Source organism: Leucopleurus acutus (genome assembly GCF_964270905.1).
Source record: "Leucopleurus acutus genome assembly, chromosome: 8".
NCBI classification, from domain to species: domain Eukaryota; kingdom Metazoa; phylum Chordata; class Mammalia; order Artiodactyla; family Delphinidae; genus Leucopleurus; species Leucopleurus acutus.
This window is the reverse complement of record NC_139151.1, coordinates 60,814,987-60,959,165: the sequence shown is the minus strand read 5'-3', so window position 1 is coordinate 60,959,165 and position 144,179 is coordinate 60,814,987. Positions and strand designations below refer to the sequence as shown.

The following is a 144,179-nucleotide window of genomic DNA, read 5'->3' as shown; positions in this document are numbered from 1 at the left end:
CCCATATCCAAGAGAAAGATTGTATACATTACTTCCACTGTTCTGTTTCTGTTTCAGTGACGAGCATAATGATGATAATTTTGAAATTCAAGCAGAGTCTTACTTTATAGCAGATTTTCAACACCACTCTGTAAAAGGTTTACTTTTATTTTTTCAATATATCCTTCAACCTTACATTGTTATCACTTCTAATGTAATTAGAAACTGTTTATGTATCCTTGTAAAATGCACAATGATTTTATGTAATTTATACAAATTGAATTTTCCTATAAAATATCATTTTTGCTTGTTTCTCTCACTCAGTATATTACATGAAAATTCAGTTGAATTGTTTTGGAAGTTTTAGCCACAGCAATCACAGAAGAAAAAGAAATAAAAAGAATCCAAATTGGAAAAAAAGTAAATCTGTCACTGTTAGCAGATGACATGATACTATACATAGAAAATCCTAAAGATGCTACCAGAAAACTACTAGAACTATTCAATGAATTTGGTAAAGTAGCAGGACACAAAATTAATGCACAGAAATCTCTTGCATTCCTATATACTAATAATAAAAAATCTGAAAGTGAAATTAAAGAAACACTCCCATTTACCATTGCAACAAAAAGGATAAAATACCTAGGAATAAATCTACCTAAGGAGACAAAAAACCTGTCTGCAGAAAACTATAAGACACTGATGAAAGAAATTAAAGATGATACAAACAGATGGAGAGATATACCATGTTCTTGGATTGGAGGAATCAACATTCTGAAAATGACTCTACTACCCAAAACAATCTACATATTCAGTGCAATCCCTATCAAACTACCGCTGGCATTTTTCACAGAACTAGAAAAAAATTGTTCACAATTTGTATGGAAACACAAAAGATCCCGAATAGCCAAAGCAATCTTGAGAAAGAAAAACAGAGCTGGAGGAATCAGTCTGCCTGACTTCATACTATACTACAAAGCTACAGTCATCAAGAGAGTATGCTACTGGCACAAAAACAGAAATATAGATAAATGGAACAGGATAGAAAGCCCAGAGATAAATTCACAAACATATGATCACCTTATCTTTGACAAAGGAGGCAAGAATATACAATAGAGAAAAGAAAGCCTCCTCAATAAGTGGTGCTGGGAAAACTGGACAGGTACATGTAAAAGAATGAAATTAGAACACTCCCTAACACCATACACAAAAACAAACTCAAAATGGATTAAAGACCTAAATGTAAGGCCGGACACCATAAAACTCTTAGAGGAAAACATAGGAAGAACACTCTATTACACAAATCACAGGAAGATCTTTTTTGATCCACCTCCTAGAGAAATGGAAATAAAACCAAAAATAAACAAATGGGACCTAATGAAACTTAAAAGCTTTTGCACAGCAAAAGAAATCATAAACAAGATGAAAAGACAACCCTCAGAATGGGATAAAATATTTGTAAATGAAGCAACTGGCAAAGGATTAATCTCCAAAATTTATAAGCAGCTCATGCAGCTCAATATCAAAAAAACAAACAACCCAATCCCAAAATGGGAAGAAGACCTAAATAGACGTTTCTCCAAAGAAGATATAGAGATTGCCAACAAACACAGGAAAGAACGATCAACATCATTAATCAATAGAGAAATGCAAATCAAAACTACAATGAGATATCACCTCACACCAGTCAGAATGGCCATCATCAAAAAATCTACAAACAATAAATGCTGGAGAGGGTGTGGAGAAAAGGGAACCCTCTTGCACTGTTGGTGGGAATGTAAATTGATATAGCCACTATGGAGAACAGTATGGAGGTTCCTTAAAACACTAAAAATAGAACTACCATATGACCCAGCAATCCCACTACTGGGCATATACCCTGAGAAAACCATAATTCAAAAAGAGTCATATACCAAAATGTTCATTGCAGCTCTATTTACAATAGCCAGGACATGGAAGCAACCTAAGTGTCCATCGACAGATGAATGGATAAAGAAGAGGTGGCACATATATCTCATGGAATATTACTCAACCATAAAAGGAAACGAAATTGAGTTATTTGTACTGAGGTGGATGGACCTAGAGTCTGTCATACAGAGTGAAGTAAGTCAGAAAGAGAAAAACAAATACTGTATGCTAACACATATATATGGAATCTAAAAAAAAAACAAAAAGTGGTCATGAAGAACCTAGGGGCAGGACTGGAATAAAGACGCAGGCCTACTAGAGAATGGACTTGAGGACTCGGGGAGAGGGAAGGATAAACTGGGACAAAGTTAGAGAATGGCATGTACATATATGCACTACCAAATGTAAAACAGATAGCTAGTGAGAAGCAGCTGCATAGCACAGGGAGATCAGCTCGGTGCTTTGTGACCACCTAGATGGGTGGGATAGGGAGGCTGGGAGGGAGGGAGATGCAAGAGGGAAGAGATATGGGGATATATGTATATGTATAACTGATTCACACTGTTATAAAGCAGAAACTAACACACCATTGTAAAGCAATTATGCTCCAATAAAGATGTTTAGAAAAGAAAAAGAAAAAAGAAAATACAGTTGATTGGTTCTTACAGCTGCAAAAATAATATCCATTTATTATGCTTTATTTAGCCTTTCCCTTATAATGAACAGTGAGATGGTCTCCATTTCCACCAACACGAACACCAATAAAATCAATATCTTCCAATGTGCTCTTTTATACGAAACCAAATAGCCTGTGTAATATAAACATGGGTGGTGTTGCTTTATATAAAATAAAGTCTGCTAATTTGTTAACATTAGCAAACTGCTTTCAAAAATTGTGTATACTGTTTATATTCCTATTAGAATTTCCTGTCCAACATTTGATTTTATTCAACCTTCTAATGTGATATTATTAGGAGTGAAAAGTGATATCACATCTTTCTAAAATTAGAATTTACCTAATTACTACTTTATTTAAGGATCATTAATTCTCTTGTCAATTCAGTCTTTGTGAAATTCTATTCATAGAATTTGTTCAACTTTTTATTATTGTCTTATTTTGGGATAAAATTTAAGAATTCTTTTAGTTGGTTTTAAATGTTAAAAATGCTTTTCTAGATTGTCATCTCTATATTAATTCTGTCTGTGGTGTCATTCATTGACCTGAAGTGATTAATTTTCCTTTCATTCTTTGTACCTGGATATCAGGGTTAAAATTTCTTCCCCTAATATTTAAATACAAAGATTTTTTCCTTAATATTTTGTTGTCAATTTACTTTAACTTTTAGGTTTATACTCTACTTGAAATTCTGATTTGCATATAGAGGGTGACAGGAATATCGCTTCAGTTTTCTTCAAGTAGTGAATGGTTTTCCCAAATATCATCTACTAATCAATTTATTCTTTTGCTTTGTGATGTCACCTTTGTCACTGCTCAGGGCCCCAGAGGTACATGGATCTATTTCTGAACTCTCCATATGTTCCATTATTCTGTTTGTTGACTCTTCCATTAGTATCATATTTTTAAAATCTTTATTTTTAAATACGTTCTAGAGTGTGTCTAAATATCTAATGTGTTCTTTCTAAATTACTCATTCACATACATTTAGAATGAATCTGTATTTTTTTACTTTAAACTCTACAAAATATTTTATTTCTTGGTTGTGCGAGATAAATTTAGGAGGCAGAAGAATAAATACTGGCTCTCAAATTTCTTTGCTAGTGATACACAGAATACAAAAGGAATAGTTTGACAAGTTACAATCAGTTCAGTTTGGGATACATTGTTTGAGTATGAGTCTGAAACTCCAAGAAAAGACCTAGAAATAGAATTAAGTTGACTTTTTTCATACAAAATTATCTAGCACAATATATTGATTAATCAATATACTGCCAATTTATAATAACACCAAGTTCTCATTATATGTGGGTCATTTCTTGAGCACTCTGAACTGTTACATTGACATACAGTACTTGCCCACTCCCATGCCAACATTACACAAGTTTTATTTTAAAAGTCTTATTATTGCATAAATTAAGTCTCCACACATGTCACTACCACATCTTCTTCTTCCTTTTCAAAATTGTTTTAGATGTTTTGGTTCTTTTTTTATATATATACAGCATGTCCTTATTAGTCATCGATTTCATACACATCAGTGTATACATGTCAATACCAATCGCCCAATTCATCACACCACCACGACCTCCCTCCCCCCCGCAGCTTTCCCCCTTTGGTGTCCATACATTTGTTCTCTACATCTGTGTCCCAATTTCTGCCCTGCAAACCAGTTCATCTGTACCATTTTTCTAGGTTCAACATATATGCGTTAATATATATTTGTTTTTCTCTTTCTGACTTACTTCACTCTGTATGACAGTCTCTAGATCCATCCACGTCTCAACAAATGACCCAATTTCATTCCTTTTTATGGCTGAATAATATTCCATTGTATATATGTACCACATCTTCTTTATCCATTCGTCTGTTGATGGGCATTTAGGTTGATTCCATGGCCTGGCTACTGTAAATAGTGCTGCAATGAATATTGGGGTGCATGTGTCTTTTTGAATTATGGTGTTCTCTGGGTATATGCCCAGTAGTGGGATTGCTGGATCATATGATAATTCTATTTTTAGTTTTTTAAGGAACCTCCATACTGTTCTCCATAGTGGCTGTATCAATTTACACTCCCACCAAAAGTGCAAGAGGGTTCCCTTTTCTCCACACCCTCTCCAGCATTTGCTGTTTGTAGATTCTCTGATGATGCCCATTCTAACTAGTGTGAGGTGGTACCTCATTGGAATTTTGATTTGCGTTTCTCTAATGATTAGTGATACTGAGCAGCTTTTCATGTGCTTCTTGGCCATCTGTATGTCTTCTTTGGAGAAATGTCAATTTAGGTCTTCTGCCCATTTTGGGATTGGGTTGTTTGTTTCTTTAACATTGACCTGCATGAGCTGTTTATATATTTTGGAGATTAATCCTTTGTCAGTTGATTCATTTGCAAATATTTTATCCCATTCTGAGGGTTGTCTTTTCGTCTTGTTTATGGTTTCCTTTGCTGTGCAAAAGCTTTGAAGTTTCATTAGGTCCCATTTGTTTATTTTTGTTTTTATTTCCATTACTCTAGGAGGTGGATCAAAAAAGATCTTACTGTGATTTATGTCAAAGACTGTTCTTCCTATGTTTTCCTCTAAGAGTTTTATAGTGTCCGGTCTTACATTTAGGTCTCTAATCCATTTTGAGTTTATTTTTGTGTATGGTGGCAGGGAGTGTTCTAATTTCATGTTTTTACATGTAGCTGTCCAGTATACCCAGCACCACTTATTGAAGAGACTGTCTTTTCTCCATGGTATATCCTTGCCTCCTTTGTAATAGATTAGTTGACCATGGGTGCGTGGGTTTATCTCTGGGCTTTCTATCTTGTTCCATTGACCTATGTTTCTGTTTCTGTGCCAATACCATATTGTCTTGATGACTGTAGCTTTGTAGTATAATCTGAAGTCAGGGTGTCTGATTCCTCCAGCTCCGTTTTTTTTCCCTCAATACTGCTTTGGCTATTCGGGGTCTTTTGTGTCTGCATAGAAATTTTAAGATTTTTTCTTCCATAAAAAATGCCATGGTAATTTGATAAGGATTGCATTCAATCTGTAGATAGCTTTGGGTAGTATAGTCATTCTCACAATATTGATTCTTCCAATCCAAGAACATGGCATATCTCTCCATCTGTTGGTATCATGTTTAATTTCTTTCATCAGTGTCTTATAGTTTTCTGCAGACAGGTCTTTTGTCTCCCTAGGTAGGTTTATTCCTAAGTATTTTATTCTTTTTGTTGCAATGGTAAATGGGAGTGTTTCCTTAATTTCTCTTTCAGATTTTTCATCATTAGTGTACAGGAATGCAAGAGATTTCTGTGCATTAGTTTTGTATCCTGCAACTTTACCAAATTCATTGATTAGCTCTAGTAGTTTTCTGGTGGCATCTTTAGGATTCTCTATGTATAGTATCATGTCACCTGCAAACAGTGACAGTTTTATTTCTTCTTTTCCAATTTGGATTCCTTTTATTTCTTTTTCTTCTCTGATTGCCATGGCTAGGACTTCCAAAAATATGTTGAATAATAGTGGTGTGAGTGGACAACCTTATCTTGTTCCTGATCTTAGAGGAAGTGCTTTCAGTTTTTCACCATTGAGAATGATGTTTGCTGTGGGTTTGTCACATATGGCGTTTATTGTGTTGAGGTAGGTTCCCTCTATGCCCACTTTCTGGAGAGTTTTTTTTTATCATAAATGGGTGTTGAATTTTGTCAATAGCTTTTTCTACATCTATTGAGATGATCATATGGTTTTTATTCTTCAATTTGTTAATATGGTTTATCACATTGATTGATTTGCATATATTGAAGAATCCTTGCATCTCTGGGATAAATCCCACTTGATCATGGTGTATGATCCTTTTAATGTGTTGTTGGATGCTGTTTTTAGTATTTTGTTGAGGATTTTTGCTTTTATATATATCAGTGATATTGGTCTGTATTTTTCTTTTTTTTTTGTAGTATCTTTGTCTGGTTTGGGTATCAGGGTGATGGTGGCCTCATAGAATGAGTTTGGGAGTGTTCCTTCCCCTGCAATTTTTTGGAAGAGTTTGAGACGGATGGGTGTTAGCTCTTCTCTAAATGTTTGATAGAATTCACCTGTGAAGTAATCTGGCCCTGGACTTTTGTTTGTTGGGAGATTTTTAATCACAGTTTTAATTTCATTACTTGTGATTGGTCTGTTCAGATTTTCTGTTTCTTCCTGGTTAAGTCTTGGCAGGGCATACTTTTCTAAGAATTTGACCATTTCTTCCAGGTTATCGATTTTATTGACATAGAGTTGCTTGCAATAGTCTCTTAGGATGCACCGTATTTCTGCAGTGTCTGTTGTAACTTCCACTATTTCATTTCTAATTTTATTGATTTGAGTCCTCTCCCTCTTTTTCTTGATAAGTCTGGCTAATGGTTTATCAATTTTGTTTATCTTCTCAAAAAGCCAGTTTTTAGTTTTATTGATCTTTGCTGTTGTTTTCTTTGTTTCTATTTCATTTATTTCTGCTCTGATCTTTATGAATTCTTTCCTTCTGCTATCTTTGGGTTTTGTTTGTTCTTCTTTCTCTAGGTCCTTTAGCTGTAAGGTTAGATTGTTGATTTGAGATGTTTCTTGTTTCTTGAGGTAGGCTTGTATAGCTGTAAACTTCCCTCTTAGAACTGCTTTTGCCGCATACCATAGGTTTTGGATCGTCGTGTTTTCATTGTCATTTGTCTCTAGGTATTTTTTATTTCCTCTTTGATTTCTTCAGTGACCTCTTGCTTATTTAATAACGTATTGTTTAGCCTCCATATGTTTGTGTTTTTTACGTTTTTTCCCCTGTAATTCATTTCTAATCTCATAGCGTTGTAGTCAGAAAAGATGCTTGATATGATTTCAATTTTCTTAAATTTACTGAGGCTTGATTTGTGACCCAAGATGTGATCTATCCTGGAGAATGTTCTGTGCGCACTTGAGAAGAAAGTGTAATCTGCTGTTTTTGGATGGAATGTCCTATAAATATCAATTAAATCTATCTGGTCTATTGTGTCATTTAAAGATTCTGTTTACTTACTGATTTTTATTTTGGATGATCTATCCATTGGTGTAAGTGCGGTGTTAAAGTTCCCCACTATATTTGTGTTACTGTCGATTTCCTCTTTTACAGCTGTTAGCAGTTGCCTTATGTATTGAGGTGCTCCTATGTTGGGTGCCTATATATTTATAATTGTTACATCTTCCTCTTGGATTGATCCCTTGATCATTATGTAGTTTCCTTCCTTGTCTCTTGTAATAGTCTTTATTTTAAAACCTGTTTTATCTGATATGAGTATTGCTATTCCAGCGTTCTTTTGATTTCCATTTGCATGGAATATCTTTTTCTATCCCCTCATTTTCAGTCTGTATGTATCCCTTGGTCTGAAGTGGGTCTCTTGTAGACAGCATATATACGGGTCTTGTTTTTGTATCCATTCAGCCAGTCTGTGTCTTTTGGTTGGAGCATTTAATCCATTCATGTTTAAGGTAATTATCGATATGTATGTTCCTATGATCATTTTCTTAATTATTTTGGGTTTGTTTTTGTAGGTCATTTTCTTCTCTTCTGTTTCCCACTTCGAGAAGTTCCTTTAGCATTTGTTGTAGAGCTGGTTTGGTGGTACTGAATTCTCTTAGCTTTTGCTTGTCTGTAAAGTTTTTGATTTCTCCATTGAATCCAAATGAGATCCTTGCCAGGTATAGTAATCTTGGTTGTAAGTTCTTCCCTTTCATCACTTTAAGTATATCATGCCACTCCCTTCTGGCTTGTAGAGTTTCTGCTCACAAATCAGCTGTTAACCTTATGGGAGTTCCCTTGTATGTTATTTGTCATTTTTCCCTTGTTGTTTTCAATAATTTTTCTTTGTCTTTAATTTTTGCCAATTTGATTACTATGTGTCTCGGTGTGTTTCTCTTTGGGTTTATCCTGTATGGGACTCACTGCACATCCTGGACTTGGGTGGCTATTTCCTTTCCCATAGTAGGGAAGTTTTTGACTATAATCTCTTCAAATATTTTCTTGGGTCCTTTCTCTCTCTCTTCTCCTTCTGGGACCCCTATAATGCGAACGTTTTTGCATTTAATTTTGTCCCAGAGGTCTCTTGGCTGTCTTCATTTGTTTTCATTCTTTTTTCTTTATTTTGTTCTGCAGCAATGAATTCCACCATTCTGTCTTCCAGGTCACTTATCCGTTCTTCTGCCTCAGTTATTCTGCTATTGATTCCTTCTAGTGCAGTTTTCATTTCAGTTATTGTATTGTTCATCTCTGTTTGTTCTTTAATTCTTCTAGTTCTTTGTTAAACATTTCTTGCATCTTCTCAATCTTTGCCTCCATTCTTTTTCTGAGGTCCTGGATCATCTTCACTATCATTATTCTGAATTCTTTTTCTGGAAAGTTGCCTATCTCCACTTCCTTTAGTTGTTTTTCTGGGGTTTTATCTTGTTCCTTCATCTGGTACATAGCCCTCTGCCTTTTCATCTTGTCTATCTTTCTGTGAATGTGGTTTTTGTTCCATAGGCTGCAGGATTGTAGGTCTTCTTGCTTCTGCTGTCTGCCCTCTGGTGGATGAGGCTATCTGAATCTGTATTCTGAATGACAGTTTCTTTGATCAATTAGCTTGTGATCTGAACGAGATTACCTTGGATTTAGAGACACATTTGGGGAGAATAGAAATCTTGAGTTGTACTACCCATTAAGATAGCATGTGTTTCCCTTTATATAGATTTTGTTTTGTGCCATTTTGGAGTGTTTTGACAATTTTTATAAAATATATTACACAAATGAAACAAAAATAAGTACATCTCAATGATTACAATTACATCCTTAATTTCCCAGACACAAACATCCATTTGTTATTTTACTCTTTTCCAAGATAATGCAATGGACTTAGAACAATTTATCTCCATTTTTCCCCTTTCCAATCTATCCTTTTTGTTGTATGTTTTAAATATTTTGTAGTTTTATCCCCTAAATTTTCTATTATTATTACTTTAAACCGTGAAGAAATATTTGTAATTATTTACGTATTTGCTTAACATACATTTTTATTTCTAACCTTCCCCTTAAAATCATTTTCCTTTTTCCTGAACATGCTTAATATTATTTTTATTTGTTGGAAATATTTTTGTTAGTTTTGGTTTATCTGAAAATGCCTTAATTTTCTCCATTCTTAATGCATCTTAAAATAATACTATTAACGTGCAAGTCAGTGGAAAAAATTGAAAGCTAAGAAATAGATCACAGTAAAATATAATAGTTTAGTATGTAAATATAGAGTCTTTAAATTTAGCAGAGAAATGAAAAAAAAATCTCAACGGAAGTTCCCTATTTTGACTTTTAACAAAAATGTATGCCAGATGAGAATTTACCAAGTGTGAGTTGACTCATTTAACATGTCTTCCTAAATGCCAAAGCTCTCAGGCTGAGATGGCGGTATTGAACAGTAGGGAATTTTGGAGCCTCATTTTTAATGGACCTTAACAACAAGGCAACCATGCTAGCAGCATCCAGGTCTAGAAGAAAGTTGAATTGATATGTACATCTGGAATTCACAAGGTAAAGAAAAGTCTCTCATTTTTAAGTCGAAGGTTTTATGAGGTCAAATCAAAGGTGAAAAAGATTTGATGATAGAAAGGGGTTTCCAAACAGTCCAGTTGAAATAAAACAAAACAAAAACAAAGAGATGAAGACATCAATAATCAATATAAAAATGTGAATCAGTTGACTGATACACAGATCATCAAATGCTCTCTTTTATATTTTGCTGTTGCTGAGTATTTTCAAGAACAGATAATAAGAGCATAGAAGTTCATTTATGTCATAAGCTAATCAAATCATACAAATCCTGATGGAACTTCTCAGACACCCAGATGGCTCCAGTTAGATGCACCATGCAACATAATTTTTTATCATTCTTCTAAATAATGGATAATCATTTTCCAATATTTTAATCATGAGAATACTATTTATTGATATACAATTTATAATAATTAAAATAATAAATATATATAAATATACAAATAATATAGAATAAAGGAGAGCATTCAAAAATGAATAGTTATAACCATTCATGTAAACTGGGATTTTAAAACCATTCTGGGTTTGTGGTGAATAAGCTCTCTTTGATGCAAACATATTTAGAACCCCTGGACATCTAGCTCCGTGGACTAGGCTTGTAGAAGTTTCTCATCTTTTCAGTTATTCCAAAACTGTTAAAGGCCTGGCCTCACTTACATTTATTCAATTCTGAAACAAACCTGCTTTAAGCATCTTTGAAGAAAGGGAAAAATTCATGGCCTGCTTCTGCCCCCTGCTGGTTTCCAGATGGGATCATTAGAGGCATTAGCTATCAGAGTGACAGTATAATGTATTTTTTAAAGCAGGTCCTGTGTGGGTGCCACTAAATAATTATGCTGAAGTACAAACAAAAATCTGGATTGTCCTAGAATACAGAGATGTATTTATTCAATGTAATTATAAAGATACAGACTTTTAGACCTAACTCTCTTCCTCTGTGCTTTTAGGGTAAGCAAGGACTGTTGTTCATTACTCTACCTAATCTGAAAAAAGTCAGCAAGCAATCACATAGGGAATCATTTCCAAAAGACAGAAAAAAAAGGGGGGGGGGCCTGAACACGTAGGACAGTTTGAATTGGAGAACATAAGAAAAGCCTTCCCTGAAAAAAATGTTCTGTTTAAGGTTGATCACAGATATGCTTCCAAATCAGCACTCTGGACAAACTGCACAGAGGGATATCATAATCATATAATTATCTCGGACTGAAATTCACTGATGCTTGTCCTCTCCAGTTGTTTATTTTATGCCAGACATTGTTCTGGTTGCCAAAAATTCAGAAAGAAGTATTATGCACACTGACTTTGAGGTGGTCAATCACACAGCGTGATGTTTTGGGAAAGAATGGGTCTTTTTTTTTTCTTTTACTTTTTAGTACAGGTGGAGCATCTGACATATCTGAACACTTCCTTCTTGGAATCTTCATTTATTAGTCTCATCAACACCATCCTCTCCTGATTCCCATACTATGTCTCAAAACAGAATTTTTTAAAAGTCTCCAACATTTATTACTCTTCTATTTCTATAATGTTTATATTCTCTGTGGCAGTACCATTAATATTTGTGGCTAATCTGAAGAAGCTTGAAGGAGAGTATATTCTTTCAATGCCTGCCTACATTCACAGAATATTTGTATCTTTTGGCATCAATCCCAGGGCCTAGCCTATATGTCTGGGTCAGACTGGGCATGATAGGAATCGTATCTGAATTTTGAGTTTTATGACCAAGATCAGCAAGAATTCCTAGGACAGCATCTGTTTTATATATCATATAAATCTTGTAGATGATGACCCAAGATTGGTAGTGTGTGGCCAACAAGGATCAGATGTATACTTTAAGATATGAGTGTTTAGGTCTCATGGCACTTTTCACCATATTTGCATTTGTCTTGTTTTTATACCTCTGTAATGGTACAGATTTTATTTCATAGATTAATTCATTAATAGAACAATTATTTGATGCATGCCCACTGTATGCTAAATCTTATTTTACAAATCAGTGAACAAAAAACAGACATAACTCCTGATCTTCTAGAGCTTCCAATAGATCTAATGGGCAATCAGCATATAATAAGTGGTATAAATACAAAGCAGGGTATTTCAATAAGAGTAACTTATTTGAGAGAATGGGAGAAATAATGGTGGGGTTACAAAAATCACTCTGAAGAAACACCATTGAACTGAAACCTGAATGATTAAAGGAGCTTTTGTGCAAAAACTTGGAGAAAATCATTCTAAGCAGATAAAAGATCAAGGACAAAGATCCTGAGACAGGAATACTGTTAATTTGTTTTGAGGAAGAGAAAGATGGCTAGAGATTAGGGATTGAAGCCAACAGTGGTCTCTGATGTAGAAGTAGAGGTGGATGGGCCAGTTTATGTAAAGTTTTCTGACCATGATAAATAATTTGTACTTTATTTTAAAAGCAATAAGAATGCATCAGAGTGGTTTTCAACAAAGGCTTATGTGATCTAGTAGATTTTCGTAGAAAAAGTCTGGTTTCTCTGGAAAGAATACATTTTTTGGAGGCAAGTGCAAAAACAATTACAATGGCTAGCAAATTATTACAATAACCAAGGAACAGATGATGATGTTATAAACCAAGATATTGACATTATATAGGTCTATAGGTGAAAAGTGAGCAGATTCAGGGTACGTTTTAGGCTGGAAATGATAGAAATTGATGAAGGATTTGATGGACAGGGGAGGAATATCAAGAATGACTCAAGACTTTTCTCAAGCAATTGTGTGATTGTTAGAGTCATTTTTATGACGTTAGGAGAAAATAGGGAGAAAATTGATTTGGGGAGAAAATAAAATATTTGATTGCCATAATTTTAATTTTTAGATTAAATACCCAGATTGAGATATCAAGTAGACAATTATATCCATGAATCTAAAATCTCAGGAGAGGGAGAAACCAAGATGGTGGAGTAGAAGGATGTGCTCTCACCCCCTCTTGCAAGAACACCAGAATCACAACTAGTTGCTGGACAATCATCGACAGGAAGACACTGGAACTCACCAAAAAAGATACCCCACATCCAAAGACAAAGGAGAATCCACAATGAGATGGTAGGAGGGGCTCAATCACAGTAAAATCAAATCCCATAACTGCTGGGTGGGTGAGTCACAGACTGGTGAACACTTATACTACAGAAGTCCACCTACTGGAGTGAAGGTTCTGAGCCCCAGGTCAGGCTTCCCAACCTGGGGGTCCGGCAATGGGAAGAGGAAATCCTAGAGAGTCAGACTTTGAAGATTGTTCATCTTCAAAGTGAGGTGTTAAACCTCACTTACACCAATGGATAGATCATCCAAAATGAAAATCAATAAGGAAACAGAGGCTTTAAATGACACAATAGACTATATAGATTTAACACCTCACTTACAAAAATGGATAGATCATCCAAAATGAAAATCAATAAGGAAACAGAGGCTTTAAATGACACAATAGACTATATAGATTTAATTGATATTTATAGGACATTCCATCCAAAAACAGCAGATTACACTTTCTTCTCAAGTGCGCACAGAACATTCTCCAGGATAGATCACATCTTGGGTCACAAATCAAGCCTCAGTAAATTTAAGAAAATTGAAATCATATCAAGCATCTTTTCTGACTACAACGCTATGTGATTAGAAATGAATTACACAAACATATGGAGGCTAAACAATACGTTACTAAAGAAGCAAGAGGTCACTGAAGAAATCAAAGAGGAAATAAAAAAATACCTAGACACAAATGACAATGAAAACACGACGATCCAAAACCTATGGTATGCGGCAAAAGCAGTTCTAAGAGGGAAGTTTACAGCTATACAAGCCTACCTCAAGAAACAAGAAAAATCTCAAATCAACAATCTAACCTTACAGCTAAAGGAACTAGAGAAAGAAGAAGAAACAAAACCCAAAGATAACAGAAGGAAAGAATTCATAAAGATCAGAGCAGAAATAAATGAAATAGAAACAAAGAAAACAATAACAAAGATGAATAAAACTAAAAGCTGGTTCTTTGAGAAAATAAACAAAATCGATAAACCAATAGCCAGACTCATCATGAAAAAGAGGGAGAGGACTCAAATCAATAAAATTAGAAATGAAAAAGTGGAAGTTACAACAGACACTGCTGAAATACAAAGAATCCTAAGAGACTACTACAAGCAACTCTATGTCAATAAAATCGATAACCTGGAAGAAATGGTCAAATTCTTAGAAAGGTATGCCCTGCCAAGACTTAACCAGGAAGAAACAGAAAATCTGAACAGACCAATCACAAGTAATGAAATTGAAACTATGATTAAAAATCTTCCAACAAACAAAAGTCCAGGGCCAGATTACTTCACAGGTGAATTCTATCAAACATTTAGAGAAGAGCTAACACCCATCCTTCTCAAACTCTTCCAAAAAATTGCAGAGGAAGGAATACTCCCAAACTCATTCTATGAGGCCACCATCACCCTGATACCCAAACCAGACAAAGATACTACAAAAAAAAGAAAATTACAGACCAATGTCACGGATGAATATAAATGCAAAAGTCTTCAACAAAATACTAGCAAACAGAATCCAACAACACATTAAAAGGATCATACACCATGATCAAGTGGGATTTATTCCAGGGATGCAAGGATTCTTCAATATATGCAAATCAATCAATGTGATAAACCATATTAACAAATTGAAGAATAAAAACCATATGATCATCTCAATAGATGCAGAAAAAGCTATTGACAAAATTCAACACCATTTATGATAAAAACCCTCCAGAAAGTAGGCATAGAGGGAAATTACCTCAACATAATAAAGGCCATATGTGACAAACCCACAGCCCACATCATTCTCAATGGTGAAAAACTGAAACCATTTCCTCTAATATCAGGAACAAGACAATGTTGCCCACTCTCACCACTGTTATTCAACATAATTTTGGAAGTTTTAGCTACAGCAATCAGAGATGAAATGGAAATGAAAGGAATCCAAATTGGAAAAGAATAAGTAAAGTTGTCACTGCTTGCAGATGACATGATACTATATATAGAGAATCCTAAAGATGCTACCAGAAAACTACTAGAGCTAATCAATGAATCTGGTAAAGTAGCAGGATACAAAATTAATGCACAGAAATCTCTTGCATTCCTATACACTAAGGATGAAAAATCTGAAAGAGAAATTAAGGAGACACTCCCATTTACTACTGCAACAAAAAGAACAAAATACCTAGGAATAAACCTACCTCAGGAGACAAAATATCTGTATGCAGAAAACTATAAGACACTAATGAAAGAAATTAAAGATGATACAAACAGATTGAGATATATACCATGTTCTTGCATTGGAAGAATCAATATTGTGAAAATGACTATACTACTCAAAACAATCTACAAATTCAATGCAATCCCTATCAAACTACCAATGGCATTTTGCACAGAACTAGAACAAAAAATTTCATGATTTGTATGGAAATACAAAAGACCCTGAAGAGCCAAAGCAATCCTGAGAAAGAAAAACAGAGCTGGAGGAATCAGGCTTCCTGACTTCAGACTATACTACAAAGCTACAGTAATCAAGACAATATAGTACTGGCATAAAACAGAAATATAGGTCAATGGAACAGGATAGAAAGTCCAGAGATAAACCCACACACATATGGTCATCTTGTCTTTCATAAAGGAGGCAAGAGTGTTCAATGGAGAAAAGACAGCCTCTTCAATAAGCGGTGCTGGGAAAACTGGACAGGTACATGTAAAAGTATGAGATTAGATTACTCCCTAATACCATACACAAAAGTAAACTCAAAATGGATTAAAGACCTAAATGTAAGGCCGGACACCATAAAACTCTTAGAGGAAAACATAGGCAGAACATTCTATGACATAAATCACAGCAAGATCCTTTTGACCCACCTCCTAGAGAAATGGAAATAAAACAAAAATAAACAAATGGGACCTAATGAAATTTAAAAGCTTTGCACAGCAAAGGAAACCATAAACAAGAATAAAAGACAACATCAGAGTGGGAGAAAATATTTGCCAATGAAGCAACTGACAAAGGATTAATCTCCAAAATATACAAGCAGCTTATGCAGCTCAATATCAAAAAAACAAACAACCCAATCCAAAAATGGAAGAAGACCTAAATTGACATTTCTCCAAAGAAGATATACAGATTGCCAACAAACACTTGAAAGGATGGTCAACATTACTAATCATTAGAGGAATGCAAATCAAAACTACAATGAGGTATCACCTCACACCAGTCAGAATGGCCATCATCAAAAAATCTACAAACAATAAATGCTGGAGAGGGTGTGGAGAAAAGAGAACCCTCTTGCACTGTTGTGGGGATGTAAATTGATACAGCCACTATGGAGAACCATATGGAGGTTCCTTAAGAAGCTTTTTAGAACTACTATATGACCCAGCAATCCCACTACTGGACACGTACCCTGAGAAAACCGTAATTCAAAAAGAGTCATGTACCACAATGTTTATTGCAGCACTATTTACAATAGCCAGGACATGGAAGTAACCTAAGTTGTCCATCATCAGATGAATGTATAAAAAATATGCAGTGCATATATAAAATAGAATATTACTCAGCCATAAAAATAAATGAAACTGACTTATTCGTAGTGAGGTAAGTTAGAGTGAAGTAAGTCAGAAAGAGAAAAACAAATACTGTATACTAACACATATATATGGAATCTAAAAAAAAATTGGTTCTGAAGAACCTAGTGGCAGGACAGGAATAAAGATGCAGACGTAGAGAATGGACTTGAGGACATGGAGACGGGGAAGGGTAAGCTGGGACGAATTGAGAGAGTGGCATGGACATATATACACTACCAAATGTAAAATATGTAGCTGGTGGGAAGCAGCTGCATAGCACAGGGAGATCACCTCGGTGCTCTGTGACCCCCTAGATGGGTGGGATAGGGAGGGAGGGAGGGAGATGTAGGAGTGAGGAGATATGGGGATATATATATATGTATTTTTGATTCACTTTGTTATAAAGCAGAAACTAACGCAGCAATGTAAAGCAATTATACTCCAATAAAGATGTTAAAAAATACAAAACAACAAGGACCTACTTTATAGAACAAGGAACTGTATTCGATATCTCGTAATAATGTATAATGGAAAAGAATCTGAATAACAATATATATATGTACATATTTTATTATCTGATAGCTGACAGAAGAGATGGAAGTATTATATCTCACCTATATATTAGAAAGTTGTGTGGGTAATGGTAAAAAAAAAGGATTCCTAGAGAACAGGAAGATTACTTGTGTAGGAGTTAATAGGTAAAAATCAACATGAAAAAAATTCTAAGCATGTCCAAAAGCATGTAGTTTCAGATATTTTCAAAATGCCACTGAACTGTGAGATATATTCCATGAAAGGGTAGTATTTAAAGATAACAGGGATCCAGTATGGAATTATCTTATCACCATCAAGGGGGTAAGGAATGTGGATTTTTTTCCTAAAAACTAAGAAAAGAAATGAATATATAGAACTCTTTTTGTACTATGAAATAGTCCCAATAATTTTCTTCTTTCTTTTTGAAATTTGTATTCTCTTTCATTTGTAGCATTCCCACGGTCTGTAAATATTCCAGTTTCTTCCTCAACCTAAACAATTTGTTGACAAAAAAGAGGGAGGAATGAAGGAAGGAATGAAGTAAGAAAGGAAAGAAGAAAAAAAGAGAAACCTTTTCTTATTAACTCTGCCTCCCTGTTGCATGCTTCTCCTTCTCCTCACGAACCACTTATTGAATGTTTGTCTGTCCTCACATTTCTCTTTAAGGGTTTACACTGCTTTAATGGTTCACACTTACAGCAGAAGTGTGGTTTCTTTTTGAGGTTTCAGCCAGCCCTGTCTTCTCATCTGGAGCTCAGGGTCCTCTTCCAGACTCATTCAGGTTGTTGGCAGAAGTGAGTTGCTTGTGGTGTAGGGTTCTGGTCTCCATTTTCTTGCTGGCTGGAGTCTGGGATTGGTCTTAACTCCCAGAGACTACTCTCAGTTTCAGCCAGGTGGACTTCTCACAACATCACATCTTGCTTCTTCTAATCCAGCAGAAGAATCTCTCTGCTGCATTCTTTTCTAAAGGCATACATGATTAAGTTAGGCCCACCCAGCATAATCTTTATTTATTTAAATTAATTAACTCATTGATTAATTAATTAACTAATTAATATATGGCTGCATTGGGTCTTTGTTGCTACACGTGGGCTTTCTTTAGGTGTGGCGGGCAGCGGCTACTCTTTGTTGCATGTGCAGGCTTCTCTTGTTGCAGAGCACAGGCTCTACGTACGCAGACTTCAGTAGTTGTGGCATATGGGCTCAATAGTTGTGGCTCGTGGGCTCTAGAGTGCAGACTCAGTAATTATGCCACACGGGCTTAGTTGCTCCGTGGCATGTGGGATCTTCCCGGACCAGGGCTCAAACCCATGTCCCCTGCATCGGCAGGTGGATTCTTAACCACTGTGCCACCAGGGAAGTCCCTAATCTTGCTTTTGATTAACTCAAAGTAAAGTAATCGTGGACCTTATTAAGATCTGTAAACTCCCTTTGCCACATAATGTAGTATAATAAGATAAGTGATATCCCATCACATTCATAGCTCCACTCAGACTCAAAGGATGGGTTTTATACTGAATAAGTGCACAAAAGGCAGGAATCTTGAGAGTCCTTTTAGAATTCTGCCTTCCATAACTCTCTAGGCCATCTAATTTCCAAACTTTCATAGGTGCAACTTCTACAATATTCTTTGATTGACTATCCTTATCCTCCATTTCCACCACCAATACTTTACATAACACTCTCATTCGTTTTGCAGGAACTTAGCAATATTCTCATAAGTAATTTCCCTGCCCTGAGTTTCAAGTGTTTCCAAACTTTCTCCATATTGATGCCAAAGTGATCTCTCAAAAATATATCTCCACGTGACCCTTCATACAGAGCTCTTCGTTGCCTTCAGCATGAAGTCAAAATTCTATCTCTTTATTACAGCAGTTGAGATCTCCCCAATCTACTTTAACTGCCACCAATCCTCTTTGCTACCCCAGGAACATTTTGATATAGTCAACCTGGGCTTTTTCTAATTCACCCAACTACCAAATACAGCAAGTTCTTTCACATGGATATGCTTTGCTTAATTCATGTACCTCCCACTCTTCTTTGAATTAGCCTACATTCTTTAGACTCATCATTTGCTCCATTGAACCATTTATAAATTCAACATCTCATTTATTTACATTTAAACATTAAATAGTTACATTAGAAAACATTTGGTGGCATCACCTTCTCCAAGTCAAGTCAGAAGAAAGTACTTCCTCTAGAGTCACATCCTTTTTAATTTTAACGTCTAGAACAGTGGTTATTCCATTGTGAGTTATTTGAAAATGTCTCTCTGACAGAAATTAGCTACTGGCAGGTGGATTATTGCTTATTCATCATTATATTCCCAATACTTTGTACTATATTTTGCAGTGCAGGAAGAAAATATATGCTTCTTGATATAAATTAAATCCAAGAGTTGTAAACTGACAAAGGAATCTCACTGAACTCTCTTTCATTCCCACAAAACAGGTGTGTGTGTGTGTGTGTGTGTGTGTGTGTGTGTGTGTGTGCGCGCGTACACTGGGTTTTTTGATGGAAGACTCTCTCCTAGTACTGTAGGGTAAACTTTTATGTACCTCCTTCTATTTGTTGACAGCAATTCTTGCCTTATATGAAGATAATATTCCAGCCTCACTGTAAGAGCATGCTGCAGGTTCTGGGCTGGAATACCTTGATTCCTCTCTCTCCTCGAATTACAGAAAGTTACTGATATGGTTGTTGGGTCAGGCAAACCTAGGGTCAATTGCTGGCTCTAGCAACAACTAGATGAGGTGCCCCAAATGAGCATTTTACATTAGATTTTTCTCCCGTGAAATTGGTAGCATGTCAATAGTATTAAATTGTAAGGATTAAATAACATAACATTTGTAAAACATGTAATCTGATAACTAGTACCTGGGAGACATTTAATAATAGTAAATGAGGATGAGGATGAAGATGGTGGTGAGTGGTACTAGTAGCACCAGCTGGCCTCGGACATGGTTTTGAAATGTGGTACAACTAACCAGAAAACTCACAACTGCAAGAACAAGCTTACAAATCATTCTAAGCAGCATGACACATGGCCCATAGACCAATGGAGCCCCACAAGTATGGGGTTATTATGTCCCCAGAAATACAAATTTCCTTAGGCACCATGAGAGGTTGTTGCAGTTAATAAAAATCTTCCTCATTCTTTTTTTTTTTGCGGTACGCAGGCCTCTCACCGTTGCGGCCTCTCCCGTTGTGGAGCACAGGCTCCGGACGCGCAGGCTCAGCGGCCATGGCTCACGGGCCCAGCCACTCCGCGGCATGCAGGATCCTCCCGGACCGGGGCACGAACCCGTGTCCCCTGCATCGGCAGGCGAACTCTCAACCACTGCGCCACCAGAGAAGCCCTTCCTCATTCTTAAAGAAACCACTGTGAGTAAAATCTGATATTTTTCTCTGAATGTAGCAGTTTTATTACACAGTATGGAGGTGTGTTCGTTCCTGCCCTATTTGCCAGAAAGGGGCCTCAGGAGCTGGGGAGGTTTACTACTCAGGGATTGGCAGCATATATAAGGAGTTATGATGCAGATTGTGTGAAATATCTTAATCAGGAAACTCCTGGTGGACTTTTTGTGGCCCCCAGAGTGTGAAGCTTCTCAAGGGTTCATTCTACCTCAGGGCTGCCTTCCCCTTGTACTTCATTACAGTTATTTTTGTCATTTCTGTGCAGGGATTAGTATGATGCTTCCTTGACTTTGTATCTAGGTAAAAGTTTGTTAAAAGTAAATTTGTCAGTAAAAAACCCGAAACAAACCACCTGCTTTATGCACAGGCTCATTCCTAATCCCCGTACTACCCTACACCCAGCTGATAAATATATCAGCCTCCAATAACACCTGCATGAATTTTTTACATTTCTAAGAAAAGTTTCCGTTTCTTTTTTAAAAATGTCATTAATTCTTTCTTAAAGCACTTTATCTATCACATTCCGGGGTTTTGCACTGGTAATGTACAGAATAGAACCAAGTCACTTCCCTCTAAATGCTCAAAGCCCACTGACGAAACAGACGTAAAACTTGATGATTACAACAGGACATATTTATGATGAGAACGTCAAAGGGCATATATTTATCCTGCAGGAAGGTCAGCACCAAGTTTGTCAGGAGGCAAGGGAGAAGAGAGTATGGGAAAAACAGAAGTGACTAATACCATATTCAGCATGCCTGGAGCTCTGGGTGCAAGTGGGACAGCAAATGGCAACTGAAACTGGACATGGAGGAAGGATGCATGTTGCAAAAAACCTTACAGGCATTCTAAAGCCTTTGAATTTAAATAATGTAACAGAAACTGCTCAGTATGAAATTGAATCTTTCTCCTTTCCTGGAAAAGCACATTTCTACAGATCCTTGTGAAGCAGCTGAAGAATTCAGGCACCTTATTTGAGGCTCCATAATATACAGCAGTTCCCTGCTTGGTGAAGTATCAACCTGAATGATAAGAATATAACGTTTTTCCTCTAGACCACAATCTATCAGGTATATAGAAATATCAGTTTAGGAAACATCCTCAAACAGAACCTCAGTGACTTCCAGGGTCTCAGCAGAACACTTCGTCACTTACTCTTCCAAATTCTGCATCAGATTAACCAGGCAATTATTTTCAGCATGGCTCAGACAATCTTGAACAAGCATTGTTTCATAAGGTCTATAAATAAAAACAAGAGGTGTAGACCTCTCTCTATATGATGACAGTGAATTCACAGGAAAACACAGCTAATAGAAAAGTGAAAAAAAAAAAGAAAAGTGAAAAGTATTGCCTATAAGAATAAAGAAAAGAGAGTATACTTAGGTAGTCTTCTGTGAATTGTATTACATTATAGAGAAGTAAGAGATATGGTTGTCCTACCTTTAAATTCTCCATTTTCAAAACTTTTACTGAGCATCCATGAAATTTGAATCATGATATTTGTGCTTTTATTGCTTAGATTTGAATGTGCATTCTGTCTTTTCTGTTAAACAGTATATTTCTAGGAGCTAATTTGTCTCATTGGGCTAAGAGTTTCCTGGGTTGATGATTTTCCCTTTATTTCATGCTCTTCCTATAGAAAGAGACCACCAACTATGACTCCTCTTAATATCTGGTACAATGATGTATACACAGTAACATGAATAAGAAACAACTAGTTAAAATATCAATTTAGATATATATAGTCAGATAGTTACTCCTTAAGAATGGAGACCGTGTCTTTGTTGTTCACTGTTTCACCCCAGTGCTTCCCACAGTTTTGCCAAAATGAAGATGTTCAAAACATGTTAGAAGAATATATACAAAGTTATACAAAAATAAATTTAATAAGCATAAATTAAGTTAGCTATTATTAATAAAGCATTGAGTTTGGGTCTGTGCAAGGTATATCAGTCCTCAAAGTATAAAGTATAATGCCTGTTTTCAAAAAGTTTCAAATCAGGTATAGCCCAGATGGAGGAACAGGAAGACCTGGAGCTCACCTCCTATCCCCCCAACACCCCCTCCCCCCCACACACCAAAATCACAAAAATTTACAAAGTAACTATCAATGAGAACTACCCAAAGACTAGCAGAAAAGATTTTCTACAACTAAGGATATAAAGAAGGAACCATAGGAGTATAGGAGGGGTGGAGATGTGGTGTAGTCAGGACCCATACCCCTAGGTAGGTGACCCACAAACAGGAGGAGAATTACAGTTGCAGAAATTCTCCCCAAGGAGCAAGGGGTCTGAGCCCCACATCAGGCTTCCCAGGCCAAGGGTCTTACACTGGGAAGATAAGCCCCCAAAATGTTTAGCTTTGAAGGCCAGTGGGGCTTACTTGGAGTTCCAGAGGGCTGCGGGAACTAGAGACTCCACTCTTAAAGGGCACACACAAAACCTCACAAGTTCCAAGGGCCAGAGTAGAAGCAGTGATTTGAAAGGAGCCTAAGTCAGATCCTCTTGGAGAATCTCCCAGAGAGACAGGAGGCAATTGGGACTCACCCTGGGGACATAGATCATGGCAGCAGCCATTTTGGGGAGCTCATCCCACCATGAGGACACTGGTTTTGGCAAGAGCCATTTTGGAATCCTCCATCTTAGCTTGTTAATACTGGGACCCAGCCCTGGCCACTAGACCTGGGACACCTCAGGTCAAGCAGCTAGCTGGGAGGGAAACAGCCTCAACAACAAGCAGGCCCCCAGAAACCCCAGCCACCATGGGATACAGCCCCACAGACCAGTGGACGAGCACTAGCCCCAGGATCCCTGGGCCCCATAGCCAGCCATCAGATCCCACCTCACCCGCCAGGATGCAGGCACCAGCCCCAAGACCATATGGGCCTCTACTCTGCTCACTGCAGGCCAACACCAACTCCAGGACCTCCAAGGCCCTGATTCCCAAGACCCTGAGACACAGCTCCACTCAGCAGTGAGCCAGCAGTAGCCCTGAGACCCGGCCTCACCCACCAGTAGGCAGACACCAGCCCTGGGACCACATGGTCCACAGCCCCACCCACTAGCAGGTAGACACCAGCCTCAAGGTTACCAAGGATCTGCAGCCAGCTGTGTATCTAGCCCACTCACCAGTGGAAAGACACCAGCTCCAGGAACCATGAGCCCCACAGCCTGAGACCGCTGGACCTGGTTCCACTCACCAGTAGGCTGACACTATCGCCAGGACCCAGCATCATCCACCAGTGGGTGGACACTAGCCCCAGGATGCCCTGAGCCCCAGCCCCACCCACCAGATTTTGGACACCAAATCCAGCTTGAGAAAGAAGGATAAAACTGGAAGTATCATGCTCCCTGATTTCAAACTACACTACAAAGCTACAGTAATCTAAATGGCATGGTAGTGGCACAAAACAGACACATAGATCAATGGAACAGAATAGAGAGCTCAGAAATGAACCCACACTTATGTGGGTAATTAATCTATGACAAAGGAGGCAAGAATACACAATGGGGAAAAGATAGTATTTTCAATAAGTGGTGCTGAGAAAACTGGACAGCTACATGCAAAAGAAACAAACTGGACTACTTTCTCACACCCTATATAAAAACAAATTCACAATGAATTAAAGACTTCAATGGAAGACCTGAAACCATTAAATTTCTACACAAATCATAGGTATTACACTCTTTGGCATCGGTCTTAGCAATATTTTTTTGGATAAGCCTCCTCAGGCAATAGAAATATAAGGACAAAATAAACAATTGGTACCACATCAAAATAAAGGCTTTTGCACAGTGAAACAACCAATACAGAAAAACCTCCTACTGAATGGTAGAAGATATTTTCACACTATGTTCAACAAGGGTTTAATATCCAAAAATATATATAATTTATACAACTTACCATCATAAAAACAAACAACCCAATTAAAAAAATGGGCTGAGGTCCTGTATAGACATTTTCCCAAAGAAGACATACAGGCGAACAGGCAAATGAAATGATGCTCAACATGTCTAATCATCAGGGAAATTCAAATAAAATGAGATATCACCTCAATGAGATATCACCTCAAACTTGTCAAAATGACTATTACCAAAAAGACAACAAATAACAAGTGTTGGAGAGGATGTGGAAAAAAGGAATCCTCATGCAGTGTTGTTGGAATGTGAATCAGTACAGCCACTATGGAAAAAAAATATAGAGATTAATTTTTTAAAATTAAAAATAGAACTACCATATGATCTAGCAATTCCACGCCTGGTTATTTATCCAAAGAAAACAAAACACTAATTTGAAAAGATACATGTACTCCTATATTCATTGCAGCATTATTAATAATAGCCAAGATGTGGAAGCAACTTAAATGCCCATCAATGTTTGAGGGAATAAAGATGTAATATATATAAATAAACATTATTCAGCCATAAAAAAGAATAGAATCTTGGCATTTGCCACACACGGATGGACCCAGAGAATATTATGCTAAGTAAAATAAGTCAGCTAGAGAAAGACAAATACAGTATGATTTCATTTACATGTGGATCTAAGAAACAAAGCAAATGAACAAACATAATGAAAGAGAAACAGACACAGAGAACAAACAGGTGGTTGCCAGAGGAAGGGTGTTTGAGGGGAGGAGAGAAATAGATGAGGGAGATTTCAGGTATAAAATAAATGAGTCACATCTGTGATATATACAGAGCAGGGAATATAGTCAATAATTATGTAATATCTTTGTATGGTAACAGATGGTAAGTAGACTTATCATAGTAATTACTTTGAAATCTATGGAAATATCAAATTACTATGCTGTGTAACAGGAACTAACATAGTGTTATAGGTCAGTTCTACTTCAAAAACACTCTCATAGGAAAAGAAATCATATTTGTGGTTACCAGATGTGGGGATGGGGAGAGGAGGAATTGGATGAAGGTAGCCAAAGTATAAACTTCTAGTTATAAGATAAATAAGTACTAGGGATGTAATATACATCATGATAAATATGTTATCTATGAAAGTTGTTAAGAGTAAATTCTGAGTTCTCATCACAAGGGAAACATTTTTTTTCTATTTCTTTAATGCTGTATCTATATGAGATGATGTTCACTAAACTTATTGTGGTAATCCTTTCATGATGTATGTGATTATTGTGATGTAACCATTAAACTTACACAGTGCTGTGTGTCAACTACCTCCCAGTAAAACTGGGAGAAAAATAAAATAGTTTCAAATCAGTCAGGGAAGAGAGACCTGATTACCTATAACAAAAAGGAGTCTTAATGGTACCTGGAAGAAGGGGAAAAAAGCAATACCAGCAAAAAATAATAAAATAAAAATATATTTTTAAAATTTCAAATATAAATGAAAGCAGGTGGATATTTCAGTAGGAGAGAGCAAAATGATTGAAGACTATGGACAAGGGTTAGGGTTATTCATGGTGTTATTCAGAAGTGAAAACCTCTTATAAGAATGTTATTCTAATATGCATGATAACCTCTAGGTAGCTTGTGAAAATGCAAATTCTTGTGCTCCATCAGAAGAGTGCCTAAGTAGTTCTGGGGTGGAGTTGAGGAATCTGCACTTTATAAAAGAATTTCAAGTGGTTTTGATGCTCTGGTGCTGGACCACACTGAGAACAGTGAAGGATGCAAAAGGAAAGTGGATGTCATATTATAAATGTATCCAGTGGGTAGTATGAAGACAGATTGTGAGGACCCATGGGAGTGAAGAGCCTATGGAAGATGAAGAACAAACAAGTTGTGTTTTTAGGTAGTTGTTAAGCGGATATTATTCTCTTATCTGAAGTTAAAACACAGCAACAACAGAAACCTCATTACTGAGCATTTTTAAAGTACAGGAAAGTAAAAAAAAAGTATAAATAAACCAATATTCACCCATCAAAAGATAAGTAATTTTGACATTTGGAACATGTCTTTCCATACCTTTATAACAAATGTTTTATGTGCATGTACATGTACACTTGTGTGTATATTCACATGAAATATACACACAACAATAAGTACACTGTATAGTAATCTATCTTTTCTCTTAATATATCATATATATCTATATCAATATTTATCTTGTTGCATGACAGTTCACATTTTATTTTACCAATACTCTGAAGTAAATGTTTAAGTAGTTTCTAAATTATCATTGCAATATATAATGGTGTGTTGAATATCACAACACATTACTGCATTCTTGCCCACTTTCCCCCATTAGACACATATTTAGAAGATGAATCACCAGACATTAGATACTTAAAATATCAATACATTTACCAAAAGCTCTGAAGAACTCTTTTAAGAATTAGAAAAGTATCCTTTTAATTCACATTTCTTCTTGTTTATTGTACTTATTCATGATCCTCAGCCATGAATAATTTATTTGGGAGAATAATAATCATTACCAATAACTAAGAATTACTAAAACCTAGACTTTTCTACTGATCTAAATTATATCAGACACGCCTTGATAGTTACATACCCTAGAGGTGGTGAGACTTTTTGGACCCCAATTTATGACTTAATTTGTCCATTTTGCAGACATATTTTAACCATGGTCCTATTCTGTGCCAGGTGCAGTATAGGGTTACAGATACATAAGACATAATCCCTGTTCTCAAAGAATTCAATCTAGAACTCTGTAAATAGTAAGTTATTATTATTATTTTTTTTTGGCAGTACGCGGGCCTCTCACTGTTGTGGCCTCTCCCGTTGCGGAGCACAGGCTCTGGATGCCCGGGCCCAGCGGCCATGGCTCACGGGCCCAGCCGCTCCGCGGCATGTGGGATCTTTCCAGACCGGGGCACGAACCCACGTCCTCTTCATCGACAGGCGGACTCTCAACCACTGCGCCACCAGGGAAGCCCAGTAAATAGTAAGTTATTGGATTATCAGAAGAATGAAAGCATGTGTAAACATTTATCAGTATACGGCGGTAACTCACATTAGTGAACAATCAAACGTCAGTCAGAGAAGAAAATGTAAAGAAAGAATACACTGAAAAATGTCCTAAATTAGCTTAGAAAGAAATATTTTGAGCATGGCCTTGCAAATTTGCATTGTCTTCACACTATAGATTATGGGATTCATTACAGGAGGGATGAGCAGATAAATATTGGCAATGAGAGTATGCAGAAGGGGAGGGGCATGCTTCCCAAACCTATGCACCAGTGACAAGCTCATCATGGGGATGTAGAAGATGGCAACAGCACTTATGTGTGATACACAGGTACCAAAGGCCTTTTTCCACTCCTCTGGGGAGGCAATGCTGAGCACGGAAGGGATGATCAGGACATAGGAGAGAAGGATCAAGACAGAGTCCAAGGTACCAGTAGAGATGACAATGGCCAGGCCAAATACACTGTTGATCTTGGTGTCTGTGCATGAAAGCTTCATCACATCAGGGTGGAAACAATATGGATGGTGAAAACATGATTTCCACAAAAGGACAGACGCTTAAGGAGCAGGAGTAAAGGCACTACAACCGTTGTCACCCTAATAACAATTGCAAAGCCCACTTTGATGATTCCTGAATTGGTTAAGATTGTGGCATATCTCAGTGGGTTACAGATGGCAGTGTAACGGTCAAAGGCCATTGCCAGGAGTAACAAGGACTCCATTAATGTGAAACCATGGATAAAGAACATATGGCCAATGCAGACATCAAAGCTGATTTCTCGAGCATTGAACCAGAAAATACCCACCATGGTGACCAACGTGGAAAGGCACAGCCCTAGGTCCATGAAGGACAAGCATGGAGAGGAAATAGTACATGGGCTCATGGAGGCTCGACTCAGTGATGATGACAAACAAGATCATGCCATTCCCTGAGATGACAATGGCAAAGAGACAACAGAATGGAGGATGGAGATCCAGGCATGGTATGTTTCAAAATGAGGGATGCCAGTAAGGAAGAAGACTGCAGAGTGGAAAATGCTCTGGTTGAAGGATGGCATGATGAGTGAAGGAAGCAGATTTCCCTGGGGAAAAGGAACATTTCCTGCAAAAACAGGGCCCACTTGTTATCTCTAGGCTTCAGTATATATCCATATACTCATATAAAAAAGATTAGATTAGATAATGGTAAGATATTTTCCACTTCTATGATTCTATGGTCATGGGCAGATAGGACATTTCTATACAAATCTAGGACAACACAAAAGGCAATTCATCCTGCTTCTTCACTTCTCACTTTCCAAGGCAAAAACCCTTAAGAGGTCCATTAAGAGTTAAAAGTCTTTGCATACCCAATGAAAACAGTATAGTTAAGATACTATCAATATTTACAGAAAGATACTCCTGTTTAAATAAATATGCAAGAACTATTGATAAAAATGAAATACTAGGAAAGAAGCAATTTAATCTGTGCAAAGAGACTACAGTGTGTGACGGTTGGTAAAGCATTTATTCAAGAAATACCTGTGAAGCTGGTATCATTTAAGGGAATTTCTCCTTGAAGAAGATTTTCAAGGAAAATCTCCTTGAAGAAATAGGGCTTAAGTTAACCTTAATAAGAACAAAAATTCATTGCAAACTAACAGATAATAATTGGAACAGAATGATCTAAGTAAGGTTCTTAATATTCCTTCATAACAAAAGGACACTGAAAATGAATTGAGGGGTTTGAGGTGGGGGTGTAGTCCCTCAGAAAGCCTCATTAAGGCTGGATGCATCTCCATTCAGATAGTGAATGGACCATCTTCTGAACCATCTTCTCTGTTTGAGGATATGAGCATACACTCAACCCAGGTCAAGAAATCTCTAGGATCAAAAAAGTTCCTCTGTATTGGTTCTTGTCCTGAGTTTTCTGATGCCCTATTTTTATCTGTAGAAAGAATGCTTGGTTTTTATAGTATGTGTGTATCCTCTTTCTCTCATTCATGCATGCATTCTTTCAAGAAATATGTAAATAACTGACAAAATGCCAGTGTGCAATGAACAGAATTAGAATTAGACCTAGTACTCCAAGATGGTCTATACATGACTTGGGGAAAAAAACGTCCGAGGGTAAGTTAATTTGATGAGTTTCATTCCAGCCCCTGAATGAACAGGGAGTAGCTTCAACTTGAGTGGGAATAACTGGTTACAGGACTTGTGATGAAGAGGGTGTTTGAGAAGAAAAGAAAAAAATGTTCAATACAGCTAGCCTCTTAAGGACTTACTAAAAATAAATAAATAAATAATGGCTGGAAATTTTGAATTAAGAGGGAATGCAGAAAAAACTAAACTCCATGGGTTTTGATTCGGCCCTTGGACCTCAGTTGGAAAAGAGGCCTCATTGTTTTCACTTTTGACTCACAGGAATTAGAATATGTACTAACCTCTGCATTCCCAACAAAGTGACTCCCGCCCCGATAGTAAGGTTTGAGAGTTAAACTGATGCCTGGGTTGAAGTCACAGGAGTGGTGAAAAATATCTTACAGTAATAAAATCTAAGGGGAAGGAGGCCTGAAAATAAGGACCTGGGGAATAGCAGTATTTAGGGAAAAGACAGAGTAGAACCTACTAATGAGACTGCAGAGGCATGGCCACTGAGGTGCAAATGAACCCCAGGAAAAGGCAAGGACTTCATCAGTTTTTCTCAGACATTTGATCTCAGAGCCAGGAGAAATGCCTGGCACAATAGTGTTCAAGAGTATCTGTTGAATAAATGAACTGAATTGCATCTGTGACAGACCCTAGACACAATATCAGGCATATATTGTGGTTCCTGATAGAGAGCCCCTTCAAATTAGAAGTAAAGTTTATGTAAACATTCTGGTATATATTAATATAGGAGATAAGCTGACAATTTTCTTGTTAATCTGGTGTTTATCTTGGGTACTAGGACTTTGCTCAAATTTAGATCTGGTGATAAAAACAAATTTTTCTGGATGAAGTTGTAAGGACCCTTAATTGTATCCTCTTTATTTTTTTTTTATTTTTATTTTTTTTGCGGTACGCGGGCCTCTCACTCTTGTAGCCTCTCCCGTTGCGGAGCACAGGCTCCGGACGCGCAGGCTCAACGCGCCCAGCCGGTCTGTGGCATGTGGGATCCTCCCGGACCGGGGCACGAACCCGTGTCCCCGGCACCGGCAGGCGGACTCCCAACCACTGCGCCACCAGGAAAGCCCCATGTCCTCTTTATTTTTAAGATGAGGAAGTGGAACCGAGCAGGATCATAATGGGGCCTTCCCAGGACAGACCACTCCCCCATATCCTCTGCTTTAGCTCCTCTCTGAAATGCCCAGATAACAGTATCTAATGCACATTTCCTGAGTTTTTTGGTTTTTGTTTTTTTTACAGATGCTAAAACCCCCACCAAATGGAAGAACTTAACTACTTGATGACGATGAGCACATAGCCCCCAGACCCACTGGAGCCTGAGGAGTGATAATGTTAACACCTGTGACACTGCCCTGCTCCCTCACCATCAACCAAACAGAGAATTGTGCCCAAGCTGATCACAGACCCTGGGATGCTCCTCCCTCACCTTGCCTTTAAAAATGCTTTCCTGAAACCCACCAGATCTGGGAGTTCGCGTGTTTTGAGCACTAGCTGTCCTGAACTTTTCTCGTGGTGCCCTGCACTAAGTGCTGCATTTTCCTTCACATTGTAAGTAGATGGGCTTTACTGCACATGGGCAAGCAGACCCAAGTTTGGTTCTGTAGCAGAAGCAGGCTCTCAAGTTAATGTTCTTTTTATTATAGTAAATAAATTAAGAGACCTCAATGGATTATCCAGGTGTCCAAACTAGCCTTCTCCTTAATAATAGTGATAATCTTTCAGTGTCTCCTGTGGGCCAAACAATTCACGCCATTTTATCTCTTTTTCTGAATCGTTCTTTCCACTGTTCTGCAAGCTTCTCATGGTATCTTTTTTCAACTGATATAATCAAAGGGAAACATAGTAGGGTTATTCTAATTCATGGAACTCTATTAGTAAAACTTGTGGGCAGGAATAGCTTTCCTTTTTTTAAATTCTGTGATTCTTAAACAACCCTTGGGCATCCTTGCACTAAATCTAATGAGCTAATAGTAAATAACTATTCTTGGAAATATATATTTAAATATCTCTCCCCCATGGAGAATTCTTTAAGACAGGGGCTATGACTTAAACATCCTTGTAAGGAGGCCACCAAGAACATGTAAATATTGCTCCCATTACAAAGGTTCACATCCATCATTATCACAACATGCACTGGGTATTATCAGCTCCTTTTCACAGATGAGAACATTGAGGCTAAGATTAGAAAAACAAGGCTTAGAAGAATCGTGTTACTTTCTCACATTTATCCACATGGCAAATCTAATAATTGAACTTTGTTCTCTCTGACTTCACTCTGCTCTCTTCACTTCTTATTTTTAAAAGAACTTAACTTTAAAGAAAAATGTGGAATGAATGATCACATACTCATGTATATATAGATATACGCATGTATATCTATAATATACAAATCTCTTGAATATGTACTACTGAGTTCACAAATTTCCTCTGAACTGTTAGTTTTATAAACTATCTGAAGATTATACAGTCTCTGATGTATTCAGAAAATACTTCAATGCACTAAAACACTGACCTCATGCAAAGAAGACTTTTTGAGTCTGGAAAGGGAGGTCATTTGACCCTTTGAAAGTCATCTCAGGCAGCAGCAGAGAGTCTTTTAAAGAGAGAGAGAGAGAGAGAGAGAGAATTATCTCAACCTCATAAAATTACAGGCAGAAATGTCTTCTGTTCTAAGGCTGGGGAAACAGTGCCTGATCAGTCTTGCCCCTTTAAACCATCCCCAAAGAAGTTCTCTTTTGTCAGGAGAACTCACTGGCAGTTTTCAGGAATGAGAGAACACTCAGATTTGAGAAAGAAAGACTTTATAAGGAGCCCAGGAGCTTCCTGGTGAGAGCCATTTACTCAGCAGAAAAACAACCAATTCCTAGGAGAGAACTCCATACAGCTGTGTCCTGCTAACCATTTATGCCCCAAACCACTGATTATGGAGGGCAATTTCTTTTCAGTCTAACTTCTCTTCTTTCTCCAAAAGAGAATCCTGGAGATTGATTATGATTATAGTTCTCATTTAAGAGCAGTTTTACCCCTGTACAACTTACAAGACAGCAACTCAGCAAAAAAGCATATGAAAACATGCTCCACATCATAAGTCATCAGGGAAATGAAATTAAGACAATGAGCTATCACTACACACCTGTCAGAAATACCAAAATCCTTGACACTGACATCCAATCCTGGTGAGGATTTGGAGCAACAGGAACCCCCATTCATTGTTGGTGGGAATTCAAATTGGTATAGCCGCTTTAGAAGACAGTTTGGTAGTTCCTTACAAAAGTAAACATACCCATACCACACAATCCAGCAGTTGTACTCCTTAGTAGGAACCCAAAAGAGTTGAAAACCTATGTCTACACAAAGATTACACATGGCTGTTTATAGCAGCTTTATTCATAATTGCCAAAACTTGGAAATAACCAAGAGGCCCTTCAGTAGGTGAATGGATAAATAAACTGATATATGCAAACAATGGAATATTTTCAGTGCTAAAAAGAAATTAGCTGCTAAGCCATGAAAAAACATGAAGAAAACCTAAATGCATATTTACTTAGTGAAAGAAGTCAGTCAGAGGGGAGAGGGGAGGGGAGGATAAATTACCCTAACTCTATGATTCCAACTATATGACATTCTGGAAAAGCTGAACTATTGGAGTTAATAAAAAGATCAGTGATTACCAGGGTTTGGGGGTAGGAAGGAATAGGTGGAGCACTGAGGATTTTTAGGACAGTGAAAATACTCTGTATGATACTATAATGTTGGATACATGTCATTATACTTTTGTCCATAACCATAGACTACACAACACCGAGTGAACCTCTATGTAAACTATGGACTTCGGGTGATAATGATGTATCAATTTAGGTTCATCAGTTGTAACAAATGAAGGGCTCTGTGGGGGGTGGGTGATAATGAAGAGGATACACAGGTGTAGGGACAAGAAATATATGGGAAATGTCTGTACCTTCCTCTCAATTTGCTGTGAATAAAGACGATTTTTTTAAAGAAAAAAACTAAAGAGGACTACAAAACTTTGAGTCCCTTGTGTGTCCCTTGCTAGCTTACAAAGGCACTAGGCTGTTCTGATAACTGGCCTGAAATTGACACCAGTGTAGTTATCTCTGATGGAGATATTAACCATGTTTGACAGACAGCCTCCGTCAAAACTGTGAAAACACATAAGTGGCTTTCAGCCTTTGTCCACTTAATACAGTTTTTGACAATTTGTGATGAACTGAGAGGGTTGGTAAGTTTTAAGAACACTAATTAATTAAACATGCTTCTTGGCATAAAAGGCTATGCCAAGTGGACATTACCTTGCAAAGAGGTCTGCTATATGGAAGAAGAGGATGAGGTAACTATTTCCATTAGAGTTACTGAAGAGCAGAGACCTTACTTATACTGTTTAATTTTTTTCCCTTTGTCACAAGATTCTAGATCCCCAGGAAAGTCTGGAAAGACACGTTTCTTTTCAGGAATTCATCAAGAACCTATAAAATATGCTGTTGTTTTGGATATCTTCTGGATTAATAGAAGCATTGTCTTCCTCCAGAAAGCACTTCAGCAGATGGGGGAGACATTTTCACAGCCCTGGATAAGTTTGCCAGGAAATGTTTGAGACTCGGGGGGGTGGGGGGAAATGCACAATTCAAATAGAAGCTTCCAAGGTATAGAAGAAAAAGGAGTTGGCCAGGCTGTTATAGGGATATAAATGGGAAAATCCTGCTGGCCATAATAAGGATTCCATTCTGAACAGTGCTGGCCCATGAGCAGGGCTGCAGGAGATGGTACACAGTTAGCAGAACCTCAGGCTCTTCTTGAGCACAAACCCAAGGGATTTAAATTATTCATAAGCCCAGGTCTAATAATCAGTGGATACACAAAGGGTAAAATGACCAGTGTCCCTTCTGACGGGGAGAGTGTCTTTTCTAATTGACCTGTCCCAGGACTTGAATACTTTGAATGAATAACTTCTCTGCACTCACCTACCCATTTAGAGTTCTATCCTGAAAGCACTGTCTTTCTACTCTTTCTGCTTCAACTCTACTGAACACATCTTCAATTCCATGAATATGACATGCTTTTCTCATTCTCCTCTGAGTCTTGTCTCATTCTGTCCTCCAAGGCGGTATTAAGGTGTTTATTTTTCCAAAATTCTGCCTCAAATGCAACTCAAAAGAGATTTTATTTTGTATGGACACAAAATTTATTTACTTGTTTATTTATTTGATATTCAGATTTCCTTTTAGTTTGAAAATTAACTGTAAGTTTAGTCACATGAAAAAGGTATTATTGAATATGGAAAGAAGCATTTTCTGAAGTTACTACTTTTTCTTTTTTTATTAATTTTTATTGGAGTATAGTTGCTTTACAATATTGTGTTACTTTCTGCTATACAGCAAAGCAAATCAGTTATACATATACATATATCCACTCTTTTTTAGATATCCTTTCCACTTAGGTGACCACAGAGCACTGAGTGGAGTTCCCTGTGCTATACAGTAGGTTCTCATTAGTTATCTATTTTATACATAGTAGTGTATATATATCAATCCCAATCTCCCAATTCATCCCACCTCCCCTTCTGCCTTGGTAACCATAAGTTTGTTCTCTATATCTGTGACTCTACTTTTGCTGTGCAAATAAGTTCATCTGTACCATTTTTCTAGATTCCACATATAAGCAATATTATACAATGTTTGTTTTTCTCTTTCTGACTTACTTCAGTCTGTATGACAAGGTCTAGGTCTATCCACGTCTCTGTAAATGGCACTATTTTGTTCCTTTTTATGGCTAAGTAATATTCCGTTATATATATGCACCACATCTTTTTATCCATTCCTCTGTTGATGGACATTTAGGTTGCTTCCATGTCCTGGCTATTGTAAATACTGCTGCAGTGAACATCGGGGTGCATGCATACTTTCAAATTATGGTTTTCTCCGGATATATGCCTAGGAATAGAATTGCTGGGTCATACAGTAGCTCTATTTTTAGTTTTTTAAGGAACCTCCATACTGTTCTCCATAGTGGCTGTACCAATTTGCATTCCCACCAACAGTGTAGGTAGGTTCCCTTTTCTCCACACCCTTTCCAGGATTTCTTGTTTGTAGATTTTTTGATGATGGCCATTCTGACTTGTGTGAGGTAATACCTCATTGTAGTTTGGATTTGTATTTCTCTAATAATTAGTAATGTTGAGCATCTTTTCACGTGTTTGTTAGCCATCTTATGTCTTCTTTGGAGAAGTGTCTATTTAGGTCTTCCACCCATTTTTTGATTAGGTTGTTTGTTGTTTTTTTGATATTGAGCTTCATTTGTTTATTTTGTTTTTATTTCCATTACTCTAGGAGGTGGATCAAAAAATATCTTGCTGTGATGTATGTCAAAGAGTGTCTGCCTATGTTTTCCTCTAAGGGTTTTATAGTGTCTGACCTTACATTTAGGTCTTTAATCCATTTTGAGTTTATTTTTGTGTATGGTGTTAGGGAGTGTTCTAGTTTCATTGCTTTCATGTAGCTGTCCCATTTTCCCAGCATCGTTTATTGAAGAGGCTGTCTTGTCTCCATTGCATATTCTTGCCTCTTTTGTCATAGATTAGGTGGCTATAGGTGCGGGGGTTTATCTCTGGACTTTCTATCCTGTTCCATTGGTCTATATTTCTGTTTTTTGTTTGTGCCAGTACTATACTGTTTTGATGACTCTAGCTTTGTAGTGTAATCTGAAGTCAGGGCACCTGATTTCTCCAGCTCTGTTCTTCTTTCTCAAGATTGCTTTAGCTATTCAGGGCCTTTTATGTTTCCATACAAAATGTAAAAATTTTTGTTCTAATTCTGTGAAAAATGCCATTGGTAATTTGATAGGGATTGTATTGAATTGGTAGATTGCTTTGGGTAGTATAGTCATTTTACCAATATTGATTCTTCCAATCCAAGAACATGGTAAATCTCTCCATCTATTTGTGTCATCTTTGATTTCTTTCATCAGTATCTTATACCTTTCTGAGTACAGTCTTTTACCTCCTTACATAGGTTTATTCCTAGGTATTTTGTTTGTTGCAGTGGTAAATGGGATTGTTTCTTTGATCTCTCTATCTCTGATCTTTTGTTGTTAGTGAATAGGAATGCAAGAGATTTCTGTGCATTAATTTTTTATCTTACAACATTACCAAATTCATTGATGAAACTCTAGTAGTTTTCTGGTAGCATCTTTAGGATTTTCTACGTATAATATCATGTCGTCTGCAAAGAGTGACAGTTTTACTTCTTCTTTTCCAATTTGGATTCCTTTTATTTCTTTTTCTCCTATGATAGCTGTGGCTAGGACTTCCAAAGCTATGTTGAATAGAAGTGATGAGAGTGGACATCCTTGTCTTGTTCCTGATCTTAGAGAAAATGATTTCATGTTTTCATCATTGAGTATGATGTTAGCTGTAGGTCTGTCATATATGGCCTTTATTATGTTGAGATAGGCTCCCTCTAAGCCCAATTGCTGGAGAGTTTTTTTTTTTATCATAAATGAGTGTTGAACTTTGTCAAAAGCTTTTTCTGCATCTATTGATATGATCATATGGTTTTTATTCTTCAATTTGTTGATGTGGTGTATCACATTGATCAATTTGCATATATTGAAGAATCCTTGCATCCTTGAGATAAACCCTGCTTGATCATGGTTTATGATCCTTTCATTGTGTTGTTGGATTTAGTTTGCTAGTATACTGTTGAGGATTTTTGCATCTATGTTCATCAGTGATATTGGCCTGTAATTTTCTTTTTTTGTGTGATACCTTTGTCTGGTTTTGGTATCAGGGTGATGGTGGCCTCATAGAGTTAGCTTGGGAGTGTTCCTCCCTCTGCCATTTTTTGGAAGAGTTTCAGAAGAGTAGGTGTTAACTCTTTTCTCAATGTTTGCTAGAATTCACCTGTGAAGCCATCTGGCCCTCGACTTTTGTTTGTTGGAAGATTTTTCATTACAGTTTCAATTTCAGTATTTGTGATTGGTCTGTTCATATTTTCTATTTCTTCCTGGGTCAGTCTTTGAAGGTTGTATCTTTCTAAGAATTTGTTCATTTCGTCTAGGTTGTCCATTTTATTGGTGTATAGTTGCTTGTAGTAATCTCTTATGATCCTTTGTATTTCTGCAGTGTCTTTGGTAACTTCTCCTTTTTCATTTCTAATTTTATTGATTTGAGTCCTATCCCTTTTTTTCTTAATGAGTCTGGCTAAGTTTTATTAATTTTGTTTATCTTCTCAAAGAACCAGCTTTTAGTTTCTTTGATCTTTGCTATTGTTTCCTTTGCCTCTATTTCATTTATTTCTGCTCTGATCTTTATGATTTCATTCCATCTACTAACTTTGGGTTATGCTTGTTCTTCTTTCTCTAGTTGCTTTAGGTGTAATGATAGGTTGTTTATTTGAGATTTTTCTTGTTTCTTAAGGTAGGATTGTATAAACTTCTCTTTTAGAACTGCTTTTGCTGCATCACATAGCTTTTGGATTTTATAGTTTTCATTGTCATTTGTCTCTAGGTTTTTTAAATTTCCTCTTTGGTTTCTTCAGTGATACATTGTTTATTTAGTAACATATTGTTTAGCTTCCATGTGTTTGTGTTTTTTACAATTTTTTTCCTGTAATTGATTTCTAATCTCATAGCATTGTGGTTGGAAATGATGCTTGATATGATTTCAGTTTTCTTAAATTTACCAAGGCTTGATTTGTGACCAAAGATCTGATCTATCCTGGAGAATGTTCCATATATACTTGAGAAGAAAAGTGTATTCTGATGCTTTCAAATGGAATGTCCTATAAATATCAATTAAGTCTATCTGATCTAATGTGTCATTTAAGGCTTGTGTTTCCTTATTAATTTTCTGTCTGGATGATCTATCCATTGGTGTAAGTGGGGTGTTAAAGTCCTCCACTATTATTGTGTTACTCTCGATTTCCCCTTTTATGGCTGTTAGCATTTGCCTTATGTATTCAGGTGCTCCTATGTTGGATGCATATATATTTACAATTGTTATGTCTTCTTCTTGGATTGATCCCTTGATCATTACATAGTGTCCTTCCTTGTCTCTTGTAATAGTCTTTATTTTGAAGTCTCTTTTGTCTGATATGAGTATTGCTACTCTAGCTTTCTTTTGATTTCCATTTACATGGAATATCTTTTTCCACCCTGTCGCGTTCAGTCTGTATGTATCCCTAGGTCTGAAGTGGGTCTCCTGTAGACCGCATATATATGGGTCTTGTTTTTGTCTCCATTCAGCCAGTCTGTGTCTTTTGGTTGGAGCATTTAATCCATTTACATTTAAGGTAATTATCAATATGTATGTTCCTATTGCCATTTTCTTAATTGTTTTGGGCTTGCTTTTGTAGGTCTTTTTCTTGTCTTGTGTTTCCTGCCTAGAGAAGTTCCTTTAGCATTTGTTGTAAAGCTGGTTTGGTGGTGCTTTATTCTCTTAGCTTTTGCTTGTCTGTAAAGCTTTTGCTTTCTCTGTCAAATCTGAATGAGATCCTTGCTGGGAAATCTTGGTTGTAGGTTTTTCCCTTTCATTCCTTTAAATATATCATGCCACTCCCTTCTGGCCTGCTGAGTTTCTGCTGAAAAATCAGCCAATAACCTTATGGGGATTCCCTTGTATGTTAGTTGTTGTTTTTCCCTTGCTGCTTTTAATATTTTTTCTTTGTATTTAATTTTTGTTAGTTTGATTAATATGAGTCTTGGTGCATTTCTCCTTGGGTTTATCCTGTATGGGACTCTCCATGCTTCCTGGGCTTGGGTGACTTCCTGTCCCATGTTAGGGAAGTTTTCAACTGTAATCCCTTCAAATATTTTCTGACTCTTTCTCTTCTTCTTCTGGGACCCCTATAATTTGAATGTTCGTAAGTTTAATGTTGTCCCAGAGGTCTCCAAGACTGTCTCCATTTCTTTTCATTCTTTTTTCTTTATCATGTTCCAAGTGTCCTTGCCCCCATGGTGAGCCATAGCCAACCTCTGCCTCCCCAGGAAGCCCTCCAAGACCTCTAGGTAGGTCTCTGGACCCACTGTGGGGGCAGCTCAGACTCTGATCTGGACCAACTCCCACATGTATGTGTCCCCAAAGTCCACAGCTGTTAAAGCTAGACTAGTCTCAGTTGAAGCACTTCTTGTCCATTCAGATATTCCACAGAAGCTGGGTTTACCAAGCCGATTGCAGGGGATTAGTCCATGGCTTGTGCAACTGCACAGAGAGATTTCAGTTCCTTTTCCTTAGTCGCACAGCCCTTGGGGATCCGATTTTTTGGCCTCACCAGTGCATGTGGGCCACCCTCAGGCTTCTGTTCCCTGCCCAGGCAAGATGGGATAAAGGTATCGACTGACTGGGGCACATTTGCTCACTTAGGTGGGAGCAGCAAGAGGCAGCACCTGAATGGGATGTGTGTGCTTCGTCAGGCGGGAGAGGGATAAGAGGGCCATGACTGAGGTATACGCACTCGCCCCGATGGGATCCCCCTCTAGGGCCTGCAGAGGCAGGGACTGGCAGGAGGCTGCGACAGACTGGTGTGCTTGCTCTGGTGGGAGTCCCTCCCAATGCCCATGGAGGCAAGGGCTGGGCTGTGGGGAGAGAGTCCACGATGGTGGCCCTGCACCTTGTGCGCCACTCAACAATGGCGCCTCGCTTCCAAGGTAAACCGCACCTCTTCCAGGAGCATTACCAGCTGTGGAGCTCCTCGTTCCCATCCCCTCAGGCTGTCTCCATGCAGTCAACATCAGTCCTTTCCCCGGGTCCACTCTCCTAACCCCACACTTCAGCACCCAGCGCACACCAGCATTGGTGAACACACATCTCAGGCTGGGGCACAGACCATTTGTGCAAATCTAGCTCTGTCCTGCCTGCCACAGCTGGCTGCTTCACTTTCTTCCACTAGTCCCTGAAGTCCCCCGCTTCTATTTCAGCATATCTCACCACCAGTGAGGGGGCCTTCCAGGTGCGGTAAACTCTCTTCTTCTTCAGCTCCCCGCCAGGGGTGTGGGTCCCATCCCATTTCCTCTTTTCTTTTTCTTCCCTTACTCTTCTTTGTCCTACCTGGTTACACTGGGATCTTTTCTTGTCCTTTTAGGTGTCCGAGGTCCTCTGCTAGTGCTCAGCAGGTGCTCTGTGTGAATTGTTCCACTTGTAGGTGTATTCTTGATGTACTTGTGGGGAGAGGTGAATCCCAGGTCCTTCTATTCTGCCATCTTGACCTCAACTCGCCAACATAAAATTTACATTTGTGTTAAAATAGCTTTTTTTCCTAGATGCTCAGATTTCAAATTTAAAGATAAATTAATGGAAGCTGAATATTGTGGGTTTTTAAAAAATTTTGCTTTGATTTGGTTTTGTTTGGGGTTTGTTTTTTAGCTCTCCTGCTTCATGGTTCCCTAATATTGTGCTCAGTCTGCCTATGGGATAAAACACCACAGCTGTTGCCTATGTCTGCAAGATTTTTTAACCTTCTATCATCTCCTCTCCTCACCTCTCTCTACCCCCTACTCTCCTGCTCTCATCCCTAACTCCCTTGGGGAAAATCCTCATTTCCTAAAATCTCATTTTAGCAATTATATTTGGCTAGTCTCCCTTGATCACATGGGGCTAGGTTGTGCCAACACCTATGTGATCTACATCAGTGCTCCTTAAATGTGTGTCACATGACTCTCTTAAAGATCTTGCAAAGAATGCAGATTTTGATTCAGTTCATCTGATACTCTGCATTTCTAACAAGCTTCCAGGTGATGCCACTACTATTGTTACCAACCAGGGTTCTTGGACTCTTTAATCAATAGAAACTGATAAGAGGCCAGATGAGAAATTCAGGCAACTCTTTACTGGGACTCATGCTGCAGCAAGAGGGAGCAAAAACAAGTAGCAGTTTCCTTTGCTCACTCCCCGAGGAGGGAGCAGTGAGCTGGTTACTTAAATGGGGCAAGGGTAGGGGTGGATGAGTGAACTGGGCCAGAGTGGGTGCTTAGGTAGTCTGCCCACCCCCATGGTGGTGCTGTGTGCAGGGATCATGGGCAGTGCCCTGCTTTTACTCCTAACACCTCAGAAAGTGGCAGTTGGTTTGTGGCCTTTTTGTATCTTATTGTTCATAATTGACCCCACCTGTGCATGCTGTTATTTTTAGTCCCTTATAGTTTCTTTGTATTCTGTTGCTTGAGGAGAAGTTTGTCCAGGTGAAAGCTCTGCAGCAGAGGGTCCCAAGTCCCAGATCCCAGCCTGTCTCCCTGTATTTTAGTAGCAAAGATCTCTATCATTTCCCCTTTTAGGGTAATTATAACACGATATCATAATTTCCCACATTCTTAAATTATATCCTCCACTAGAGTCTGTAATATCTGGGGCAATGTTACAATCAGATTTGCTCAATAACAGACATATTGTGCATACAATATTTTTCTGAAGATGAATGAATAAAGAATGTTGATGGAAGCATGTACAAGGCATGGTGGGAGCAGAGAGGAATTAAATAAATAGGAATAATAGGAATAGTAGTGTCCTAAATGGAGGGGATATATGTATATGTCTGGCTGATTCATTTTGCTTGCAGTAGATGCTAACACAACATTGTAAAGCAACTATACTCCAATAAAAATTAATTTTAAAAAAGAGAAAATAGGAAGAGCTATTGATACATTTCTTTATCCTCTAAAATTGAATGGTTAATGTTGGCCAAGTTAGCAAGGGAGGAGAACTGCTACTAATTCAACAGGCTTGAATCGAGGGGAAGAGGATTTTCACCAGACCATGTAGGGCCAGTGGGCATTGTAGGACCTTAGTATTTTTTGTGAATAGTGGCCCAAACAGAACAATTATTGAGGTAGCAACCAGGTTTTGCTGCTGTTATTATTGTTTACTTGTTTTTAAGTTTATTTCTACAATTTGGATACATTAACTCTAGATTACCCGATTTGCCTCTGACCTCTTGCTTCTGTCTCAGACTTTCTGTTTCTTTCAGAACCTGTACTGTTTACTGACTTATAAAACCCACAGCCCTGATTCCTGCTTTCCCATTTCCTGATTCAGGATGACCATCCACAACAGCCGCTACATGCATGAATTTTAAAGGTTCTATAACATCCTATGACTGCATATAAATACTTTATTTCTGCAGCATTGAGAATTGCCTACATTTTTTCCTAGTGAATAATGATGCAATAAATGTTCTCCTACATATAAAGTGGCTGGCATCTGATACGTTTCCTTTGAATAAATTTCTAGAGATGGAATATTATGGACATTTTAAAACAATGATGTACTGGAAGATTCACTTCCATAAAGTTTATACAAATATTGTAAAATAGTGCTTAGTATACCCTAACACAGCAACACAGCACTGTGTACTATGTTTAAAAAAAGTTGCTGATTTGATAGGTAAGAATATTTTACTGTTAACTGTAGTAAAATGTTGATACTCAAAAGTAATATTTATTGCAAGTACCTAAGGCATAGTTTTCTTGTTTTTAATTCTACTTTTTCTGTTTGGATTAACAAGTTTGAGAAACATTAGTATGGAATCCAATGACATCACAGACTGTGGTACGTTTCTCAGGCTCAATGTTATTGATATTGATGTATCAATAACAGAATATTCCTGTTGCAATTGATTTTCTTGAGTCACATTTTGCTCAGGTTTTTCAGAAGGTTGGATACAATTACCAGCTGCTCTTCTGCTAGGCTCGTGTGAGAGCAGGGCAGTGAGAAGGGCCATATTTTGAAACATTGTGCACCTGTATGTGGATCAATGCTTCACCAGTACGCACACCAATTCTCTGCACATGTGCCAAGCTCTGGCACAAAATGCACATGATACTACTATAGTAACTCTACTACCTTGAGAGAAAAGTAACATTCTTTTGTCCAGGCGAAAAGTAACTGTGTTCATTGTCAAGTAGTTTCTGAGACCAGTGGGAAAGCAGTCACTGCTCTAGAATTTGCCCAGCCTGGTAGAGAAAATGTTTTCAAAGGTCCCAAGGAGTTCACTGTGAGGCGACACAACACAACAAAACTTCATATGCATAATATAAGCATACACAAGTGACAACGTGTTAACATCCAGCCTGGCACACAAGCATTCATGCATGCTATGTGTTTAGAACATCTTGAATTGGAATCAGTGGTGAATGAATGGTCATGTGAAAATTCTCTAGGGTATGTGTTTGAAACCTGAAAGGGTCTCCAATAGCCCAGGCTTTGAATACTGGTTATGCCACTTATTAACTGAGAGACCTAAGTATGTTACTTAAACCCTATAATCCTTGCTAACTGCATAAATCAAAGTAATAATGGATCCTCCTACCAAATGTATTATCTTATAGTTGTGTAGGTCAAAAGTCTGACATGTCTCACTGAGCTAAAATCAAGGCATCATCAAGGCTGTATTCTTTTCTAGAGGGTCTAAGAGAGGTCTAGGGAAGAATCAATACCCTTGCCGTTTCTCCTTCTAGAAGCTGCCCACCTTCGTTAGCCTACTGTATCCCTCTGCCACCTTCAAAGCCAGCAACAGTGGGTCAAGTCCTTCTCATGCTGCCATCTCTCTGTCTCCACTTTTCAGGACTCATATGATTAGACTGGACCTACCCAGATAACCCAGGATAATCTCCCATCTCCAGGGATTCAGCTTTCATCACATCTGCAAAGTCCCTTCTGTCGTGTAAAGGTAACATACTCACAAGTTCCATGCATTAGGACACAGTCATCTTTGGGGGCCTTATTTTGCTTACCAGAAACATTTGGCATTATATCTTGGACAAAGAATGCATAATCAAATATTGCTGTTTTTGTTTTGCTACATTATAAAAAATAAAATACTTCAGGCCAAGACATTTTCTGTGGTGAAACAGACTTGGTGGTGGGGATGGAAGCAGGGAGAATGGTTAGGAAACTACTGAAATTATCCAAGTGAGAGATAATTGTGACCTGGATAAGGAAGGCATTTTTGGAGGTGATGGAGAGTGATTAAATTCTGGTTATATTTTCAATGATATTGGCACGATTTGCCAATGGTTTGTATACAGAGTGTAAGAGGTAGAAATCAAGGATGAGTCTAAGACCCATCTACCCAACAGTGGTCCAGAAATGGTGGAAATATCTGAGGATCTAACGGTACCATAAATAGACAAGATGGATAGCCCATAGAAATCTGTGGTTACTATTTACTAAAGACTAAAGAAGACAGTATTCACCTCACATCAGATGTACTCAGATGTGTAAAAATGGTACAGATGAACCTATTTGCAGGGCAGGAATAGAGACACAGATGTAGAGAATGGACATGTGGACACGCGGGGGGGGGAAGGGAGGGTGGGATGAATTGGGAGATTAGGATTGACATATATACATTACCATGTGCAAAATAGATAGCTAGTGGGAACCTGCTATATAGCACAGGGAGCTCAGCTCGGTGCTCTGTGATGACCTAGATGGGTGGGATGGGTGGGGGTGGGAGGGCGGTCCAAGAGGGAGGGGATACATGTATACATATAGCTGATTCACTTCGTTGTACAGCAGAAACTAGCACAACATTATAAAGCAACTATACTCCAATAAAAAAAAATCCTCCAAATTTGAACACAAGTAGGGAGAACTCCAAATTATTGTGATTACTTTTCTTCCATCTAGTGGCCTGGGACTTTAAAACAGAATACAGGCTGAATTATGAAAAGATAAATAAACTTTATTTTCTGCACACTTAAGTGACGGACTGAGATTATCTACTACATTTACCAACACTTGGTTCAGTCTCTGAGAAAAACTTATCATTGGCTATTGGTATTGGTAATTATTGGTTAACCTGTCTGTTTTCTACAGTAAACTAGGAGTCACTGGACAGTTAGAACTATTGTTGTATTATTTCTTTTTTACCTCCAGCCCTTTGCATGATGTTTGGAATACAGGACAGTTTTATGAAATGTATAGATAAATAAATAATTTTTTCTTAGTTGAAAGAAGAGACTGCTAAAAGCACAGGTAGGTTAATGAAACAGGACTGCTGTTAATGATAGATACTAGGGTTATGGGGTGGAATATGATTTACACTCACAATAGCAGAGGCCTTTCAGCAGTCAGCTATAAATTTTCATTTTAAAAAATCCTCTTCATGGTGATTGTAAATGGGCATGGGGTTTCTTTCTGGGGTGATGAAAATTTTCTAAAATTAAACTGTGATGATTGTTGTTGCACAACTCTGTGAATTTACTAGAACCTATTAAATAGTACACTTTATTTTTTTAACATCTTTATTGGAGTATAATTGCCTTACAATGGTATGTTAGTTTCTGCTTTATAACAAACTGAATCAGTTATACATATACATATGTTCCCATATCTCTTCGCTCTTGCATCTCCCTCTCTCCCACCCTCCCTATCCCACCCCTCTAGGTGGTCACAAAGCACTGAGCTGATCTCCTTGTGCTATGCGGCTGCTTCCCACTAGCTATCTATTTTACGTTTGGTAGTGTATATATGTCCATGTCACTCTCTCACTTCGTCCCAGCTTACCCTTCCCCCGCCCCATGTCCTCAAGCACATATATACAATGGAATATTACCCAGCCATAAAAAGAAATGAAATTGAGTTATTTGTAGTGAGGTGGGTGGACCTAGAGACTGTCATACAGAGTGAAGTAAGTCAGAAAGAGGAAAATAAATACCGTATGCTAACACATATATATGGAATCTAAAAAAAAAAAAATAGTACACTTTAAATGGGGGAATTTACGGTGTGCGTCTTCTATCTCCAAACTGTTCTTATAAAAAATCCTTCAATAAAAGGGCTCAGGACAAAAAATTACATCAGCTTATAAAGCACACAGCCACAGAAAGCAATTGCATAATGGAAGATACAAAAATACTGTATGAGGCAAAATAAGCCTTGTGGGAACCTCTATACCCTGGAGACACAGTGAATGACACCACTGCCGGGAATTGGCCTCTCAGCTCTGTGACTGTCTCCAACCAGGCGGGCAAGAAGTCTCCTCATAAGCTTGGCCCTCCCCTGGATCAAAAGCCTCCCCAGCATTCTGGGTCAGCCTGAGAGGGACAGAAAAATTGCTGCACAGGTCCTGTAAGTAAAATCATTTTGTTCAATGAAAAAGCTCAACTCTAGGCAAGCCAAACTTTCTTACCCACAGAGGATAGTTTCCTCACCCTGTGCAGAACTAGATTAGTTAATGGGATGGTGGGCTGAGGCAGATGGTAGAATTTGTAGAATTATTTATTCTCGGGGAATCTATAGAGAAAGGGCATTTTGTTCTGCCAGGTGTGGGTGGGATACCCTGTTGCTCATTAGTCAAATGACTTAATCAGTTGCTAATATATTTATCCCGGTCAGTGGTTTGGTGCTCAAGAAAACCAAAGAGGTCTTCAGGGGCTGAAAATCTCATTTCTAAGCCCAGCGATTCTTATTAAAAATGGAAAAGTACCAATTTTGAACATCTACTGCATGCCAGGTACTGTACTAGACACAGTGTCTATTTTATCTCATAGATAAGGAAACTGAATCAAAGAAAGTTTACATTACTTGTAGGTTTCAGTGCATGAGCATTGGAATTAAACAGAAATAGGAGCATGAACATTGGAATTAAAAAGAAATAGGTCTAGAATCCCAGCTCTGCTATTCACTAGTTGTATTAATCCTGTATATGTTTCATAACTTCTCTGAACTCAGTTTCTTTAACAGAAAAGTGATTTAATAATACTTGCCACATGGTATTGTAGTAAGAATGAAAAGATAAAATGCTTATAGAGTTCTTGGCAAAGTAACATTCACAGAACAAGTTACTAAATGGTAGCTGTTGTTATAAAATTTTTTGTTATTGCTGCCATACAAGATCTCAAAACTAGTTGGTTTTTGAGCAAGGATCTAAACCCAGATCAGTCACACAATAGCCGTGCCATTGGCAATGACTTGGACAATACTGATAATGCCATATGGTCTAATTCAGCAGTTAAAGACATAGCCACAAGCTACAGCTCATGGTAGTGCAATGAAAGAAGAGCATCACTGTGATCTAAGTGGACAGGAAAATTAGTGGAGAGACTATAGCTTATTTCTCACAAGAGAACATGAAGGTTGTGCAGCGATTGGAGAGGATGAATGGGGATGATGTGCAGGGATTGAACAGATTCGATTGTGATGGCTGCAAAAAAAGAGTAACTTGGGGGAACTTTTGTGCTTCCTCCTAATAATATCCATTAGTCCTCCTTTATTTGTTGATATGAACAGTTTTGTGTTCTCAATTTAAGACAATTGCAATGAAATACAGCTTCAAGGTCCCACTACCAACCAGACTGGTATTACTTAGCCTTCATATATAGACCTCCTGAGGCTCCAGTTTTTGACATTTCCGAAGTAGAATCAATACAAATTTAACGACAATGTGTATGTTGAGGATGAGAGAGAGAGGGAGAAGAGTGTGTGGTGTGTGCATGAGGTAGACAATTCTAAGCCGATGATTTGCTAGAATTTGATGTCATTTACTGATAAATGAAGCATTGGAGAGAGAGCCAGGTTTGGAATTGGACAGGGAGTGAGGTCTTTGTGGCTCTTACTGAGGTTGAGGTGTCTGAGGATGTATGAGTAGAGATATCCCTCAGCTATAGATAAAACAGTTTATTCACATTTTATTCACTGGCACTAAGCAGTGAGCTTTGATTTGTTCTCCAAACTGCTACCAGTTCTTTTTCTAAATCATCAATTTGATCTCCTCACTCTAGTTCCATGATTCATTACTGCCTTCAAGTTTAAGCCTAGAAATCTTGCCACAGCTTCAAAGATTCTATTAACTTTTGAAATACAGAACTCAGGAGAGGCCATAATTAGATTTAAGGTTTGCAAGTCATCTGGATATAAGTGCTATTTAAAACCATGGGAATAACTACTATATCCCAAGCAAGAGCAAGAAAGAAAAGGAACTCCTTGGAAGAAAAACAGACTCCTAAAGAACAGCAAAATTACAAGACAGAGAACAAAAATATTATTTGATGGGTTTCCCTGGTGGCGCAGTGGTTGAGAGTCCACCTGCCGATGCAGGGGACACGGGTTCGTGCCCCGGTCTGGGAAGATCCCACATGCTGTGGAGCAACTAAGCCCATGAGCTATGGCCGCTGAGCCTGTGCATCCCTGTGCTCCGCAATGGGAGAGGCCACAACAGTGAGAGGCCCGCGTACCACAAAAAAAAAAAAAGAAAACAAATATATTATTTGATAAACGGGGGTGGGGGAGGAATCTCACAGAATCACTACCATCGAAGCTAATAAAGGAGAAAGTTTCAAAGTGGAGGTAGTCAACACTGAGATAATTTGACATAAAGGAGAGGAAAACAAATGTGAAAATAAACCTTTGCGCTTGGTATTTAGAAAGTCATTGGTGACATCAGTTGGAGAAATTTCTGAGAGTCATTAGGAAAGAATCCAGATTGTTACTGAAGGTGAAGAAATAATAAAAGCAGACTGTCTTTCAAAGAACAATTTTGTTATTATAAAAGATATGGCAGGAAATTGAGAGAGAAACAGTATTTGTATCTTATTTCTCTCACTAGCTAAGCACAATGGCCAATTATGAAAGATGTTCAGTATGTCTTGGTTGCATTGAATGTGTTGACAACATTGATATAAATGTGTGGGAAGCTTTCATTAATAGATTGGGGTAAAACTTGAGTATTGTAGACTGCAGAAAGGAAGTCAATGGTACTAAATAAGATGCTAACAAAGGAAAGGAATTTTGTTGGTGTTAAATTAGAAGAGATGAAGAATGATTTATTTACTTATTCATAAAATATTTGGAAATGCCTGGCTTTTGATGTTCTGAAACTAAAATCCAAGTTCCTTATCCTTTCCATGGAATTCAAGATTTCAATGTCCTTCCTCCCACCAGCCTTCTCTTGCTTCATTTCCCACAGCACCCAGCTTCACATTTAAGGCTCAGCATATTGATTTTCTTGTAGTCAGCCAACAAACTGTATTGTGTCATTATTACATTCAGCTTCTGCTCCCTTGTTATGTATGTCAAGAATACCTCTTTCCTGCTTTCCATCCTTGTGAACTCACACCCACCCATCAAAACTTTACACAGTTAAAATTCATCTACTCTGTTAAGATTTCTTGGAACTAATTCCTCTTGACACACAGCCAAACACATTCATGTATACACGCACTCAGATTCTGTCACTCCACACTAATTTCCGTCTTATCTAAAGCATCTTACCCTTGTGCACTCTATAACTAGCGGCATTTCTTCGTCTCTGATTCCTCTGATACACACGTTGCCGAATATAGTGTCTGGCATGTAGTAGGTGTTCAAAATTGGTAATTTTTTATTTTCAGAGGAGTCCCTGGACTCATTAAAGATAAGGTTTTCAGGGCTTCCCTGGTGGCGCAGTGGTTGAGAGTCCACCTGCCCATGCAGGGGACACGGGTTCGTGCCCCAGTCCGGGAAGATCCCACATGCTGCGGAGTGGCTGGGCCCGTGAGCCATGGCTGCTGGGCCTGCGCGTCCGGAGCCTGTGTTCCGCAACGGGAGAGGCCACAACAGTGAGAGGCCCACGTACCGCAAAAAAAAAAAAAAAAAAGATAAGGTTTTCAGCCTTATAAAGATGAGGTCCTGACAACCTCTCTGGTTTCCTCAGGCACCAAAGCACCGTTATTTTACTTGCTTCGTACCTTTAGTGCTGACACAATACACACTGAGCTCCCAGTTTGATGTTGGAATGAATGAAGTGTTTATGACGGTTGATCAAGTGCTTAGGTGGGGTTAGTGGCTATGAAAGGAATAAGGAAACCTCTGTGTCTGAGTCCGGCATGGATGATGAGAGGGTGCAGGGATTTATGGTTGTAGACCAATGAAAAAGAAGGAATTCAAGGGAGTTCTCTTCTGCCAGGCTCAGCACAGATCAGTTCAACCTGCACTATGAAAGGGAAGGGAAAAAATGATACGAAGAATGATAACGAGCAGTGAATAAATTGAATTACTGAAATAATGTAAGGGAAACCATGAAGATGTTAGGGTGAAAGAGAAATTGTTCAGATAGCAAATTTATTTTTTTAAACTTATCTCTTATAAAATTTCCTAGAACTCAGTGACAAAAAGTGCAACTCAATCATTGCCTATCACCGTGAAAATCACTGGGATAGGCAGAATTAATTGACAGAGGCCTTCTGCACTCTCATAATCGTTATTATTCATCATAACACACTGGATATTGGAGTTATTTATAAACAGCAACATTCATTCTCCCTTACTTGATTATAAACTCTTTAAGAGGGGTTTTGTTTGTATTATATCTTAGCTTCTAACACAGCACTGTGCACAGAGTAGGTGCTCAGAAAATGTCTCTGAGAGTGTAAGGCAAGAGCAAAGGAAGAGATATTACAAGTTCATTCTGGCTCCACGTTTTCACATATGCCACTCTAAAAGCCTTGGAATACTTCATCTTGACATACACAAAACATAGAAATCTTTCAAGCACTGATTTTCTTGGAAAGCCTTCTCCAAATACCCCAAACCTTTTGTACACAGAATTGAACTGATCCCTTTTTCATGATTACTCTGCTTCCCAGTAACCCCAGGAAGTTGTTAACTTGAAAAACTGAATCCCATGTTCTGTGAATTAATAATAAATAAACAGGTCAAAGTCTTGTGGAAAATGAGAGGTGAACCCATTCTTTTCAATTATTATAAGTATCATTCATTTGATAGGTTTTTAGTTTATCTTTCTGATCAAGACATACTTTTTAAAAGTAAAAGCTATAAAAATGTTTTTCAGAAATCAATCTATTTATGAAAAGTACTAACAGAACTTGTTAATCTTTCAAATTTTCAGAGTTAATTGTGAAATGCATGCCAGTTGGGCAAGACCATATCTACTTCGTTTCTATACATTTGTCAAATTCATGACACTCAATAAACAATCATTGGAAGTAGTATCCAAAAAAATTCCCTTTTTAAATAAATGTTCCCTTTTTTGTTAACTCTCATTTCCATTATGAGGTTTGATAACACATTTGACAGTAATTTGATTGGTTCTCTGAGGACACTCTCATTATTCTAAACTGGAAACTCTAAAGTCATAGTTCACTGATTTGGTCAACTCATGTAACTTAACACTCTTTTTTTCTCTAATTTTCCATTAATTTGAATTAAAAATTTCCCATTGTTAAAACTAAGAGATTTATTTAGGGAATTCTTGAGGTTGCACTTTGGGTGAACTTGTGAGGTCTGGAAACACTTAGGTTCCCCTGAGGAACATTAACATTGGCTACAAGTTCATTCTTGTAAGTACAAGTTCATTCAGACTCAACACTTTCACATATGCCATTCTAAAAACCTTGGAATAATCTAATAAACTAATCTCTGTTTTCCCCCAGACCCCCTCTTCCAACTCATACAGACCCATTTACCCAGTCTGCAATTCTCTACTCAATGAAAAAAGAAATATAATGTTTGCAACAAAGTTTTATATTCCCCTCCAAAGCGAAACAATAACGTTCTGTTAGGTGTCACCTGAGAAGTATGTCTTAACTAAATGGAGAAAATCTGTTCTTTGCTAATGGAGAAAAGCTAGTCTTCAAGCAGATTGAAGAAAAAAATATATTTGAACATGGCAGCACATTATAACAAGTGGGGGCAGAGGCCTCTGTAGGTGATAGGTCTGAGTTCTAACTCTACATCTCTCTCAAATGCAATTCCAGATGCTGTACTGCATGAGTCACTTGAAAGGTTAGATACTGTAGGCACCTGCTCATGACCGCACTGATGCCTAAGCCATTTATTATCACTTCATCTGTGTTGCTTTGCATTATAAGTATCTCTTTCTCAATATTTTCTGGCTTCCCAAATTGCCTGTAAGCTTCACTGCTTTCTGTTCTCATGGCCAATGTAATATTGCTGCTCCAAAGCCCCAATCTATTTTTCTCTGATGCCAACTATACAGAAAAACATCCCAGAGAAGATGGAATATGATTGGCCAATCTTGGGTAAAGCGTCTTTTCTTAGTCCAGGCATCTTTGGCTAGAGGAAAAGATCACATAGTATAAACCTAGCTAGCAGCAAAGGGCCCCAGGGAAGAAAAATCATGGGCTGGGGAAAATACAAAAAAAAAAAAAAAAGAGTACCTACTACAACAGTTGAAATCTTACAATTATTTTATCAATCTAAATGCGCCATTCATACTTACATAGTATATAGACATTCATCTGTGGTTAGTTTTTGGTTGAATAAAATTATTTGTAATTGGATTAATTTTTTAAATGTAGGTTTTTTTGGTTATTCCAGAATTTCATCTTGGAATTCCGTACTTTTAATCCAGCATGTCAAACTTCCAGAATATCACATCCTCTTCCGTTATTTTCCTGCTAACTGGTGTTCCTGGGCTGGAAGCCTTCCACACCTGGATCTCCATTCCCTTCTGTTTTCTCTATGTAACAGCTCTCTCAGGAAACAGCCTGATTCTATTTGCCATTGTTACTCAGCCCAGCCTTCATGAGCCCATGTATTATTTCCTCTCCATGTTGTCTACCACTGACCTTAGCTTGTCCGTATACACTCTGGTTACCATGTTGGGTATATTCTGGTTCAATGCCAGGGAGATCAGCTTTACTGCCTGCTTGTCATAGATGTTCTTTGTTAAACTCTTCACTGTCATGGAATTGTCAGTGCTGTTGGCCATGACTTTTGATCGTTTTGTCGTCATCTCTAATCCCATCAGGTATGCCACCATTTTAACTGACTCCAGAATAATTCAAATTGGAGTGACAATTGTGATCAAGGGGACACTAATACTGACACCAATGGTAACAATTCTTATGAGACTGTCCTTCTGCCACAGCCACGTGCTCCACTACTCTTACTGCTTCCACCCTCATGTGATGAAGCTCTCATGCACAGACACCAGGATCAACAATGCAATTGGGCTGACTGCCATGACCTCTACTGTTGGTGTGGACTCAATTCTCATCCCCCTTTCTTATGTTTTGATCATTAAGACTATCCTCAGCATCACATCCCCAGAAGAGAGGAAGAAAGCCTTCAGCACCTGTATCTCCCATACTGGGGCTATTGCTATTTTCTATATTCCATTGATCAGTCTCTCCTTTGTTCACAGATTTGGGAAACAAGGCCCAGCCTATGTACATACTATGATTGCTAACACCTACCTGCTGATCCCCCCAGTCATGAACCCCATCATCTATAGTGTGAAGACCAAACAGATACGCAGAGCTGTGATAAAAATTCTCCATTCCAAAGGCACATAGAATCATAGAATCCTAGAGACAGTCTGTGTCAGGTCATATTATCAATAGAAAAGTAAATCTGGTGTTTGTTGAAGCTAAGTGTGCAAATATTTAAAATCAAAGATGAAATATATTTAGAAAATCAGCTTGACTGACCTCTGTATTTTACAAATGAGGAGACAAGAGATATAAGAATGGGAGGAATGAAGAGCCTATCTAGAATTTCTCCTCTGATCACTGTTTGTTCTAAAGAGTTTATCCTGCTTATGCTTGTTTATCCTGCCAGTAGTCTTTCTCTTTTTACTTTAAACATTCACGGCAGTTAGAATGGCACAGTATGAAAAAGTGACTCCTTTTTGAGAAATAGGTAGTATTTTCTAACTGTAATAATAATTGTAACTAGCATTTATTATTTCCTTTGACCAGTCATAGTTCTGTTTTTTACATATATTAACACATTTTTATATTCAAAACATTTACAAGGTAGTTACTTTTACTATCAATGGGAAAGTTGAAGCACAAAAATGTTAAGTAACTTATTTAAACAGCTAGTAAGTGACAAAGCCATATTTCACATCCGCATGCAAACTGACTCCAGGGTCCCCCCACTCTTAACTTTAATGCTGTATTGCTGTATATAATATAAACTATATATATATTTATATATCTAGACTGTATTTATATATAATATAAACACTTATGTATATTATATATAATATAAACAAGATAATATACATTTATACATGAATTAATTAACTTGTACTGGGGGACATAATTTAGTCAAACAAACAAAAAACAAAACTCTGTTCGCTAGAAATTTTCAACCAATTTATGGAAGAAAAGCCCAAAACAAAATCTTCAAACCTCACAAATGTATTTCTACCTGATGTTCTTCCCCAACTAAGCATATTCTAAAATTTCTTTCTGCCCTCTGTCAACATTCTGTCCCAGCAGAAACTGAAAAGTGACTAGAATTGCAAAGGAATTACAACTTGTGTTATCTACTTAGAATTGTTTTAACTTGTAGCATATTTTTATGTAATGGCTTAATCCAGCAAGTTAATTATTTTTTCCAAGCTGGGTATATCCCATAATTCTAGAAATTTTAAAGTACATATTTCAATAATACATTGGTGTCACTCACTAATGGTGGGCCCTATAGCTGATATCAGATCCAGCAAGGAAGTAGAAGTAGTCATTCAAATCTACAGGGTATTTATTAAGTGACTACAGTACCGGCTACTAAATAATTAGGATGATGTCAAAATCCTCAGCATATTTGACAATAATATTTTTAGTCTCAATTATTGCTAGTCTTTATCTTCCTGATCTTTGTATGTTGGAATGTCTCAGGACTTTGTTTTCAGACCTGTCTTATTCTTTGTTATATTCTCATTTTTGGTCATCTCATCTAGCATCATGTCTTTAAATACCATCTATATGCTGGCAAATCCCAAATTAATATCTACAGTCCAGACTCATATCTAATTGCCTATGCATCACTATCTTCACTTGAACATCTAACAATCATCTTAGACTCATCATGTCCAAAACCATATCCTAATATTCACATCAAGGAAAAAACATTCTCAACCACAGTCTTCCATAACTCAGAAACTCTGCCTTTCAAGTTGCTGTGATAGAACACTTTGGAGTTATTCCTGATACCTGTCTGTCTCTCCCATTCCACATCCAACCTTTTAGCAAATGCTGATGACTCTTTCTTCCAGGTATTCCAGATGTTGCTATCTGGAGTACAACTGCTTTCTACTACCTCAACTGCTACCCCCATGATCCAAGTCATCATCATCTTGAACTTGAAATATTATAGTCTCCTGGTGGATCTTCCTTTAATCAACTTTTGCTTTACAGTACAGTAAAATAAAGTAAAAGTACAGTAAAGTAAACTAATCCCCACCGTAGTTAGATGGATTATTTTAATACACAAGACAAATCATGTCACTTCCTCTGCACAGCATGTTCCAGAAGCCCCCTGCCTTACCCAGGGAACATTCACAGTCATTATAATATCTTGTAAGGATTTATGTGTTCTGGCTCCTCTCCATAATCTCAACTTCATCTCCAACTACTCTCCCCTTTATTTACTCTACTACACCCACACTAGCCTCCAAATATTCCCTTAAACTCACCAAGCATGCTTCATCTTCAGACTTTGCACTTGCAGACTTTGCACTTGCAGTTCTCCTTACTCGGGATGTTCTTCCTCCAGATGCCCCCTTGGCTTACTGCCTCTTACCGTGCAGGCTCTGCTCATGTGTCCCCTTACTACAGGGCCCTTTATATTATAAAAAATAATAATGACAACACACCTCTCCCTCAATTCCTGCCTGATTTACTCTCTCTTCCTTACCTACCTTGTTTTAATTTCTAGCACTTTCACCCTCTCCCCAACATATTACATACCTGTTTAGTTCTTGTCTCGTTTCCCCATTACAAGGTAAGTTCTTTGAGAATAAGAACTCTTTGTTTCATTTACGTTATCTTCCAGACCCTAAAACAAGGCCTGCCAGATAGAAAAATCATAACATCTCTGGATGCAGTGGCTCCATTTACCACTCAAGTTTCATTGCTTCCTCTCTATGCTCCAGGCACAACAAACAACTTGCATTTCCTTAGCCCTGATTGCTCTATCTCACTTTCAAGTCTTTGCACAAGCTGTCACCTCCACCTACAGCACCCTCACTCTCTCCCTTCTCCTGACTTAGAATAGAAGTGACTTTCCTTCAGAGATGTTTTCACGACTTCTCAAGTCTGTCTGGTGTCCTTCTGAGGTGCTCCTACAGCACCTTCCTCCTGACATCCCTTTTTAGACTCTACTGTAACCGTTCTCCCCACAGCAGACTCTGCCCACTTCTCAAGACCAGGGACCATGTCTTAGTCACTATTGGACATAAGTAAAAAAGTGCAGATGATGTGGACTTACAGACTGGATTTTTGCTTGTTTTTTTCTACACGTGACATAAGATGGGTCATGGAGAAAGGGAGGAGAGAAAGAAAGAGGGGCTTGGGCTAGAGAAGAAGGATGGGGTACCCAGAGTCCTAAACATGGGAAGGAGAGGGAGCTTCAGTTTTAAGAACTGGACAGTCAAGATGTCCTCACTACTTCTACAGAGGTTTCTCCCCCAGCACACCTGCCACCCACTAACATGTGAAAAGCCCCACTGTCCAACAATCCTAGAAACTTGTAAGTTTCCATTCCTAGGAAGTGAGTGTGTAATCTGGACACTTGGGGAATGGGTGTTGCAGAGTAAATGTCATCTGTGACCCAAGTGGACAAGCTCACCATGAATTGGAGACTTCCCTAAAAGCCAGAACAGTGGTGGATACATGGCCACTGTTGCAGTTACCTGAACCCAGAGTCCAAGTGAAAATCCTGTAAGTCCTTTAAGGCCCTATATTATCCAATTCCCCATTACCTCTCTGATTCTATCTGCCTACTATTCTTGCCCTGGTTCCCTCTGCTCAGGAACACTGGCCTACCAGATACTTTCCCTTCTCAGGAACTTTACTTGCAGTTTCTGTTCCTTCTTCCTGGAATGGTCTTCATCAAATATCTCCATAAATATATTTCTCACTCCCTCAGGCTTCTGAAATGTTTTCATTATGTGTGGCCTTCTGCACATAATGTTGTGCAGGAGCTTCACTTAAAATGTCAACTACCCCCTTGATATTTATCTGCTCCCTTCTTCCCTTTATTTTTCTTCATAAGACTACCTAACATCCTATTTCACTTTTTATATCAACTCCATTTATTGTCTGTCCCCCTAACCAGAATACTGCATGAGGGTGGGGATTTGTGTGTGTGGCATCTATTTTTCTTATTACATTGTAGGCCCCTGATAAATATTTGTTGAATGTGAATGAATAAAGAGTCAGAATACCTTGTTCTCAGGCCAATATTATAATTCATTAACTATGTGATCTAAGCAAAGAGGCTTTATGTCATGTATTCTTTATCTGTGACCCAGGTGCAAGGAAAAGTGGCTTCCCTACCTCAAGGTCTGTGTCATCAACTGAAACAAAAGCTGGGAAAAGAAAAGCTCAGGAGGTGCACGACCTTATTTTGAATTATGGGACTACATTTTTGTGTACCCATCTCGGTAAAGATGTTGTGAACTCCTAGAGCCCAAGGACCTAACTAGCAAAGTAGCTGATGAGGAAAAGCACTAACCACTGTGGCTAACTGGAGTTTGAGTTACTTGGAGGAGCGGAAATAGATTGTCTAGAGTCCTATATGTGTAAGTGCGGGAGTCATGGCAGAGGCGGTAGGTCCCTGGTGATCGCCCTCCCACCCACCAGACTGAAACAGTGGGAAGCCAGTGGGAGTGACACACAAGTGGCCATGGGGATATTGTCCCCTGTCTGGGCCCTCAGTCTATATTCCCCTAGCCTGTCCCCGTGGGCTTCATGGGCAGAGTTATAAATAAAGCTGTGCTTGAAAGGAAAAGTCAGATTCAGCTGCATCTCAACAGGACGGTACCATATTCAAGTGAGTGCATCTTCACTGGGGTCAAGCAGACCAAGGTCCCTGCCATCCTGAGGGACCTCGAAGGCCCCACAGACTGTCTCATGGCAGGGGAAGGGGAAGCCCTTTCATCCCACACATACCTTCATGGGCCAAGACAAAATGTTCCAGAGCATTAGCTGACATCCAGAAAGGCTAGTGAGAGTAAATGCAACAACCACATTCAGACCCAAATTGAAGCTGAAACTGAGTCTGGCCAGGGGTCACTTTAGGCAGAAGGCCAGAGCACATAGGAGGGAAACATGAGGTCTTCTGGGATAGGTAACTGGGGAGATGTGATGATGGCCCCAAGTCTTAGGCTGTTACCAGCAAAGCAGAAAAGGGGCCCTGCGGAGAGAAGAGTCAGGGAGGTATCTGACTCTGAGACAAGCAGTGACCCTTCTGTCTGTCAGTGCTGATGCAATAGCTTCAGAGGCCCTGAGAAAGGGGAAGTGTGTTACTGTGCTCCCCTTGGTACCCTCCATGCCTGTAAGCATCTGCATCTGAAAAAGGCTTTTCATTCTCTGACAGCAACTGAGTGGGCCAAATCTGGGATCTAATATTTGCCAAAGAAGGTAGCTGTAATATCTTGGCACATGCTCTGAGAATGGAGAAGAACAAAGAGTAAACAGATGTGTGGATTTTCTGACCTTTGAACCTTGGATCTGTTCTTCCTTGCTTATCCAAGATAAGGATAATCCAATTTAAAATTTTAGTTTTCATTTTATCATATTATATTCTAAGACCCATGTTTTCCAAACTCTCTCCACTAAGGCCAAATAGAAGGGCATGTCCCAGTAGCAGAAAGGACCCAGGTTAGGAGTGAAGAAGAATCCTGGGGGGAGGTGAACAGGTTAACCTGAATACCACTGATGAAGACACCTGCAGAGTTTATTCTCAAGATTCAGAAACTCTTCTTGAAGCTAAGCCCTTAGCTCTTTAGAGACAATTAGCTCTAAATATCAGGGCATCTAGGGAGCCTATCAGGGAGACAGTTTGATGATAGGTCAGAAAACAGGGTGAGGCAGAGCAACACCGGGCTTCCTAAAAAAGAAATGTCTCGCCTAACATGAATGGTCAGCAGAGGTTCCAAGAAAGATAAAGCTCTAGGAGTATTAGGACTCAATCAAGTTGTCTTTGTGGCAGTGAGAGTGGCCTTAGAGGCAGCTTTTAAGTGTGGAGGAACCCATCAGCCAGGAACAGAGAGAAGAGCCTTCGCAGAGACCATGCCTGGCCGCTAGGATCCTGCCAGCACCTCCATCTCCCAGGAATTCATTGGAGGGAGCTACTGCCTTTCATTTGATGACCCCAGATAAGTTTCCTTGTTACCTTAAAAGATTGATTTTGGCCTTTTTTTCTTAGTTTTTATTTTGTGTTTTTATTTTTTAATCACAATTGTGTTTTTTTCCTCTTCCACTGACCTTAGACCTGGGGACCTGGAATCCTGAAGATTTGCAAACAAAACAAAACCAAAAACCTCCCTATTCCCACTGTTTGGAACACCTTTTATTCCCTTCTCTGTCTGCTTAATTTTTACTCATGTTTCAAGACTAAACAGAAGGACCATCTTTTTTCAGGAAGGTTCCTCTGATCATGCCTTTCACCCTCCCATGCATTAAATGCACATCTTTTGCTTACACTTACCCCAAGATTCTAGTATTTGGGTTACTTGTCTATCTTTCACCCTAGACAGGGCATCTGAAGGGCAAAAGATGTGTCTTTGACTCTGTATCATCAGCATCTATCAAATAGCCTCCATATATAATAAGTCCTATAAGTAAATGCTTACAGAACAGATGAATGATTGAAGGGAAGGGAGGGGAAGGGAAGGGTAGGGAAAGGAAGGGTAAAAGGAAAACACAGCCTCTCAGGAAGAGTTTCCAGGTAAGGTATCTCTTAACACCTAGCTGAGAAAAGGGCAGCCCAGTATGCAGACAGTGAAGGTATGGGCCAGGATGAGTCATCCAGGGAACTTGGGAAGGATAGATTTTGAGATAAGCATTGTTATCTCCAGGTTCCCTTTTACAAGTGTAAATGGACTTAGAGAGTAGTGAATGATAAATGAATTTGAGCTGTCACTTTCCCTTTTGGCAGGAGGCTTCAAAGAACCTTCGTATGTGAGAGCCCAAATGACTTGGAGAAGCAGAAAGAGAGAGTAGCGGAGGGAGAGCTAAGGTGCATTCAGTTCCCAGGTCTCCAGGGCCAGCCTCTCTGATTGTGCTCCTTATCCTAACAGGCTAGCAGGCTGCCAGTGTGACCTCACCTGCGCCAGTGCCCCCTTCTCCGTGCCAGCTATGAGTGCCTGCAACTTCACACATACCACCTTTGTGCTTATTGGTATCCCAGGACTAGAAGAAGCTCATTTCTGGATCGGCTTCCCCCTGCTTTCTATGTATGCCGTGGCAGTGTTTGGAAACTGCATCGTGGTCTTCATCGTAAGGATGGAGCGCAGCCTGCACGTTCCCATGTACCTCTTTCTCTGCATGCTGGCAGCCATCGACCTGGCCTTGTCCACAGCCACCATGCCCAAGATCCTAGCCCTCTTGTGGTTTGATTCCCGGGAGATTACCTTTGACGCCTGTATGACCCAGATGTTCTTTATTCATGCTCTCTCAGCCATTGAGTCCACCATCCTGCTGGCCATGGCTTTTGACCGTTATATAGCCATCTGCCACCCACTGCGCCATGCCGCAGTGCTCAACAATAGAGTGACAGCCCAGATTGGCATGGTGGCCGTGGCCCGTGGATCCCTCTTTTTCATCCCATTGCCTCTGCTCATCAAACGGCTAGCCTTCTGCCAATCCAACGTGCTCTCACATTCCTATTGTGTGCACCAGGATGTAATGAAGTTGGCCTATGCAGACACATTGCCCAATGTGGTCTATGGTCTTACCGCCATTCTGGTGGTCATGGGTGTGGATGCCCTGTTCATCTCTTTGTCCTATTTTCTGATTCTACGAACAGTTCTGCAGCTGCCTTCCAAGTCAGAACGGGCCAAGGCCTTTGGAACCTGTGTGTCACACATTGGTGTGGTACTGGCCTTCTATGTGCCTCTCATTGGCCTCTCAGTGGTGCACCGCTTTGGAAACAGCCTTGATCCCACTGTGCATGTTCTCATGGGTGATGTCTATCTACTTCTGCCTCCAGTGATCAATCCCATTATTTATGGTGTCAAGACCAAACAGATCAGAACGCGGGTGCTAGCTGTGTTTAAGATCAGCTGTGATAAGGACTTTCCCACTGTGGGAGGCAGGTGACCCTTACCATGGCACTTTTATCCTTAATGGCTTGATATAATGATTTCCTAATGTTAGCTTAATCCCAGTTGCCCATAAACACATCAGTGCTTTTCTCTGGTTGGCTTCCAAACACTTCCTCTGCTTGGGGTGAAATTGTTGAGGCTCCCATAATTCTTTTCCACAGGTAAAAATACTATTGACATCCTTATTATATAAAAGGCTTAAATAATAAAATAAATCAATAGTAAAAGAACATAAAGAAGAGTGACAAAAAGTACAATTGGTTTTGAAACGAAGGAAAAATTGTTCTGACTAGTAATCCAAGAACCCTATAGTAAAACAATACGTAACATTTTTGCCGATTAAATTACAGTTTTTATTAATGAAAATTCACAATGAAAGAGTTTGTGTTGAAACACATATCCTCGAGCATCACAGCTGATGGTGTAATTGGCAAAATATAGCAAGAACTTTTTAAAAGTTACATGCTTTAGGGAATTCCCTGGCAGTCCAGTGGTTAAGACTCTGCGCTTCCACTGCAGGGGGCACAGGTTCAATCCCTGGTCAGGGAACTAAAGATCCCACATGCCGTGTGGAGTGGTCAATAAATAAATAAATGTTACAGGCTTTAATGCTGTAATCTCACTTTTGAAAATTTATTCTAACGAAATATCTCTACCTATGTGGTAGGTACTGTTTTTGACCCCTGTTACCAGTGAAAGAAATGAGGTTTACATTAACAAGGAAGCTAAGTCACACAGCTTGTGGGTGCTGTGCCATGATCTGAAATTAAATTTCATAACCAAATACAGTTATTTAATATCCATGCTATCTTGCTTCCTGTTTAACATCTGCCATTCATTTCCTCAGCCTGTGTAAATCCTGTTTTCTCTCTGCTGTGTGCCTTATGAGGTGAATGACTGTATCTGTATTGAGTGGTAACCCTGCCCTTGTTGTGAGCAACAAATCTAGGTTACCCTTCATGTTCTACAGCCTGCTTCTTTCCAGATTAAGGGAGAAGATATCCTCTCAATCATGTCTCCCTTTTTTTAAGTGTATTCTGTATCTGTCAAACATTTCCAATGTCTGAGTTTCAACTTAAGTATAAGATATTATAAATTTTATTTAAAATTTTTCTAAGTGTAACACCTATTTCTTTCATGTTTATAGAATCCCATAAACTCAGATTTGGAGATGTGAGAAGTTCCCTGGTCTTCTTTCCCACCAGTGCAGAAATCTGAATGCATCTTTTCTCAAGATGGGCTATTCCCATTGTATAGTTGAGAAGGTCTGATGAGAAGCTAAAATCTGAAGGCAATCATTGGGCCTATGTGTTCCCTCAGTAGTTTCACCGAACAAGTCTTAGGTGGGGGATTAGGGTGGATAAACCATGGGGGAGACTCCAACCTGTGGGCTCTTTCTTAGGAGGAAGGAACCTCGGACTCTTAACCTCTCTTCTGGAGAAGGGTCTTCCTAGCATATGTATCTGTGAGCATCCAGTTGTGAGTCCCTGCCCAGAGGCAGTAGAATAGGCTTCAAAGTCTTGCAGCTAATCAATGCAAAAAGACTAGGGCTGAGAGAAAGAGACAAAATGGAAGAAATGGATGATTTCCCTAAAGAAACGAAGGGGTGCTCATGCTCTGCAAAAGTGGAGATTCAGGTATTAAGTCTCACCCCAAATAATGAGGTCAGGAGCCTCGTTTTATGAGATTGAACCACCTATGTCTCTCCTCACAACTTCCATCCTCTTTTATTTTCCTGTGCATTACTCTGCCTCGAATCATACCCTCCTGGCTATTGCCATATACCTAAGAGGATGACAATTTAATAAAGTGTGTACCTCATGCTCCCAAATTCCTCACTGTTCACTGCAATACAATTTATTCATAGTCTATTGCTGTCTCCCCTACCCCTCCCTCTGCCCTAAGATTTTCACTTTTTAAAAAGTAGTCAAACGTCTTATATTCATAGCAACACTATTTACAATAGCCAAAAATGTGGAAATAACCCAAGTGTTATTCAACATATGAATGGATAAACAAAATTAGTATATACATACAATGGAATATTACTCAGAACAAAATAATGATACGTTCTACAACATGGATGAATCCTGAGAACATGATGCTAAGTGAAACAAGCTAGACACAAAATGACAAATATTGTATGATTCCACTTATATAAGGTACTAAAAATTCATTGAGACAGAAAGTAGAATAGAGGTTACCAGGGGATAGGGAGAAGGGAGAATGAGGGGTTATTGTTTAATGGGTACTAAGTTTGGGATGATGAAAAAGTTCTAGAAATGGATAGTGCTGATGGTTGCACAACAATGTGAAAATACTTAATCTCACTGTATTGTACACCTAAAACAATTTGTTAGAATGGTACATTTTATGTATGTTTTGCTATGATAAATAATTATCAAAGAAAGAATATAAAACATATCACCATCAATTTAATAGCAAGAACATATTGAAATGATTGCATTTTGGATACACTGGGTTAAAGGAAATATATTATTAAGATTTTTAAAAAAAGTATCCCAAAGAGGAAGATACTTAATCCCCATATTGAGAGGAGGGCAGATCCTTGGGATGAGATTTAGGAGCTCAGAACCCCTCTTCTGCCACTAAGTGGTGACCTTGTCTAAATCACATCACATCTCTTTGAACGAAGTTTGTAAACTTGATGATTAAGTTAGATAAACTCTAAATCCCATCTCTATCCTAAATATTACGTGCTCTGAGCATTAAGAAGCCAGGAACAATTCTAAAGGTCCTGCAAGTCTGAAGCTCTCCAGGGTCTCCTTGGGAACTGCTTTCTGACCCACATAAGAAAACCAGCCCCCTTCCCTGAGGCCACACATGCTATTTACCCAAACACAGTATTTATCAACTTGATCTCCTACTCCCCGATTCTGCCAATTATAGCTCTTTCCAAAAATAAAAGCTTCTCTCAAAGACTGAGGCTTTTCCACACAGGAGATATTCATGGGCTCTCTGAAAGGAAGCCCTGTCCAACAGAGAGAGCAAACCATTCTGACTCGTCAAGTCAATTCACTCCCTGTGAGGTTCGTTTCCCTCTTCTGTTTATTAGGAGCAATAATAGAATTGACCACTCAGTGATTTTGTGAGGATTATGTGCAATTATCCAGCACAACGCTTAGTGCAATATTTAATACATAGTATGAACTCAATAAATACTTATTATTATTATTATCATCATCATCAGGGAGGAGGTGGATAATAATTCCTGCCTCTCAGGGACATTGAGGGGATAGAAATGTGGGTTTCTGCCTTTGGCAAGCAAGGCACACAGATTTTTTTTAAACACTCATCTGATCACATTAGCCTGGGAGCTTGGAGTTTAGGACCTGGGCTTTTTTCCTCTCTTTCTCTTATACCAGTACCAGGACTAAGATTTGGGAGATGGAATAAAGGAAGGGAGTGTAGTAGATAGGGGAGGTGGGACTTACATGGGATTCAAATTGGATTGAAATGACTGATTTTATGCACTACAGGAGGAAGATCAACAGAAAGGCCATAGTTTTCAAAGTTGTCCCTGGAAAATGTGATTGCATCCTAGAAGGTGACAAACTAAAGGGGGGATTATGACCATTGCTTATTGCTTGTTCACACAGACCAGGGTCCTGGGAGAGTGTTTGCATTTTGTTTCCCAATGACCTGGAAGGGCTTCCAGGAGGAGGGCCTCTGGGTGCTTGGGGAGCTGAGTCAACTCGTCGAGGTAGTCGCAGGCAGCCCCTTCCATGAGAGACCTCTTGGTCTCAGGCAAGTGCTCACTGTAGTGAGAGTATCTTTCCCAGTGAAAAAGGGTCTCCAGGGACTGAGGACCATAAAAGTACTGCCTTGTTCCCAGCCATGTTTATGTTGGCCTGGACAGTGGACAGCACCAGTTTAGGTAGCCAATTCCCCATGAGAGCCAAAGTGTCTGAGGTTGCCCTGTAATCAGGACAGCTCCCATCACTCCCCAGTAATTACATGTAGCCCCCATCTCTGAGCAGCACATCATTTATCCCACACTGGACTGACAAGAAATAAGGACAGAACATAAGTTTGTTTTTTTGTTTTGGGGGATAGATATTTCCTCAGGCTTTTTTTATTATTAGAAGAAAAGATTTACTCTCAATACACATTTAGGACCAGAGATTACCAGAATCAACATATCTGAAATTCTTTCCAATGATGATCACCACGAATTCTCCCAACTGATGCCAGAATTCATGCCCAATGCCTATTTTTTTTTTTTTTTTTTTTTTTTTTGTGGTACGCGGGCCTCTCACTGTTGTGGCCTGCGGAGTGCAGGCTCAGCGGCCATGGCTCACGGGCCCAGCCGCTCCGCAGCATGTGGGATCCTCCCGGACCGGGGCACGAACACGTGTCCCCTGCATTGGCAGGTGGACTCTCAACCACTGCGCCACCAGGGAAGCCCCCAATGCCTATTTTTTAATGTCATTTAACATTAAACATTCGAGGATAACTTACAATGTTCTAGGCTCTGTAAAAAAAATGAGGAGGATACAAAAATAAACAATAGTGGATATTGTAGTGTATGTCAGATATTATCCGAAAGAAAAGAGATAACAAATGTTGGCAAGGATGTAGAGAAAAAGGAACATTTGTGCACTGTTAGTGGGACTGTAAATTGGTGCAGCCACTATGGAAAACAGTATGGAGATCACTCAAGAAATTAAAAATAAAAATGCCATAAGCAAGCATTACCTCAAAGAGATATCTGCACTCCCATATTGATTGCAGCATTATTCACAATAGCCAATGTATGGAAACAACCTAAGTGTCTGTCAGTGGATGACTGGATAGAGAAAATGTGATATACATGTATATTACATATGCATATTTTATATATATATATATATATATATATATATATATAAAATATACGGAATGTTACTCAGCCTTTAAAAAGAAAGAAATCCTGACATTTATGACAAGATGGATGAAACTGGAAGGAATTATGCTAAATGAAATAATTCAGACAGAGATAGACACATAGGGCACATTATCACTTATATGTGCAATCAAGATGAAAAAAAGTCAAACTCAAAGAAACAGAGAGTAGAAAGGTGGTTGTCAGAGGCTGGGGTAGGGGAGGTGCAAATAGGAAAACATTGGTAAAAGAATACAAACTCTTAGTTATAAGATGAGTAAGTTCTGAGGATCTAATGTATAACATGATGATTGTAGTTAATAATACTATACTGTATAATTGAAAATTGCTAAGAAAGCATAACTTAAGTGTTCTCAGTGAAAAAAAAATTCGTATTTGAGTTAAGTTGTTAATTAACTGAATGGTGGGAATCCAATTCTTTCACAATGTATATGTATATATAATCATCACATTGTACATTTTAAATATATTGCAGTTTTATTTGTTAATTAGATCTCAATACATTCATAAATTAACTCAAAGTCAATCACTGACCTAAATGTAAAACTTTTTAGATGTACGCATAAATCTGTAAAACTCTTAGAAAAACATAAAAGAAAATCTTCAGGATTTAGGGCAAAGCCTTCTTAGTCTTGACACCAAAAACATAATTCATTTAAGGAAAAACTGATAAATTAAGCTTCACTAAAAATAAAAATTGCTGTTATGTCAAAGACTCAGTTAAAAGGATAAAAAGACACTATATGGAGTGTGAGAATATGTGTATGCAAATTATATATCCAAAAAAGGCCTAGTATCTAGAATATAAAAAACTCTTAAAATTCAACTAGAAAAAAATTCTAATTAAAAATTGGCAAAAAACATAAAGTGATATTTCATGGGAAAAGATACATAGATGCAAATAAACACATGAAAAGATGTTCAAAGTTATTAGACAGTAGGAAATGAAAATTAAAACCATGGTGAGACATCAACACACATCTGCTAGAACGGCTAACTGTTTTTACAAATATGAAAACATCAAATACTAACAAGGATGTGGGGAAATTGGATACTTAATTCATTGCTGATGAAATGTGAAATGGTATAGCCAGCCATTCTGAAAAACATTTTGGTAGTTTCTAAAAAAACTAAACATGCAACTGATATATGGCTGAGCATTTGCACTCTGGTATTGATCTCAGAGAAATGAATTATTTGCACTGAAAGCTTGTACACAAATGTTTATAGTAACTTTAAAATAATAGCCCAAAACTGGAAACAACACATATGTTCTTCAACAGATGAATGGTTAAGCAAACAGTTTAACATGCCCTACAATATTGTTAGTCATTTAAAAAGAATAAACTATTGAAGATGATGGAGTAGGAAGAAGACCCTGAGCTTAATTCCTCCCACGGGTAGACCAAAATTACAACTATTTACAGAGCAACTATTTATGAGAATGACCTGAGGACTAGCAGAAAAGATTTTTCCACAGCTAAAGATATAAAGAAGAAACCTCAATAAGATGGGTAGGAGGGGCAGAGACAGTGTAGTCAAGACTCACATCCCTGGGAAGGCAATGCACAAACAGAAGGATAATCACAATAGAGGTTCTCCCCAAGAAAAAAAATATCCAAGTCCTACATCGGGCTCTCCAGTTCAGGGGTCTTGTATCAGAAAGATGAAACCCTGGAACATCTGGCTTTGAAGGCCAGTGGGATTTGCATATGGGAGAGGTAGAGGGCTGTAGGAAACAGAGACTCTGCTCTTAAAGAGCACACACAAAATCCCCATGCTCTGAGTCCCAGCAGAAATTAAGGAAATAATCCCACTTACAATTACATCAAAAAGAATAAAATAACCTAGGAATAAATCTAACCAAGGAAGTACAGTAACAGACCTTTACTTGGAAAACTATAAGACTGATGAAAGAAATTGAAGATGACAAACAAATGGAGATATATGTGTTCATGAATTGGAAGAATTAATATTGTTAAAATGGCTATACTACCAAAGGCAACTTACAGATTCAACACAATTCCTATCAAAATGCCAGTGGCATTTTTCACAGTACTAGAACAAATAATTCTAAAATTTGTATGGAAACACAAAAAAGACCCCCAATAACTAAAAGAATCTTGAGAAAGAAGAACAAACCTGGTGGTATCACATGTCCTAATTTCAAATTACACTACAAAGCTACAGTAATCAAAACAGTATGGTACCAGCACAAAAACAGACACATAGATCATAGAACAAAATAGAGAGCCCAGAAATAAACCCACACTTAAATGGGCAATTAATCTATGACAAAGGAGGGAAGATTATACAATGGAGAAAAGACAGCCTCTTCAATAAATGGTGTTGGGAAAACTGGACAACTGTATGCAAAAGAATCATACTGGACTACTTTCTCACACCATATACAAAAATAAACTCAAAATGGATTAAAGACTTAAATGTAAGACCTAAAACTATAAAATGTCTAGAAGAAACATAGGCAGTACATTCTTTGACATAAGTCTTAGGAATAATTTTTGGATATGTCTTTTCAGTCAAGGGCAACAAAAATAAACAAATAAAACTACATCAAACTAAAAAGCTTTCCTTTGTACATCAGAGGAAACTATCAACAAACCCAAAAGGCAGCCTACTTAATGGTGAGAAGATATTTGCAAATGATGTAACTGATAATAGGCTAATATCCAAAAATATACAAAGAACTCATACACTCAACATAAAAACAAACAAACAAACTTATTAAAAAATGGGCATAGAACCTGAATAAAAAGTTTTCAAAAGAAATACAGATGGGCAACAGACACATGAAAAGATGCTCAACATCACTAATAATCAGGGAAAAGCAAATCAAAACCACAAAGAGCCACCACTTAACACCAGTCAGAACGGCTATCAACAAAAACAACAAAAAACAACTGTTGACAAAGATGTGTAGAAAAGGGAACCCTCTTGCACCGTTTGTGGGAATGTAAATTGGTGCAGCCACTATGGAAAACAGTATGGGAGTTACTCAAAAAATTAAAATTAAAACTACCAAATGGTCCAGCAATTCCACTTCTGTGTTTTTATTCTGAAGAAAACAAAAACACTTACTTGAAAAGATGTATGCACCCCTATGTTCATTGCTGCATTATTTACAATAACAAAGACATGGAAGCAGCCTAAGTGTCCATTGATAAATGAATGGATAAAGAAGATGTGGTATATACAATGGAATATAACTCAGCCATAAAAAAGAACGAAGTCTTGCCATTTGCAATAACATGGATGGACCTGGAGGATATCATGCTAAGTGAAATAGTCATACAGAAAAAGACAAATATTATATAACTTCACTTATATGTGAAATCTAAAAAACAAAACAAACAAACAAAAACAGAGTCATAGATACAGAGAACAAACTGGTGCTTGCCAGAGTGGAGAGGCGTGGAGGGATGAGTGAAATAAGTAAGAGAGATTAAGAGGTATAAACTTCTAGTTATAAAATAAGTAAACCGGGCTTCCCTGGTGGCACAGTGGTTGAGAGTCCGCCTGCCGATGCAGGGGACACGGGTTCATGCCCCGGTCTGGGAAGATCCCACATGCCGCGGAGCAGCTAGGCCCGTGAGCCATGGCCACTGAGCCTGCACGTCCGGAGGCTGTGTTTGCAACGGGAGAGGCCACAACAGTGAGAGGCCCGCGTTCGGCAAAAATAAATAAATAAATAAGCCATGAGGATGTCATGTACAGCATAGGGAATATAGTCAGTAATACTGCAATAACATTGTATGGTGACAGATGGTAACTAGATTTATCATGGTAATCATTTTGTAATGTATAAAAATATCGAATCACTATGTCAGACATCTGAAACTAATACAATATTATAAATCAATTATGCTTCAATTTTAAAAAGGCATGAACTATTAATACATGGAATAAACTGGATAAATCTCCAGATAATTATGCTGAGTGAGAAAAAAATTCCAAAAGATTGTATACTGTATCACTTCATTTATATAACAGTCTTGCATTGACAAAATTATAGAGATAAAGAACACACTAGTGATTGCTAGGGATTAAAAAGGGGATGGGGACGGAGGGAAGTGGGCGTGGCCATAAAAGAAAAAAATGAGGGAGCCTTGTGATGATGGAAATTTTAAGTATCATGACTGTAGCAATGTCGATATCCTTATTTTGATATTATACTATTGTTTTGCAAGATATTAATTTTGGGGGAATTGAGTGAAGGATACATGGGATCTCTGTATTAAGTCTTACAACTGCTTATGAATCTACAACTGCTCAAAAAGATTTTTTTAAAAATCTTGAAGTGTCTTAGGTTCTGCTATGGCATTCAGAATTTTTTGCTGTAAGTGATGGGCAGCCAACAAAGAAGTGGTTAAAAGGATGGAGATGGGGTTGACATGAAACACACATGCTTTAGAGTGGTCTCTCTGGCAGGGTGTGGCTGTAGGAGTGGAAGCAGGTAAGAGAGCAGATGGGCTGGGCAAGACTCTTAGAGATGGCACACTTGATGGCCTTTGTTTCTCACTGTGAAGTTAGGAACAGTAACAAATTAGCTACGGAAAGTAAGATGGCAGGTTGGATAAATAGCTTGAGAAGAATGGTGACAATTTAAAAACTGAAAGGAAAATTATGGAGTACTGCTAAAGTCTCAGCTCAGGTTAATGACCATGACTTTGTTTGGATGTAAGATTTCAAAGTTAAGTAATTTTTCCTAAGTTTACTGATCACCTCTGGAGGAGAAAGGGAGACAGACTGGGCCCAGTTCAGATGGGAGAGTGCAGCCAAAATCAAAGAGGAGAAAAGTGAAATGTTTTCATAGGAAGCAGCTCCAGGTGAACGAGTGTAGTCCAAATTGATATAGGAAAAAGCTGAGGTCAGAGCTATTTTGGAGTAGAGCTCTCAAGAAAGTGAGAAAAAAGGGACATAGAACTTGTATGTGGTGAGAAACTGAGCAAGAAACAGAGAAGAAATTGAACCAGTTCTTTCTTTCTTTCTGGCTGTGTTGGGTCTTCATTGCTGCGCGCAGGCTTCTCATTGCGGTGGCTTCTCTTGTTGCAGAGCATGGGCTCTAGGCACATAGGCTCAGTAGTTGTGGCGCACGGGCTTAGTTGCTCCGTGGCATGTGGGATCTTCCCGGACCAGGGCTTGAACCTGTGTCTCCTGCATTGGCAGGGGGATTCTTAACCACTGCGCCACCAGGGAAGCACTGAACCAGTTCTTAATGGCTCTGCAGTTCATATACTTTCCACTAAGTTCCCTCCTTTTTGAACCTGTTGGATTCAGCAGGTCAGCCCCAGGATAGGAGTGTGAGCAGAGTCTGTGCTAGCTCCAGCCTGGAGCTACAAGCCTAGAGTCTTGGAGTCTGTCCCAGAATGAGACCTGAGAGTTTAGAACAGGGTCTGTGGGTCTTTCAGAAGTCTGCCCTCTCCCCACTTGCTCTAGGAAGGCTTCCCTGATTCCCCCTGCCTGGGTTAGGCCAACACTACTAGGCTCCCAACACACCACTCCATAGCCCCCACCCTCTACAAAAACTGGCTGCTCCTGCCAGATTCGTCCTGGGGCCTGGCTAAGAGGAGGCTGTCTTCAGGAATGTTGTCTTGGAAGGATTTCAGATGCAAATGGGCTGTTGAAGCAGATAGTCTTTGAAGATCATTCAAACTTGGTGGGGTATTGTAGACTCTATGAGTCTGTCTCATTTTCCCCCTTATTGTTTGGCTCCTCCAACCACTTCCTGGTTCCAAAAGCTAGCCTGAACTTGTTCACTCCTCAGGGACCTGAGTGGAGTGACTCCTCTGTGGCTCAAGCCTGGCCTTCCCTGGAGATAGGCACTGCAGCTAAACATCCCAAAGACATCCTGGGCTCTTGCAGGATGTGGAGTGGCAGAACAGCTGGGGACAACAGCCAGGTTGAGTAACCTGGACCCTCAACACACCCTCTTCTCCACTTCCAGGATGGGTGGCCACCAGCACCTCATCCTCGACCATCCAGGTGGAGGTAACAGTGGGAAAGGTCTGGAAGTCAGGCAGAAGAAAGAGACATAACCAGTCTTGAACAATAGGAGACAGTGGTGCCATCTTGAAAAGAGGGGCTGAAGGAGGCTACCTTCCTGAGGGTCAGGAAGCTTACAACTCAGAGAAGAAGTGGAATCCCAGTCCACATTTCCAGGGAGAGCTGTCCCTCGTAGTCTCTGCAGAGAGAGAGTAGATGAGGGGAAGTGTCAAGTTCTCTCGGCATCTGGTATTCATTTTCCTTATTTATTATCAACCCATTTTATACTCTAATATCAAAAAAATTAATTTGGTTCATGATTTCTTTATTTCAAAAAATTTTATAAAGAATTTTCCTCTCTCTTGAATAATTCCTTATCTCAAAGAGTATTTTTACATATCTTTAACTTGTTTTATCCCTTATAATTGTTTACAAAATATGTCTGCACAAGTTCTGTGTTGGAACTTCTCTGTTTATTTGTTTTTGAATGAAATGAGTTCCACCAGGTTTTGATGTGCTTAGAAATAGTGTCTGAGAGAGAAGGGATGGAGGACTCCCGAACTACACTGTCAGCAACTTTACTTCACTGCATTTTCTTTAAAAGGCTTCTACCAGAATATGCACAATCCTCTGCTCCAGAGGGACAATGCTTGTCACCCTCCTAAAATAAAGAAAAAAAGAGAGGTCAGTCCTACTTTCAGAGTGAGTTGATTATGTTGGCTAGATATGACATAACTGTAGACCGCAGGATTCAGACTAAAGCCCCTTGTAGTTCTCTGACCTATTTTTGGTGGATTTTTCATCTCTGCTAAAAGATATTTGTGAAGCTGTTTCCCTTATATTCTTTTATTAACCTACCTTTAAAGAGTTTTTTGTTTGCTTATTTACTTGTTTTGTTTTATATTGAGATTTATAAGAAAATCCAAGAAAAACAGTTATAATAAGCCCATGCTGTCAACCCTTCAGGCTTCCACAGTATGTTTGAAATTTATTTCCATGAGGCCACTGCTTCTTGTTTAAAAATAGATCATTTTTTATTAGACTCTTTACGATCATCTCACATTTTTAAAGAAAGCACTGCTTTCTTCAATATGTGAAGAGATCAGCATTTCACGTATGAAATGCTACTTTTGTAGTCAGTGGGTTTAAATTATACTTATTCTCTAGTTTGCTTTTAGATGGAGTACATTTTTCAATCTCTTTCACATTTCATATTTGCTGTTGTGTGTGAACCCATGTCACCTAATATCAGAGCTGGTGTTTTCCCAATGCTTTTGTCTTGTCTTATTTTTCTGCCCAGATTGAAGAGGTCCCCTCTTTCTGAAGAACTCATCTGTGCCCCAAGGATGCTCCCTTCCCAGTCCTTTGCCAACATCTTCTTCTTCCAGCCATCTGCTTTCTGAATGATTGGCATCAGGGCTGGAGGCCATTCATGGCTGGATCTCCATCCCCTTCTCCTCCACGTTCACTGCGGCCCTCACTGGAAACTGCCTGATCCTCTTGGCTGTGAGGAGGACCCCCAGTCTGTACCAGCCCATGTACTACTTCCTGTCTATGCTGGCCCTCATCGGTGTGGGCCTCACCTTGTCCACAATGCCCACCACGCTGGCTGGGCTCTGGTTTGACCATCGGCTCATCAGCTTCAATGCCTGTCTGGGCCAGATGTTCTTCCTCCACTTCTCTGTGGTGGAGTCCTCAGTGCTCCTGGCCATATCTTTTGACTGCTTTGTGGCCATCTCCAACCCCTTGTGCTATGCAGCTGTCCTCACAAACAATGTCATCATCAGGATAGGGCTGGCCTGTGCTACCCTGTCTCTCTTCCCAGTGCCATTCCTACTTAAATGTCTGAACTTCTGCCCTAATAAGACCCTCTTATCCCATTCATTCTGTTTCCATCCTGACGTGATGAGAAGAGCCTGTGCTGACATCACCATAAACATCCTCTATGGGTTCTATGTGGTACTGTCCCCTGGGGGCATAGATTCCCTGCTCATTGTCCTGTCCTACACTCTCATCCTGCCCACAGTCCTGGGGCTGGCCTCTTCCAGGGAGCTCATCAGGCCCTCAACACCTGTGTCTCCCATATCCTGGCCATCTTTGTCTTCTTTATTCCAGGTATCACCATGTCCATGATCCACCATTTTGGGAGGCACATGCTCCCCATTGTTCATGCCTTTGTTGCCTGTGTGTACCTGCTGGTGCCCCCTGTGCTCAACCCCATCATCTACAATGTCAAGTCCAAGCCCATCAGGGAGGCCATGCTCAGGGTCCTGAGGGGGAAATGTCAGAGTTGATGATGCAGGATGCCTGCAGGATTGGGACCCTGAAAAGAGTTTGGTAAGCCAAAAAAATAAACTTCTGGATAGATGAAGTCCCATCCATAGTTTCCCTTTGGGCATCTGGGAAAAAAAATAATAGATAATTATGAGAGACTTTCATTTATTTAGTCTCTCACTTATTTCACATATATTTTCTCAATGCTAACTTCTTTCAGGTCCTATGTTAAGTACCAGGAACACAGAAATGATTTATAAATGGTCTTGTCCTTCCAATATCTCACCTTTGAATATATATGAAAAATACCCAAGGGGGACTTCCCTGGTGGCACAGTGGTTAAGAATCCGCCTGCCAATACAGGGGACATGGGTTCGATCCCTGGTCCAGAAAGATCCCACATGCCGCGAAGCAAATAAGCCTGTGCACCACAACTACTGAGCCTGCGCTCTAGAGCCTGCAAGGCACCATACTGAGCCCATGTGCCACAGCTACTGAAGCCTGCATACCTAGAGCCTGTGCTCTGCAACAAGAGAAGCTGCCGCAATGAGAAGCCCATGCACCGCAACGAAGAGTAGCCTCCGCTCACCACAACTAGAGAAAGCCTACGGGCAGCAACGAAGACCCAATGCAGCAAAAAAAAAAAAAAAAAAAAGCCCAAATAAGAAAGTGTTTAATACAGTGTAATAAGCTCATTGTTAAAGGTTTGTGCAGAATTCTGGGTAAGCAGAGGAGCAAGTTATTTACCTCAGTGTGCTTTGGCTTTCTCTACAATGGGACTATTATAGTGTCTATCTTATAATGTTGTTATAAGGATCAAGGTGTGGAACGTAATGTACAACATATAGTAAATACCAATAAAAGTTTTCTCTTGCTGTTATTGTATTAATCACTCATTTATTCATCAGAACCAATGTTTGATCTCTGGCTAATTTCTGAGATCTCAGAAATGAACCAGACTCAAATTTTTGCCTTTGAGAACCTCATTGCCTATTTGAGTAAAGAGAAAAATAAGTAGGCAGCTATGATAACAAGTAATAAGTTATTGATGCAGGGTAAGCACAGGGATGTGTAAGAAAAAAAAAACCAGTAGAACTGTCCGGTTTATGAGTTTTCTGGAGGCTCTGTCTGGGCTAGATCCTTTGAAAAATAGAGTATATTATGCTGATGCGGGAATACGGAGTAGTTTGGGGCAAGTGGAGAAAGAGTAGGAGAGGATACTGCAAATGGAGGAAACAGCAAGTTTGCTTTCTTAGAAGAACAAATGGTTTAGTGTGATTAGAGAAGAGAAGTGGCAAAAGATGAGGCTGGAGTAGAAGGCAGGGCTCAAGCAAGCAGAACTTTTAAAAATATAGTATATGCAAAGGGAGTTGGGTCTCTTCCTGGGTACAGGTATGGTGCTGCTTCCAGTGGGTCATGCTCCACTATAAAGAGCAAATGGGATTTTGAAGTGAGATCTTAAAGGAATCTTTGTATGTTTATACAGCACTTACTATCTTCTACTTTATATTCTAGTGATAATGAAATTACAGTGACTCCCATATCAAGGACTTTTTTTTTTCTTATTTGTCTCCTAGAAGTAAAGGCCCAGCAGAGAATTTGTGCTTGGTGATGATTTGCCAGAGTGAATTTTCCAAAGACTAAAAGGGCAGAACCACACCCAGAAGAGAACTCAGTATTCTAGGTCTGCTGAAACTTTAGAGTTTTTTATTAAGTTGAAAAAGGCTGTGAACCGATGGAAAGAATATTAGACTAGACATCAGAAGACTTAGACTCTAGTACTGACCTTGATATTATTTTCTTCCCTGTGTTCTTTTGAAAAACACTTTCTCAAGTCAGAGTATTAGTTTCTGCATTTGAAATATAGGGATAATAATACTTCCTTCATTCCACTACAAGAGGGATAAGATAATAAAATGAGGAAAAGAAATAACAAGGTTCTTGAAATCCAAAATAAAGTACATTTCTTTAAGCAAATATAGTTCCTAAAGTTTCATTTCTTCCCCTATTTTTTATAGTTTGTGATGAAATTTAAAGAAAATATCCCCGTGACCATTGGTCAAAGTTTGGGGGACTACTCTTAGACAGAGGAAATCAAGGTGGAGATAAGAAGAGGAAAATTGAGAAGTTAAATGGTACACAGTTTGGAAAATGCCTTCTTCCTAAAGTCTAAAACTCGTAGGACTGTATGTAAGACTCTTAGGTTGATTTCTCCCAGAAGCAAATTTTGAGACAAGACTTAATTACAAGTAGTTTATTCAAGAGGTCTTTCCAGGAAGTATTGTTAAAATAGAGAGAGAGAGAAGTAAGCAAACCAGTAAGGGTGAGTGATTGAACGTGTTACCTGTGTGAATAAAAGGGGTGAAAACTCAAGGAGTAATTTGGAAACACAGTGTAGAATATACTTCCGAGTTATCACCACTGTGGAGCCAGGAAGGTGAGATATTTACCCTCCCGTTTATCATTGGCTGAGAGCTGCTTCCTAGCACTTCATGTCTGCCCCTGTGTGATGGAAAGAAACCCTCCAAGTGGGGACTCATAATTGGGATGCAGGAGGATGCTGTCGGGATAGAAAAGTGAGTGCTGAGGGTTATGGGAGGGGTGCTCGGTGTACACCACACTCTTCACCTGGCATCACTCGGATCACAGGTTTACACTAAGTTAACTGCATCCATCACTCATCCTTCACGGTGGTGGCAATTTCAGAAAGAGAAGGAAAGGAAAAAGATTTATAACTAAATGTATAGAGGAACAATCTAGAGGTCCCATTACTCTGACTGGTCCCAAGGTAAAATTAATATTCATAATTTCCCTCTTTTACCACCCATTCTAGATTCCACCCTTTCATGGTCAGACTTCTTACCCAACAGCAAGCAACCCAGACCTTTCCCTTAAGGAAGGCGCCACCTTTATAAGCAATTTATTTGTGTTGGCATCTAATGTTAACAAGTCAGACATTCATCAGTGGCAGTAACTAGATTTGCCTTGGGGAAAGGGAGTTTATTTCACTGGACTGTTGCTTACCTCCATCTCTGTCACCCTGGTCACTCAGTATAAGGGACCATCATGCAGGCACTGGGGTGAGGAGGGACAGAAGCTTGTTGGGCACTGGATGTGTCATCCTGTCATCCTGTTTACCTGGTTGTTCAGCGCTTCCTTTAGGATGGAGACTCTCTGGTGAGCATTAATGTGAGACATAGATTTGCACATTTTAGTTACATTCTCATATAGCCATTCACATATCTTCCCCAGACTTTTTTGTTTTCAATCTTCCAATATTTCTTCTTCCAGGCCTCCTCACTATTCTTCAGGACCACCTCTGAATAAAACTGTAGTGAGGCAGCACTATTTGTTTTACTTCTACCTACATATTAAGCCACTCCAACCGTGAATCAGGCCCAGCTTACTTCCTCCTCCATCAGTTAGACATAGGGAAATCCCCATGAGACTGTAGGTACAGCTGAGGAAGAGGCATTGATGCAAAAGAGACAGGTGACAGGAAGTCTAGGCTACATGTTTATGTAACTCACTTGTGCCTGCTAAACTTGTACCAGTATAATTCATAGCACTGTCCGTACTCACCCTTACGACATGAGTAGGCCTGACAATAGCCATTTAAAATAGGCAATTTTAGTCACATAGTCACTTGATGTCCCATGATCAAGTGTTTAATTCCTATTAGGGTCCAGTAACATTCCTATACCTGTCTTTTGAACAGAGAGGACTCTGCTGGTGACAGCACGGCCTTGCTCCAGAATCCTAGGAGTCTGTGCTGCACCTCTCCTATTAGGGCTTTATGGAGACTTCACACATATTTATTTACCACAGATACAACAGGCATCATGGTTTTACCAAGTTATATGGCCCAAGTGACATAGATTTTTGCATCACTTGCTGCAAAGCCCTCTCTTGTTCTAGGCCCTCTCAAAACTGACAGCCTGCTACACACCTGTTGAATTATTCCTAAGGGTATATGTGCTCTCTCTAAAATCCAAGGAAGACTAACAGGTGCTGTGCCTCTTTGCTGACAGCAGGAAGGACAAGGTGCAATAATATGCCTTTTGCCTTGGAGAAGGTATGCTGACAGGACGCAGAACACTAAACCTATAAGAACTTCACTGATGTGTCAGGCGGCCTAATGTTTGAGGACTTTATCTCCCACTCTGTGATGTGTATATGTCTTACGAGGGTATTCAGAGTACTTACCACTTCCTGGTTTCCAAAACCTTGGTTAGTTATCTCAATATCCATGTCCAAACATCATGTTCCTTCAGTTCTTAAAAGCCCTTTAGGTGAAAAGCATCTTTCCTTCTGTGACATAGGCATTGCTTCTTTTCTCATGACCTACTGAGTGTTCCATCTAGTTATTAGTCACAAGTAGTCTTACCCCCATGTTGGCTAACTCTGCCTCTTTCCAGAAAATAGAAAGATACTCTTTTTAAAAATGAGGTAAACAGTACAGATGGGTCACTGAAGCATGTCAGTGAACCTTTTGAAAGCATGTCTTAGAGAGGGCTGGGCTAGATAACCAGAGTCTCTACATTCCCGAGAGTTCTGATGGCTCATGTCTCTAATCTCCCTGGGTTTTCCTTTCTCCTGAGAGCTCCCTTCAGCCTCCTCCATCTTCCTTACCCACTCATCACATGTTCCCATCCCAGGGGTGAAGCTCAGCAGAGAGTAATTTCTCTGTGACACAAAGCTTGATGTCCTTGGAGATGGGCTGCATTTCCCTGCAGCAGCATAAAAGGGGAGTGTCTTGGCTGCAGAGTCTTCCTGGGCTTCTATAGGATATGGTACAACAAAACAGCCTGGGGAAGCAGCCAGGGTGAGTAGCCAGGACTGAGACTCAGACCCTTCTCTATGCCCAGAGTCCTGGAGGGCACCTCTTTCACCTCCTCCTCTCCTCCTCCAAAACAAGAGCAAAATAGAAATAAATGACAGAAGGCAGAGGTAGCAGAGAAATATGGACACAGGGGGTATTGAGTATCCTCAATGGTAGTTTCCTATTCTGCATAAGGGAGAGATCAAGGAGAATCTCTTGCTGAGGCTTCTGATTAGCTCAGAGAAGGGCTCAGAGTCCCAGACTTTATTTCTAAGAATGACACCTATATTGATGATCTGAATTGGTAATGGTTGAGGATACAAAATCTTTTCTGGGCTGCCATTCTAGAAAAAGAGAAATGTTCATGCTTGGCAACACACAAGCATAGTCTGCAAATCTCTTTAGTAAAATTTTCATTCATTCATTCATCAAAACAACCAAATTCCCAAGATATACCATACATTGTGCTGAATGGCGCCTTATCAATATAAATCAGAATCACTGTTCTTGGGAGGCTCAAGCTAGCTGAGAGGAGAGAGAAATCAGAAATTACCATGTCAGTGACGGAATGATTGAATGGGGTCTCTAAGAGACATGAATGAACAAACAGCAGGGAAGAAAGAAATGGTTGGGCGTGGGAGAAGGTTGTTTAGCAAAAGCAAAAGGTTAGGAGCAAGAAAACCTTAGGGGAAGGGTATTTAGAGGAGGGAAAAAAACAAGAATAAAGTAAAGAGGTGGGAAATTTAAAAATAACTCTATTTCAGGACCACTGGATCTTGCAATCATAGAATGCCAGAATTAGAAAGATGGATAATCTAGTCCGGTTCCCTTTTACAGGTGAGGAAATTGAGCACCATAAGGAGAAACTGACAAATTTTTAGTAAGCCTGGCACCAGGGTGCAATCTGTGACGAACAGATTTGGAAGAACAAGGTATTTTGTGGCAAACAGAACCAAGATTAGATCATTCTACGCTCTCTCCTCACTAGACACGTGACTTCTCCAAGCCTCAGTGTCTTCACTGATATACATGGAGAAAGATCTGTCTCACGATGTTGTTTCAGAGTTGAGGGAATTCATTGTTCATCAAAACTTGACTAATTTCTAATATGTGTCTTATATAACCAGCACAACTCAATGATATAGTGGCATAGCTGGGTCCAGAAATCTCTTCTCTAATTCTCTACATTAAAATAAGTTGAAATGCATCATATCTGTTTCATGCTGTATGATAGTTTTACTCCAGCAATTACAAACCATGGAGAGAAAACCAAGGGTCTCTGCCCTTGCATTTGCCCAGAGATGCTAGAGCCTTGAAGGAATATACATCCAAGTAACAGTACAGAGCTCCAGCTGAATGCACTGATGGACTGGCCTAGAGAATGATTAAGAAGTTCAGTGGAGCAGGGATATGCCAATTTCAATGCAGTGCCTTAGGAAAACTGAGCTGATTAAAGCAGTTCAAGAAATCTGCAAGAGGAGGGGAGTGGTGGAGAGGAATGATACCAGCCAAGCACCCACCCTAAGAAAACCATAAGAGAAATGATGAGATTATGAGCAATTGAATTAGGGGCTGAAAAATGGGAAGGAGAGCACAGATGTAAGGCATATTGGGCAGACAGAATGAGTTGATGAAAAGACATCCATTATCTTTAATTCTATGCAGATCATCCAATGGTAAGATTGTAAGTATACATAGTGCCTGTGAGAGCCCCCATCACACTTCTCAAAGCAGAGTATGGATAGACCCAAATACTTGAGATTCATTGTTGACCTGTTATGAATTCATTTTTTCAGACATTTAACCAAACACTTCATTGGAAATTTCTTCTATGCCCAGTCATCCATAAATCAAATGTGTTTCTGATTCTATGATACATCATTGTCTGGAAAGACCTCAACCACACTCTTCTTCAAAATCAACCACTGATCCTAGTATCTGGAGGATAAGGAAACAGAAATTTTCTTTTATTTCCTCTCTTTCATGAGTTTGTAGATTTGATTATTGATTCTGTCATTTATTTATTCAAACAAGCAAATATTTGAGAATCTGCTCTGTGCCAGGCACTGCACTATGCAAGAGCTAGGTGTCAGCAAATAAAACCATATGGCTGCTCTATTCATGGTTCATACAGTCTAGCAAGAGAGAACAAAAGATTTCAAGGAAAGAAGCAATCATAAAATTATAAAATGTGTAGAATGGTATAAAGGAAATTAAGAACGTGTGGGGTAAGGATAATGGGCTCTGGGCACCTACTTAGTGAGAGTCATCCCAAATGGTCTCTGGGGAAATGATATTTAAGATCTAAAGACTGAGGAGCCAGCCATGAGAAAAGCAAAGAGAGGGATATTGGGTGAACAGGAAAGCCCCAAAGTGAAGAAGTAACTTGGCTTTTTTAATGAACTGAAATAAGGTCAGTGTCGTTAAAGAATACTGAGCAAGCGTTAGTCCGTTATGTGATAAGGGTGGAGAGTTAGGCAGATACAAGATGATAGGGGTTGGGAGGGATAAACTGGGAGATTGGCACTGACATATACACACTACTGTATATAAAATAGATAACTAATAAGAACCCTAATAGCACAGGGAACTCTACTCAATACTCTGCAATAGCTTATATGGGAAAAGAATCCAAAAAAAAAAAAAAAAGAGTGGACATATGTATATGTATAACTAATTCACTTTGCTGTACACCTGAAACTAACACAACATTGTAAATCAACTATACTCCAATAAAAATTTTTTTAAAAAAATGATGGGTCAATATCATCATATGTCATCATATCACAAGCATTTTATCAGAGTGCACTGGGGAATGATTGAAGGGTGTTAAGCAAGGGAGTAACATAAACCAGTCTCTTCCCTGAGCCTCAGTTACATCATCCCTAAAGTAGGGATAGTAATCCCTTCGAGGTCTACATCACAGGATAATCGTGAAGATTAAAGGAATAATATACAGTGAAAGATTTAGAGATATACAACATGTTAGACAATAACAACAAAAATCATGTCTGTGGTGCTTTGCATTTAAGACAATTTTTCACATACTTTGTCTCATTTAAAGAAGAGGTCACAGAAAAGAATATTGGATTTGGAATGAGAGAGACTCAGATTCAATATCCAGGACTACAATATATGAGCCATTCATTCAGAAGTCAGCCACTAGAGTTGAGTCTCAGTTTCCTCATCTGTATAATAGGAGGGGGAAGACGGCCTTGTCAAAAGTCTCTGTTGATTCTGAGATGGAGAAATTCAGTCAAAAATGCTTAAGTGCAAATCAATTTATTATACTCAAAAATGTATCATACAAAAGTCAAGAGCAAGAAAAACATGTGACCTTAGGAAGACCTGGTTTCAGGAAGTGCAAAGCCATCTCCATGGGGGAAAAAAAGCAGCTTCTCACTCTTTCAGACACTCTCTCTATGGGACTACAGGAACTCTCATCTTTGCCTCTTTCTGCATATCTGATTCAATGATCCTTCTCTCTCTCCAAACAGGTATTCTCCTTTTCTCCCTATGCACATGGAAATAACACATCCTCAATCTGGCCAACAAGTAGACAATGACCAGCTTCTCTGAACTCTAATCACTGTTTCCTGCAGAGAAATTTCATTTCATCAGCTCATACCAGAGCTCAATGTTAAGGATGATGAACTTTTGCAGGATAGATAAGATTATGTAATAGTGACATGACTCTTAGGGCCCAGTACTGTGGCTGAGAGGGAACAGCCTTAAAAAGAAATTTATGATTTTTATAATAAAGTGAGAGAATCTAGGTAAATGCATTAGCATAGTATATGAAATATAATATAATAGGGAGTCAGTGAAGATTTAAATTGTTATCATTATTAGGTTTTAAACATATTGGTGATAGTATAACCAGTTATAGAATTGATTTTTAGAATTGGGACTCAATACTAGATTTTTCTTTCCTATCATCCTGGATTCTCTAAGTGTCTGCCCAGATTGAAGAGATCACATCTTTCTGGAGACCTCATCTATCCCACAAGGATGCTCCCTTCCTGGTCCTTTGGCAACATCTCCTTCTTCCAGCCACCTGCTTTCCTGATGATTGGCATTCCAGGGCTGGAGGTTGTTCATGGCTGGATCTCCATCCCCTTCTCCTCCATGTACACAGCAGCCCAGCCCTCACTGGAAACTGCCTGATCCTCTTGGCTGTGAGGAGGACCCCCAAACTGCACCAGCCCATGTACTACTTCCTGTCCATACTGGTGGTCACCGTTGTGGGCCTCACCTTGTCCACAATGCCCACCACCCTGGCTGTGTTCTCGTTTGACCATTAGCTCATTGGCTTCAATGCCTGCTTGGTCCAAATGTTCTTCCTCCACTCTTTCTCCATGGTGGAGTCCTCAGTGCTCCTGGCCATGTCATTTGACCACTTTGTGGCCATCTCCAACCCCCTGCGCTATGCAGCTGTCCTCACAAACAATGTCATCATCAGGATAGGGCTGGCCATTGTGGCCTGTGCTACCCTGTCTCTCTTCCCAGGGCCATTCCTACTTAAATGTCTGAACTTCTGCCCTAATAAGACCCTCTTATCCCATTCATTCTGTTTCCATCCTGACGTGATGAGAAGAGCCTGTGCTGACATCACCATAAACATCCTCTATGGGTTCTATGTGGTACTGTCCCCTGGGGGCATAGATTCCCTGCTCATTGTCCTGTCCTACACTCTCATCCTGCCCACAGTCCTAGGGCTGGCCTCTCCCAGGGAGGTCATCGGGCCCTCAACACCTGTGTCTCCCATATCCTGGCTGTCTTTGTTTTCTTTATTCCAGGTATCACCATGTCCATGATCCACCATTTTGGGAGGCACCTGCTCCCCATTGTACATGCCCTTGTTGCCTATGTGTACCTGCTGGTGCCCCCTGTGCTCAACCCCATCATCTACAATGTCAAGTCCAAGCCCATCAGGGAGGCCATGCTCAGGGTCCTGAGGGGGAAATACCAAGGCTGATGTAATTATGAAATATCGCAGGGTCTGGGTACCATAAAAGACACTTTCTATAGCCTCATAGGAATCTGCTACCCTCAGCAAACACTGAAAATTCGTAGTCTATGCTAATACAGTGGGAAGACCATCAGGCTTCTTCACGATACAAATGGATGTTCACCATTTACTTTGTACTAGAAGCAGTGCTGTGGACTAAAGACTGAGAAATATGTTAAATATGGTCATTACTTTATAGAAACTCACAATCTTGTGCCAGGATAAAGGCATGTAAATACACAATTAGACTGTAGACTTATACATACCATAATAAAGTTCAGTGCAAGAGATTACTAGGGACTGCAAATCCGTTCTTGCCAGAACTGTCCTGGGAAGATCAGACAAACCTCTACAAATGGGAGAATGTTTTTATTTCATCTTGAAAAAATATATAGAGTTTTTCTAGGCAAATTATGAATTAACAAAGAGGAAAATCTAGGGCAAAAACACATGAAAAAGGCATTTTTAATTTTTTCATGAAGTTTTATTGAATAAGTGAATAAATAAATGTGTTGATCATGTGATATGGTACCACCCACCTCAGCGCTAACTCTTCTTATAACCCCTCTTGGGAATGTCCTTTTCTCCAAGAGACCCCCTTGCTTGACAGATTCCATAATGAAGTCTGACACTGACAATTGCATCCTCTTCTATAACCCCATTTCAGATCTGCTCCAGATTATCCACACCCTCATTCTTCAACTTTGTTAGAGTTAAAAACCCTACATCCTTGTTGGCTCCCTTAGGAAGGGAAATGGCAAGTTCTGCATCAGCTTCATTCCCTTTGGATCAAATCTAAGATGAAAAGCTGAGTTGCCAGGGGAGTGGACAAGAAGTTTGAAAGTACTTTGTTTAAGAGATGAACGATGAGTATCAACTCTGAAAGCCTAAACCAATGTTATAATATAATCCTTTCCCAAGTTCAGATCTGCCTATGTCAAGAAGGCCAAAAAAAAAAAAAAGAAGGCGGCCAGACATAGTGGAAGGCAATGACTCTTCACATGTATGTCTATTGCATCCAAGAGAGTCTTATCTCAATGTAATTAAACGAGTGATATAAGATACCTTATTATCTTAAATAGATACAACTCAGAGGTCTCACTCAAACCTTTCTGAACTGGAAATGGTCCAGTTCTAAAGGTCTTTCAAGAAGTCTGGGAATATTGAAGAGGGAATACTTCTTTTGGCCTGACAAATCATAAACAGCTTCATTTAATAATGTGTTACTAAAAAGAAAAATGGCAAAAAATCAAATCAGACAACAGAAATAGAGTGAAACAGAGGCTTTAAAAGTACATAAAATCAATGAGAGACACCAAGTAAAGTAGCTGAATAATATGGTATGTGGAAAAATTAGAGATATTATACTGGAAAAGTAAGATGGGAACAGGTATAAAAGGGGAAAGGAGGCTACTGTCATTCTGAGAAGTGCAAATTTTTATGGGAAGTAATAAAAGATCTCTGATGATTTTTAAGCAGGGAAGTTAATCAGAGTTGTGCTTGGAAAAACTCCTATAAGCTATGTGGGATTTAGGACTGATGCAAAAGATGTTTAAGGCAAGGAGACCAGTGTGGAGGTTTTGACAAGTGTCCAAGCAACAGGGGAGTATCTTGATTAGAGAATAGCTAGTCAGAATTGAGAACACAAGACATGTTTACAAATCATTTCTAGGTAAAACCTAAAAAATATGAATAAGGGACTTGCAGACTGAAATTCCATATTATGCAGACTTCTCTAGGGCCCAACAAAGGTCCAATAGCTGAGATGGTGGGGCCAGAGACGAGAATATCCAAATAAAGGAAAGGGGGACGGTAAAATGATGCCCATGTAAAACGTATATGATGAAGGTCTTTAAACATACCCTAACTTCTAGCCAAATCTCCTACAAGAGGCAGCCTTTTCCTCTTATCCTAGTTCTTAACTCCAGGCTCTTCTGGATGACCCAGTAAGTATTTATGAAGTAAATGACCGGATATAGTTTTGTCTCTGTATCTGGCATTTAGTACTTATTGAGAAACACAAGAAGGTGGTGGTGGTGGTGATGTGGATGTGGATGTGTGTGTGGATGTGTGTTTGTATTTACATTCACCAAATGGTTAATCCATTTCGGATCAAAACCGTGAAACTTTATCCTGAGCATACAAACTATCATAAACTTGGAATCCTTTTTGAAATCTAAGATAGTGGCAGCATCCCCAGGAAAAGAAAACTATATGTGTCTGTCTGATTTATCTCTTTATTATCCACCTATCTATGTCTCCAATGGGATTTCAGACAATATAATACAGATACACACATTCATCATATGTGCATACAGAAGCATGTACACAAACACTTATTAAAAATCTGGAAGAATAAACACCAAAACGCCAACAATAATTTTTTTAAGGTGACAAGTTTATTGGAGTTTTTATTATATTTTTATTTCTTCTATATTTTCAGAGTGTCTAAGATTTTTGTTTACAGTGATCATATACTGGTTTCCTAATATGAAAAAAAATCTGTCTCTTTCTCCCTCTTCTCTCTCTTTCATTCTGTTTCTTTCTTTCAATTTCAATGTCAAGGCACTATCAGGAACTGGGATGACCCTCCAAACAGTTCAAAGTGACCAAAGCCAGCACTGACTCTAGTTTATGTCCCATGTTCTGCTGGCCATCACTCACCTGGGCATAGCAGATTCCATACTGCTCAAAATTCTCATCTTCTGGATTCCAGTCCAAGAAATTAGATATGCTCTTTCCATATTCTCTGTACCAAGTAGTCCTGTGCTACTAGCTATAGCTGGAAAAGTCTGGCCTGCCATGTGCCATGCTCTCTACTATACTACCTGCTTCTCACACTTACCTACCTCTCTTTTGGATGGAGATCTCATTCCTCCCCCATTCATTCCTACTGTACTCCTGTAGTGCCCACACCCCTCCTTCCCATTCTGCTTCTTCTGGGAGTGCTGTGCTTGGCTTGTAGGTCTCCTGGGTGGGCCTCTGGAACCATACTCATGCTAAGTACAGCTAACAGGGATGCAGTCTTTACTGAGCTCTCCTATGGTCTTGATCTCTGAGCTTTGATGCTGTGGGCATTCCCTGAAGGGTAGCTCAGAGCCCTGGGAATACATGGTGTTCACTTATATACTCTATTCACTTTCTGTGGACCTATGTTTGATTAAGCCTTGCTTCCTGGCTAGCCACCCAGGCCACTGGTCCTACTCAGTCTCACAATACTTCCTGCTCTTGACTCCCTGGTCTATAACCAACCCTGCTCTTTCTGCCATGAGCTTCTAGGTTTTCTCAGCTGCATCTCTCCATGTAGAGTCTCTCCAGATATCCAGTGAATGTCCCTACTGTTAATTATACTATTTCCCAAACTAGCCGTTGTTTGGGAATTACCCAAACATACTCCTGTTGCTACTACACAAGTACAATGGCAAATAGGCCAGGAACTATTGAGATTAAAGCCATCAGTAACATTAACAGGAAATTCCTAAATACAATACTGGATGAGTGAGAAAGGAACTTAAATACCTCCACTAGAAAATGCAAGACTCTGGAATGTCTAACTCACTATCCCACTAGTCTAATATTCCCTCCTCACAATATGGGATTGGGCATCAAAAGACAATTTTTTTTGAGCCTGCGTGATCTCATTGAACATCAGTTCCCCCACTGGTACAATGGGGGTAACTAATCATATTCCTGCCTAAATCAAAAGATTGATAAGAAAATTGGAAATTAAGGAAAAATTTTCACAGTCTATGAAAATGCTCAGAATACAGTGTATCATCTTTCATTAATGTAGATAAATATAATCGTTTGTGAATTTACTTTCAATCTTTTCTTAAGGATTGCTACTCAGAAGAAAAGAAATTATTTTTTCTCTGTGGTCATTTTGAAGAGGGAAATCCAGGTATGTCTCCTTTCCTAAGATCCAAAATTGTAGGGGATTCTGAAGACGAAATCATGGTTTTAAGCCAGATTATCTAACTGTATTATATTCTTGTATTTATTTTATTTTTGCCTTGTTTAAGCCTTTGGTAAATGTCTTTTAGAAATATCACCCTTATCTCAGAATGCTATAAACTATCAGTGCAAGCAACCATATGAATTTTTTGGACTTGAGAATTGGACTGAATGGTTAAGTAGGAAGTAATAATCCTCCAACCACAACTACCTCAAAGAACTAAAGGGTAAAATAATATTGAAAAATAAGGATTGGGAGTATACAGTTCTGTTGCCCCTACTCAGATGGAGATTCTCCAATCAGTTTCATCTTTGAAGGATCAGTTGTGCTTTCATTAAGAATTTTTTTCCTAATACTGTCTTCCAAAATGTTGATATTAAAATCTGAATTGAAGGACCTCCTGTGAAAAAGAAGTTTGATTCCTGACACCTAGGGATCCGAAGTGTGGGTGGTCACATGCAAAAGACGAAGGATACGCTGCCGGATCTCCTTTGTCTTCACTCCATACACAATAGGGTTGAGCACCGGAGGAACAAGCAGATAGGTGTTGGCCATGATGACAGGCAGGAGGGAGTCATGCCGCTTGTCAAACCGGTGCACCATAGACAACCCAATGAAAGGTACATAGAATATGAAAACAGCACACACATGAGAGACACAAGTACCAAATGCCTTTGCCTGGGCTTCATGTGTCAAGCCCAACACAGTCTTGAGGATAAGCAGATACGACAAGGAGATGAGAAGTGAGTCCAGGCCAATGGCAGAGATGATGACAATGAGGCCATAGATGATATTGACGCGGATGTCAGCACAGGCCAGCTTCATGACGTCTTGGTGTAGGCAGTAGGAATGAGAAAGGATATTGGAGCGGCAGAAGGGCAGATGTTTGATGAAGAAAGGCAGGGGTGCCATAAGTGCAACACCCCGTACCACAGCAGCCATGCCGATCTTGGTAACACGAGGCAATGTTAGCACAGTGGCATGGCGTAGTGGGTGGCAGATTGCCACATAGCGGTCAAAGGCCATGGCCAGCAGCACCGTGGACTCCATGCCAGATAAGGAGTGGATGGCAAACATCTGTAGCAGACAAGCATCAAACTGGATGGTAGTGGAATTGAACCAGAAGATGGCCATCATTTTGGGCATGGATGAGGTGGAGATGAGGACATCAAGGCCAGAAAGCATGCAAAGAAAGATATACATGGGTTCGTGTAGGCTATGCTCCGTCCACACAATGTAGATGATTGTCAAGTTACCTAGCACAGCGATAAAGTAGAGGGAGCACAATGGGAAGGCCAACCAGAACTGAGCTTCTTCCAATCCTGGTAGGCCTATTAGAATGAAATATGTGGCACTGGATTCGTTGCCACTGGGATCCACCATAGTGAAGACGCTGAGCTGAGACCAATGCCAGGCAGGTAGAGGCTGGAATACAAATATAAGCCATTGTCAGATCTTCCAGAATTCCACTGCCATTTTTCTTTTCCTCCACCCTGATGTCCTGTTCTCTGACCAGAACTCTAACTTCATTGCCTATCCAAACTCTGATTCTATTCTAAACTCAGCCTAACTATCCTTCATAACTCAAGGCCCAAATGAGCATTCATCCAGTCTTTCTTACTAACCCCACCTCTGAAGTTAATTCTGAAAACAAATGAAATACTAAAGTAAAAATTCTAAGCATTTTAAATCTTTTAGTTCACCAAGGATAGGTTATTGACTAAGTACACATTAGACTTAGATGATAAAAATTCCCATCGCTTCTATCTTATCCTACCTTATGCTCCCCTATGCTTAATACCCACTGTAATTCTAATTATATCATTGGACTATCTTTAAGACTAATCCCAGTCCAATGTAGCAATACTCTAGTAACATAGATTAATGCTGAAATCTAACCTTATCACTAATCCTAATGATCTCACCAATTCTAGCCTTAATTCTATCTTTAACAATAACCGAAGACTTAACTCTAGTTGTTATTTCAAACTTAATGTAAAACTTCATACACCTATTTTATTATGTAACTCTTAATTTAATTAAAACAAAAGACACTAACTTCATCCTGAACTCTAACTATACATTTCACTCTTGCCCAAATGTCCACCCAAAGTCTTATACTTGTTCAGACTGCCCAGTTTATATCATAGAAGGAACAATGACTGCAATGAACGCCAATGGTGTCCCACTCAGATTCCCTTCACCAAGCCAATGCATCTATATCCCATTTGCAGTGAGTGTTGAGTACTAAAGGCTCAGAGTTCTCCCTTTCTACAGAAAATTTCCTTGATCAAATGAGAGGCACTTCACCCAGGAAGTTATGTTATCCCCACCAGAGCACATCTAGAAGTCAATGAGTGCCTAACACAAAGATACAAAAGGCCAGCCTTCTTGTCTTCAGGTGGGACCAAAGCTGTGATGTAATGTGTGCTTCAGAGCTTCTTGAGGAACCAAAGCTGAAGCTGATCTCCAAGTGAGACCACAGCCTCACATAATTTTCTTTCCCTGCTCTATCCTATTTCCCTCACTCATCTTCTCATGACAATATACCCTTTAAACAAGAATTTCCACCTCAAGCTCTGTTTCTAGGGGACCCACCAGGCTTAAGAGAGTGGGACTGACACAGAGGACTAAACCTGAAAGATGATGGCATTAAAAGCACTTGAGGAACAATCAATCCTATACCAGGGTTCCAATATCCTTGAATCTGGCTATTAAAGTGATGGATAAGTACAGATTGCTGAGGTGGGAAATGTCAGATTGGAGTTTTCTCAGATCATATCTCTCTGTTGAAACAACTACAGAGTTAACTAACTTCCTCCCTTTTTTCCTTTCCTCCATTCACAAATATTCACATGCTCCTACTATTTATTAGATTATATAATTGTAGTTACACACACTATATATGTGTATGTATTCTCTCTCTCTCTCTCTCTCTCTCTCTCTCTCTCTCTCTCTCTATATATATATATATATATATATATATATATATATATATCTCCTCTTCCCATTAGGAAAATAGTGACACTTATCGTTAGGGTATATTTAAGATAATTTTATCTTGGTAAGAAAAAAAGAAGGGTTAGATTCTTAAGATCTGGCCCTTGACAGCTGGGGTAGGGGCTTCTGCATGGGCTACCAGACAGCAGTTGAATGCACAGAAGAGCTCATGGGCAGCATCAGGAGGGGCTTACACCATTCACTGGGCTCAGGATGTGTTGATGGTCTTTGTTCCACTGTTGAGCTGTCACCCAGAGGGTCCCTCAGACCAGACACAAAGGAGAAGACACTGGGAGCATGAGTTTTAGAACAGAGAGTGACAGAGTTTAAACAACTGGAGGGAGAAGATATAAGGAGCCATGCTTAACCAAGAACTTCAGGCTAAGAGGCCAAAGTCTTCCGTGTCACTTAAATCTTCTGTACTGACCTCTCCGTAGCATATGACACTGTGATCAGTTCCTTCCTTCTTAAAATTTCTCCTTGTTCCTTCTGCTTCTCCTCATCTCTCTCTGATTACTAGTTCTTGGTTATTTCTGGGTCTTCAGCCTCCTCCACTTGACCCTTAAGCATACTTTTAAATGATAATGCTCTCAGAATTTTATCCTCAGATCTCTTCTCTCTATATATACTCTCCCCGGGCCATCTCATCTCCTTCAGTAAACCCATTATTTACGTATAAACTATTGATTCCCAAATCTACTTGGGAAGGTCTGAATTATCTTTTGTGATCAGATCCATAATTCTAGTCACTAAAAGAGTCCACTGAGTTGTCTCTCAAGCACATCAAACTCTCCATGTCTGAAGATCAAAGCCTTCCAGAGGCAGTATTGTATAGCTTAATGGTAAGAGTATGAGCTCTGAAATCGATCCTGGATTCAAATCCCAGTCAACAACTTTGTTAGCTGTGTGATCTGGGGCAAATCATTTAATCTTTCTAAGCCTCAGTTTCTTTATTGTTAAAATTACGATAACAGTCACTGCCTAATAGAAGTCAATGTGAGGATTAAATGAGATGAGTGTAATGCTTTTAACACAATGCCTGGAACAAAGTAAATATGCAAAAAATTATATCTGTTGTTGTTAATTGTTTTCCTGTAGTGTTTCTTTTTTTCTCTTAAGGTGGCCTAAACAGACACATGAGCTAAGTACCCTGATTCTCATGGCCATGACCCTAGCGTTAACTTTGTCATCGGCACAATCCCAATAATCTTCTACCCACATGAAATCAGGTCACCATTTATTGTTTAAAAAATACCTTTGTAAGCTCCAAATTAATTCTGGAATAAAAACTAAACTACTAGGGTGGGACAAAGCTCTGTCTTTCAGCATTCGGCCCTAGTTTCTCTCTCACCACTCCTCACCATGGTCCCTATGCTCCAGGCACACTGGAATACATGCCATTTCATAAATGTAGCATTGATCCCATGCCTCTGTGTCTACTTGTCTTTTTTACTTCTCTTCCCTTTGTCATGGCCCTCCCAGATCTCCCTCCTTCAGTTCCCACTGGGCAAAATCTTATCTTCCACATCCTGGTTTACTGTCTCTTTCCTATGCACTTTCTTAAGCCTCTTTCCCTTGGGTATGATTAAATGTTTCCTGCTCTGTACTCCCAAAGAAATTTGTTTAGGTCTCTTTTTATGCATTTACCATCCTGAACTGGAATTATTGCTATGTTTATTTCCCACTAAATTATTAATTCCTTAATGTCAGGGACCCTATCATATTGATTAATTAGTGTTTAGTTACTGTTGGTTGAAAATAAACATTATATTATAAAAGGAGTTTTATCAAAAGGAGAATTCCTCAATAAGTGTCTAACAAGGGTAGCACAGCCAAGGGGTAAGAAAGACTGCCATTTGTCTGAACTATAGAGATTTTTGAGAAGAAATGAAGACTGTTTGGAAGGTTAGGGCATGGTGGTCATAAGTTCAGAACAAGAAACTTTAGAGTCAAACAGAAAAGACCTTTCTTACCCAGGGAGCCAGAGGGCATGAGAATGGGCATGTGGAGAACAGGGCAAGTGCAAAGCCTTGGCTCTAAATAAATGCAAAGTGGGCATGCAGCATAGTCTGTGCCCAAGAGAGGGGGTGACCTAGGATCCCTGACTGGAGACATTAGCAAAAAGGCTCTAGTGCTCCAGAGGGTCAGATATCAATACCATCCAGAAATTTTACATGGACAGACAAGGTAAAGCTGGGCAATTCCCAGGATAAAAATGTGCTGCCTTAGGAAACATACTGCGGAAGAATCATGGGTTGGCACATTCAACCTATTACCTAGGAGGGTAAAGTGACGTGTTGAGCAGAACCCTGGGACTAGAAAGTCTCGGGTCTAAGTAAACGCAGAGGACATTAATAACCTCATTGTGTTGCTGCAAAATTAATGAGGTCAGGAATGTCAAAAGATGTCATAAAACAGCATCACAGGGTACAAAGCACTTTTTTTCATATTTCCATAAAAATGAGGAATAAGTCTCTGAAAATGTCTGAAGTTTCCAAAAACTTTTTATCCCCCTTCCATCTGTCACCTTAACTGCCACTTCGCCTCAAGCACACACTTATACACACACACACACTAACTAGCAGCCAGTCTCTCACAATGGCAAAGACTAAGCACTGAGATGAAGATACTGAAATGCAAAGCTGAAGCACTGAGATTCAGCCGGCCTGGAAGGGAGGCACCTCCACAGCACGAAGTGGGCAGTTCTCACTGGAGGTCAAATCGGGATGGACCTCAGAAGGCGGCAGCGGGAGAGAAATGAAGGAATAGAGAGGGGAGCCAACCGGAGGACCCAAGCATCACCCTTCAGACTGTCCAGCCCTGAAGCACCCTCATCTCCCACAGTCCTGCCAGCTGACTACCAGCCTGAGCAGCTTTTAGCAATTAGAACCATAGCACACACTCAGATAACATTTGGAAGCTCTGAAGGAAACTGGAGCTAAATCACTCTATTTTGAAAACAAAACATAATCAAGGAAAAATAAACAAAGAGAGGGGTCTTTTTCTTTATTAGAAAGCCTGCACTGCCTTAACCCCCAGGGAGTAGCCCTGTGCTTGAGATTTTCTCTGAAAAGTCACACTATTTTAGCAAGTCTCAGGAAGTTTATTGGAGAACTGTGAAGAACATCTTAGACCTTTCTTGAGGACGGGGCATCAGGAGCCTCCAGTGATACAGAATAGAAATCTACATTGAGGCCTTCAATCCTCCCCATTCCTTCCCCCTAGCCTCTAGGACTCTGTCCCCCAGTGCCCTCACAGCCACAGCCCCCATACCAGCCCATCCTCACATTCTCTCCCAGAGCTCTCTGAATGCCTTCCATCTCAGACATGTGTGCAAAAGCAGTCAGGGATACAGACCCATAAGAACAATGAGGTCACTGCCAGCATTGATTCTATTGTTTTTAGGATTATAACAGAAATCACTGAATACCTACAGAATGCCAGACACTATATAAATATTATCTAACCCAGGAGCAATTCTGCATAATAGGACTTCTATGTATCATTTCTACATTATAGGTGTAAAAACTGAGTCCCCAAGAAGTTAAATAATATTCCCAGGGTTTAGTAGCTGACCGGTAAAAGAGATATTTGACCTAGACTGTTCAATTCCAACACCTGTACATTTTCCCCTTTAACCGGCTTTGTGTTGCACCTTCTGAAAACAAATAAAATCTGCCCAAGAGGCAGGGTAGAAGAAGGGCTTGGTAACTAGGACACCTGGCCCAGCTAGACTCTTGGAAGGGAAACCAAGAGGGCAGTAAAGAGGACCCTCCTGGACTGGGACTTGGGTGCTCTCGCCTTTTCAGCCTCAACTCCTCTGGCTGTGACTTGGGAAGGGCCCACAGTGGAAAGTAAAAAGGTTTATCCTCTACTGAGTACTTTCTTCTCAAACAATAGAGGCCTCTCATCAACCTGTCAGGCAGGTAACATTAATCCCATTTGACAGATAAGGATGTTGAGGGTTAGTTAGAGCTCTCAGCTTCAAATCCATGTGTTTTCCAATAGGCCAAGCTACTGCCCTGCCCCTTTCCCAGTTTCCTTTTGAATAAACCAATGGTTTTTAAGGATTATTTCAATGTTAATCTCCAAAGAATCCAAAATTTGGTCCAGAAGGCCTCTCTAAGACTCAGGACACCTGACCAGGTCTCCCCACTTAGGTTCAGTGGCTAAACACACAGAATGTTCCATGCCGAGAGCAGTGGGGTAGGGGCCTCTTGTGCCCCTGCCAGCCTCTATGGGAACACCTGGAAGAAAGTGTCCTTGGAGGGAAGCCCAGGAACACCTGGGAACCCCTGGCTCTTACTCCCAGGCCCAGAGAGGGAAGGCAGACCTCAGGGGTGATGCTGTGGCTGGCAAGGATGATCAGAGCTCATCACTCAGTTCATGGAGAGGGAGCCCTTCTCTTAACACTCCATGAGGGTGCTGGCCCCAGAATCATATCCACCCCAAATCATCTGCATCTTCTGTCCCTCATACCTTGCTTGGATTTGATAATGCAGATGAACCCTTATAGGGCCTTGGCCATTCTTTCTAGAATGGCCGCGAGGAGATTGGAAAGATGAGAGATTGCAATTTCTGACTCACAAAAAGCAGTGTGAGGTTCCCACTCCCACTCTCCTCACTCAAGTCAGCCTGGCCCTCCAAAATCACCCCCAGGCAAGCTCCAGGGGTCCAGGGCCCTGCTGATCCATTTCCCAGGTAGAACCAGAGCCAATAAGATTCCCACACACCTTCAAAGTTTGACCTAGTTATCAGGGCCCTTCTAGGCTTCTCTCAGTGTTGCCTACATGCGGTGGAAAAGCCTGATCTGGGACTTTGATTGGTACACTGATTTCTTTTTTTTTTTTCCCAAAATTATTGACTGAATGACTATGCCAGACTCCGTGCTAAGCGCTGGAGATACTGAAATACAGAGTAAATAAGTCATGGTTCAGCCCTCCAGTGGTGAGGAGACATTAAGACAAATACACAGCTATCATAACATGTTGTGTGTGATAAATGCTAGGACAGGGGTAAGTACAAGAGCCTCGGGAACAAAGCAGACAATAGCTCACCAAGTTATCAGGCTCAGAGGGCTTCCCTGAGGAGGTGACATCTGAGCCAAGACTTGCAGGGCCAGTCACAGTTAAGCTGGCAGGGTTGGGTGCATGGGGACAGCAGCATTCAGTGAGATGACAAAACACATTGAGCGCCTACTATGTGCCCAAAACTGGAGATAAAACAGTGGATAAAACAGCAAAGATCACTGCTTTCATGGAGCTCAAGCACTAGGAGAGCCATAACAGAAGGTAAAGAAATAAGCAAGAACATTTCAGGTAAAGATAAGTGCACTGAAGATAAGACAGAGTGATGGGTAGAAAAGGACAGAGGCAAGGCACCCTTATGTGAGAAGCAGGTCAGTGAAGGCCTCTCTGAGGCAGTGATACATGAGCTGAGAGCTGGGTGATGAGAAAACACCAGCCATTCTAAGATCGAGGCAAAGAGTGTTTCAGGCAGAGGAGGCAAGAGAAAAAGGTCTTCTGCTTTGGAGGTTCCCAGAAGGAAGAAGGTCAAGGTGGCCCATGTATCAAGAGCACAGGAGAGTTGTAAGAGATGAGGTCAGAGAGGAGGGCAGGGGCCAGATCGTGTAGGGGCTTGCAGGACATGGCAAGGAACTTTGATTTAATTCTGAGTGACTTGGGGGAATTTAAGCAATAGACCTGATCTAATTTGTTTTCAAAAGTGCGTTCACCAGAAGACCCAGAGACCCAGAGAGAAAGAGAACACACGCTGTTTGAAACGCTGCAAGTGGTTCAGTGGGAAGAGGGGGGTGGGAGGTTAAACGAGTGCAAGGCAGGGGCAGTCGCAGTATGGACACAAAATCCACTTTTTAAATGGGCTGAAGACTGAACCCTGATCCTAGACACAGACAGGGGCAGGATGAGAGCCCCGGGAAGATTGCTAAGTCTCCGTCTCAGCCACAGCCTGACTCCTGATGCAAAGTACAACGTGAGCCTGGACCCCATTCAGAGCCCACAACCCGAACAGAGCTATGGTCTGACCCCTGATCACAAAGTGAGCTTTGACCACACTAACGACCTGAGTGGGACTGGCTGTGTTCTCACACTGAACCCCAATCAAACTCTAGCTCAGTCCCAGCCCCATCTGTTCTCTGCCCCCATCACTTTCATTTAGGCCAATTCCCATCAGGCTCTACATGGGCACCCCAGTAAATCGATTACTAGAAAATTTCTTGAAAACTGCTGAGGAAGCATCCAACACCACCCATGCTTCCCTTCACCACACGAACATAGAAATTGCTAAGTCTGTCTGTCCTTTGAGTCAGGGACCTCCTTTACATCCCCGGTCCTACCCCTGGACTTCTGGTTCTTCCAGGCCTGGTTTCTCATTCACTCAGCAGGGCTAATGAGGGACCCTTAGCTGCAAGAAACCCACACACCCGGACTCACCCCCAGTCTCCTGCATTCACCTCAACTGCGCTGAAGGAACGTGTGCCCTTTTCTCCAGGACTCTTCCAGAAGCAGTCTGGCAGGCTGCACTGAAGACCAGCCCTCTCTGTCTCCACCCCCTCCTTTGAGCCTCCCACATCAGGCTTTTTTATTCTGTCATACCTCCTCCCTCCTTTGGCTTCTCCCTGCTGGGGGGCAGGGTGCTGCCAGAGGGTCTATCAGCAGGTACCACTTGTAGCCAGCTGTGGGACTGGTGTCCTTCTTGGGTTCTGTGTTCTGGGAAGGTGTGCTTGGAGTATGGGGAAGGAGGGGCAGTGGGTAGAGGGGTCTCTAGAATCCTCCCCAGATGGGCCCTGTGCCAGCTGGGATATTTCTGCCAGTTCCCATGTGAAGTTAGACAGAGTGATGAGTGAGGAAAAGCTAGAAGAAACTCGTGTGTGGCCATGGCCTTTGCGAGGAGTTTTCTCCAAGTTTCTTACCAGGCTTATCAAACTCAGCCAGAGGAAAAGCAGGGTGTACTTTCAGGGGAACCCCAAGATTAAGTACCAACTCATCGCCTTCCTGAAGCTTTCCCTGAACTTCTTTCCATTGGTGGTGCCGCTTGGGTCCTTGTTGGGCCTGGATCCCAATGGACCCACCTGCTTTTCCCCAGAGCTCTAGGGCTGCATCTTCTTTGTCCCCCAGGCTCTGGGGACTGTCTCTAGCTAATGCATAACAGGGATGCCTGGGGACCATGCCTCTGCCTTCCACTCCCTGGCCTTGAGCTCCTGAACTTCTTGTTGAGGAAGGAGGACGTGGTTTCCTTAACCCTCCCTTACCTCCAACCCCAGCCATATAAGACATCTGTTTTTCTCTTAAGGGCAAAAATAGTGAGAGGACATTTTAGAGAGTTAGAGAACAGTTTGAATGTGAAACGAAATACCTCGCATATTTAAATGTTTTTAAAAAGTCTATTAATAAAGCAAAGTAAATTTTAGTTGGTTTCTCCTTATGTTTTACTCATCAGTTTCACAACTACAAGTTTAAATTCACAACACAGTGCATGCTGATTTAAACTATGTAAAATTAGACAATGTCAAATCAGGCCATTCTGACTCAGATCGCATCAAAACTAGTGATTACCTGATCTCCAAGTACCTGTAAACCTGCAGCCTGACACTCACTGCCATCACCCTGGAGCCATCTCTGCTGCCTCCTTCAACCTCCCATAGACTTAGACGATGTGAAGACTTAAAAAGTGATACCCCAGGGACTTCTACTTCTGGCCAAGACAGAATAACAGGAAGTAACATCTACCTGAAGGAACCTAAAATGGACAATATACATAAAACAATACTTTGCAAGATACTGGATATCAGGCAATGAAGGACAATGAGCCCTGCAGCCTGGGAAACAAATGAGGTGAACCTGGGGTTTCCCCAACTTACTGTCTTGAGAGAGGTTCCCTGCTGCAGGCCAGGGTAGGAGAACCCAGGCAGAATCCAGAGGACACCTTAAGTTAGGGCCGTGGAGCTGAGAGTCCAGGAAGCTCCAGCTAGCTAGAGTTTGAAGACCAGGTATTGGAGGTGAGAGATCTACACAGAGAAAGAACTCCAGAGACATGTAGAGGGCCCTCTGCGAGATTCCAGCTGAGTACTGAGCCCACATGCACGTGAACAAACTACCTAAAGCTGGGACAGAGCCACCTGGAAAGATGAGAAGTAGCACCACCACCCAGTGTTCACACAGGGCCAAGGAGAGTGACTGTTTCCACCAGCCAGACTGGAAAACTTCAAGATTCACAGGGCGTTGAGTAGAGATTACAGAAGGATCCTGCCTCCATAGTGGGGAATAATTAACCAAATATTATCTATAGTATAATGTTGGGCTTAGATCATAATTGATCATTAATGGGTGGGGAAAGTATTTTGTTGACTTTATAAAGTAGCACAGGTCAAACTAAGGACTATAATTTATAGAGACAGGAAAAAGAGATGAGCGTGGATGGGGTGGGGAATGGGAGGGCTGGGGAGGGATAAGTCAATTTATTTATCTTAGGTAAACCGGAACTCACTCACCCTCTCCTTCTCTCCAAGGGGTCCCAGCCAAAGAGCCATTGAGCACATTATATGTCAGGCCCCAGAGACAAAGAAAACTAGTGTTGTCCTCAAGGGAGACAGACAACTATGTATATGGATATTTCAGTTCTGTGATGGAAGATAAACAGACAGCTATCATAAAACTATTTAAGCTCTATGACAGAGGGATAAACATCCAGTTGGAATGCAAAGCTTTAAGTTTTATGACAGAGGGAAACAGACTCTGCGGGAGCCTAGGGGAAGCCCTTAATTTAGTCTGGCAATTAGCCGACTTTTCCAACAAGCAACAATGACCCCAGTCACCCCCAGTTATCCAAGTAAAGAGATTCTGGAGGAACAGAGATTTCCCAAGATCTCCTGAGAAAGAAGGCCATGAGTTAATCTAAAGCCAGTGATACTGCAACCTGGATAAGGGACTAGCCCCTGGCCTTGACACCAACAGTTCGTTATGAAAGGTGAAGTCTGCTGTGCTTTGAAAATTCCCTGTAATGCAATAAACATATCTCATTTTATCAGTTTTATTATTAAAACCGTTGCCACCAATGTGTATTGATTACTTTCTATTTTCCATGTGTTTTCACACCTATTATCCTATTTAATCCCCACAACCACCCAACCAGAACTACATTATATCTCCTTTTTACAGCACTTAGAGTTTCCAAAAATTACTGAGGTGCAGTAGGCTAAGTAACTTGCCCAAATATTAAAGCTAGTGATCCTAACGTCTATTGCATCTAATTCCAACCCCACAATGTCTCTTTTCCTAATACAGTTATCTACCACATCTAAAGGAATTTCTTGGCAAGGTTGTGCTGTCTTTGAATTTCATTTGTAAATTTGAACATCATTTGTAAATCAGACACCAGCACGGGAAAATAAATGTCAACTTGTCTGAAGCTTTGTGAAAACACTTTATTAAGAGACAAAGAGTTGTTTTAATAACAATAAGTCAGAACAGCCACATGTGGCAAAACTGGTGATGCACTGCACAATACGGGAGCACCATTCACGTGGACCATAGTGTGGACAATGTTTCCTAAAGCTGTACAGTGAGACAACCATGAATATGATCATTTCTTGCATATTTACAACACTTTGAAGTCTACAAAGAACATTCATAGGGTTTAAGCTTTGCAACATCACTGCTATTGTAGTTTCTCATTATACAGAAGAGGAAACAAAATCCAGAGAGGTTATGCAGTATGTCACTTTATGATATTTCCAGGACTTTAACCTTATAAGTCGTACTTCAGTGTTCTTCCTTCTGCCTCAAATGAGCGTACATTGTTCTCTACCTATAATTCTTCAATGTGAACGTTTTTGACCTAACAAATTTCAAGAGCTGGAAGTTAAGTGAGTCTACGTGGCGGGGGGCGGGGGGGAGACCCCTGGGGGGGTGGTGACAGAGTCTTCACAATGTCTCCTATTGTTCTCCTTCACACCCAACCCCCATCCTCGTTCACTGATTCCCCAAAGGGATTAAAAGAAACTCCCTACTATCAAGGACACCTAAACATGTTTAGTAGATTAGCAAGAAAGCCAAGGGAGAGGAGAAGGTATGTGATTTGCTACTGAAGGCCAGCAATTTAGGGAGATCAATGCCTCCAGAAGGGTGGGAGGAAAGAAGGGAAGAAGTCACAGAAGCACCTGAAATCCTTGTGGTCAGGATGAAGAAGGTGTGGTCTGCCTATTGAGAAGATAACCACTGTGCTTTTCTATCAGTCCCAGAGACTGAAACATAATCCCAGGCTGAGCCCAAGCCAAGAAACTGGGCCTCTTTGAGTCATGGCTCCCAAATATGGAAATTACTTCAATTTCCTACCTCCATCCTGATAGATACACACATTCTTCAATCAGTGCCCAGGAACACAGAAGTTATACCCATCTTGTGTCATATAATCCATACCCAGTGCACAAAGGAAATACTCCCTAAAACACAATAATCACAAACAACGCATACACACACACACCCTCTTGTACACATATCTTCTTTTTCACATATCCTTCAGACATTATATTCCACCGACATATGACTAAAGACATATATATTACACAAATGGATTTCATATCACAAATAAGATGCACAACAGATATACACCCAAAGGTAAACACCACACATGCCAAAAGGCACAGCATCCCAACACTACACATTCCACACACTCATGCATATTATATATTCCACATTGTTATGAATATGTAACATTGTACATTTACATATTACAGATATGAAGGAAAAAAGAGGCAGCATTCTCATCATATACACATAAAGATATTGTCCATCATTCTCACATAGATGCACATCACATACCAACTAACAGAGGCCACATGAACATAATAAACGTACAGAGACATTATTTATGAAGTGTATACACACCAGGACACAACTATCACACAGACCAAAACACAACTGGCACATGTTCTATGTACTGACACACACACACTAAAAATACATATAGTCACATAAACACACATGCTCACAACCAGGATAAACATCACCCTTTAGGAAAAACAGTCTCCAATAGAACCACATAGATGACATAGACATTGGCAGATTCCACATAAATACACTCACATGCATACAGAAAAGTAACATTTCATGTGAGCTGTTTCTTCGTTTGCTACCGTCTCCCTCCCTCCAATTACTATCACCCAAATACCTTCATTAACCCCTAAAAATGGCTGTGTAACCACTTTGGGGTCCAAGAAAGAAGCTTTATAGCTAACACAGATTCACTGACATGGATACATGGAAGCAAAATAATTAAAATCATATATCAAGACTGGAATGAATCCTGAGGTATGTCATTTACAGCCTTCTCATGTCAGTACTGGGTGTATTTTCTAGTTGGGAGAGAGGAATACAGCAAGGCCACCATAGCAGAGAGACTAGGGTGATCATTCACCAGGATAACCTGTCCAAACTGTCGTAAGTCCTTCTGTATTGACACATTCCTGGAGACAGAAATTCAAGGTCTATTTAAGTAACTGGGAGCAGACATCCCAGTGGGTTGGATGTGCCAGTCACCAAGATGTTCAACAGGACCCAAATCCTGCCATCTTTGGTAGAGACTGAGGACACTGAAGAGATTATCCTGCTCACCTGCCGTCCTGTAAGAACGTATGGAGGCCCTGTGAATGAATCTCCTTGGTTTTGGCTCCATAGACTATAGGGTTAACCATGGGTGGTAGTAGTAGATAGATAGATATTAGCCGTAATCACACGGAGAAGGGAAGTGGGGCCACCCAGCCTGTGTACCACCGAGAGCCTGATGAGGGGCACACAGAAGACCAGCACAGCACAGAGGTGGGAGATGCAGGTGTTGAAAGCTTTGAGTGCTGCCCCCCGAGAGGACAGCTCCAACACTGCCCTCAGAATGAGGATACAGGAGAAGCCAGGGAAGAGAGAGTCAACGTCCATGACCGCGAGGATGATGAAGAGCCTGTACACCATACTGACCGTGGTGTCAGTACAGGACAGCTTCATAATATCTTGGGGCAGACAGAAGGAGTGTGTGACAGTGTGTGTTTGGCAGTACGACAACTGCTTCAGGATGAAGGGCAGGGGGAAGAAGAATACAAATCCTCTGGTCAGGGCAGCTAGTCAGATCTTGGTGACCGTGGTGACTGTAGGCCCTGTGAGCACAGAAACATGCCGCAGTGGGTGGCAGATGGTCACAACGTGGTCAAACACCATGGCCAGCAGGACAGCTGACTCATGGCTGACAGAGCATGGATAAGGAACAGCTGGGCCAGACAGACATTGAACTCGGCCTGTCAGGAAGAGGCTGGCCATCTTGGGCATAGTAATGGAGGAGAGGACTAGGTCAATGCTAGAAAGCACAGCCAGGAAGAGGTACATGGGCTCATGAAGGCACCTTTCCACGCGGATGATGAGGACAATGGCCAGGTTGCCCAGGGTGGCCAACACAGTGGGAAAACCAGCCAAAAGTGGACATTAGGTCCCAGGCCCCAGGCCAGGGATGCCCACCAGCAGGAAGTATGCTAGGTAGACCAGAGTTCCATTTGGTGTGGCCATGGCAGGAATCAAGAATCAAGGTTTCTGCATCCCAAGTCCAGGGTCTATGAAAGGGAAAAGGAGAAATCACTCAGTCATGGCTCAGAGGAGAGAAAGGACTTATTAGGAAAGGACACTGAAACAGTGAGGGCAGCAAACAAAGACTAAGTACTTCTGGTAATTCTGAACTCCAGCCTCCTTCTGCTCTAATACCTCCCTGGGGGTCCCATTAATCTCAGTGTATGAAGCCCACTCAGAACACATGTGCAACAGCTCTTCATTTCCAGAGCTGATGTTTCTGGCCACAGACACTGCTCTTGGCTACTTCCACAACAGAACTGCCAGGCTTGCACAGATCCTTCCAGATCCCAGCTTTTCTAGTGCATGTTAGGGTTAGGGTCTGTCTGAGTTCAGAGTTTGAGGTTGAGTCTGTGGTTGCCTTTAAGACTCACTCTAATCTGATTTTAGGATGGGAAGCAGGGCGTCAGTCTGAGCCTAGATTTCAAGAGATAGGTTTGTGTTTCAGCCTGAGTACCGTTTCTCAAAATTCCTTGATAGAATCATCTGAAGTGGTTATTGAAAACACTATCTCTCCAGGTCCTACTCCAGGCCCAGAGAATAAGGTTTTCCCAGGAAAGGGTCCAGAAATCTGGTTTAAAAAACAATAAATCCTTTCTCTCCAGGTGATTTTTTTTTTTTAATCAGAAAAATTTGGGAAAAGCTTTCTGGTCTTCTGGGAGGTAGGGAGACAGGAGTGAAGAAAGACTATCATTTCTAGCCCCCAGCAAAGAAAGGAATATAGTCTTTCATTGGGATCTCTCAAGGCCCACATGAGAGTCAGTCCCAGATTCTGCTTGGCTGGGCTGTGACATGGAAACCAGATACAGCTGAGACATGAAAAGAAAATCAGTCTGTGTTGTCACCAGTGCTCTGTGGTATCCACAAGCACATCCTCCTTCCTCCACTACCCTCCCTGGGGAGCACAGAACACCCCAAGGTCAATTTCCTTTCTCTACACAGACCACTCTGTGGTCTCCCCTCCCCTCTCCTTTCCTCCCCACCCTGGGCTAAGCCTGGCACACTCACCAACAATGCTTCCGCCCCAGGCAGCTGCCCTTATATAGCTTCCCTGGGGGCCCTAAGGAGCGTAAGGGATGATGAACAGTGCACTACGCCAGGCTCCCTGGGAGCACCGCTCCGCTCAGGTGCTCAAGTAAATCTGAACCCAGACTCCTACCCCGGGGGGCTGCATTCTGTTACTAGTCTAAGGCCACCTTAGGAGACTAGAGGTAAGGGTAATGCAGTGGAGGTGAGGGATAACCTGCACTGGAAGAAAGGAGCTACTGGAATGGAGGCGTGGGCGCACACCTAAAAGCACACAGACGTGAATACGCCTGCTCACTCTCAGAGGCACTATCCTAGGAGATCCAGCCCTGTGCTCAGGCACTGCCTCTCGCTTCTTGATGCTGCCCCCTTATGGTAATGTAGGCGAATTGCAGCCTCGTGGCTACTTGGGCACTGACTGAGGTTGATGAACCGAGGACCTAACTTACCTTGAATGTGAGCTCCTGCCACTGCACTACGGCTGCTCCTTAGCTCACACCCCTCTCCCTAATAAGCCAACTCTTTATCCCTCGGGCTGCTAATAATAGCTCTCCTGCCCCCCGCCCCCAAATGAGACAGTGTAGAATGGTTGTTTAAATGTGGGGCTCTATCAGGAAACAGACTTATGTCCAAATCTGGGCTCAATCACATACCATCCTTAGCCTCAGTTTGATGTGAAAAATAAAATGAGATACTAGCAATTCTCCAATAAATTACTGTGTTCATTATTATTGCTCAAAACAACTGGAAGAGCCAATGAAATAGAAGGAAATCCAGTTGAGATAGTGCTACAACAGCCAAAGGAAGAAAATACATTGAGGGGGAAGAGTGGACAGCAGTGCAGAAGGCTGCTTAGAGATCAAATAGTATGAGGACTGAAAATAAAAAGCCACTGGTTACCTTGGGAAGAACTGTTGAGGTGCGTTGGTATGAGTGGAGTCCTGAATGCAGCAGAGTGAGGAGTGAGTGAGTTGGGAAGAAATGGAGAAAGTGGATGTAGACCACTATTTTGAGAAGTTTGTACGTGAAGAGAAGGAGTGAAATGGGCAATACATGAAGAATTGATAGCTCTAAGGAGAGTTTTAAAATTTGTATTTTGGAGCTTAAACACAAGTAAATGTCAACAGGATGAAGTTAGTAGAGAGGCTCCCTGTCCTTTATTTCTCATATTCCTAGTGGAGTTCATTAACGCTGTGACCCAGGTAAACCCTCTGTCCTTCCCCCTCTATATAGTGACCATGAGAAATTGTAATTGCTCCCATAGCATCACCCAAACAGGCAAAACCAATATCCTAAACTCCAGACATGGTAATGTCTATTGGACATCACTATTTAAGCATCCTTCAGGTACCTCAAACTCAGTGCCTCCAACTAAGTTCATTATCTCTGATCTGCAGTCTCTGCCCCCAATCTGTATTTTTTGTTCCCTGTCACAGAAATGACTCTGTTGCCCCAGCCAGGAACCTAGAAGCCTTCATCTCTGCCTTCTCCCTCTCTCTTACCTCTCTCTGATCCCATCCAATCAGTCACCAAGTTCTCTTTAATTTACATCCTGGATATCTCATGAATCAGATTATTTTTCTCTATCCCCTTTGCCTCCTAACCAAGATAATCTCTTGCCTAGACCATCAGAATAACTTGTTCACTGGTCAGCCTCATTGAAGATCTTTCCTACCAATTCACTGTCCACACTGTGGCCAGTGTGATCTTCCAAACACAAATCAGTTCATAGCATTTCCCCATTGACTTTAGAATGAAAAGTTGAAGTTCACACTCCATAACCCAATTCTTAAACCTTCTTGTGCAATCTCAGTGCACATTTCCACCCTATCTTCAACCATTCTACCTCCCTTTTTGCATGCCAAGTAGCAGGCACACTGAAATTATCCCCCTGCTTCAATGTACCATGCTTTCTCTCACCCTTCAGCTTTCGCATATGTTTTTCCCCATGGTAAAAATACTCATCTTACTTCCTGTTTTTCTTAATTCTTAGCTTTCAGATATCTGTTTAAACAACCTTCCTTAGGAAAATCTATTCTGGGTCCTAATCTTGATGTAATCACTTGACTTTTTTTCCCTTTGTTTCACTTAAAGACTTTAACGTTATGAGATTAATTATTCTTCATAGTTCCAAACAGAGCATATCCTCCTATTTTTATAGCGGGGGATGGACACTAATGTGTACGTTTAATAGGGGAGGTTTACATAGACTTCTTTCATTCACTCTTAATACAGAAATTATTGGTCTTCTTATTGATGTTCACTCATAACTCACAATTCAGTTACTTCAATTGAGTCATGTCTAATGGGCCGGTCCCCTTAAATTTTTATTAGGAACATCAAGCACCAAGTTGGCACAATTTTTGAATGAAGATTTTTCATGGGAATTTTTCAAGCATTTTTTCACTTGTTAACAGTCACAAGAATAGTATCTTACTGCATAAGGTGAACTTTTAAAATAATAGTATATCCCTATATTTTTGTTTCAATATTTTTCACAAGAAATAAGGAAAAAATCATTCAACATAAACAGAGTGTTAAAAGGTCCAGCCAATAATGGAGACTTCTGGCCAGGGATATACTCAAATTCTTGTCATAGGAGATGCTCAGTTATATGAACTTGCTGATAATAATTCCCCAGCTCCATATCATGACCCACCAGCTGTCCCTCAATATGGTCCTACACTGGCATTCTTTCAGTTCCTCAAATGAAAGTTCTCTTTTCTTACACCCACTTCCAAGCACTTGCTTTGGCTGGAATAGTCAACCTCTTTGTTTCCCTCCTCTACATATTAACTATTCTTAGATTCCACTGTAGGTACTGTTTCTACAAGGAAATCTTTCCTGTAAGAAAATGTTCTCTTGTTTCCAAGGGTATCCAAATTCCTTTTGCAGATGAATAATTCCCTTGTTTTTTGCTAGGAAACACTGATGGACATGGCCATACAAAGCCACAGACAGCCTTCATGAAAGAGAATATGGCTTTAGAAATGATTCTTTACATTAATAACTTGTATTAAGGCAAGAAAAAGAAATATATAGCATGAGAGTTAGAAAAAAATTATATTGAGTTGGCCAAAAACTTCGTTTGGGTTTTTCCATAAACTGTTATGGAAAACCCAAACGAACTTTTTGGCCAACCAAATATAATCATTATTTGTGGATTAGTGACTGAATATGTATAAAAATCCAAAAGAATCTATTGATAAATAATTAGAATTAATAAGTACAAAGAGATTGCAAATTACAAAGTCAATATACAAAATTCCACTGTATTTCTTTATAAAATAGACATGGTTTTATTAAAACAGCATTTACAATAGGAGAGAAAAGTCATATATCTAAGAATAAATCCAGTAAAGGATATAGAGAAACTTCTACACGGAAACCAGAAGGAATCCCTAAGAGAAACTGAAGAAGATCTAAATAATGGAAGAATAAACTATGTTCTTTTATTGGAAAACTCAATAATATTAAGAATTTAATTGAAGAATTTAATTATCTCCCCTAATTTTTCTACAGATTCAATGCAATCTCATTAATATCCTAACAGGTCATTTTGTAGAACTTGATAAGTTTAATTAAAAATTTATAGTGAAATGTAAATTGCTGAAAATAACCACAACACTCTTAAAGAATTGGACCAATGTGGGAAGACTTGCTATATCAAATATCAAGACTTATTATAAAGCTATAGTAATTATGAAAGCGTGATATTGGTGTAAGGTAGAAAATTGGGCCAATGAATAGAAATGAAAGTCCATTTGCTTTATTCATTCATCAGTGGACATTTAGGTGGTTTTCATTTCTTAGCTATTGTAAATAATGCTGCTATGAATGTGGCGGTGCAGATATCTTTTTCAGATAGTATTTTATTTTCTTCAGATATATACCCAGAAGTGGTACTTCTGGATCATATGGTAATTCTATTTCTTTTTTAATCTTTGAGAAACCTCAATGCTGTTTTCCATCGTGGCTGTACTAATGTACATTCCCACTAGCAGTACACAAGAGTTTCTTTTCTTCTCATCCTGTCAACACTGATCTCTTGTCTTTTTGATAATAGCCAACCCAATAGATGTAAGGTATAATCTCATTGCATCTCCTTATGACTAGTGATGTTGAGCACCTTTTCATTACTTGTTGTCCATTTGTATATTTTCTTGGGAAAAAATGTGTTTTAAGTCCTTTGCCCAAGTTCTTTTTAATGGGATTGTTTTTGTTTTTTGCTATTGAGTAGTATGAGTTCCTTATATATTTTGGATATTACTCTCATCAGATAGATGATTTGCAAATATTTTTTCCTGTTCCATAAGTTGTCTTTTTATTTTACTGATTGTTTCTTTTGTTATTATGCCTGTTCAACTCAAACTCAAGTGATAGCAAGGAATATCTTGATCATCACTGTATCCTCAGTGCTATGATTGCACCTGATATTTCTATCTATCTATCTTGGGACCATACAAGGCTATGTAGCAAAAAGGAAGCCCATTATAAAATAATAACAAGAGGACTTCCCTGGTGGCGCAGTGGTTTAGAATCCGCCGGCTGATGCAGCGGACACAGGTTTGAGCCCTGGTCTGGGAAGATCCCACATGCTGTGGAGCAACTAAGCCCGTGCACCACGACTACTGAGCTTGCGCTCTAGAGCTCACAAGCCACAACAACTGAGCCTGCGTGACACAACTACTAAAGCCCGTGTGCCTAGATCCTGTGCTCCGTAACAAGAGAAGACACCGCAATGAGAAATGACAAGCCCATGCACCGAAACGAAGAGTAGCCTCACTCACCGCAACTAGAGAAAGCCCGCGCACAGCAACAAAGACCCAACGCAGCCAAAGAAAGAAAGAAAGAAGAAGAAGAAAAGATTCAACATTGCACTCAGGAGGGTTCTGGGAATATGGCAACACATCTTCGATTCTAATTTTGTGTGTCAAAAAATTCAAATAAAATAAAATTCAGTAAGAATCTACAATCCTGTCACACAAAAGAAAGCAAAAGTTGTTTCTAAAATTTGGGATTCCTATGAGTCTGTACAGAGTAAGGTGGAAGGCAACTAACCTACCTTGAAGGAAAGCTTTCATGAAACCATGCTGAGAGACCCTCACTTCGGAGCCTCCAGTATTTGGCCCCTGTGGAAAGAGCTCTGCCTCATGTCTCCATGGGTCTTACCTTACTTAAGAGTATGGGCTGGCCAGCTGACCTGTGCCGTTCCTTATAACCTTCCTAAGATGACGCCCAATCTAATGTTCACTGAGAAGGAGGCAGAACTCCATGAGAACCTGCATCAGCTAAGAACAGTGACTTATCAAATCATCTCTCATAACCATGAGCAAACAAAGGAAGCAAGTAATGTGGAAAATATCAGAGCTTGAAGAAAGGGAACAAATATGAGAAAACAGATCAAATGCCCAGCAGGAAACAGGGCAGAACTGGGAGAATTTAGAAAAAAAAAAAAATCCATAGCATCAGTGAGAGCTGAGAAAATCCTGTTGTGTTAAAACATGAACAGGTTGCTACTGAATAAAAGCAATGTGCAAGAAAATAAGAATTATTTGAAATAATAACAATAAAACAGAGTGTGCAAATCTTATGGGGAAATCTTGGTTGGTTCTTAACCAAGAGTGGGAAGAGATAGGAGTATTTTCTTGAATCCCTTAATCCCTAAGGTGTAAAACACAGCAACAATAACAACAACAAAACCAAATCACTGAATAGAAACAGAATATCCTTTGTCTTTCTGCACAACATTCTAGGAGAATCTCTCGAGTTGGCCATGCGCAGTTCTTTGCTTTTTCAGCAAATATACAGACTTGGGCAAGAAAAAGTAAGAGACATGGAGGGGAAAATACAGGCATTCCAGAAGGAAAGGAAGGAGGGGATGGAGCAGATGGAGTAAAATCAACAATCAAGGAAATAACTAGGAGAAAATTTCCAAAAGCCCAAAACCTGTCTTAAGATACAGCATGCTCACTCATTCATAAAATAAAAGATGTATACTTAATTTCAGATGAAATTTCTGAATTCCAATAAAAAATAAACTATCCTGTATGCATCTAGACAGATATGCCTACAAAGTAATGCCAAAATATACCAGCTAGCATGTAAGCTCCACAAAAGCATTTTTCTGTTTTGTTCACTGATATATTTCGATCACTTGAAAGAGTGCCTGTTACATAGCAGGCACTCAATAAATATTCATGGATGAATTTGCTGGCATTAAGGAATCAATCTCTACCTGAGGTCATGAAAATATTCTTTTAAATTACTTTGGGAAGTTTAATTGCTTTGACTTTTACAGTTATAGCTACAATCCATAGGTGAGTGATATGAGGTTAGGGTTCGTGTTTCATTTTTTTCCATATGGATATTTGGTGTTGCCAGTACCATTTATTAAAAATATCCTTCTTTCCTCATTGCTCTATAGTACTACCTTTGTCATAGAACAACTGGCCATATATGAACGGGTGTGCTTCTGGACTTTTTTTCCTATTCATTGGCCCAGTGGCACCCTGCACCAATATCACACTTTCATAATTACTATGATAACATGGAGAAATTATTTAAGAATTGTCTTAGCAAATAATCTGACTTGTCTTAATGTGGATGTCCCAGAAACAAACTGGAAACATGGATCTGATTTCAAGTAGCTTATCTGGGAGGTGATCCCAGGATGAAATATTAGGAGTGTTGAGAAGTGAGAAATGGAAGGAAAGGAAGTCAATAAAGTGTGTATTATCAAGCAGGTTATCACCATGGGAAGCTGGGACTCCATTCTCTGCCACTCCTCTCCCTTAGCACAGAGAGAGCTCATCCCACAGTTAGCCACTCAACTTGTTGTCCTGGTCCATCTTGGATTCAGGCAGAGGGTTGGAATCTGTAGTTAGAGTCATGGGCTATATCCAAGACAGAGCCTCACCTGGATACAGCTGTCTGCCTCTCACAGCAAACAAAGCACCCTGATGGAGGCCAGGAAGAAGAGCTGCTGTGCTTGTGCACTGCACTGATGTATCTTCAAAAGTGCTCTGTCCAGCTTTCTCCTCGGGAACACAAACCCCCACCCCCAGGAATACTAAGGTGCCCTTTTGCCAGGGCCCTTGAGAGTCAATCATAGTTATGGACAAATTGCCAAGTTACAAGTGAAAAAGATCTCCCCTTTAACTGCTTTAACTTCACAGAAGCTCCAGAGAAGTGCAATCGACCCTTGAACAACACAGGTTTGAATTGTGTGGGTCCACTTATATGCAGATGTTTTTCAATAAATATATCAGAAAATGTTTTGGAGATTTGCAACAATTTGAAAAATCTCACAGATGAACCATGTAGCCTGGAAATATTGAAAAAGTAAGAAAAAGTTAGGTATGTCATGAATGCATAAATTATATGTAGATACTAGTCTATCCTTACATAGGCATAAGGTGAGTGATATTTAATATAAAATTAATGTGTTAATTTTCTTACTGATTTACAACTTTGCTTTCAAAGAATTACATTATCATACAATATACCTGTCTGTCTCATAAATGGAGAAATTGTATATCAGCCTATCATCACATTTAAGTTGTTTTTTAAAAAATGAAAGTGTTTCCAATACTATATTATTAATATGACTATAATACTGAATGCCATAAAAATTTTATAATGATTCCTTCATTAGTGTATAGGCTAGGCTACGGTGAAACAATCATATCAATTATATAGGCTACCACAAAGCAATCATATTGCTGCTTCTTTGTTATCAATGCATGAATTATTATAACTACAAATATTAATTTCTTTTTCACATTATCTTTTCATTTTTTATGTCTAGTGTTAATAATATCTATAACATCTACAGTGTTTTGTATAAGACAATATTGATGTATGTACTGATAGACTGGTGATTCATCTTTTAAACAGAAGATGTAAAGTTATGATGTTGATATAGTACAGTATAGTAAATGCATTTTCTCTTCCTTATAATTTTCTTGCTAACGTTTTTTCTCTAGTTTACTTTATTATAAGCATATAATACAAACAAAATATGTATTAACCGACTGTTTTATGTTATTGGTAAGATTTCAGGCCAACTGTAGGCTACTAGCAGTTAAGGTTTGGGGGAGTCAAAAGTTATATGCATATTTTTGACTGTACAGGTGGCCCCTGCAATATTTAAGGGCTCACTGTACAACTAACTTGATTTTGAGTTCCTTAAACAGTCTGTGGCCTATGGTTGTAATTCCAGCATCCAGCACAAAGTGCAAAAAGTGAATGCTCAATAAATGTTTAAAGTGGCTTGTTCCGATTAATCCATTTACTACTCTGTTAGGCAGCCGTGCCTACAGATCCAGGTGAGACACAGGGTACAGCTCAGACCTCAGCTACCTCTTTTCTTCTTTTTTTGCTCATGGTCCCATTTGTTTCAGGAATTTTCTGGGCCTCACCCTTCAGAATTTCAACCATGGCCTGAGCCCTGACATTGGCATGAAGAACCAAAGAGTATCAGTCCCAACAAGAAAATCATTTGGAACTGGGCTTCAGTTGGAGGATTTCCTGGTTATTTTCCACACAGGCAGGATGTGCCTTTATTTGCTTATTCAGTAAACACTGAAGTATCAGGAAAAGGACAAGGTGCAGAGACTACAAAGAAAAACCGAAATCACTGCCTTAAGTATGACTTTGCGTGTGCACATGTCTGTGTGTTTAGGCGAGGGACGAACACCGCTCGTTTAAAATTTTTTTCCAATTTGTATAGCAGTTTCAGACGAGGAATTCCACTTCTCCGCCAGTTCCCACCATCTGCTTCTAACTCTGAAGGGGGGGATGTGGCAATAGTGATGAGAGACTGCCTGCTGAAGTACTGAAGGATAAGAGCTTGCCAAGAAAACCCAGGGTTTTTTATGAGAAACCACCATCTGCAGCCTGGAGCCAGGAGAGGTCGCTCATCTTGCAGGAAAGTGCAGAGTCCACTGCATTATCAGTGCCCAGCCCCGCACTAAATTGGGTCTCAGAATCAGACATGGCTGATCTCATAGGCTGCTGAGTTTAACGTGGAAAACTGGCAAAGGAACAGCATTAGGTCCGGGGCTACGACCCGGAAGGAACAAGGTTCGCTCTGAAGAGCCACTAGTCATCCAGAGCGTAAGCGTGAGGCGCAAGGGGTTCTTTGAGCCGAGGGCCAGCTAGGCCTCTGTTACTGCATGGCCCGAGGGGCTTCATCCAAGGGCCTCACCCCTTCGACCCGTCCTCGACTGACTCCTGGGCCCTCTTACAGCTTAAAGGTCTCTGAGTGGGGGAAGAGGCCAGAAAAACCGAAGAGAAAATACGCCGTCCGGCCAAGAGGTGTGCGGGGCCCTGTCCCCTCCTCCGATTGGCTAGGGGTGTCCTGTTCCCTGTCTGTGATTGGCTGCTCCCACAAAGATGCCGCCGGCGAGCTCATTGGCTCCGGCCCTGTGGGCGGGGCCTCGGAATCCTGCAGGAGAAACCAAGGAGCTGGGTGCTGCTGAGGCCTAGGTCTCCGAGCCGGCGGTAAGTGCCGGGCTGGCTGGGCCAGCCGGTTCGGAAGCTGCGGACACTCGGCCGTGGGAACCAAGCGGGCGTCTCCACGTTTGGTTTCAGCCTCGGGGCGCTACTCCCGGCTGAGAAGGGAGGTGGGTAGACAGTTGTGCCTCTTCAGAGGTCCTGCAGGCCGTCAGCCTCACTCTGCCCCCACCCGCCCGGGACCCTCGGGCCCTGCCCGGCGTCCTGTGGCCCGGAGGTTACCCTCCCCCTCTCTCCTCCCGAACCCCGGAGGTCACCGCCTCTTCACTTCCCACTTTGGCCCCTCCTCTCGAGTCTCTTCCCGGCTTCGCCCCCCCCACCCCCCGCAAATGTCATTCCTAGAAGGCTTCCCACTGTGCCAAATGCACGGTTGAAGCAATTAAATGTTTAATAATTAAAGTTTTGTCAAAGTAATCTGTGTATCATGAAAACAAAACAATAAGGCAATAGATGCCCGCCCCTAAATCCTCTTTTGCAGAGGCCACTACATTTAACTTGTTCATGTTTAGAGCTTTTCATGACCCTACTAAATCTAAATAATGTGCTTCCATCGCATTTCTTGATTAATCATTTTGATATTTCTTTACCTCACTTCCCTTCTCCACCATCTTCTCAGTTTTTCAGTAGCTATTTTCAATTCTTTGTTAATCTCTGTAGCTTTAAATCATAGATATGAGCCTCTGTTGTGTCAGCCTTAGGTAGTAGTTCTTGGGGCCCCTCCGTGGTGGTAGATGAGGATATTGACATTTCTTCCATATCCAGCCTACTATCAGCTAGACCTTAACATTTACATTTAATACTCGTGTATTCGAAAATATTTGAGCACTGTTTCTGGCCTTAGGGATATGGTCGTGAACAAAATAGAGTATGTCAGTATCCTCATGAAACTTCTACTGTGGGAAGTAAGACAATAAACACATGTGTCAAATGACATTAAGAGCAGGAATTTGGAGAAGTCATTTCAAGCTGGGAGGACAGCAGGAATCCAAGTGGGTGGAATGAATGGACATGGGGTCTGCGAGAAAATGTGGAAGTTCCTCCTTTTGCTTGACTGGGCTGTTTCAGGGTGAAGAGAGAGCTTCTTGTTGGACTGAGGGCTGGGGAACCAGGATAGGCTCTTCAGTAGGTTAGTGATTTAGTAAAACAAGGTTTTAGGATATTGGCCCTACAGTTTGGTAGTGACAGTGGGAGGAGGAAAAGTAAGAGACAGGGAGGCCAGTGAGAAGGCAGGACCTGCTGATGGCCTGTAACAGACAGTTCTGCAAAATCTACTTACTGCCCCACTTCCTTCAGGAAACCTCACAGGACTACCATTAAACCACAGTGATTTCTCTCTCCTCTTGAATTTTTATTATACTTTGCAGCTGGAGAGGTTAAGTACTTTGCCCAAGATAGAATGGCAGAGCCCAGGACCAAGCATCTGTTAAATGAGGGGAGGGTAGAATAATGGTTTCTACTTAGGGTTTTGAAATACATTGAGCCAATCCATGTAAAATGCTCAGAAGAGTGCCTGGCGTATAGTGTACTCAAGGAGTGCTTGCTTTTATTATTAATGTATAATATGCTCTCAACTCCCTAACTTAATTATAAAAGCATTTTGGGTTTTAGAACTGTTTTCTGTGTCTAGCTCATTTATTCCTTCAGCAAATGTTTATTCAGCAATAACTGCATGACAGGCACTTTTTAGATCCTAAGGATACAATGATGACTAAGACCATCAGGGCTTTTCCCTTTATAGACTAACTGGTAACACAGACTTGCATGGTGAACAAATAAACATTGTCAACTGTACCAAGAGCCTGCCATTGGTCATTCAAGTTCTGTGCCCACATATGGCCCTAGCAGAAATCTCAGGTTTCTTGCTGGAGTAGTGGATTCATCAATATGGGTTTAATTATCATCAGATGACCTTTGTTTTTATCTTCCAAGGGCTGTTTGTCCATATCTGCTTCTAATGTATCACTGAGGAGGGTGTCTTGGCATCTTAGCGGTTGTTAGTGCTGGAGAAGTGGGAGAGATTTACAGGAGGTGGGGAGAGTTGCTGGTTCCCTTAAACCTTACACTTCAGTGTGCAACACAGGAAAACAAATTGAGCATATAGGCCATGGGCTTCTGGCATATTACCTTTTCTGCACCTTGACGTACATAAATATACATGGAAACATCCTAGAGAGTGAGGAAGGTGGGTATTTCTGGCCTTATTTTGGAGAGTGAAACCACACGAAGTTCAAGAGAAACAGTGCTGATTTTGAGAGCACTATGGAGGTGGAGTGAGAATGGGCTGGCGAGCGAACCCACGGGAGGGTCAGAGATGACCAGGTGAATGGGAACTGAGAATTCCCAGCATCCCAACATTCAGGCATCCCCAGATGTCCCTTCCGTGGCGTGAGAAACGTGACCCAGTGGATTCAGTTGGGAAGGCCGGAGCTTATTAAACAGGGTTCATAAAGGATCCAAAAGAGGAAGTTATTTTTTTCAGTCACTACTTATCCCTTTTACCTATCCCTCTGCTCTTCTGCTCTTTTATCCCTTATTTGGGTTTCTTTCCTTCTTCTCAGCCTTCAGTGGCTCTGCCTGGTTTTATTCATATTCTGAGGAGGGTGTGACAGGAGCCATGGATCCTGCAGCATTGGTGGAAGCCGTTGTAGAAGAAGTGGCCTGTCCTATCTGCATGACCTTCCTGAAAGAGCCCGTGAGCATCGACTGTGGCCACAGCTTCTGCCACAACTGTCTCTCTGGACTCTGGGAGGTCCCAGGAGAATCCCAGAACTGGGGTTACTCGTGTCCCCTCTGCCGGGCTCCCGTCCAGCCAAGGAACCTGCGGCCTAATTGGCAGCTGGCCAACGTTGTAGAAAAAGTCCGACGGCTAGGGCTGCATCCAGGAATGGGGCTGAAGGGCGACGTGTGCGAGACCCACGAGGAGCAGCTAAAGATGTTCTGCAAAGAGGATGGCCTGATCGTGTGCGAGGCCTGTGGCCGGTCCCCCGAGCACGAGGCCCACAGTGTCGTGCCCATGGAGGATGTCGCCTGGGATTATAAGGTGGGAGATTAAGGCCAGCTCCCCCCAGTCTCTCCCCTGCCCTTCACTTGGCTATCTCTAGATCAAGACCTTGACCAGGGACCCCAGAGACAAAATGAGAGCTGACTCCTTTGGCTTCTCACACCCCCAGATCCCGGGGACCTGTGAGCTGTACCTCTCCTTACGTTTGTGACTTCCTTTGACTTCCTTCTTTCCCACTTCCACACCTCACCCCAGTCCCAACAGGTTTAATGCCTAACCCAAACTTGCTTTCCTTACTAAGAATTTGAGGGAGACCATTTTGGTCTAGTTGGGGTTCTGGGCACCTTGGATGAGGTGGTCAAGTCTGTACCTATCAGAACGTGCAAACTCCTCCTAGCAATGCCACAGATAATCATTGAACATCAGGTGAGTCACTTTATACTCCTCATTTTATAGACAATACAAAGGCTTAGAAATTTGAGATCATGATCATTGGTTTTAGAGCTAGAAGGGACCGTGGCTGAGTCATTTAGGATTGAGTGAGATTGTCTAATCTAATGTTGTAGGGACCCTTCTGACTTAAGTTAATTAAAGGAAGATCAAAGGCCTTCTTACTCTTCAGCCACTGTTCTTTCTCTTCTCCTTACCTTCTATTTATTGGGGGCAATAGGGGGAGCCATCTCTGACACCCACTGCTCCTTTTTTATAGCTGTCCTATCAACTTCTAACTTCTTACATTTTCCTTAGATGTCCATGCTGACATATCTTTATTGGAATCAATATCCCAATGATTCTGTGATCCATTGATCCTGTACTGGTCTTAATTCTCTTTCTTGAAGTTGAGATTAGAAGGTAAAATTGTAAGATGAATCCCCTGAATTAGCTGAATTGATGAATCCCCTGAATTGGCCCTATGCAAAAAGAATTTCTGAAAAATTAGAAGTATTTATTTATTTTGTTTTGCAAGTATTAGAATAGGGAGGCAGTATACCATAGGCATAAGAGTTAAAGAGCTGGGTTAAATCCCAGCCCAACCATTTACTAGATGAGTGACTTTGCGTAGGTCACTCTCTAAGCCTCAGTTTTGTTGGTACATCTTTAATAAAATGGTCCATATTATTATGAGATTACTTTATGCTTCCCAGTAGTCATCTCTTGCATTAGAGTCTAGGATGGTACTTCTTATCTTTAGGGTGCATATGAACCACACAAGGGTCTTGCTAAAATTCAGGAGGTCTGGGGTGAAGCCCAAGATCGTGCATTGCTAACAAGCTCCCAGGTGATGTTGATGCTGCTGACACACGTGGACCACACTTTGAATAACAAGGTTTAGGAGGCTGTAGGATAACAAAGCAGATAAGGATAAAAAGAGGCATGGATAGGAAAAGTCCGAGATAGTTTTCTGGCCAGGTTGGAAATGGACCTTTTCTTCTGCTTTACAGAAACTTAGAGACTGTGGGAGTTGAAATGATTCTCAGATTGAGAGACCTTGGATGTAATCTGGGCAGGAATCTGCTCCCTCTGTGGTGTTCCCTTTTCTCCCAGCATGCATTCTGGCCCACCGCCTGAGGGATGCTTGTTTTCCCATCACCTACCAATGCTAGGAAGCCTGGCTATCCACCCAGGCTGCCCGAGGTGTCCTCATGAGGTTTTTGTCTCTTTCAGTGGAAACTCCATGAGGCTTTGGAACATCTGAGGAAAGAGCAAGAAGAGGCCTGGAAGCTGGAAGTTGGTGAGAGGAAACGAACTGCAAACTGGAAGGCAAGTTGCCCCCTGGGGAAAGGAGTCTATGTGGTCCTTGTGTTGTCCTGAAGCTGGCCCATGGTACCTTCCTCATCTCTGTGAGGCAGAATGTGGGGTTTGAGGTCAGAGAGCCTGGGGTCCTCATGCCCGCTTTCTCTACTAGGTGTGTGGCCTTCAGCTGGCCTTGGGACCACTCACTTCCAGTTTCTTGAATGTGATGTAGAGATAACTTCTGGGCTCTCCTCATATGTGAGAAAGGAAAAGTACACACCTCACATATGCTTTAGCTCACAGAGGTAAGACTTGTATAATGCTTAGTAAAGCATAGTTTCTGTTTCTCTTTCCTCAGCTAAAGCATATTTACTAAAAGTTAAGTTATTAAAATAGTGGAAAATCACTTCAGAAATAAACCCAAGGCCCACAACTATCAAACTATCAGAACTTGTGATCGACGGAAGGTAACACTGAATCAGTCTAAAACAGCATATAGAATTGATACAATACCAGTAAGAAGCAAAATCATCTGACAGTGTAGTTGTTACACTGCCTGGTCATTATTCTGAAAATAGAATATATTATTCTGAAAATGGAAAATAGTCTGGAATATATAGTGCAAAGGTAATATCCTGGGCCCTCCTGGGGTCAACAAGAGTTAGTAATAGGGACTGAGGAGCATGTACTGGAGCTGTGGGAACAGGAAGTTAGGAAAAATCATATCCTTTGTGCCTCTACAGTGCCTGGCACACAGTTGGTACCAGGACATTCCAGAGTGCGTGTGTGTGTGCACATACCAGCGTCCTCAATCCTGGGTGGCCCTTACACGACCAGTATCCGTGCTGATTTCTGATCTTGGCTTTACAGATACAGGTGGAAACCCGAAAGCAGAGCATCATATGGGAGTTTGAGAAGTACCGGCGATTACTAAAGAAAAAACAGCCACCAGGTCGGCGGCTGGAAGTAGAGGCCGCCGCCGCTCTGGCCAGCCTGGAGCAGGAGGAAGGGGAGACCACGCAGAAACTGGGGGTGAGTCACAACGCACTCATCCAGCAGAGCCGGGTCCTGTGGAGGATGATCGCAGAGCTGGAAGAAAGGTCTCAGAGGCCTGTCCGCTGGATGCTGCAGGTGAGGGGCAGGCTTTCCTGGGAAGTCTGAGAAAGAGCTGAGGGTGGCCTGGGACTGTAGGAGGGGGGGGACCTTGTCTTCAGTGGGACCTGTCAGCACTCAGCACTCAGCCTACCAGATATGGATTCCGCTGAGTGCTAATGCCAGCTGTTCCCCTACCCCTGGTTGGGTGGATGACCTCGTGGCCTCCTAGAGGGACATTGTCTAGGTGGCCCTCACATCATACCTGTCCGTCCCTCTGGCCAGAGAGTTGAGATGGAGCCCGAAGTTGGCCAGTGAAGCCAGGGCTCAGCCTGCCCTGCCTGCCTCCTGTAGGCTTCTCCCCCGCTCCCTCTACACGCCTTCTCTCCAGCTTTGCTCTCTGCCTTCCCCTTCCCTCGGAGAAACTCCCTCCTACAGCTCTGTGTCTGTCTGGTCCCTCCAAGGAATGGGGCATACTCATGTGCTGCATATCTTTTTCTCCTTCTAGGGTATTCAGGAAGTCTTAAACAGGTATGTTTCCATCTCTGGAGCCCCTCGACAGCCCTGTAAGAGAAAGTGGGTCCTGGCCAGAGCCAGAAGTGGGGAAGGAACGTAGACCAAGTACCTACAGAAAAGTGGGTGCTGGTCCGTAATCTTCTGCCCCTTCCATTGTATTGGCTAAGGAAGCTTTCAGCATCTTTCTTTTTTCTTCTTTGTGCTTGGCCAAATTCATTTCAAGCATTACCAATAAGAGTTTCAGGTAGAGCTGTAAAATGTATGGTTTCAAGTAGATGGCCCCAGGAGGGGAGAAGACTGCAGCTGTCTCCAGTAGCATCGGTGCTCTGAGTCTGCATATGGGCCCTTCTCCTCTGCAGTACACCTCTTCCTCTCCCAATGTCAGATTCACACCTAACCCTTCCCATGGCCTAGGTATGTGAATATTCTCTCTGTGCCACAAGCCGTTCAGCTCAGTCAAATAATCATCACATCTCTGCTCTGCCTGGTATTGCTGGGGAGGGGCACCTCGCTGACCCCGTCCCTGGCCAAGCCCCCTTCCCTGTACTAAGGGAAGACCCGTGTGGCAGAGCCAGGGCTTCTGGCCCCAAGGCCTACCCCTCTCTATCAGGAGCAAGTCTTGGAGCCTGCAGAGACCAGAACCAGTCTCGCTGGAGCTGAAGACGGACTGCCGTGTGCTGGGGCTCAGAGAGATCCTGAAGACGTATGCAGGTAATGAACGCTCGGCGGGATTGTGATGAGCGGGGGGCGGGACCCCTCCCGGAGAAATGCAATGGCTCAGTGCCCTCTGGATGCCCGTCGCCCACCCGCCACTGAGGAAATCGCTGGCTGCATCTATCACAGAGACCTCGCCCAGGCCCCCTCGCTCTGTGTCAGGGTACCAACCAGGATCTTTTTCCCTAGCGGATGTGCGGCTGGATCCAGACACTGCTTATTCTCGCCTCATCGTGTCTGAGGACAGAAAATGCGTGCGCTATGGAGACACCAAGCAGAAGCTGCCCGACAATCCTGAGAGATTTTACCGCTACAATATCGTCCTGGGCAGTCAGTGCATCTCCTCGGGTCGGCACTACTGGGAGGTGGAGGTGGGAGACAGGTCTGAATGGGGCCTGGGAGTGTGTAAGGAAAATGTAGACCGGAAGGAGGTGGTCTATTTATCCCCCCACTACGGATTCTGGGTGATCAGGCTGAGGAAGGGCGATGAGTACCGGGCAGGCACCGACGAATACCCACTCCTGTCCTTGCCCGTCCCTCCCCGCCGGGTGGGAGTCTTCCTGGATTACGAGGCCCATGATATCTCCTTCTACAACGTGACTGACAGCGGCTCCCACATTTTCACTTTCCCCCACTATCCCTTCCCTGGGCGCCTCCTGCCCTATTTCAGTCCTTGCTACAGCATCGGAGCCAACAACACCGCTCCCCTGGCCATCTGCTCCCTGGACGGGGACGACTAAGAGAGCCACCATTTTACCCAGAGGCCTTGGAATGTCGCCTGGCCCGCAGGGGTCTTGGAGGACCCTGCCCCTGATGAGTGTCCCCTGGAACTGAGCTGAGCCTGGAACGCAGGGATTCCTCTGCCTGACCCAGTGGTGTGTCACTACTGGGCCAGTCTCCCACTAAACCACTCATGTTAAGAAGCTGAGGCTCGGCAAAAGGAGCATCGCACCCCCGCGGGAAGTATGACAAGGCTTTTGGTGAGGATCACAGCGGCGCTAAGGACCAGGATAGTGCTTTCTGCAGGTCACGCCCCTCTTCCCCATCCCTGTCAGTGCCATAATTCAGTGAGGGTGATGAATTAGATCCGATCTTCAGGAAACCCATTGGGTCAGGTTTACCGACAAGCCAGAAGAATACTGTCCGTGTCCAGAGCTGGTTGCTGTGCTGATAGCAGCAGGAGGATGCTTCACCTGAGGTGTACTGAGGTGCCTCTGAGCACCCATATTTCACCCCAACTCTCTGACCTCCCAGCTAGAGAAATGCATCACCAATTGCCCAGACTGCCCCAGTGGCCATCTCCTCTCTGAGCACAAGCTGGGCAAGTCACTAATCTCAGACTGTAATGAGACCTGTGTCCTGGTCCTGCCCTTTTCTCTAAATGTCAGAATCGGAAAACCTGTGCGCCTTGTTTCTATTTTCACTTCATGGATGAAGAGACTGAAATGGCCTTAGTGCAGTCAGTTATTTCTAACAAAGCTGATGGAAAGAAGAGTGTATAGATTATAAAGTATTTCTCACATTCAAATGAAACCAGACTGACAAACTCACTTCTCAGGTCACATGTCTGCATATCATTCATTACATTCAGGTCTGAAACACCCCAATGTTTGAAAGATTTTAAGTGTCCTCAATGGGAAAATGGGTATAGTAACTGCATACTCTCCTACCTCGCAGGATTGTTGTGAAGATCTCAGTTCCATCCCGTACTTTTGTTCCTTTCTCAGGGACAGGGAAGGCAAGCCATGGATTTTGCCTGTGGTGGCAACCTTCCCATCTCACCTTTTTACAGCATCTTTGCAGCACTGCCTTAGCTTCTTAGGGCCTCTCCTGACAGTCCTGTCCTTTTAGACCAAAAGATACCCATGCCCTGGCCAACTCCGGGCCACGGTAATATATTGAGCATCTATTATATGTGTTTGTCTTTGGGTTAGAACAGGGACTGTGACATCAGGGTAGAGAATGGAAATAATACAAAGACAAATGTAAAACAAATACACTGAAAGGAAGGCTCACCCACAAGCTCTTTGGGCTAAAGTTTGGATCTTTGTTTGTCACCAAGGGAATCTTCATGGTTCTGGTAAATATTCTGCCTTTCTCTTCCCTAAATCTGTGACAGAAGGAATAAAGCAGGAGGGAGGTGTGGGGAGGAAGAATAGGACTAGGCAGAAAAAGCCATATATGATAATGAAAGGGAATTAAGACTGTATATCCGGGCTATTGGCCCTTCAGAGTGATTGTTGTGTGTGACGAAAATAATTCATTACCGGTCTTAAAAGTGTGATGTGGGAATGATTGTGCTGGAAACAAACTGTAAAGCAAGCATATGAGAACTATGGGTTTTGCCTGTTGTGAGGGGCTACAATATATACATTATGTATTGTCACTGTGATCCTGTGTAACACAACCTCTGATGTAGTCTAAGCTTGAAAGTAGTGACTGTTGAGTTAGGATTGGGCAGCAAAGTAGATACTAGGTTAGGTACAGGCAGAAGCAAAATCATTCCTGTAATAAAGAATAGCAAAAATTGTCTTTCTACCTTAATTGTGTTGTTGTTCACATATGAAGGAGGTGAAACAGGCCAAAGTGGAGAAATAAACTCATTCCTCCCACCATGCTTCCAAGTTGCTCCTTGAGCATTAGCAGTAGAAGGGGAGAACTTGCTATCATCCACCTGGAGGGAAATGAACTGGTAAGTCACAGACCTGGTATTGGCCAAGGGTTGAACAGACCTACATTAGAGGCACCATATATCTTTGTGTGTGTAGGGGAGCAGGGCAGGGCACGGGGACTCCCTGGGGAAGTGTGTATAGACTTGAGAAATAGATCTTTAGGAAGTGCTTCCAGCTATGTCCATGGAAACTTAACAGAGAGTCTAGGAACTGCATCAGTGTTCTTTTCTGTGGTTTTATGAGGCCAAATCTTGGAAGGTTCCTAAAAAAGAGAATTATTAGGTGATAAATTCATTCAAACCTAGAATGAATTAAGGAGTGGAATGGCATTATTTGTAATGTGCTCTTTGGGTTTTTGTTTTTGTTTTTACATTTATAAGCTGATTTGGGTGCTGTGATTACTTGTTAAAAGAATTACAAGGTTAAATATATTATGTGTTATCATAATGTCTGATTTTTAAGACCAGGCAAAAAGATAAAAGGTCTTAAGTGTATGAAAATCCTTTTCTCTAGGGTAGTTGCTTACACTTCCTTTCTAAGAACAAGAACCTTATTTGTCTGCTTCACCATTGTAGCCCAAGTCTAGCATTGTGTGTGTGTGTGTGTGTGCATGTCTAAATATTTAAGTGAGGGAACTTTCATTCATATACCTAGAATCAAAACGAAAATAAGATCTTCTTGCCTCATAGGGGCATGAAAGACTGGATGTTATTTAATTACAGTCCTGTTCAGAAACTGATTTGATGGCTAATTACAAAAGTGGTCCTGAAGGGGACAAGGCAGGTAGCCATGTGGAGGGCAGAGTGCCTGCACCGCTCCCTGGAATGCCTAGGGTTGTACTTCCAACTTGGTGTGATAATTCACTACAAGGCAGGGGTGAACTTTGCCCATCCTTGTTTTGCTGGCAAAGAAACCAAGGGGTGCAATGCCTGAGCCTTGAGGGGGAAGGCTATTCAAAGGGTAAAATGCTTGGGTCCTGCGAAAGGTGGATACAGCGGGCAAACCTTGGGGAAGCAACTCCCCACAGGAAATCCAATCTCTCTTTTTTTCCAAGCAGGATTGGCTGTAATCTCAAGAATCCTAACGCAGAGTCTACTGTTGCTCCCAGGCTCTAGTTAAATGAGCACACGTTGCTTCACGTGCTGGGCAGGGGTCGTATCTGAATATATTGGGAGAAGCGCAGGTTTTTCTGTTTGGGTCAGCCATGGCAGAGAACCAGTCCATTTCGGGAAGTATGAAGTTCAATATTTGAGTACCAACGGTGGGTCTCAGCTAGTTTCAGTGAGCACTGGCGTGAATGAAACACAAAGCTGGCAGGGCAGGCTTCTGATTGAAATGCCGAAAAGAAATTTCTGTTTTGAATGCAGGCTGGACTATCCCTTTGTCACTTTCCATCAGATGCTTTAATGCGTCTAATAACTCGTTGATTAAATGGGCATAGCCAAATCATTGGGTTGCTTGTAGAGAAAGAATAGTGTGACTAAATGGAAATCTTATCAAATACGCTTAACCATCTCACGATCTTGATTTGGTTTTATGTTATGGGGTTGCAAGGGAAGGAGAGTTTCTTTTTTCTACTCTTTGGGAACTCAATGCATTGTTATCTGATTTTGAGAGGTTGATTCCTACTTCTCTGATATTCAGAAATAGAATACATTCTAGGTAGGTAAATATCAATATTAGCAAAGAGTATGGATGCTAAGTTGTTAAGCATGAGATCCCTCTGGAACAGTTACTACATGAATGCTGATCTATGCAGGAATACAGTTTCAATAGTGCCTAGGGCTACCCTTTAAAATTATGGAATTAGAAATTTACTGGGTATATATATATATATATATATATATATATTTTTTTTTTTTTTTTTTGGTGGTACGCGGGCCTCTCACTGCTGCAGCCTCTCCCGTTGCAGAGCACAGGCTCCGAACGCGCAGGCTCAGCGGCCACGGCTCACAGGCCCAGCCGCTCTGCGGCATGTGGGATCCTCCCGGACCGGGGCACGAACCCGCGTCCCCTGCATCGGGAGGCAGACTCCCAACCACTGCGCCACCAGGGAAGCCCTACTGGGTATATTTTTAAAGTATATACAGTAATTCAGGTATTGTTTTATGTGCTTTCCATTCATTATTTTATCTTCAATATCCTCTATGAATTAGTGTTGTTTCCTCATCCGTAGAAAGGAGATATTAAGACTCAAATACAATAACTTGCTGTCAACACTTACTGGGAAATTATCTTAAGATTTTCAAATATACCAGGGTCAAATATATGTATCTCTTACATATAAAATCTCTTTCTTTTAACATGTACTGATTATTCAGTTTAAGACTTTCTGAAAGGGGAAAAATAAAAACAAAAACCAATGAATTATCTGATGACCTGGAAAGAGTGGTGATATTTCAACTTCATTATTATTATTGTTCTCTATTAACTTTTTATCCCAGAGCATACCTCCTTAGAGATGTCCAAAAGAAGAAAGACCTGTGTTATATTTGATCCCTCTATTTTGTATCTTACAGTTTAGTTACACAGGCAGGACTAAGAAGCAGAGAGATAGATGTCAAAACCAAACTCACGTTGCTTTAGCTTCTGTTGCTTAGAAACAAAAAGCTGGTGATTAGTATACTGATTACAACTAGCTTAACAATAGTGGGGATATTAAAAGGCTATAGAGGTATATCTTACAGAACTTAATAACGGGTGTACCTAGGTGTTCAAAATGAATTGGAACCAGAGACTCAGTTTCTTCATCCCATTTTGCTAATCTGTTTCTCTTGCTGTGGAACAGATTTCTCTTTCCAAGTTCGTGTGTTGGAAAATGGCCACCATCAGTGACCCCAAGTTTGTATCTCCTCAGATAAACTGGGATCCATTTTGACTGGAGACAGACTCTGGTCCAGGTGTGAGCACATGACCCAAGTTGAGTGGATTCATCAATGGGCCAGAGGTCAGGGTCACATATATTAACAGTTGCTTCCATATAATAACATAAGGAGATGAACAGTTGTGAGAAAATCAGTCAGGTATAGGGGTACCTAACAGTTGGTTTCTTCTGCAGAGGGACTGGTAGGATACTAAGTTGGAAGTGTAGGTCAGGAAGGGAAAATCCCAAATCTATATTCTCTTCCCAAACTTACCTCTGATTCAGATACTAGTTAATTGAAACCATAAAACCATTGTCAGAAAATGATTTCTTTTATATCCTTGCTAAAAATTGAAAAGTTAGGCAAAGTTAGCCTTTACAGCTTCATCTTAGAACTTCTGTGGTACCAGGTGAACCAAACCAGCTCCACAGACCTCTCAGGCATCTTTGAACTTGGCTGGAATGCTCAAGGTCTGAACAGACTTTGTGTTCATGAACCCAGGTTGGAGTGCTTAAAGAGGCAGTGCGTCAGCAAGCTCCATGTTCGCTTCCTTATTTGTTTGGTTCTCAGGGCATAGATGATGGGGTTTGAGGTTGGTGGGATGATCAGGTACAAGTCAGCTACCAGCACCTGGATGTGCAAAGGCACTGTGTCCTTCCCTAGCCAGGCCACATAGATGGATGCCATCCCAGGTAGGTAGTACAGAGCCATAACCCCGACATGGGAGCCCCATGTGCTTAATGCTTTCAACTGAGCATTCTTTGCAGAGAGACCAAGTACTGCCTGAAGAATCAAGTTATAGGAGGCAGCGATAAAGGCCACATCAGAACCCACAGTAATGGAGGTTCTGTGGGTTTTCACAGTAATGGAACCAATCAAGCTGTAGAGACTACTGGGCATGGGGTGGGCACATGCCAACTTGGCCACAGCTATGTGCTCACAGTAGGAATGGAGAACCGCATTGGAGCCACAGAAAGGCAGAGGACTCACCATCCAACTCAATGGAGTCATGAATATGATAGCTCTGATGATGATGATCACACTCATTCCCAGTATCACTTGAGGTGTGAGAATTCTCTTGTAGTGTAGGGGCTTACAGATGGCCACATAGCAAAAAGCCATGGGCAGTAGCAGCCCTGTCTCCACAGCTGTGGCTGCATGGACAAAATACATCTGAGTGAAACAAGCATTAAAGCTGATGAAGCTGTCTCCTAAGGAGAAAATGCTCACCATCTTGGGCGCTACCAAGGAGGCCATAACAATGTCCACAGCAGCCAGAATATACAGGGAGCAGTACATGGGCTCTTGTAGGGTGGAATCCATCCAAATTACAGTCACTATGAGGGTGTTTTCTAACAGGGCTATGGTATACACGATGTTCAGTGAGGTAACCAGCCAAAGATGTGAAGATTGCAAACCTGGAATACCCACCAGGACAAGGTGGCAGGGGGTTCCATTGTATGGTTGTAGGGTGGCCCCAGCATCACAGATGAGACTGCTTTCCGGTTAATATATAAAATGAGGTAAAAGGATGCAATCCTGTAAGACTTGTTCCCAGCTATGGTGTTAGGAGAGCCTGATGGTATTCTTAACTCAGTGGACCACAGGATTAAGGAAGTGACATCTGACAAAGTTTTCCTGCTCCACCTTCCATCCTCCTCAGTACTGTGCCTTACTAACTTCTGTTCATCGTTCAAATATCATGAGTTACGTCCTTCAGGAAGCCTTCTCTGCCTCCTGCCCCATCCCATGCGGAAACTAAATTAGGTACCTTCAGAGCTTTTATGGACTCTCATCTATGCTGACCTCTGAGGGACCTAAATTGACAATTCCAATACTCTACCTGTGACTTTATTGTATTCAATCATATGTGTCTTGTTCATGGCCTTATACCTTATACCAACTGTGTGCACCCATAGCTGTGGTGCACAAGTCCATTAAAAGAAGATATGTGTACTCATTATAGCAAACAGTTGAATGAATGAATGAGAAAACAAAGGAAAGAGTTTTTATTTTATTTTTGTATGTTCAGTTCCTAATATTTAATAATTGTTGAATGAAACTTTGTGAGATTGAACATGTCACATTGTGCATCTTCTCCTTCTTCAGTCTCTCACTTCCCTAATATTGCATCTCTCAAGGCCTCCGGCTAGTGGGTCACCACACCAATTGTGTGACTATGTTGACTTTACGATAGTCATATATAGCCCAAGAACTGTTTCCCAGGTGTCCAGGCAATCTTAAATGAAGAGTGCTTATTTGCCAAGCCTGGAGACTAGCATGCTATTAATTATCACCCCGTCCCTCCCCTCAGTCAGGAGTTTTTTAAGGCTAAGAACTTTCCATATCCTTGGACACTGCCTTCACTTGACCCTTCTTGGATTTCTCATCAGGCCTGGCTCCTCCCTAAAAAATTGAGTAGATCAGATTGATGGAGTACTGGCCACAGAATCCCATCAGCTACAGTAGCATTTTCTCTTTTAACCAAGGATGAGACAAAAATTTACCTGGTTCTCAATGCTAATCAAGTGACATACATTTGCCCCTTCCATTTACCCCCTGGAGAGCCTACCACTAATTGACGCCACACCCATGTACCAAAGCAGCCTTGATGAGAGTCCTCAGAAGTTTTCTAAAAAGCCAAATTTCTGGGATATGATTACAATCTGTGGTCTTTATTGAAACAAACAAAAAAAACCCCTAAACATAAGAAATGCCTTATAATGGAACAGACTGAATAAACTAATGAGCTCTGTTTGATGGTCAGAGGACCTTGCTGTGATGAGTGAAACATCTTCAGTGATAGATCATGAGAAGATGCGGGAAAACTTTTTGAAGTAGAATGATAGTGCAGAGTGAAAACATATATATCCTTAAGACAGCTGTGTGTTTCCTGAATGCCACAAACTCAAGGTTAAGCATCATTCCTTAAAAAGTCGAAGAAGAGTCTAAGGAACCAGAATGCCTCCTCCCCCCACTCACCTCTGATCCAAGATCTTCCTCTCTGCATCTCTGCCCTGTATAAAATCACCTTTCTTCTGAGGGCAGTCTCAGCCGGTGCCTGCCCATCCCTCCTCTCTCTAGCCCTCGCAAGTTGTAACTAGTCATACCTTTCATTCTCTTGAGAGATTTTTTTCCCCCTCATTTTTTCCCCCTCATTCCTTTTTCTTCTTGATTGGCACTGCTAAAGGTTTACATATCTTATTAGTGCTTTCAAATGACTGGACAGTTTGGTTGGTCTTTTTTTTTTTCCTTTTTCACTCTTCAGTCTATTGCTACTAAAAATTTTCTTGCTAAGACCAACAATGATCTCCATCAATAACATGTTGCCAATCCAGCGTTTTCTTTTCATTCTTTATTTTACTTGACCTATCCCAAACATTTAACATTACTACTTGGTCTCTCATTTTTTTGGGTTAAATTTTTTTAACATCTTTATTGGAGTATAATTGCTTTACAGTGGTGTATTAGTTTCTGCCATATCACAAAGTGAAGCAGCTATATGTATACATATAACCCCATATCCCCTTCTTCTTGTGTCTCCCTCCCACCCTCCCTATCCCACCCATCTATGTGGTCACGAAGCACAGAGCTGAACTCCCTGTACTATACAGCTGCTTCCCACTAGCTATGCATTTTATATATGGTAGTGTATATACGTCCATGCCACTCTCTCACTTCCTTGCAGCTTACCCTTCCCCCTTCCCGTGTCCTCAAGTCAACTCTCTACGTCTGCGTCTTTATTCCTGTCCTGCCCCTAGGTTCTTCAGAACCTTTTTCTTTTTTAATATATTCCATATATATGTGTTAGCATACAGTATTTGTTTTTCTCTGTCTCACTTCACTCTGTATGACAGACTCTAGGTCCATCCATCTCACTACAAATAACTCAGTTTTGTTTCTTTTTATGGCTCAGTAATATTCCATTGTATATATGTGCCACATCTTTTTTTTCTTTTAACAACTTTATTGGTGTATAATTGCTTTACAATGGTGTGTTACTTTCTGTTTTATAATAAAGTGAATCAGTTATACATATACATCTGTTCCCATATCTCTTCCCTCTTGCGTCTCCCTCCCTCAAACCCTCCCTATCCCACCCCTCTAGGTGGTCACAAACCACCGAGCTGATCTCCCTGTGCTATGCGGCTGCTTCCCATTAGCTATCTATTTTACGTTTGGTAATGTATATATGTCCATGCCACTCTCTTACTTTGTCACAGCTTACCCTTCCCCCTCCCCATATCCTCAAGTCCATTCTCTAGTAAGTCTGTGTCTTTATTCCCATCTTGCCCCTAGATTCTCCATGACCATTTATTTTCTTAGATTCCATATATATGTGTTAGCATACAGTATTTGTTTTTCTCTCTCTGACTTACTTCACTCTGTATGACAGACTCTAGGTCCATCCATCTCACTACAAATAACTCAATTTCATTTCTTTTTATGGCTGAGTAATATTCCATTGTATATATGTGCCACATCTTCTTTATCCATTCATCTGATGATGGACACTTAAGTTGCTTACATGTCCTGGCTATTGTAAATAGAGCTGCAATGAACATTGTGGTACATTACTCTTTTTTGAATTATGATTTTCTCCATATATATGCCCAGTAGTGGGATTGCTGGGTCGTATGGTAGTTCTAGTTTTAGTTTTTTAAGGAACCTCCATACTGTTCTCCATAGTGGCTGTATCAATTTACATTCCCACCAACAGTGCAAGAGGGTTCCCTTTTCTCCACACCCTCTTCAGCATTTATTGTTTCTAGATTTTTTGATGATGGCCATTGTGACCGGTGTGTGGTGATACCTTATTGTGGTTTTGATTTGCATTTCTCTAATGATTAGTGATGTTGAGCATCCTTTCATGTGTTTGTTGGCAGTCTATATATCTTCTTTGGAGAAATGCCTATTTAGGTCTTCTGCCCATTTTTGGATTAGGTTGTTCGTTATTTTAATATTGAGCTGCATGAGCTGTTTATATATTTTGGAGCTTAATCCTTTGTCCATTGATTCATTTGCAAATATTTTCTCCCATTCCGAGGGTTGTCTTTTGGTCTTGTTTACAGTTTCCTTTACTGTGCAAAAGCTTATAAGTGTCATTAGGTCCCACTTGTTTATTTTTGTTTTTATTTCCATTGCTCTACGAGGTGGATCAAAAAAGATCTTGCTGTGAATTATGTCAAAGAGTGTTCTTCCTATGTTTTCCTCTAAGAGTTTGATAGTGTCCGGTCTTACATTTAGGTCTCTAATCCATTTTGAGTTTATTTTTGTGTATGGTGTTAGGGAGTGTTCTAATTTCATTCTTTTACATGTACCTGTCCAGTTTTCCCAGCACCACTTATTGAAGAGACTGTCCTTTCTCCATTGTATATCCTTGTGTCCTTTGGCATAGATTAATTGACCATAGGTGCGTGGGTTTATCTCTGGGCTTTCTATCCTGTTCCATTGATCTATATTTCTGTTTTTGTGCCAGTACCATACTATCTTGACTACTGTAGCTTTGTAGCATAGTCTGAGGTCCAGGCAGCCTGATTCCACCAGCTCTGTTTTTCTTTCTCAAGATTGCTTTGGTTATTAAGGGTCTTTTGTGTTTCCATACAAATTGTGAAATTTCTTGTTCTAGTTCTGTGAATAATGCCCTTTCATTGGTAGTTTGATAGGGATTGCACTGAAACTGTAGATTGCTTTGTGTAGTATAGTCATTTTCACAATGTTGATTCTTCCAATCCAAGAACATGGTATATCTCTCCATCTGTTGGTATCATCTTTAATTTCTTTCATCACTGTCTTATAGTTTTCTGCATACAGGTCTTTGGTGTCCTTAGGTAGGTTTATTTCTAGATATTTTATTCTTTTTGTTGCAGTGGTAAATGGGAGTGTTTCCTTAATTTCTCTTTCAGATTTTTCATCATTAGTGTATAGGAATGCCAGAGATTTCTGTGCATTAATTTTTTATCCTGCTACTTTACCAAATTCATTGATTAGCTCTACTAGTTTTCTGGTAGCATCTTTAAGATTCTCTATGAATAGTATCATGTCATCTGCAAACAGTGACAGTTTACTTCTTCCTTTCCAAGTTGGATTCCTTTTATTTCTTTTTCTTCTCTGATTGCTGTGGCTAAAACTTCCAAAACTATGTTGAATAATAGTGGTGAGAGTGGGCAGCCTTGTCTTTTTCCTGATCTCAGTGGAAATGGTTTCAGTTTTTCACCATTGAGGATGATGTTGGCTGTGGGTTTGTCATACATGGCCTTTATTATGTTGAGGTAAGTTCCCTCTGTGCCTACTTTCTGGAGGGTTTTTATCATAAGTCAGTGACGAATTTTGTTGAAAGCTTTTTCTGCATCTATTGAGATGATCATATAGTTTTTCTCCCTCGATTTATTAATATGGTTTATCACATTGATTGATTTGCGTATATTGAAGAATCCTTGCATTCCTGGGAAAAACCCCACTTGGTCATGGTGTATGATCCTTTTAATGTGCTGTTGGATTCTGTTTGCTAGTATTTTGATGCAGATTTATTTTTGTAAATTTTATTTATTTATTTATTTATTTATGGCTGCATTGGGTCTTCGTTGCTGCACATGGGCTTTCTCTTGTTGCGGCGAGCAGGGGCTACTCTTCGTTGCGGTGTTGGGCTTCTGATTGCAGTCGCTTCTCTTGTTGTGGAGCATGGGCTCTAGGTGCACAGGCTTCAGTAGCTGTGGCCCGTGAGCTCAGTAGTTGTGGCTTGCGGGCTCTAGAGCACAGGCTCAGTAGTTGTGGCGCATGGGCTTAGTTGCTCCACAGCATGTGGGATCTTCCCGGACAAGGGCTTGAACCCATGTTCCCTGCCTTGGCAGGTGGATTCTCAACCACTGTGCCACCAGGGAAGTCCCTTTGTTTGAGGATTTTTGCATCTATGTTCATCAGTGATATTGGCCTGTAGTTTTCTTCCTTTGTGACATCTTTGTGTGGTTTTGGTGTCAGGCTGACAGTGGCCTTGTAGAATGAGTTTGGGTGTGTTCCTCCCTCTACTATATTTTGGAAGAGTTTGAGAAGGATAGGTGTTAGATCTTCTCTAAATGTTTGATAGAATTTGCCTGTGAATCCATCTGATCATGGGCTTTTGTTTGTTGGAAGATTTTTAATCACAGTTTCAACTTCAGTGCTTGTGATTGGTCTGTTTATATTTTCTATTTCTTCCTGGTTCAGTCTCTGTAGGTTGTGCTTTTCTAAGAAAATGTCCATTTCTTCCAGGATGTCCATTTTATTGGCATATAGTTGCTTGTAGTAATCTCTCATGATCCTTTGTATTTCTTTAGTGTCAGTTGTTACTTCTCCTTTTTCATTTCTAATTCAGCTGATTTGAGTCTTCTCCCTTTTTTTCTTGACAAGTCTGCCTAATGGCTTATCCACTTTGTTTATGGCTTATCTGTTTTGTTTATCTTCTCAAAGAACCAGCTTTTAGCTTTATTGATCTTTGTTATCATTTCCTTCAATTCTTTTTCATTTATTTCTGATCTGATCTTTATGATTTCTTTCCTTCTGCTAACTTTGGGGTTTTTTGGTTCTTTTTTCTCTAATTGTTTTAGGTGTAAGGTTAGTTTGTTTATTTGAGTTGTTTCTTGAGGTAGGATTGTATTGCTATAAACTTCCCTCTTAGAACTGCTTTTGCTGCATCCCATAGGTTTTGGGTCATCATGTTTTCATTGTCATTTGTTTCTAGGTATATTTTGATTTCCTCTTTGATATCTTCAGTGATCTCTTAGTTATTTAGTAGTGTATTGTTTAGCCTCCATGTGTTTGTAGTTTTTACAGTTTTTTTTTTCCTGTAGTTGTTATCTAGTCTCATAGTGTTGTGGTTGGAAAAGATACTTGATATGATTTCAATTTTCTTACATTTACGAAAGCTTTATTTGTGGCCCAAGATATGATCTATCTTGGAGAATGGTCCATGAGCACTTGAGAAGAAAGTGTATTCTGTTGTTTTTGGATGGAATGTCCTATAAATATTAACTAAGTCCCTCTTGTTTAATGTGTTATTTAAAGCTTGTGTTTCCTTATTTATTTTCATTTTGGATGATCTGTCATTGGTGAAAGTGGGGTGTTAAAATCCCCTACTATTATTGTGTTACTGTCAATTTCCCCTTTTACAGCTGTTAGAATTTCCCTTATGTATTGAGGTGCTCCTATGTTGGGTGCATAAATATTTACAATTGTTATATCTTCTTCTTAGATTGATACCTTGATCATTATGTAGTGTCCTTCTTTGTCTCTTGTAATGCTGTTTATTTTAAAGTATTTTGTCTGACATGAGAATTGCTACTCCAGTTTTCTTTTGATTTCCTTTTGCATGGAATATCTTTTTCCATCCCCTCACTTTCACTCTGTATGTGTCCCTAGGTCTGAAGTGGGTCTCTTGTGGACAGCATATATACAGGTCTTGTTTTTGTATCCGTTCAGCCAGTCTGTGTCTTTTGGTTGGAGCATTTAATCCATTTACATTTAAGGTAATTATCAATATATATGTTCCTATTACCATTTTCTTAATTGTTTTGGGTTTGTTATTGTAGGTCTTGTCCTTCCCCTCTGTTTCCTGCCTAGAGAAGTTCATTTAGCATTTGTTGTAAAGCTGGTTTTGTGGTGCTGAATTCTTTTAGCTTTTGCTTGTCTGTAAAGGTTTTAATTTCTGAATGAGATCCTTGCTAGGTAGAGTAACCTTCACTGTAGGTTCTTCCCTTTCATCACTTTAAATATGTCCTGCCACACCCTTCTGGCTTGTAGAGTTTCTGCTGAAAGATCAGCTGTTCACCTTATGGGAATTCCCTTGTTCGTTATTTGTTGCATTTTCCCTTGCTGCTTTTAATATTTGTTCTTTCTATTTAATTTTTGATAGTTTGATTAATATTTGTCTTGGCATGTTTCTTCTTGGATTTATCCTGTACGGGACTCTCTGCACTTCCTGGATTTGATTGATTATTTCCTTTCCCATATTAGGGAAGTTTTTAACTATAATCTCTTCAAATATTTTCCCAGTCCCTTTCTCTTTCTCTTTTTCTTCTCTGACCTCTATAATTTGAATGTTGGTGAGTTTAATATTGTGCCAGAGGTCTCTGAGACTGTCCTCAATTTTTTTCATTCTTTTTTCTTTATTCTGCTCTGCAGTAGTTATTTCCACTATTTTATCCTCCAGGTCACTTATCCGTTCTTCTGCCTCTGTTATTCTGCTATTGATTCCTTCTAGAGATTTTTTAATTTCATTTATTATATTGTTCATCATTGTTTGTTTGCTCCTTAGTTCTTCTAGATCTTTGTTAAATGTTCCTTGTATTTTCTCCATTCTATTTCCAAGATTTTGGATCATCTTAGTATCATTACTCTGAATTCTTTTTCAGGTAGACTGCCTATTTCCTGTTCATTTGTTTGGTCTCTTGGGCTTTTACCTTGCTTCTTCATCTGCTGCATATTTCTCTGTCTTCTCATTTTGCTTAACTTACTCTGTTTGGGGTCTCATTTTTGCAGGCTGCAAGTTCTTAGTTCCCGTTGTTTTTGGTGTCTGCCCCCATTGGGTAAGGTTGGTTCCATGGGTTGTGTAGGCTTCCTGGTGGAGGGGACTGGTGCATATGTTCTGATGGATGCGGCTGGATCTTGTCTTTCTTCTGGGCAGGACTGCTTCCAGTGGTGTGTTTGGGAGTGTCTGTGAACTTATTATGATTTTAGGCAGCCTCTCTGCTAACGAGTGGGGTTGTGCTCCTGTCTTGCTAGTTGTTTGGCATGGGGTGTCCAGCACTGTAGCTTGCTGGTCGTTGAGTGGAGCTGGGTCTTTGTGTTGAGATTGAGATCTCTGGGAGAGCTCTCACCGATTGATATTATGAGGGGCTGCAAGGTCTCTGGTGGACCAATGTCCTGAACTTGGCTCTCCCACTTCAGAGGCTCAGATCTGACACCCAACCGGATCACCAATACCCTGTCAGCCACACGGCCAGGTATGTAGAGAGTTTCTTGCCTTTTGGGAAGTCTGAGATCTTCTCCCAGTGTTCAGTAGGTGTTCTGTAGTTGTTCCACATGTAGATGTATTTTTTAATGTATTTGTGGGGAGGAAGGTGATCCCCATATCTTACTCATTCAGCATCTTGAAGCTTATTTTTTGGTTAACTTTTTGATTGAAGTATAACATATCAATATATACTGTGTAAAATGCACAGAAGGTGTATAGTTGATAAAGTTTTATAAAGTGAGCATATGGACACACCCTCATGGCCACTACCCATATCAAGATACAGGCACAATAGCTCCCTGGTTGTTAAGGTGTACTGTTCTTCAGAAAGCTCTGTCCAAACTCTCCTAAGACATTTCCAGCCTTGAACCTGCCTCTGCCTTCAACCCTGCAGAGACATTCACATGAAGACCTGGAGAGCCAATCACTAACCAAAAGCTTAGACAAGTCACTTAACTAAATCATAGGATATGTGAGGGATTTTTTATTCCTATTTAAAGGGTGGGAAATACACATTCAAATTAAGATTGTCTTAAAGGTAAAAGCAGTAATGCATAATTCATTCAAATGAAGGCTTTGTGTTTATGATAACCCTATGCCTCCACTCTACAACCAAAAGCACATACCCCCAATCAGCCCTACTGCCCAGTTTCTATTCTCATAACTCCTCCTGGTCCCTGAAAACTGTCTCTGCATTACCCCAAGGTGAGACATACCCCTTCCTCTCACAGCTTTGAACCAAAGTATCATGTGTTCCCTGTTCCTTTCCTTTCCCCAATTGTCCCATCACTTCCAGAATGTGATCCTAATATCAGCAGTACTCACAAGACCTGACAAGCCCTTTGTAGTGCGGTTAAGGACTTATATCCTCCTTTCTAGGGTGACCCTGCCTTTGAGACTTCATCACGCCCAACACCCAGTCCCCAACTCAGTTACCCACAACTCTGGAGTTTTCTCTATTTGACTTCCTCTGGTAGTCACATTTCTTTCACTCAAAAGAAGGGGGATTTATACAGGAACCTTCAGGAGGAGCAGGAAGAGTGACACAAGATCAACTATGAACAGTGTAGAGTCATGGTGAGGAGTATTGTCATTTTCAAAGACTTCCCATGGGGAGCCATCTTCCCCTATAGGTTCTCTATCACCCTGCTTTTTCCCTGGACCCTCCAGCTTCCCTTGGCCTCTGCCCAGTAACCAAACACTGTAACTCCTCCAGAGACTGATTTTTTGTTTGTACTCTACCCCCTGGAGTGTTCCAAATTGCAGGAACAGGAAGGTGCTTAGTGGATGAGAAGTCTTTGTTTCTTCAAGTCCTCAGGGGATACCTAAGAGAAGAATATAGCATGCATTCTGAAAAGAAAACAAAATGCCCAAGAATAGTTAGATTTGTGAAACCCTGCTATATGCCAAGCACCCTGCTAAACACTTTTCAAAGATGATCTCATTCAATTTTCACAATCCTTTGAGGTAAGCTACCATTATCACATCTACATTTTACAGATGAAATTGAGGTGCATAGAAGGTCACAAAGATAGTAAACCAGTCATGATTCACATTCTAGCACTCATATTTCATTTCACTTTGTTGTCACACTGATAGCATACTTAATCTCCAAAGTCTGCTTCTCTGTTCATTTCCTCCATTCTGCCTGAGAACTCATGTAGGGCTTCTCCTAGCAGTGTGCTATAAAGTCTTATTTGAACACAGAATGGAAATAGAGTGTAAGGGAGGCCAAGGAAGATAAGCTTTTCAAACTGGGGGTAGAGCATGGACCTCAGCACAAAGATATGAAAAGGCAAAATATTCTCCAAACAGAAGATAAACCAGAGAAGGTAGAATGCAGGGTACTTGAGAGAGAATGCAAATAAATGAGGCTAGAGAGGTGCATGGGCCATATTTTAGAGGTCCTGACTTCTGCCTGGGTATAACCATGGGGCAGGAATAAAGTTGAGAGAAAGAAGCCAACATGTGCAAGATATAAAGGTTTTTAAGTGGCGAAAGATACAGAGAGGGCTTCCGTTGTGACGTAGTGGTTGAGAGTCCGCCTGCTGATGCAGGGGACACGGGTTTTTGCCCCGGTCCGGGAAGATCCCACATGCCACGGAGTGGCTGGGCTCGTGAGCCATGGCCACTGAGCCTGCGCATCCGGAGCCTGTGCTCCGCAACGGGAGAGGCCACAACAGTGAGGGGCCCGCGTACCGCAAAAAAAAAAGATATAGAGATATATGGAAATATGAAAAATCAGGAGACAATGCTGCATGCTCCCAGTTCCCCAATTCCTCAGCAGAGACAGAGTTATTAGTAATGTGAATGGTGAGAGGCATTCTGCTGCCTTTTGAAGGGGCATGGAGCTGCTTCATGCCTTCCTCAGCCAATACATTTCTAATGACTGGGAGGTAGTCTAGGTTCAATGTACTATGCTTAGCCTCCATTAGAAGGTCCATTCTTCCAGCCTGAAAGAGAACTAGTCCCCAAAACTGCTGTACTGTGCTCTGCCTCAAGGTAGATAAGGAGACATTCAGAAATAAACCAAAGATGTATCCTTAGGAGCATGCCATCCAAGTTTATTAACTTGTTATTTACATTAGTTGATACAGAACCTCAGTTCCCAAGACCCCTGCCCAAAATATTACTGAGATTTCTCAGGAGTTACCTGTAGTAGGTATCTGATATTCATGCCCATTTGTAATCCCCTCCTCCCCTTGAGCGTGGACTCAACTTAGTGACTTGCTTCTAATGAGTAGAAAGCTGCAAAAGTGACGGGATTTCACTTTGGAGAGTAAGTTACCAACAGACTGTGACTTCCAACTTGCTCACTCTGTTTTGCTGTGTTTCTCACTCTTTCTGAGGTTCTGAGGTAAGCCAGCTGCCATGTTATGAGCTGCCCTGTGGAGAGATCCAAATGGCAAGGAAATTATATCTCTGAGTGAGCCTGGAAGTGCATCTTCTGAGGCTTGCCACCAGCCATGTGAATGAGCTGGGAAGCAAATCCTCCTCCAAGTGAATCTTCAGATGACTAAGTTCTGGTCAACACCTTCATTGCAACCTGTAAGGCAGTCTGAGCCAGAGGCACCTAATTAAGCCACATCCATATTTCTGACCACCCCTCCCCCATCAGAAACTATGAGATAATAAATGTTGTTGTCTAAGCTGCTGAATTCGGGCTAATTTGTTACACAGGAAATATAACTAATACAGTAGATAACCACATATCTATAGTTTCACATTTACTACAAGAGGAAAGTTAATGCCACCACCACTGGCCATTTTTGCTCTTGAGGGCAGTTAATTGATCATGACCATCCTGGACCTCTGGGTCCCAAAATTGCATGATAATGTGTGGGGAAGATGACTTTTCCTGCTGTTAATGATCTGATAGTTCTGTTGCACTCAAAACTGAGAGGCAGATCTCAAGGCAGTTTGCTTGTGACATGGTATGTCTGAGTTTATTTGCAAACCTCTGTGCCTGGGACCCTGGAGGAACAGACAGGGGCCAGATGCAATTAACCTCCTTCAGGCTCTCTACCTAAATTACCTCTCACATTCAACATACCTGGCTTCTATTCCTCTTAGGAGATATTATCTGTTTAGATGATCTTCAGTGCCACTCTGCAGGCAACAACCAGACTACTTTTGGAATATTTGACCATTTAAATCTTCGACTCAGGATCTGCTTCTGAGAAAACACAGTCTAGGGAAGTGGATGCTCTTGCCTTATTCCTGATCTTCATGGTAATGGTTTACTCTTTCTCCCTTAAGTAAGATGCATTTAGGAATGAAGTACACATATCAATTACAATCAGTTCTTATTCGAGTGCTTTATGAACAGTAAGTGGCAAGAGTCTTTTTGCCGTCTCTGGAAAGAAGCCTGTTGTGCTGTGTTTTCCTTTTATCGATTAATGTGGTGATTTAAATTAAAGGATTTCCCATAACGGAACCACACTTATTTTCATTGAATAATCCCACTTGGTCATGGTGGGTTACTTTCATAATGTGGTTGGATCTGTTTGCTGATATTTTAATTAGTATCTTTGTATCAATACTTCTGAGGAAGTTCATCCCTAGTTTTCCTTTTCTGCACAGTCTGTCTCAGGTTCAGCCATCGATGTAACTCTTCCTATGTAGAGGAAAAATGGATGTCTTTCTTCTTAGAAATCTCTCTTTTGTTTTCTGACTCTCCTTTGAAATCATCTGAACCTATTGTTTTTTCAGAGTAGTTCTTAGCTTTATTTCTTCAGTGCAAATTTGTACTTTCTACTGCTACTGAGGTCAATTTTCACCAAAGGTATTACATTCTATTTTACTGTATTGTACTGTATTCTACAGTACCAATTTCACCCAGGTTTTCCAACTTATTTGCATAGAATTGTGTAATCTCTAGTCATTTTTTATTTTATCAGTTTCAGTGATTACTTCTTCTTGTTCTTTTTATTTTCACATACTTTAATGAAGTATAGTTGATTTACAGTGTTGTGTTAGTTTCAGGTGTGCAGCAAAGCAGTTCAGTTATATACATATTTACATTCTTTTTCAGATTCTTTTTCATTATAGGTTTTTACAAGATATTGAATATACTTCCTTATATTATACAGTAGGTCCTTGTTATTTATCTATTTTATATATAATAGTGTATATCTGTTAACCCCAAACTCCTAATTTATCTCTCCGCACCCCTGTCCCCTTTGGTAACTGTAAGTTTGTATGTCTTTGTAAATTAGTTCATTTGTATCATATTTTATATTCCATATATAAGTGATATCATATGGTATTTGTTTTTATCTTTCTGACTTACTTGATTTACTATGATAATCTCTAGGTCCACCCATGTTGCTACAATGGCAGTATTTCATTATTTTTATGGCTGAGTAATATTCCATTGTATATATATATCACATCTTCTTTATCCATTCATCTGTCAATGATATTTAGGTTGCTTCTATGTCTTAGCTATTGTAAATAGTGCTGATATGAACATTGGGGTACTTGTATCTTTTCAAAACAGACTTTTCTGTGGATATATGACCAGGAGTGGGATTGCTGGATCATATGGCAACTCTATTTTTGGTTTTTGAAGGAACCTCTATGCTATTTTCCATAGTGGCTGTATCAATTTACATTCCCACCAACAGTGCAGGAGGGTTCCTTTTTCTCCAACCCTCTCCAGCATTTATTATTTGTAGACTTTTTGATAATGGCAATTCTGACCAGTGTGAGGTGATACCTCATTGTAGTTTTGATTTGCATTTCTCTAATAATTAGCAGTGTTGAAAATCTTTTCATGTGCCTGTTGGCCATCTGTATATCTTCTTTGCAAAAATGTCTATTTAGGTCTTCTTCCCATTTTTGATTGGGTTGTTGTTGTTTTTTTGATATTGAGCTGTAAGAGCTGTTTGTATATTTTGCAAATTAACCCCTTGTCAGTCGCATTGTTTGCAAATATTTTCTGCCAGTCTGTAGGTTTTCTTTTCATTTTGTTTGTGGTTTCCTTTGCTATGCAAATCCTTTAAGTTTAATTAGGTTCCATTTTTTATTTTTGCTTTTATATCCATTACTCTAGGAAATGGATCCATAAAAAGTGTGGCTGCGATTTTATGTCAAAGACTGTTCTGCCTATGTTTTCCTCTAGGAATTTTATAGTATCCAGGCTTACATTTAGGTCTTTAATCCACTTTGAGTTTATTTTTGTTTATGCTGTTAGAGAATGTTCTAATTTCATTCTTTTATATGTAGCTGTCCAGTTTTCCCATCACCACTTATTGAAGAGACTGTCTTTTCTCCATTGTATATTCTTGTCTCCTTTGTTGTAGATTAATTGCCCATTTAAGTATGGGTTTATTCTTGGGCTCTCAATTTTGTTCTATGATCTATGTGTCTGTTTTTGTGCCAGTACCATAATCTTTTGATTACTGTATCTTTGTAGTATAGTCTGAAGTCATGGAGCCTGATTCCTCCAGCTTAGTTTTTCTTTCTCAAGATTGTTTTGGCTATCTGGGATCTTTTGTTTCCCTACAAAGTTAAATTATTTTGTTCTAGTTATGTGAAAAATACCATTGGTAATGTGATAGGGATTGCATTGGATCTGTAATTGCCTTGGGTAGTATGGTCATTTTAATAATATTGTTTCTTCCAATCCAAGAACATGATGTATCTTTCCATCTGTTTATGTCATCTTCAGTTTCTTTCAGCAGCACTTTATGGTTTTTGGGGTACAGGTCTTTTGCCTTCTCTGATAGGTTTATTCCTAGATATTTTGTTCTTTTTGATGTGATGGTAAATGGGATTGTTTTCTTAATTTCTCTTTCTGATATTTGGATGTTAGTGTATAGAAGTGCAACTGATTTCTGTATTTTGATTTTGTATCCTGCAACATTACCAAATTCATTGATGAGCTCTAATAGTTTTCTGGTGGTATCTTTATGATTTTCTATGTATAGCATCATGTCATCTGCAAACAGTGACAGTTTTACTTCTTTCCAATTTGGATTCCCTTTATTTGTTTTTCTTCTCTGATTGCTGTGGCTAGGACTTCCAAAACTACGTTGAATAAAAGTGGTGAGAGTGAACACTGTTGTCTTGTTCCAGTGTTTAGAGGGAATGCTTTCAGGTTTTCACCACTGTGTATGGTGTTAGCTGTGGGTGACATATATGGCCTTTATTATGTTGAGGTACATTCCCTCTATGCCCACTTTCT

At 40.4% G+C, this 144,179-nt stretch overlaps 6 protein-coding genes and 2 pseudogenes across 11 annotated transcripts; 4 read left to right on the top strand and 4 right to left on the bottom strand.

Moving 5' to 3' along the window:
* Positions 1–27,704: 27,704 nt before the first annotated feature.
* LOC309965204 (olfactory receptor OR51C1-like) lies at positions 27,705–28,651 on the bottom strand (annotated as a pseudogene). The gene has a single exon. The product of its transcript is annotated as an olfactory receptor OR51C1-like (transcript).
* A 24,406-nt stretch (positions 28,652–53,057) lies between these two features.
* On the top strand, positions 53,058–54,002 carry LOC309965203 (olfactory receptor OR51C1-like; the record flags this gene model as incomplete). Its single annotated transcript, XM_082844577.1, is given in 2 exon segments — positions 53,058–53,360; positions 53,364–54,002. Coding segments are annotated over 2 exon segments (942 nt in total).
* Positions 54,003–60,800: 6,798 nt separating this feature from the next.
* On the top strand, positions 60,801–74,971 carry LOC309965462 (uncharacterized protein; the record flags this gene model as incomplete). The annotated part of the gene is given in 5 exon segments (XM_082844989.1): positions 60,801–61,759; positions 73,930–74,077; positions 74,081–74,091; positions 74,093–74,736; positions 74,739–74,971. Coding segments are annotated over 5 exon segments (1,995 nt in total).
* Positions 74,972–83,733: 8,762 nt separating this feature from the next.
* Positions 83,734–84,751, top strand: LOC309965210 (olfactory receptor 51I2-like; annotated as a pseudogene). Its single transcript has one exon. The product of its transcript is annotated as an olfactory receptor 51I2-like (transcript).
* Positions 84,752–89,168: 4,417 nt separating this feature from the next.
* LOC309965214 (olfactory receptor 51E1) lies at positions 89,169–98,232 on the bottom strand (the record flags this gene model as incomplete). Its single annotated transcript, XM_082844586.1, has 2 exons — positions 98,212–98,232; positions 89,169–90,164 (listed from the first exon to the last, which is right to left on the bottom strand). Exon 2 carries the CDS (start codon positions 90,120–90,122, stop codon positions 89,169–89,171), a length of 954 nt encoding a protein of 317 aa, XP_082700712.1. The 5' UTR covers positions 90,123–90,164; positions 98,212–98,232.
* A 5,133-nt stretch (positions 98,233–103,365) lies between these two features.
* OR51D1 (olfactory receptor family 51 subfamily D member 1) lies at positions 103,366–104,365 on the bottom strand (the record flags this gene model as incomplete). Its single annotated transcript, XM_082844585.1, is given in 8 exon segments — positions 103,366–103,473; positions 103,475–103,870; positions 103,874–103,986; positions 103,989–104,038; positions 104,040–104,193; positions 104,196–104,244; positions 104,246–104,320; positions 104,324–104,365. Coding segments are annotated over 8 exon segments (957 nt in total). The 5' UTR covers positions 104,336–104,365.
* Positions 104,366–114,844: 10,479 nt separating this feature from the next.
* Positions 114,845–124,678, top strand: TRIM68 (tripartite motif containing 68). 4 transcript variants are annotated; one of them, XM_082844570.1, is made up of 8 exons: positions 114,845–114,895; positions 117,466–117,947; positions 119,574–119,669; positions 120,513–120,773; positions 121,243–121,265; positions 121,861–121,961; positions 122,154–122,294; positions 122,635–124,678. In XM_082844570.1, exons 2-8 carry the CDS (start codon positions 117,522–117,524, stop codon positions 122,796–122,798), a joined length of 1,212 nt encoding a protein of 403 aa, XP_082700696.1. In that variant the 5' UTR covers positions 114,845–114,895; positions 117,466–117,521; the 3' UTR covers positions 122,799–124,678. The 4 variants fall into 4 exon arrangements, with proteins under 4 accessions (XP_082700696.1, XP_082700695.1, XP_082700694.1 ...); XM_082844569.1 differs by having other exon boundaries at positions 122,154–122,335; XM_082844568.1 differs by having other exon boundaries at positions 122,154–122,793.
* Positions 124,679–127,989: 3,311 nt separating this feature from the next.
* On the bottom strand, positions 127,990–128,984 carry LOC309965201 (olfactory receptor 52I2-like; the record flags this gene model as incomplete). Its single annotated transcript, XM_082844575.1, is given in 2 exon segments — positions 127,990–128,939; positions 128,942–128,984. Coding segments are annotated over 2 exon segments (993 nt in total).
* Positions 128,985–144,179: the final 15,195 nt, after the last annotated feature.

Bases quoted from the DNA above. Each gene is read 5' to 3' on its own strand.
- TRIM68 (XM_082844568.1), top strand. From the start codon at position 117,522: ATGGATCCTGCAGCATTGGTGGAAGCCGTTGTAGAAGAAGTGGCCTGT. The intron at 117,948-119,573 runs GTGGGAGATTAA...TGTCTCTTTCAG, and splicing joins ATGTCGCCTGGGATTATAAG to TGGAAACTCCATGAGGCTTT. The intron at 121,962-122,153 runs GTAATGAACGCT...CTTTTTCCCTAG, and splicing joins GATCCTGAAGACGTATGCAG to CGGATGTGCGGCTGGATCCA.